Here is a 138,999-nt window from a genome sequence, read left to right on the forward strand (position 1 = left end):
TGCAAAAATGCAGTTTACGGTTCACTTGTTACACTTTTTTTGAAATACAATATCAGAATCCTTGTTATTTGGATATAACAAAATGTATCATCGTCGATATATTCTTTCACTTAAGAAATCACATATGAAAAAATTTCTTAATTTCTTAAAAAATCATTAAATATTTAAAATGTTTCAATATAACACTAAAATAATTCTATAATTTCCTTTACCACCCTTCCTCCCAGTAAAAAAAAGCAAAGCCACCCCCCTTAAAGACAAACAAAATCCCAATGCCGTCATACGGCGACCTTAGAAAAATCACGGAATGGACGAAATAACCATGATGATGTCTTGATGTCAGACTCAAATTCCCATAGGAGACGATTTGGATGTTTCCTTTATATATCGTGCAGTAGTTAAGTAAATTTAACTTACTTTTTACAATCAATTTTTAGTTTGTTAAAAGAAAGATGGAAATATTCAGTGAATGTAAATACAACTGGATAAAGATGATTACATTTGATGTCTATATTCCAACAAATTTACGGTACACTTACGTGTTTTATTTTCTAGAGAAACTTTTTCACGTGTTAAATTAATTTAAAACCTGTTATCTATGATAAATGAATTTAAATTTATTTCTCTCTCTCTCTCTCTCTCTCTCTCTCTCTCTCTCTCTCTCTCTCTCTCTCTCTCTCTCTCTCTCTCTCTTAGGGGTATTTAATCTCGCGATTTTCGGAAGTTTTTTTTATTCTTGTACAATGTACATTTTACAACGATTCCTTAACAAGTACTACAACTTATATTCATATCTTTCGTTGGCACGAGTGGGTATAATGTGGGAGGAAACCGGGGTGTCAGGAATATGTACATGTACCAACACACGTATACAACCCCACATTTGGGGGTACGACTAGTGAACACTAGCGCGGGTTGGTTTTTTTTAAAAATCGACAATTAGGGGGAGTTTACAAAGAATGATAAATTAATTACGATGAAACTAATACTGCTATTAATTTTCTACCTTAAATCTAGAAAACAATGTCTTGCAACTGTACACGTATCTGGGAATGCATATTTGATCGTTTCTAGAAAAAACTGATTGGCAAGGTATAGGTAGAATTTGATCAATAAAATTATCAACTTTAAATATTGTAATTTTTTTTTTTACACGTTTCCAACGCCAAAAAATTGAGATGCAAGTTCGATAAAATTTCCCTTTAGTTACCTCCCCCCCACCTCTTCGACCCGTTAATACCTTCAACCAATCGTAACTACTCGGCCATTTCCGTAACCGCAATTTTTTTCATCGGTTCGGATTACGGTTACGGTTAGGGCGGGCGTGATCAGAACAACCGAGGAAGTGTGTCGGGACCATTGTCAAACCGAAAGTTGATTTTGTTTGCGTCCATATTTCCTTCGAGAGGAATTTTCTTTCCTGATGAGACTGACCTGCATTATATGAGGTAATATTTTATCTAGACTGTCTGTCAGTGTGTTATATTGAATCTAAATTGTAATAAGAGAAAAATGCATAAATGATCTGTACACATGCAGGCATATTGCCAAGACTGGTATCTAGACTATCAAATTCAATAAATATTCATTTATACGATTTGTCTGTTTTTTTTTTAAATTTTATTTTCAATTATAAAAGATTGATCAAGTAATTTAATGAATTGGGGGCTTTTTGGAATTTTATTTCGTAACATGACATGACCATGATGCACCTCACGTTCTGATTGCGCATGTGTAAGTTGTAACTGACTTTTGTCCCATTGACACGTTTAACTAGTCAAGAAGATATTTTGGGTATAGTTAAATTTAATTTTTTTTTTTATTAATTTCTTTGATCTGATCGTGTAAATAGAATAAAGTTTATCTGTAAATCATGAATCCATGGAGGACCTAACAACAATAAAACAAGCATAATTTATAAACGGTGTCTTCCCACTTAGCAAAAATTCTGAACTTTTTATGGGTAACTGATTTTAGCTAAGTGGGAATGGTGCACAGCTAAGGGTGTCAAAGAACAAAGGAAATTAATTACAGGTGAATTTTTTAAGATTATGTTTAAAATAAAAATATTAATTAATTACAAATAATAGAAGTAAATTTTCATTATTAAAAAGGGTCTGTTCTATGATTGGTCGTAGCTAAATTTTATTTTATGTAAAATTACTCAATGATCATTCTTTTGAGGAGAATGTTCAATTCAATTCAGTTTATTCGCTCAGACAATAAAATGGTACATGAGGTCAATCATTATGTACAGTTCAAAAGTCAGAGGTACATTGTATAAATGAATAGATAAGTAGTGTATATAAAGTAAATAAGCATACATATACATTATATACAATGAAAATAGGAAAAGAATAATAATGGATGACAGACTATTATATCACACTATATGTTTTAATAATAAAATAACAATTTATTACTAAGGAAAACAGACATACAAGTAGTTGCATTAAAGTTTATTATACAATCATAGTCAACAACAAACTCTGTTTAGCAGTTATAATTTATTTTTGAACATGTACATAAATATTTTAGTATGTAAGTTTGATATAATTTACTTTTTAGTGCAAATATCCTGGGCGGATTGAAGCTTATCTTACCGTTAGACAATTAACAAAGAGTGAATTTAGAAGGTTTTTCATCTAATTATAAAACTATACATGCTGGGATAATTGTTATTTAATTAGAAAATCTTAAATGTTTATTTATTTTATAGTCTCTTAATACCATTGTAAAGTGGTTTTGAGATTTGTTTGTTTGTTTTTTTTTGGTTTTTGATATATATATTAATGATTTTGCTGATAGCATATTGAATAACATTAAATTATTTGGTGTTTACTGTGAACTTCTCTGTTTGCCATTGTTGATAATGACATTATTACCCCTTCTATGTCCCTTATTGAGGATCTTGAAAAAATAAAAATTATACTACAGTTTGACCCGTGCATGCACGGATTGACATAGGACATGATATCGGACATACATCGATACGTCGTATTGTTGACATTTACATAATCAAGTTTTAAGCCTACAATAATGCTATTAATTTTACTACACTCTGCTTAGTTAGAATAATCTAAATGTAGCTCGGCCTTCACCGCAGTTAAAATGCCTCCTATATAACCGTAATGTAGCAAAAAATTGCAGAAGCTGCATTGAAAATGACAGTTAAATTATTCATAACAAACCATTTTGAGGCTACAAATACCTTTCACCTATAAATTTAATTAAATTTAATGTCATGCGCATGCACAAGATTGTAAAAACCAAAAACTTCAGATGATTTTCGGATTTTTTAAACAGGAATTTCGTTGATTATTAATTAACGAACGTTGATTGAGAAAAAATAAAAACAAATTGGTAATCTTCAAGTACCAATGATGTTAAAAATATATATAACAAAAGACAGTACTGGTCCAATTTCTCGGTATTAAAGCTTAAAAATTCGAGTCTATTATTTTAATATAGTAGTATACATGTAGATAGTCCAAATTTTGGGCTGTTGATTTTAATAGTGAAAAAAACCCCGATTAATCTTAATTTTACAAGAAAGCAGAGGAATTAGCACACCATACAGTTTGGCTATGGTGGTGATTAAGTGTATATATATAAAAACAAAAAGCTCATGTACATTTAGGACTGAATTTTCAGGTTGATGGAATTTATTCTATTTATTCAATTTATAAATATTAAACCTTTCAATAATTGATAAAACTTAAATCTAAATTTTTATAACAGCTAGTGTAGATCAATATTGTTAAGAATATATAACACAGGTAATTCTATACAGGTAGTTCACGCCTAAAACAGACAATACTCAATGCTCACTCAGGTGTGAAAATCACAATTTGAGCTAGGTGGGAATAAGAATTTCAGAATTTTATCTGTGTGGGAATAAACCTTGTAAACAATGTCGTAAAGAAATTGGATTTATCTCCCTTACACCTTAAAAACTACTTGTATGCATACACTAGCGTTTTCGTTTTAATACCACGACAGATTTTTTTTCAAAAATAGTCTTTTATCTGACCTTTACATTTGAGACAGGGATAACAATTTGACCTAAATAACAAAATTTAGACAAAGAACGTCTTAAATACCCACTCACTGGTTAAAAAAAAGTCATTGTAATCATTTCCCACTCAGCTGCAACAAAAAAGAATTAAGGTCGTGATTACAAATTTACTAGTATGTACAGGCACGTAGCATTTGGGGGGGGGGGGTGAAATTAAGGAAAGTAACATTGAAATTGAAGTTTGAAGAACTACCGCCTCCCCTTTTAAGGAAAGGGATTTTCAAGATTCGGGAATGAGCCCTTCTTAAAAAAAACTGTATGAGTCTTGCCTACCCCCCCCCCCCCCCCACTTTCAAAATTGATGTTGCGTGCCTGCTACAGGATGTGCACGTTTCTGCAGTAACAAACTAATACCTTTTCATCTAATGTAGATAAGACACTTTAAAGTATCATATTTATATTAACACGGGGTTGGAGAACAAGTAAATTTTTAAATAATGAAAGTATAAATGATAGCTTTTAGAATAACCGATTGCCAGTAAACTTCTAACACACATTAAGGGCGTGAGTTAATTGCTCAGGAAATGCATATGCTTCATCTTACTTCTAAGTGACCCGGGATTCTACGATATACATGAACCTGTATTCCTAGCGCTAGCGGTAGCTAAATAATTTTGACGAAAAGTCTATCGAAGTTGAACAAAATGAAAAAAAAAACCAGGGTATACTGGAGGTTTTCTCTCATGAAGTTCTTCATTTTTTTTAAATATTAATATCTAAATAGGTTAAAATAAATCATTTGTGTTACATAGAAGAAACTTAGGAGTAGAAGATTTGTTAAATATTATTATAACAGTTCTAAGAATTCTAATGGATACCTGATAATAGTGTTTCGTAAAAAATCTTTTCAGGCATGTATTAAATGACGATTTCAGGAAATAAATTATTTAATAAATATTTCTGATTACTATTTTCACAGGGTGCGCAGATGATGGAATCTAGAAATGAAGCCCAGCATGTGGTGGAATGTGACCTGTGTCAGCAACCAGTCTCGTTTTTCTGCAGACGATGCGGGGTCAATCTCTGTGACCCCTGTGTCACCATACATTTACGCGGCAAATCTACAAACGTTCATGAAATTGTAGATTACACCAGCAAGGATGATGACGACACATGCCACTGTGATTCCCATCCCCAAAACGATTGTTTCGCGTACTGTAAAACGTGTGATGCTCCGATATGCATCCTCTGTGTATCTATCAAACACAAATCGCATGAAATGTCCGAGCTTTCCGATAAAATTGAAGAACTTTTAAAAGTTATCGCGAAGGAAAATGGTCGACTTCAGTCATTTAAACATGAATTAGAAAGAATTCTGGATCACACGACAAAGATGTTATCCTCAATATCCTTATATTACAAACAGAGGAAAGATGAAATTACGGCGCGGGGAGAAGAGTGGCACAAACAGATCGAGAAGACCGTGAAGAAATTTCACCAGGAACTGGATGACATGCAAAAGGAACACGAGGCTGTACTACAGAAACAAAAGAAAGAGTTTGAAGAAGTGATTAGAAAGGTGGATGAAATGAACGGGAAAACAGTAAAATTAAAGAAATCAAAAAACGTTAAAAAAATGCAGACCTTTGTGCCAGTGATTCAGAATCAGAAGATTTTAAATGAGGTCTCACAGTATTCGTTTCCGACATTTTATGAATGCAAAATAGATCCAAATTATTTGCAAACTTATTTTGGATACGTTGAAAAAATGCAAGAAAAAAAAACCTCGCTCTTGGAAAATGAATTCAAAGAAAGGGAGTTATCAGGTAGAAGAATGTTAGAGGTACCAAAAATTACTTCTATCATAAACACTAAGTTCCCTGCTGAGGAAAAGTTTGAAAGTCGCCTGTATGGCATGGCGGTTACTGACGATAACAAGGTGTGGATGGGAGGAGCCAGTTATGAACTGAAGTTGTTTGATCTCCAGGGACACCTCCACCAAACCGTCAGCATTACTACCCAAGGCATGTACTTATGTATGTACAACAAACAAGTAGTGTACACAGGAATTAAAGACGTGAGAATGATATCAGCTGATAACGACACAGTGGAGACGATGTTCACTACCGGGGACTGGGTGCCATACGGCGTCACAAGCGCCGCGTCCGGTGATCTACTGGTCTGTCTCCGTAAAGACGATCAGTCCAAAGTCGTCCGATACAGCAGTACCGGTACCGTGCTCCAGGAAATCCAGTACGACTCGCAGTGTCAACCTCTGTACAAACAGGTGCTATATATCACTGAGAATGTCAACGGGGACATCATTGTAACTGACTGGGGGAAGAAAGCCGTCATTGCTGTCAATAGATTAGGCATATTCCGGTACTCGTACTCAGGAAAGGACAGTACTAATTTTTTTGCCTATTCAGTCGCGACTGATTCTGTCGGTCACGTCATCGTTACTGACTATAACGGTGACAAGATTCACTTGCTGGACAGAGACGGGCGATTCCTGAGGTACATCATTCCTGGAGGAAGAATAAATAGACCACGCGGCGTGTGTATCCTTGGTCACGGTGAGATGATTGTTGGAGAGACTGTGACCGGAATCGCCAAAAGAATCAAATACCTAGGAGAATGAAGGCACGTTAGTGTTTAGCTGCAATAATGTAGCCCTCTCCCGATTTTTTTTTTGGGAGAGGGCTACAACTCCATAGGATCTCCGTAATGGTGCAAGTGCGGGAGTGATTCACTCCCGCAATGATTTTTTCTCAAATCGTATATAAATGACAATAACATTTGCATTTCTTACCTGAACTCAAACGTTGTAGATGTCTATGGCATAAATTAATCCAAAAATATCAAGTATAGTCCATGTATCGGTTATTTTTCGTGTATGTCAACAAAGAACGTTGAATTTGTCCACCATGTTTACTGACCTTGACTGGTTTTATTTTGGGACAGCCAATGAGAATCCATTAGCGGATCTTGAACTGATTATAGGAATTCCCGTATTTTAAACATAATTAACGCGGTAAATATGAATTTTCCATTATATACCATTTCTTTAAAAGATGTTTTAGTGATATAACGAGGTAAGATCGATTATTTACGCTATCATTCACGTTATCAAGCCCATCAAATCTCCAAGCATACATCTCATAAAATCGCGCGAGAACTGTCATGGCTGCTGAAAAAGATGACTGGTAAACATACCGATGTGTTTTATCTGGTTTTGATTTATATACGGTTAGTTTGTTCAACCTGAATTAGAAAATCATTTTATCTAAAGGAAGTCAAATATAAAATTGATCTTTTCAGACCAATGTCAGTCGCATTAAAAACCACTCATATACAATACAGTATAAAACTTGACTCATAGTATATACATGTTTAGACTGTATAGCAAAAAGCATCCAAAAAAAAAAAACAACAAAAAAAAAAACACCAAAAAAAGCAAAAAAGACAAAAAACAAAAAAAAAAAAAAAACAAAAAAACAACAACAACCAAAAAGCAAGCTAATACCACATCACCTCTTAATTAATGATAGAATTTATATATCATTAGATGTTGCGATAAACAGGATAGCATAAAGCAAAACAATTCAATAATATTACATTGTACTTGATTTCGTTTTTTTTCAGTAAATTCATTAATCTCAATTCGCTAATCAAATGTTTGTTTCAATTTTATCAAAATGTTTGTAACGGCAGAAATTGGTATATCACTAGGCACTCTGTGTGGAGCTGTATTCATTGTGTGGCAACGGAGGAGGTAAAGATATATTAGTATACCGACATATAAATGATGATTATGTATAGAGACATTTTTTCCATTACTGTCAATTAAATATATTTACATCTACCAAGTATTAATCTCTCTATTTCTTACGGAAACTTAAAGTTCATTCATAGCTCTATAGAAACAGCCAGACTGAAATCAACACGCCCCATTAATCGGTTGGTCGAAATCTACAGCGACTGAAACTGAAAAGAAAGTGATAGGACCCTGTTTATCGATTGGTCGAAACCTACAACTACCTAAGAAAATATTACGGACTGATTTGAACATATTTTATTGTGTAAGTAACACAAAAGGATCGGAAACAAGTTCTTGCAACTTACAAGTTCCTTTCCTAATGATAATACATACAATATATACAATTGTCATAGTACATGTAATATTACATGTTACTTATAGTTATTGACTTTATAATAATTAAATTCATAGACATACATTTACAAAGTAATTGCAGATATATAGTAGATATCGTTAATGTACAGTATAGAAAGCAAAAGCAAAAAAGAATTTAATTATTAAATATTCCAGTCTCATTAATGAACTTTTGAACTGCTGAAAAAATAAAGCAGTTTGTATTGTAAGACAAATTGTCACTACCCCAAAGAAGCAAATGTGAGTTAATTAAAATTGTTTCATCAAGCCTATTAAAAAGTAATTCAAAAAGATTGTTTCTTGCATTTACATAATTCTTGCATACAAAGAAAAAGTGATAAACATCCTCCTTTTGACCACAAATACAATTGGGTGATTCAATAATATTTCTTCTATACAGATCATAATTCAAAATACAGTTGTGTCTCAACTTGGTATGTAAAATATAAATAGTGCGTTTACTAAATGAAAAATATTTTGGAGGTTGAGGAATACTTTCAGTAATGTTTTTCTTGAATATGTTGAGAGACGTTGCTTCCTTAACTTCTAATTTGAGAGAATTCCATTTCCGAATGGTGTCAGGTACAAAAGATTTTTTGTAAAGTTCTAATCTGCTGATTGGAACACTATAATTTTCGCTATTTCTTGTGTGATATATTGAGACATTTTTTGTTACGGGAGGAATAATATTGCTCAAGTACTCAGGTACTTGATTTGTATGAATTTTAAACATGGTTATTAATTTAGCCTTATTTCGTCGACTGACCAGAGATTCCCAGCCAGTTTCTGTGTAGAGAGAATCTGTAGATGCTAAAATGGGTAAACCAGTAACAATCCTTGCAGCACTTAATTGAACTTTTTCTAATCTCTCCATGTCAAACATATTGCAACCGTCCCATACTACAGAAGCATATTCAAGAACTGGTCTAATAAACGTGATATACATTTTTGATAAATTAGTTCTACCTAGAGTAAACTTAAGTTTTTTCAAAAGTCCTAATTTTTTGTATGCACTGTTTACTATATTATTAATATATTGAGACCAACTTAAATCATTAGAAAAAAGTAAACCAAGATGTCTGTGGGTTGAAACATAGTCCAGTTGACACCCTTGAAAAAATAACTTAGGAAATTCTTCTACATGTTTCTTAGTGAAAAAAACAGCTTTTGTTTTAGACGGATTAAATTTCAATAACCACTTGTCAGACCAATCGCTGAGAATTTTCAGATCATGGTTCAATACAATTTCAATGTTTTTAGTATATAAATCACAATGCTGTAATGAATTATCATCAGCATAAAGTCTACAAAATGATAACATATTCGTTGCTACATCATTAATGTAAATAAGAAATAAAAGTGGTCCTAATACTGACCCTTGTGGAACACCAGCATTGATACATAACGTTGATGATAACTTGTTTTTGTACATTACCCTTTGTGTTCTATCACTTAAGTAACTTTTAAACCATTGTAAAAGATGCCCACTTATACCATAAGTTTGAAGTTTAAAAATTAGGGCTTCGTGCCACACCCTGTCAAAAGCTTTAGACAAATCACAAAAAATCATACAACACATTTTCCCATCTTCTATACTTTTGACAATGCTATGATATGTTTCTAATAGTTGGAATACCGTGGAATGGCCAGGCAAAAAACCTGCCTGGTATTTATAGAATAAATTATTTTCGTGAAAGAAATTATAAACGTGCTTAAAAACTATCCTTTCCATAATTTTGCTGACACAGCTTAGCAGGGATACCGGTCTGTAGTTACTTGCAACAGATGGATCATCTTTCTTAAAGAGCGGTAGAACATGAGCTATTTTCCAATAATTTGGAAATGAATTTTCAACAAGTGATTTGTTAAAGAGCATACATAAAGGTTTTGAAATGGAAAATTTTGTATATTTCAACATTCTATGACTAATATTATCAGGGCCAATAGCCTTATTAACGGGCAAGATTGATATAATGTCAAAAACTTCTTGAACCTCTATGTGAATATCTGAAAAAAAATTATTACACATATAGTATAAATTTGGTAATGAACGATTCGCAGATTCAATATTTGAAATTGATGAAAAATATTTGTTCAAAGTTTCTGTTTTTTCAATATCTGAAAAGGCTAATGTAGGTTGTCCATTTTCAAAGAATTGCAATGGGGGTATTTCAGTTGTTGCTTTAACTTTGAATAAATCTTTCATCAACTTCCAATATATTTTACCATTCCTACTACTATCATGCAATGCAGATTCAATATTATATTAATAATTAGTTATAGCGTGTTTTTTCATATTATTTACTTTATTACGAACGTGTCGGAATTTTGTCCAGTCGGCATCATTATTGGTTCTTAAAGCTTTGTTTCATAAGCGGTCCCTAATTCTCATAGTTTTACGAAGCATCGAGTCGTACCACGGTTTATCGCGGGGGCGTATGGTTAAAGTTTTTTCGGGTACACATTCACGAACATATGCCATAAATGTTGAAGTAAACTGTGCAACTGCCGCATCAATATTTGGAGCGCTGTTAATTGTAATATCCCAATCGCAGTTGGAAATTAGAGAGTTTAATTTTTCAAAATCTGCATCTTTATATACCCAAATATTACGCTCGTATGCACGATTAAGTTCAATGTCGATGGAGAAGGAAATATAAATAGCCTTGTGGTCGCTAACGGACGAGTCTATGTTAAGTACGCCGGACTCGTGTACCTTTACAGCCGGTGTTGACAAAACTAGGTCAATGAGTGTGCTCGAAGTGTTTGTGACACGGGTGGGTTCATTGATATTGTTAACAAAGTTTCCGTTGGACATAATATCGTGAATGACATGAGTTTGTTGAATACTTAACAAATCAACATTTAGATCGCCTATTATAATGATATTGTCTGTGATTTCCCCGACCTTTTCAATGCTCCAAGAAAGACTGGTCCAAAAATTTCCGTCGGAATTAGGGGGTCGATACACGCAACATAGAAAATAACTACAGGTATGGCTTTCAATTTCTATCCATATGCTTTCATTACATGTTATTTCGAATTCAGGACGCCTTATTGCTCGTAATAAATCTGATAAATATATCATTATCCCTCCCCCAAAACAATTTCTGTCCTTGCGATAAATAGTGTTAAATCCATCTAACATTAAGCTTTCGTTAGTAACATTACGATCTAGATGTGTTTCGGTAAAACAAAGTATATCAAAATCATGCACTATTGTATGAAGATTCGCGACTTTGTTTCTAATACTGCGAATGTTCAAATGTAAAATGTCAAGGACATTGGTCATAATAGGTCCCGGGTTGACTTCAATATCACCGCAGAGAAGTAAAAGAAACATGAAAAATTGTAGATAGAAATTATAAACGACAATGTGACGGCTTAAGTGTTTCATAGCTAATGCAAAAAGACCAATACTTGGAAACATAAAGATCTTGGAAAAAAATGAGAAACCAAAAAAATTGACCAGAACACTTCTGCATACACATCTGCATGAAAAATAGAAGTTACCGATTGCAGCACGGTATTGTTCTAATGAATTACCCATTGTCAATGATTAACTTTTTGATAACAATAGGGGGGAAATGATGGCTGCAATCTGTATAATGTGTCGTATATGGGTAATGAATAAGACCAAAAACCGGAAGATACACCACTAGTAGTAAACTTACAGCTGAATGAAGGTATTCAAATGAAAATGACGATACCTCAATATGACAATTGACAAAATATTGTTCAACAAAAGAGATAAACAAAACGTAGGGGTGAAAGTAATAGCATAAAAAATGTATGTGCACAATGACAAAACAAAAGGTAAATAACAATATACAAAGGTAGTTAAATAACGCATAAACGTATTGCGTTAGAATGTAGTAAATATGAAAGAAAATGAAAAAAATATGAGTTATATAAAACAGGTGGTGTAATGAAAAATCAATAACACCGAAAATAAATGTACAAAAGACTGGATTGATTGATTGATTGCTCCTCAGAAAGGAGAAAACAAAAAGTGTACTGGACGGTTCCTACTGACCAGTACAATGCTAAATATAGCATGACTATGAGAATAAAGTAATGCAACATAGTGTAAACAAGAATATATACACTTAGTTCACAGTTCCGTAATTAGTGAAGTGAGTTATCGATCGTAGAATCACACAGATAGGTGTAGAAGACACAAATTTGTTAAGTTCACATATCTGAGACACATTTAGTTTATTTAGGATTTAACGCAGTCATTCGATCGGTCATCTTGTGTAGGAAAACTCTTCACCACGTCAGAATACGAGCTACGGCGCGTTTGATTGGTAGATTCGGTAGCTTCCTCAATGTCAGATTCACAGTACGCGTCCTGCATCGTTGCTGCACGAGAGACAAGAGTGTCCAAGTCTTCCTGTGTCCTGATCAAAACCCGTTTATCGTCATTACGTTTAACGAAAATCTTCCCGTCGATAGTCCAGCATCCCTTGGCACTTCCGGTGCGAACAGCCTGCCTGGCGCTGGCGTAGATGATAGATCGCTTCTTCGTAAGGGCTTCATTGATAAAGATTCTGTAAACATTATTGGAGCTCGTGTTGAACCCTTTAAGGTTGGTTTTGTTAGCATAAACCACGGCTTTGTCTCGATATCTAACAAAACGAACGATGATGTCGCGTGGTTTTTCCTTGTTCGGAGGACCGAGTCTGTGGGAAGTGCTTATTGCGTATTTGTCCAGTTTTCTGGCATCAGGTGGCAGGACGAATGAGTTAATTGTGTTAATCACAAGGTCGTCTGTATTTTCGTTTACATTTTCCGGTATACCGGAAAATTTGAGACATGTCTTTCTCGAGTACTGTTCAAGCTCATCGATACGATTCTCGAGATTGACAGTTTTAAACTTGAGTTCTTGAACTTCAGTAGAAAGTTCATCAAGGATACAGTTTTTGATTGCTGGTTTGTCGAGGATAATGCTGGTGGCTTGTTTAAGAAGCTCCTTATTGTTTGACAAATTATCAAGTATGTTACTTAGATCTTGGAGTTCTTGGGAAATTTCAGAGTCAGAATTTGGTCTGTACCTTTTAAGTGATTTTGGTTTGTCAGATGAGTTGGATATGGGTGTGGAATGAATACTGGCTTGAGGCTGTTTACTTGATCTGTATGATCTGTTGCCCCTGTTACCGTTGAACGATTTACCTCTTCCACTCATTGTTAATTTAATATAAATCACTCTTCACACGGACACATAAAGACACATAAAGGTATAAGCACATAAAGCACATAAAGTTTTGCACAAGCATGTGGGTAAATACGAGTAAACAAATGACTGTCCTTACTCCTTAGTCCATAACCCGTGAGCTGAACTCACTGGTCGCGAAAAGGCTTTCTAACTGCATGTTGTTTGTAAATTGACATTTTCAATGCACAAAATGCATAAATATCAGTAACGTGTTGTGTTTGTTACCTTTTAAATGAAATCCTGGTGTGATCCATTCCTTTTATGAAATAAATCTACATAAAATGCGGAGCGACCAAAATCTCGACCACTCCATGTTGGTCACGTGATTCTCATACGGACTGCACGAAATAATGATGTCAGACTCAAAGTCGCACAGGAGATGATTTGGCTGTTTCTTTTAGCTAACGTACTTATTAAAAGTAATTTAGTGATTTTTAGTTGCTTTTCACGATTAATTTATTAATTGGTTAAAAGCAAGATGTTAATATAAACAATAAAAGCTTTCTTTAATGATTCACGCGGGTTTATAGTAGTAGTAGTTTATTGGTGTATACATTACATACATTGCCATAGCATACAATTTAACAGTACTTTACAATAATTGTGGGTACAGGTGGGAGGCAGGTTATATAAATATATATAAAAGGTATAAAGTGGATGAAAAAATATCAAAAAGACCAACAAAGCAGTAGATATATATAAACTTGATTTACGCTTATTCACGTCTGATGGTAAAGTTGTCCCTCTTATTAAAAGATTCGTACACATATTTACCCAGTTTTTTTTAACATAAATATAGAATCAGAATTGAGTAAATCAATAAATTTTGCCATACTTGGTCCTAAATAGTAGTATTTCTTAATATATAATTTCCTTAACTCCGTGTAAAAATCACACACCAAAACAAAATGGTATTCATCTTCGACATCGTTTGAATTACAATATATACATTTCCTTTCATTAATAGGACATTTTTTATCATATCTACCAGATTCGATTCGTAGACGATGTGAAGATAATCTAAGTCTACTTAAGGCTTTCCTATGTTTATCATATAATATGTGATTTAGATACTCTGCCTGGTGTACAGGCAAGTTTAGATATTTATATAGACGTAAAGGGTGAGCATTTTCAATTTCTACCCTTAAATTTTGGTAAAAACAATCTGACAATCTTTGCTCAAAATATACATAAAACATTTTTTCATTTACCGACTCAGGGTAATACCACACATCACCGAAACCATTTGACAATAGGGTGTTCTTGACAAAAATAATCCAGCTTGATAACATGTTTTTCAGATCATAGTCATAAATTGATTTCATAAGACAATTTTGGGAGCGTAAAACTTTAAACCAATACTTAATTATGCGTAATGTTCTAGTTAATAACAATGGTTTTCTTCCTAGTTCACAATATACTGCAGGGGTACATGTAGAAGTTTTCACCCCGAGCAGTCTTTTACAGAATTTTAAATGAACACGTTCAAGGTCTTTCGCATTTGTATATCCCCACACTTCTGCTCCGTAGTTCATTTTCGAGGAACAGGCCACGTCAAATAGTTCCATCATTGTCTTGCAATCAAGAGACAATTTTTGAGTTTTGTACATAAACGTATTATATAATTTTATATAATAATTGTAGTGTTTTTTCCGCAGTTATTTTCACATGTTTATTGAAGAGGCCATTTGGGGATAGAACCGTTCCAAGGTATGCAAAACTGTCCACAATTTCCAGATTTTTGTTATTGTAACAAAATTTGTATCCCTTTCTTGTTCGACCCTTTTGGAAAATCATCACCTTAGTTTTATCGATATTAACTGTGAGCAGAGTTGGGGTCAATTACTTTGAAAAGTAATTAATTACTTTCAAATACATTGACAATTTTATTAATTACTTGCAATTACAATTACATTGATTTTTAAAAATGTAATTAATTACTCTCAATTACTTTGATAAATGTAATTAATTACATTTCAAATACTTTAGTTTATTTTTTTAAATCTTGAGAACATATACATATATTAACAGCATTAAGATATACAGAGCTTTATGTACGGTTATGTTTTTAAAGTTTGTATAGGTCAGTTCAGATTTCTTGAAAATTTCTAGAACATTTTTCTTTAACATTAAATTCATTAAGTACCATTGAGTTCATTTTTGGTTCTGAATAATATTTTCTCTATAGTGAACTAATTTTTATTCACATATTAAAACTATGTTTATTCAGAAAGTACAACTTTCTGAAGTACAGCATATCAGAATATAAATAATAATTGCTATAATTCACAAGAATGGGATATTTTGACTCCCTTAAGTCTAAAATCAATGGGGGTACTTGGGTATCAGAGGAGTTCACACCTCCACAAAATTAGATCTTTACCTATTGCCCTGGGCAGTGTGTTATGCTGTATAAACATATGAAACATTCTGGGATATTTGATTTTTGCATAAACAAAAGTCCATGCCAAACATGTATAAAATCTATTTATCATTATAAGACACAATTTTTCATACTTTAAACTTGGAAAAAAAGGTAATTGAGATGTAATTGAAAAGTAATTGAAAATACATAATGTTTTTGGAATGTATTTAAATACATTCAATTACTTGTAATTGAAGATAGACTCAATTACAAATTACTTTCAATTACTTTGAAAAATGTAATTAATTACACTCAATTACAAATACTTTTTTCAATTACCCCATCCCTGACTGTGAGGCCCCATCTTTCACAATATGTATGAAGCGTGTTTAGGTGTTTTTGCAGACCATTTGGCGTTTCGCTTATTATAGCTAAATCGTCTGCAAATAGAAGCAGAAAAATGTTTATTTGATCAATGTCTATGCCCGCTGACAAGTTTTCGTGCAAGTGTGTTTCCAGGTCTTCCAGGAATAGAGAAAAAAGCATAGGTGACAATATGTCCCCCTGCAACACACCTATTTTGTTTACAAAAAAATCTGTAAGATTACCATTAACTCGTACACAACTTTTCACATCATCATACATAGATTTGATTATGCGTAACATTTTACCTTCTATACCTAACTTAAACATTTTATAATACAATGCATTTCTGTCAACCGTGTCAAACGCTCTCCTAAAATCTACAAATGTACAAAAAAGCTTACTGCCATTTGCAATTTTAAAGTCAACGATACTTTTTAAAACATATAATGCATCAATAGTACTACAGCCTTTCTTAAACCCATATTGCGCATCAGATATCACACTATTTTCTTCTGCCCATCTTTGTAATCCATTATTTAGGATACGAGAGAAAAGCTTCGCCAAGCAGCTTAGTAGGGTTATGCCCCGGTAGTTCTGTGGATCCATTTTATCTCCTTTTTTGAAAGTCGGCACAATAATACCCAATTTCCAACTTGAAGGATAATAACCACTATTAAATATCGAATTAAATAACACATTTAACACTGGTTCAAGGGTCGACACATCTGCACTGAGCATCTCGTTGATAATGTTGTCATAGCCGCTCGATTTTTCATTTTTTAGAGATTTGACTGCGTCGACGATCTCTTTGCTGGTTATTGTTTCGTCTAGCTCTGGGAAGGCGATTGCGATCGGGTCCGTTTCTTGGGTTTCCTGCGTGGTGACATATTTATCCCTTTCATTTCGCGAACACAAATCCTGAAAATAGCTGAAGAAATCGTCAGGTGGTATTTTCACTTGCTGCGCCTTCTCCTTTGGACTCAATATTTTCCAGAATTCTTTGGGATTCTTGGTCTTTAGTTGCTTTAATTTACTTCTTTGGTTTAGTTTGTAGCTTGCAATTTTCTTTCGGATAATAGATTTGTAACACTTCTTAGCCGTAAACATTTCAATTCGGTTGTTTATTGACCTTTCATTATTGTACCGGTAAATAGCATTGGTCCACATCCTTTTCGCCGTTTTGCACTCTGTATCAAACCACGGTGCGTCTTTGCGTCGTTTGCATCTGAATCCGGTTCCTCCCTGTCGTATACCTGTTACTGATTTGCAGAAAGGTTCTGCAATATTTAGCAGTGCATCTGAGAATTGGTGTATTACATCGTTTATAGCTTCTTGGGTTGTGTGGTTCCTGTTATTTACTATGTTTTCGAACCTGTGAATGTTTGTTCTTAAGATCTGAATGTATTCGTTGCGGGTCGCTTCGTTCCACTTCCACTTTTCTGTGCTTACATATTTCCCTTCTTCTCTGTGATTTATGTTATATCCAGATTTAATGATACATATAAGTGGGTTATGATCTGAAAATGGTGTATGTTTTCCAACACAAAAGTCCGACACGTTTTGAAAATATTCCTCGCCTGTTAACATGTAGTCAATTACGCTGCTTCCCAACTCCGTTTCACATGTGAATTTGCCAATCTTCGCGTCTGAGTGGAGTCGTCCATTTACAATTCCAAGTTTCAGTGACTTGCACATATCCAACAGCATTGTTCCGAATGAATTTTTTACTTTATCCTCAGAATAACGCTTTAATTCTTTATCACATATATAAAGTTTATTGTCGTTCTCTGGTGCTATGAAATCGTCCATAATGTAGTCCGGTGCTAGAGCTGTTCGGGCATTTAGGTCACCCATTATAATAACTTTCCCTAGTACTTGGAATGTTGTTATATTTTGAGTTAATTTATCAAAAATGTGTTCATTGTTTGAAATTACGTTGTAGACTTGGGATTTCTCAGGGGGTAAGTACGCACAGCATAAGTATAGGTCGTCTTTGAATGAGAAGAACTCCTTGTCGAGCTTGAACCACATAATTCCGTCAGAGTCTGATAACACTAATTGAATGCCTTTATGGAGTGCATCTTTTATGAATACAACTATTCCACCACTATTCCGTTTGGCCTTTTTATGTTTAAACGGTCTGGGTTTATGGTACATTTCGTAAATGTTCATTTCAATTTTGCTGTCATTATTTGTCCAGGTTTCCTGTAGACATAGTATGTCATTATTATTTGATACCAAAAATTCACTAAATTCTTTAATTTCCATTTTTTGTTGTGTCAGACCTTGAATGTTCCATGACATAATTTTGATACTGTCCCCGGCGTACCCCTAGTCATCACCAGTGTCTCTATGAATTGTCCTCTGCTTTGTATGTTTTTTGTTTACCGGAGGTTTGTATTCCTCTCCGTCGATGATAAGTTTGTCATACCTCATAAACGCCGTTTTATCCTCCTGTTTAGCTCGAGTCATTACGGGTACAAGTCTCTTTCTCCTGTCGACTATTTCCTTGGGGTACTGTTGTGATATTCCGTATGATGTGCCCTTTAGCTTAAAACTGCTTTTCTGCACCGTATCTTTTTCCTTTTGGGATTGAAATATAGCAATTATTGGTCTCTTTTTCCCCACTCCTCTCTTTCCTGTTCTGTATGCGTTTTCAATTTTAACGTTTTGGACTTCTAAATTATCCGTACAAAATGACTTGACCGTTTCAATACAATCCTCTGTTCTTCCTAGTGGGACTTCATTAATTCCAAATAGAATTAAATTATTTTTCATTAGCTGACTTTGTACATATAACATTTCTTCGTGGAGATCCTTGCTCGATTTTTCAATTTCTTTCATTTCTGAATACACATCTGTGTTACTTTCATCCATTCCACGTTCTTCCATTTGTTTTGAAAGCACATTAACACTTGATTCTAAGACCGCGACTGTTCCTTTAACTGACTTCACTTCCATGTCCAAAAAATTCAATTTTGTTTCAAAACTTGCAATTTGTGCTTTAATTTCTTGCAGTGTTTCTAATTTTTCATCAACCAGATTTAATTTTTCTAATTTCTAATTTTTCAAGAATCCCCTCGAGGACCTCTTCCCTAGGACTATTTATACTGTTTGGCCTACTTCTTTGGTCGGTTCTATTTATAGCACTGTTAACGGGGGAACTATTCAGGAAAGGGATACCCGGCATTTGCATTAAATTTGGCATATTGAAACCAACTGGTGATATCGGGTATTTGTTTCCCGGACTTGGATATGTATATAACATTTGTGGGCTCGGTCCATATGCAAAAGCCTGTCCCGGTTCATATATGGATTCAAACCTGGGTGACTCGCTTGACCGGTTCGCCATTTTGTCAGCGCGTTGTTTTTTATTTATGTTACCTTCGATAAAGTCTTGGCAGCTTTTATTCCGTCTACGTTTCTTCTTCTCTCTTGAATGCGGCATCTGCTCCAATCTTTCACACACTACATGTACTGGTTAACGGCACTATATAATCACTTATATTGTTTTATTCGGATATTTCCACCCATGGAGAAAAAACACAACCTGTCCCACCTGTTGACCTTCACCCAATTTAATATTAAATTATACTATGAAGGTAGCGATCATTGAAGAAGAAATGTACATAACCCGCGGTTTTGTATTTTTTCTGCAATATCGCTACCTTCATATCCCGAATGAATCACAAAAGAAAGCATTTTTTTGTTTAAGTATACATGTATATGGTTTTCTATCGATTACGTCATTTGCTTTTTTGATAATAAATGATATATATTCACATGTTTTGGTTTTCTTAAACTCATAGGCAAAAACCACCTGGCAAAATGCAAAAATTTCATAATCTTCATTTGTAAAATTTCTCTATATAAGTACGTATAAGAATAGAGTACACTAGAGTTGGATGTAGATGAGGCGCACATTGTGCAGTGCGTTATGAACAAAAGATAGAAGTACTGTATTCCCGAAGGCCTACCAAAATGCAATTCCGCCGGTCCTGTTTTTTAAAAGAACTGAAGATATTTAAGATATTAAATTCCTTTACTTATCCAGGAATATTGACCCTTCCAAATTTATACCATTCAAAAACATTTTTTGGTGCAACACCTCTAAAATTGCAAAATAAAATTTTACGAAACTATATTGGCAAGACGTTATGTTAGGTGTGCATGCATACTTACAGTATAGATTGTGATTCATTGATTTTTCCAAAAACCTTTCTTATTTTACAGTTACAAGTTTAGCTAATATTTTGTTGAATAGACATTTTATAAAACCGTGTAGTTAATATTGAAAGGAAATTCTATTATTTTCCAGTGAATTTTTATAAGTTGAACAAGTTATGCGTTTTTTGAATTTACAAATTAAATGAGATAGTTTTCAACGCAACTCATATAGCTAAGTGGATAGAATTTAAGAAACTTTGTAGTTGATAAAAAAATGTATAGATGTGCTTATTAGAATGAAATTTTGATGTTATGGTTTTTTCTGGGACTAATGTCCCTTAAGTTTAATTATGTGTGTGCATTCAATGCTTATAATGTGATTGTGGTAACGCACTTCGAAGGAATAATGCACATTTAAAAAAAATACAGAGCGTTTAATGTGGGACCAAATCAACGAACTATGAAAGTTTTGTTTCAAATTTTACTCACTTTAAAGATACGTTCAAAGCGTGTTAAAGAATGTGTTGCAGTTCCTATGCTATTTTCACTTAAGATGATGCAATGGAAAAATTAAAGTTACAAAATTCAATGTAATAATCATTAACAACCATGGTCAAAAAACTTTGTCATGTTACAGATCGCGGATAGGAGTACGTGGAGGCTCAGACCGATTCCGATCTGCGAGTGTTATCACTAAACGTTTGTGGTGTTAAAACAAACTCAATTACGATGAATTTGCAAATTTGGTTAATAAACATGATATCGTGGGACTGACCGAAACGAAAACTGAGGACACCGACAAAATAGAGATACCCGGATTTATCACATTTATGAAAAACAGGAAGAAACTAACGAAAACCCGCTCCGCTGGCATTATGCTAGTTGTTAAAGATGATTTTGTTAAATATGTAAAAATCATAAATACAGATTGTAAATATGTTCTTTGGTTTAAGTTAAGCAAAGTTTTATTGAATACTAAAGATGATTTACTATGTGGTGTATTTATTTTATATTCCACCGGAGGGCAGCAAATATTCCTCCCTAGATAATTTTTCTGATATTGAACAAGATGTGTTGTCTATTACAAAGTATAAAGAAAATATTTGTTTAGTGATTTTAATGCTAGAGTTTAACTGGTTTTTATACACCCGATAATTATTTAATGCATGTAAATAACTGTGAAGATATTTTTCTACCATATATTGCTACTCGGTCTCTGATATTTGAAAAATGCAGTGTAGCATTAGAAAGAACTGCACAGGACCATACTGTCAACAATTACGGTTACAAGTTGATTGAACTCTGTAAAAACAATGATATGTATATAGTAAATGGTCGTATGTATAATGATAAGAACATTGGTAGATTAACATGCAAAAACAGTAGTATTGTTGATTATGTCCTAGCTAGTACATACATTTGAATTTATACGAGAGTTTGCTGTCCTTTTTTCTGTAATTGTACTCTGATGTTCACAACCCATTATCGTTTTCATTTTCTCATTGTAAAAACTTGTCAACAAACGAGTGTATAGGTGAAAACCAACCAGCTGTAAAATTCAGCGGTAGACGCTATTCAATTAGACTTAGAAGAAATGTCTGTTTGTGTTGATAATGTATGCAAAACAAGTGTTACTACTATAACTACACAAATTTGTAATGTTTTTCACAAAGCAGCAAGCGATACATTCGGTAATTACAATATGGGATGCAACAAATTTTCAGGAAAAAGGTCCAATAATAAACAATGGTTCAACAAAGAATGTAGCACAAAAAAGAAAAAGTTTCATTTGGCAAAAAAAAATCATAATAACTGCAAGTCTGAGGAAAATTTAAGTCATCTTAAAGTTTCAAAGCAAAAACTATAAGCGGGTTATGGACGAGTGTATAAAAAATAACAGGAAAAGCATCACCGAAAAAATGAAGAATGTGCGTACTACAAATACCAAAGAATACTGAAAATTTTTAAGTTCAACTTGTAAAGACAAAATGTGTGCTGTTTATATTAATGATTATTTTAATTTTATAAAGGGTATAAGTGAAACTGAAGATGAATCGCTTACTGTAGAAAATGATGACTACTTTTTAAATGTCGCTTATGAAAATGTTGATGACGTTCTTAACTGTGAAATAGTTGACGGTGAAATTTTGGCTGCGGTTAAAAATTTAAAAAACAATAAAGCAGCAGGTTTTGAGAGAGTGTTGAACGAACATATTTGTTCTACTATTACTGTTTTTTTGCCAGTGTACAAAAAACTATTTAATGTTATTTTTGTTAGTTGTATTGTTCCAGACGAGTGGTTAATTGGAATTGTAAAGCCTATTTATAATAACGAAGGGGACCCTACGAAACCTGAAAATTATCGTCCTGTAACTTTATTAAGTTGTCTTGGTAAACTTTTTACATCTATTTTAAGCAGACGGCTGGAAGCATATGCAAATGAGATTAATATAATAAGTAAAAGCCAAACTGGTTTCCGAAAAGGCTATTCTACCATAGATCATGTGTTAACTTTGCAGTTTTTATCAGAAACTCTTATGAAACAGAAAAAGAAATTATTTGAACAGTTATGATACACGATACCCATGATATTTTGCGTGACTGTCTGCGATCATGCTATTTATGGAGTTCCGCCAGTGTTCATCAGAACACGCTCTCACAGCTTTGTTAGTTTGCTATTATTGAATACAGAACAAGCTAGGCAACAGTTCACAATTTATTATCTTTATTACAGATGAATGTCAATTTCTATATGACAAAGCAAAAACATGTTAACCACAAAGTCCATGAGTGTTGGAGAAAGGCCACACTGTCCTTGCTCTGCTATGGCTGTGTCGATCACAAGTGCCAGAGATGTCCCATGCTTAATAAATAACATGTGGACGGGGATGACTCGAGACATGATTGTTTACCCGGTTTTCCGGTGATTGCTCCCTGGTATATACTCGTACTTGCTAACCTTGAGTACACCCGGTGAGCCCCCCCCCCTTTTTTTAGAAGGTGGAGGGGGTCCCAAGTACGGCGTACTACTTGTGAACCCCAATCATTAGCACATGGGATGCCAATTTCCAAACACATATACACCGGCCCCCGCCTAATTGACAGATGGGGGAAAACACACAGGCCAGACATGTCCCGAAAAGACCTCCCATTAGGTCCCCCAGGACCCGCCACGAACATTGATATAATGTTCTCCATTACCCACATACACACACACAAACCAGAAAAGAAACAATCACACCCCCCTCCCATGAGATGCGTTGTTACTGTGCATATTTTTGGCAATTAGTACCGAGTGTATTCCCCTTGTGATAACTTGTACAATTCTATATAACACCGTTAAATGTGTTTTCCCTATATTCCGTCAATTAAGTTTGATTATTTGTATATTGAATAAAATAATCATTATTATTTTGTGCCTTCATTGATTTTAAGCAAGCATTTGACACTATTTGGAGAAGTGGGTTATGGTACAAAATGTAAAAAAATGGTATTAGTGGAAAATGTTTTGTTTATATTAAAAATATGTACCAGGGTATTAAATCTCTTATAAGTATGGATGGTTCCACATCTGATTTTATGAACTGTAATGTTGGAGTTCGCCAAGGCGAAAACCTATCACCATTTTTGTTATCATTGTATATCAGCGATTTGGAAAAATTCTCATTAGACAAAAACATTGAAGGTCTCAAGAGTATTTCTAATGCTATAGAAAATGAATTATTTCTGTATATGAAACTTTTTATCCTTTTTTATGCTGATGATACTGTAATTATGACTGACACTGCCGAAGACCTCCAAAATGCATTGAATGAATTTTATCTATATTGTAGTCAATGGAAGTTACAAGTCAATACTGACAAAACAAAATTTTTGATTTTTCCAAAAGGCCCTCTGCCTCTGTTCTAGTACAATAAGGTTGCTATAAAAAATGTCAGATTTTAAATACCTAGGTATAATTTTTTCAAGAACAGGATCATTTGCTAAAGCTAAAAAACATTTGTGTGAACAGGCACAGAAAGCAATGTACAGTGTTATTAGAAAAATAAGACAATTTAATTTACCAGTTGATTGTCAGTTTGACTTAAGCTTGTTTGATAAAATTGTAGTTCCAGTGTTATTGTATGGGTGCGAAATTTGGGGTTACGAAAATATAGAAGTTATTGAACGTGTACATTCGAAATTCTTAAAATATGTTTTTAAATTAAAAAGTAGTACGCCTTCCTATATGGCTTACGGTGAAACAGGTCGTTTCCCTTTATGTATCAATGTATATACCAGAATGATTTCCTACTGGTCAAAGTTATTTACAAACTCTGAAAGCAAAATTATATCTGTTTTATATAAGTTTTTGGTCTTGCAATATCAAAGGGGATATATGTCAAACTCTTGGATTGCAGGTGTAAGAAATATTTTAGATCTGTATGGTTTTTCAAATATTTGGTATGAACAAAAAATAGTAAATGTAAAGTGGATTTATACAGTTGTAAAACAAAGGTTACAAGACCAATATATCCAAAAATGGTCAAGTGAAATTCATGACTCGTCAAAAGGGCAAATTTACAAGATTATTAAGAAAAATTTTAGTTATGAAAATAACATTCATTTAATATATTGCCACATAAGCTCAAAAAGGTTTTTATGAAATTTAGAACCTCAAATCATCATCTCTTAGTGGAGACTGGGAGATGGTACAATACTCATTTAAACCAAAGAGTGTGTAAACTGTGTAATTCAGGTCAAATTGCTGACGAATTCCATTATATTTTGAATGTAAAAAGCTATTGATATTTAGACATAAATATCTTGATGATAAATACTGGTCAGCGCCAAATACTACATGTATTAAGTTTTGTGAACTTATGTCTTATTCTAATGCTACAAAACTGAAAAAAAATATGTTATTTTATTATCAAAATATACAGTCTGATATAATAGTCTGTCCTCCATTATTATACTTTTTCCTATCTTCATTGTATATATTGTATATTTATGCTTACTTACTATTTATCTACTACTTATCTATTCATTCATACAATATACCTCTGACTTTTGAACTGTATATAATGATTGATCTCATATACCATTTCATGGTTTGAGCGAATAAACTGAATTGAACAGATGGTAATAATTTGCATTCGTGTACTTCAATTCAATTCAATTTATTTCACTCAAAAAAAAAAATAAATAAAAAAAAAAAAAAAAAAATATATATATATATATATTTACAAATGTAGGTATAGAGTCAGAGGTACATGTACAGTACAAATTGGAGAAAAAATTTATGAGAAAAAAGTACAAATGTTCAAGGAGGACAGACTTATTCAAAGATTTCATTTATAAATAAACAGAGTTTTTTGAGTTTTTCAAGTTTTAAAGTAGACAATAATTCAAAAATTTAAAAGTGTTTGGTCTATCACAAAATCTATAGGTTCCAAGTATTTTTGTCTAATACATGAAAGATCATTACATTCTAATATAAAGTGCATTTCATCAGCTATGTGATTGTTATTACATAATGTGCAACATCTTTTATTTAGAGGAATGCCTAACCATCTACCAGTTTCTACACGAAGTCGGTGATTCGACGCACGGAATTTGATAAGTATTTTTCAAAGTTATGATGGTAAAATACTCAAATATTTTTGATATCCAAAGTAGATTTGAAAGTTTAATATATATATGACCTTTTGAAGAATTTGCAATATCAGTCGACCATTTCTGCACAAACTGGTCTTTAAGCCTTTGCTTGACAGCATTTGTAATCCAATCAACATTTACAGTACAGTGCTTATTTCAAATGTTCGAAAAACCACACTTATCAAAAATAGAATGTATACAATCATTCCATGGGTTTTTAGAAAAGTCATTATTACATTGACTCAATAAGTATTTGACTCAATTTTATTTTCTGGCCCGGTGAACAATTTTGCCCAGTGTGAAACCATTCTAGTATATAAATTAACAGATAAAGGAAACCTTCCGGTTTCTCCATAAACCATGTATGATGGGGTACAGCTTTTTAAGTTCAGTATATGTTTCACAAATTTCAAATGAATACGTTCTATAATTTCTATGTTTTCAAAGCCCCATACTTCACATCCGTATAATAATACCGGCATTACTATTTTATCGAAAAGGTCTTACTGACAATCGACAGGTAAATTAAATTGCCTTATTTTCCTGATGACCCCATACATTGTTTTCTGTGCCTGTTCACATAGATGTGTTTTTACTTTTCTGAAAGACCCTGAACGTGAAAAAACAATTCGAAGGTATTTAAACTCTTTCACATTTTCAATTATTTCATTTCTAAAGTAAAATTCCCTTTTTAACATTGGACTTTTAGAAAATACCAATATTTTTGTCTTATTTATATTAACCGTTAATTTCCATTGCTCACAGTATAACTGAAATTCGTTCAGAGCATTTTGTAAATCATCAGGCGTTTCAGCAAGAATTACAGTGTCGTCAGCATAAAAAAGAATACATAGTTTAAAATACATAAACAGTTCATCCTCTATAGGTTTGGTAACACTCTGTAACCCAATTAATTTTTTTCTTTTATTAGTTTTATATAAAACAATTTACAAAATTGTGGTCATAGATAGCTTATACATAGATATGAATTTCAATTGAAATCATAATTCATTTTCAAGTACATTTGTATATAGGTACATGAAAACATTATTATGAACAGTGATAAATATGATAAAACATACATAATAACACATAATGTATCGTACGAAAACATAATGATACATGCGAATATTGGAATGTTACATTCATTGATTTAAGTAGTAAAATAAGTTGAACCCCTAGCATACCCGGTGGACATAACAACATACATATTCATACAGTCCATCACTACGTCCCCGGGTAAAGCGCTAATACACATAGACAGTCCCTATGTGTATCGGGTATATTAGTGTTTTAAAAAGAATTACAAATATCAAAATTTAGCTATCAAAAGTTGAAAAAGCTCATTTTTCGTTTGTATTTTTTAGCATTTTCAGAACTGCACAGTGTGTTGTAAAATACTCTTTGAATGAGTTTTTTTTTATCAATAAAATTGATTCGGGTGAATTTTCAAGTCTACAATACATTTTACATTTGTATATTCTATATGCAATAAATGACAAAAAATAATTATATAATTTGGTGACCTGTGTTTCTTCCAGGTAGAATCCCACAACAATATGTTTCCAATTAATATAAAAATTTAAGCACTCGCTTGCCGCTTTCCCAATTTTTTCTATATTAACACAATCAAAAATAAGGTGTTTCGAATTTTCAATTTCGTTACATGTTTGCATTTAGCAGTGATATTTTTATTCCATTTGCTCACTAAAAGATTATTACATAACAGATTGTTCAGTAGTTTTTAATCAATCTCCGCTAAGGCTTTGTCTTTGGTATTTTTAATTTTCTGTGTGTATATTGATTTCCATACATTTTTGCTTTCCAACTTAAATTCTTTTTTCTAATTTATATTGTGTACAAGGTGCTTGAAATTTACGTTTATCAATCTTGAATAAAAAAGTTTTGGTGTTGTGTTGATGGGAAATTCTTGGTACTTGATTTGTTTGTAAGTATGGACTTTTTGAAAAATCATATCTGATTTCAAATTTGCTAAAAATTTGTTTTATTATTTTGTATTCACATAGCCAGTTTTTTCTTTTGCGCAATGTATCGAATATATCCGACGAACTTTCAAGTTTAAAGTTCCATTCTCTTCGAAAATATCCTTTACATATATAATTCCGTTTTAAATCCAATTTTCAAAGCAGATTGTCTTACCTTTAAAATTAAAAATCTTATTTGACCAAATAGGTTGTAATAAAAAAAGAGTCGGTAGAAAAGGCAGGTATTTTGGTTTGGGTATCATCTGTATATAAATCATAGCATACAAAAGCTTGCTGGTAGAACTCTGGAAAGTTATTAATTATACCATAGTCTTTGGCAACCGTCTCATTTGTTTTCATCAGATATTCGATATCAAATTTTGTAGCCTTACAGGAACTGTTAAAAAAATATTTAATATTGTGTTCTGTTCTGAGTAAACGTGGAATCCACATAGCTTTAAGAACCGTAAATTTAGATTCTATATCAACAAGGCCTATTCCTCCCTCATATACTTCACCTATGATTGTATTTCTTTTGACCCTATCTGTTTTATTCCACATGAAATTAAATATATTAAGCCTTTTAACATTTTTTATGAAATCATTGTCGGGTATTTCCAAAATGCTAGCTACATATATCAGTTTAGAGATTGCTAATATGTTTATTATTGTGCATTTTCCAAATATTGTTAGTTATCTTTTTTTTCCCATGATTCAAATAACGTTTCCATTTCATGAAAGAAATTCATCCAGTTTTTATTGTAACACTCAATTTATCATGACCAATGTGTATACCTAAGCATTTAACTGATTGGTTCGTTACATGTATTCCTTCGACATTGTTGTATTGGTTTTTAAGAGTGCCAAGAAGGATGCATTCTGTTTTAGATAAAATTATTTTTGATCCCGCGAGTTTGCAAAAGATGTCAATTGTTTTAATGGCTTGTTTGAGAGAATCTATATTCTTCAGTGATAATGTCATATCATCTGCATGTTGTATGTTTTTAATTTCTTTTTCTAAGTTTTATCAGTAAATCCGTTTATTAACCCATTGTTTTTTATTTTATTGGATAGGATTTCAGCGACGAAAAGATATAATAATGCTGAAATAGGACAGGCCTTTTCAAAATCCAAAAAGAGGAGTAGTCCTTCTTGATTATTATTTTCGCAGTATTAAAAAATGTCTAGGATTAGTCTAGTGTTTGTACCTATAAATCTTCCTTTACTGTACGCTGTTTGCTCATTACTTATATATTCATCTATCACTTTTTGCAATCTGCGTGCAAATATAAACGCTATGATTTTAAAATCCGTGTTTGTCAAGCTGATAGGTCTGTAATTTTTTAATAGATATTTTTCACCTTTTTTGTGGATAAGAGAGATAACTGCTAGGCGTTGAGAGAAAGACATTTCATTTGACTGGAAAATTTCTTTCAACATATTAAAAAAAAGTGAAGATAGTTGATCCCAAAAACATTGATAGAATTCTGCTTGCAATCCGTCAAGCCCGGGAGCTTTATTACTTTTCATACTCATTACTGTATCTTTACATTAACTTGCCCCAAAGACCATTTCTCCAGACAGTGTCGAATGCTTGTTTAAAATAAAAAAAAGCACAATTTTTTTTCTTTCTTCATTGACATAAGAGTATGGGATAGAAACTGTAGTGTTATTATATGGTCTAGAGTTGAATAATTTTTTCTAAAACCTGCCTGGCTTTCGCTGATAACGTCAATCACTGATGCATATATCTCTAATCTATTGCTTAATATACAAGTAAAAAGTTTCCTAGGCAACTTAAAAATGTTATCGGTCTATAGTTTTCAGGATGTGTTGGGTCGCCTTTGTTTTTATATATGGGTTTCACAATACCTACAAGCCATTCATCTGGAATAAAACCATTGTCAAAAATGATATTAAACAACTTGTTATATAAAGGTAAAAATAAAAAACCTATTGCCGAAATGTGTTCATTCAGCACCTTATCATACCCAGCGGCTTTATTATTTTTTTAGTTTCTTTACAGATTCTAATATTATTAATTTCAACAGCACACTTATTCAATGATTTTGATGTATTTAAGATTTTCCAATACTAGTAGTCCTTGGAGTTTGTAGAGCGCAAGTTCTAGTTAAATCCGTTTTATAACCTTTGATGTATTTATCTATTGTGTGCTTGTATTTTTTACTCATTTCTTTAAGGTTGTCTTTGTTTTCAGATGACTGACATTTTTTATTAATACGTTTAGCCAAAAGAAAGTTCTTCCTTGCTGCTCTACATTCTCCATTGAACAATGGTTTCTTGTTCGTTGTATTTGTATTGTATTTGTATTATCCGACGAAAAGTTTTTATTATATTTTAAACCAAATGTTATTCTAGCTGCTCTAGAATTTTTTTTTACATAATTCCCTGGTAATATTGGTAATATGGCCTTGGCTAATGTTCTCGCAAAGCATTGACAATTCGTGTAATTTGTTATCAATAGATATTACAGCTGATCTATCGATTACATTGTTACAAAAGTCGTCCGCTTTACCTCGACACCATAATTTTACACTTGAGTGATTTTCACCTATGCAACTGTGGGTTGGTTCCTTATTACAATATGAAAAAGAAAACGATATAGGAATACGTACATCTGAATAAAAATTGCAAAAATCAAGGACATAAAAGTTCTGTAAAATTCTAAATACATTCGTAGTAGCTAGAACATAGTCCACAGTACTACTGTTTTTACACGTTGTCCCGCCTATATTTTTATCACTGCCAAATCGGCTATTAACAATTTTGATTTCATTATTTTTACAAAATTCAATTAACTTACATCCATAATTATTCACAATGGTATCTTGAACAATTCTCGTAAGCGGTATATCATAGCTTTCAAAGACCAATGCCAGTTCAACAACATCGGGTTGAAAAATATCGGTACATCCATTTAGATGCGCTAAAAAATTATCAGAAATAAAGAAATCATTCAAATGACCAAATCTGGCATTAAAGTCGCCCATAAGACAAAAACATTTAGATTCATTTGTAATGTTAATTAACTCTTGTTCTATTTCTAAAAAACAGTCGTGTGATGCATATTTACTACTGTAAACAACGCTGCATAATAAGTCGTCAGTGGAGTTTAGTAACACTTTGTCTAATTTAAACCAAAACACATATTTACAGTCTGTGTTAATTATTTTTATATATTTTATTTATTATAACAATGCTATCCTTACAGCTAAGATGATTCCACCAGAGCGGGTATTTGTAAGTTTACGTCTGTTTTTCATGAATGTTACATATCCTGGTATTTGAATATAATCACAGTCGTTGGTTTTGGTTTCAGTGAGACCTAGCACATCATAATTCGTAATAAAGTCTGTAAATTCTTGATAATTTAACTTATTTTTTAACACCACATACATTTAAGGAAAGAAACTTAAGATCACTCGTCGCAGTCCGTTCTCCCGTGGGTCCCTATCTACCAGAAGGAGTTGATCCTTGGCGTTGCCTTTGTTTGGCTGTCGGTCACTTCGGGGTGTCTGTTGACTCGCATGGTTGGTCCAGTCTGTCGCGTAGATGCAATTTGACGGGCGGATTCCATAGGTGGAGTGTAAATCTCTCCCTCAATGTACAAGACATCGCGGACCAGCTTTGCGCGTTTTTTCTCTTTCTTGGCCTGACGCATGACCGGGTAGAGCTTTTTTCTCCTCTCTTCAATTTCCGGGGGATATTGTTCATTTACCCAGACATTTGATCCTTTCAGCTTCTGTGCCGCATGTGTTCGGATGAACTCCCTATCCTTGTAATATGTAAATTTGGCCACAATATTTCGTGGGTGTTCACTAAATTCGTTCCATCTGCCCATTCTGTGAACACGTTCAAAGGAGATTTCGTACCCGAGCTTGTATTTTTTCTGGAGGAAATCCTGTAGCAGGGCCTCGGTGTCTTCACCTCTTTGTTCCGGGATTCCTGAGAACACGAGGTTATCCCTCATGGACAGCACCTTGAGCTCCGTCACTGAGTTTTGTAGCTTTTCATCAGCGTCTTCCATTCTTCATTTTATCAGCCATCATATTTTCGGAAAGTTTTTGTTCTTGTCTATACTGTTCTAAGCTTTTTCTGTTGTTATTTATTACGGTTCTATTTGCTTCTGTCGTTTCCTTAACTGAATCGAACACTTCTCCTAAGGAGCTCACATTGGATTCTAGGTTTTTGAATTCGGATTTCACACTTTTCACATCATCATCATCTAGCTTCTTTGCGCGGGATTCCATTGCGTCAATAGAGTCCCGAATTTCTCTTAAAGACAAAATTTCTCCCTCAATCGTGTTCACACGATTTTTTAGATTATCGTTTTTTAATTCAATGCTCGTAAGTTTTGTGTTCATTTGGAGTAGGAGGTTATGTATTTATAGATTCCAAAGTCACATCACCCTGAATATTTACTGTTGTCTGACCATATATGATTGAGTGACTTTCCTCAAGAAGTTTTGACGTGTTCATTTCAGACATTTTTTTTTGTCAATTCTTTATTTCTTTAAGCTTTACAGCTTATCAGTATAACATATGTATAACATGAGGTGGTAGTGTATTTACAGGAGAACTTGTGCACGTACAGATAATAACAATTACTGTTATATATACAGGTTGAGAAAACAAAAGACTACAATTATGTAATACAGTTGTCCCTTAATAACATACTTTTTGAGATGAATTTGCCAAGATTACAGAGATCTTTAACATTGTCAGTATTAAAAAGTTGAATTAATTTAAACATACAAGGTTTTTTTTATAATAATATTCTTTCATGTATAATCTGTGCAATGTTCTGTATAGAGGACAAACAAATACAAAATGGAATTCATCTTCAACACTAGTTTTGCAATGTGGACAAAATCTATTTTCTCTATTTGTGTTATTATATCTACCAGTTTCAATAGCCAGGCGATGTGACGATAGTCGTAATTTAGTTATATATTTCTGTAATTTAATGGGAATAGATTTTCTTAAATGGTATTGAAGATGTATACCATCCATAAGATATTTGTAAAAAGAACATTTTTTTGAATTTTCAACATTTGCAAAAATAACTTGTTTTGCCTGATCAAAAATTCTTTGTTTTACAAGTTGTAAAATACCATTGTTTATTTTTTGGTTAGACCATATATAAAAAAAACCGAGGTCAATGAGAATTTTCTTTACATCGAAAACCCAGTTTTTATAACCGTGTTATTCACAATTAATATACATAACTTCGTAGCAATATTGTCACTAATTAAGACATTTTTCCAAAACTTAATAATGTTAAACATTCTATAAAGTACAAGGGGCACACGGCCTAATTCAGCATATAAGTAAGCAGTATTTGTACTTTTCTTCACTCCGAGAATTTGTTTACAGAAGTCTGTATGAAGTTTCTCGATATTGCAACCTATATTATTTCCCCATATTTCTGAACAGTTATTAACAATTCCACCAACAAAACAATCAAAAAGCGACAATAAAGTTTCTATATTAAATGACATTCCCCGTATATTCTTTCTAAGCGCAAACAATGTTTTTCTACCTTGTTCAGATAATTGTTTTTCAGCTTTGGTAAATTTATTGTTAAAGTTGAAAATTATTCCTAAGTAAGTGAATTGTTGTACAATTTCTAAAACATCAATACCAATATGCCAACACTCAATATCTTTTACTCTGCCATTATTTCTAAAACCCACAATTTTTGACTTTTCCGCATTAACATGCATTTTCCAAGTATTACAATAGCTATTTAGTTCATTCAAAAGACATTGTAAACCTTCAACAGATTCAGAGAACAGGGCCATATCATCAGCGTACATTAAAAGAAACAGATTTAGGGAAGATAACTCGTAAGACAAACAACCGGCATTTAAAAAGCTATTTTCGAAATCGTTAACATATAAATTGAATAAAATAGGTGATAACACTTCGCCCTGCATTAATCCCAGGTTATTACAAAAATATTCTCTTAAAAATCCATCAACACCAATACAGGGTTTCACATGACGATACAACGCTTTAATAACTGCCAATACTTTTCCTTCAATGCCAACCTTTGAAAGTTTAAGCCACAAAAGTCGTCTATCGATAGAATCAAACGCTTTTTTAAAATCGATGAATGCACAATATAACCTCTTCATTTTACATAGACTGTTACTAATAATAGAATGTAAAGCAAAAATAGCATCACGTGTTCCATAGCTTGGTTTAAAACCAAATTGTGCATCCGTTATTACATCATTATATTTTGACCATTCCAATAACCTTTTGTTTAAAATTGAAGTATATAACTTACACATATTACTAACAAGACTTATACCCCAGTAGTTGTTAGGGTCTGTAGAATCACCCTTTTTAAACACTGGAATAATTATTGAGGAAGACCACGTACTGGGAAAAATACCAGTATTTAGTATACAATTAAAAAGATTATGTAGTATAGGTAAAAAATAGTCTTGAAATTCAATAAAATATTCGTTCAAAACTCCATCTTCACCGTGGGATTTTCCAGGCTTTAGATTACCGACAGCCTCTTTAATTTCATCAATACTAATGTTTTATATCTAATTCTTCAAAAATTCAATTAATATCTAAACCTTCGTTTCCGCTTTCGATGTCACCGTCATCCTGCGTGGAAGCAATTGATTTAAAATGCTCGTAAAATTTTTGCAAAGAAATATTTGAATTAGTTTTATACCTTTTCTTAAATTTGGCGAAAAATTGTTTTGGGTTGTTTTGTTTTAACAAAGATAATTGGTCACCTTCAGTATTTTTGTAGATACGTTTGGCTTTGGCTTCGTGTTTTTTGTAGATACGTTTTTTACTTAAAAGATCTGTATGGTTTGAATTACATTTAAAACTATTAAATTTTGCGCAACGCGACAATATAATCCTTATACAAAGATTTTAATTTCCCATCAAACCAGGGCTTATCGTCAACCGATAGGTATACTGTACGTCTATGGGTACTGCATACTGTATTTGTTTGTTTCGGAATTTTGGATTGAAGCTTAAAATGTTGGCCAAAAGAGGAGTCTAACAAATTAACCAGTATTTGTAAACGTTCGTCAAGTTCGTCTTGTGACGTAATACACTCAAAATTCACGGTATTGCTGATATTTTCACATGCAAAAAGTGATTCTTTACAGAGTTCTAAGTAGCAAGGATCCCATTTAAAAACATCACGGGATCTTAAAAAATTATTGTTTACAATATTGTATGCATCCAAAAAGCAATGAAGTTCAATATGTAGTGGAGCATGATCAGAAAACATTGTAAAATTGCCAACGATATATTTACTAATGGTGTCAAACATGTCAGATGTTGTTAAGAGATAGTCAATAGTGCTGAGTCCACGCGCACCGTTAAAAGTAAAGTCATTCGAATAGCCTCCTTTGTGTCGCCCGTTCACAATGCGCACGCCTGTGGCCTTACAAAGGGACAATAGCCGTGATCCATACTCGTTGTGACCTACATCTGGGTTGATCCGCCTAGTCAGCTGATCGTCATTTGAATACGACAACACGGAAACAGAATCATGAACAGCATCATTGTTCAGTTATAGTAATTCACTTTAATGCTAGTTTGTAATAAATTGCATTTGTACAAATAGACATGAGTCTACATAAGTCTACATAAGTTTCAGGACACAGGTTTCGAGACCACGGATCGCTGCACAACTACACTATTCAATACGGCTCAGACAAGACGTGAGTGAGTTGTACTCACGGACACACACATAACTTGTGTAGAAAGTTTTTGATAGCATAGATAGTTCTTACAACCTAAATAAATTCAAAAGTTTCAACAAGAGTTGGGTCCTCGTTCACAAGACATATGCATATGCAGAGTTACAGTTCTCTTATAGCTGTTTAATTAAGACATGTTTTTTTTTAAGTTTTCACCGGAGCCCAAAACAACAACGACTTACCGGCTCGATGACCTCTGACCTTTAATGTTGAAACTCAATTGAATGTTTTTGATACTTATGCAAAAAGTTAGTTATGGTGCTGAAATTTGGGGATTCCATAAAGGTCAAGATGTAGAAAAAAGTCCATATAAATTTTTGTAAGAAGGTTTTGGGTATCAGAAAAAATACTTGCAACAGTGCAGTTTATTATGAAGTAGGTAGATTTCCACTAGAGATTTTCAGGAAACAAAAAAAATTTAAATACTGGTTTAAATTAAGAAACAGTAAAAACTGTATTTTAAAAGCATGCTACGAAGACATGGTGAAAAATAATGACATATGGATTTCAAATATTAATAAAGAATTGTCCACCTTAGGCTTAGCCGATTTATATCAAAGTACTATGAAAGAATCTGTTATTTTAGATATTGTATTTAATAGAATGTGTGATGTCTTTAAACAAAAAGTTGTTAACGATATAAGAAATGCATCAAAATGTATATTATATAAACATGTTGTTGATCATTTTTGTTTACAAGTTTACCTAAAGAAACCAATTCATGTAAAATATAGTAAATTAATTACACGCTAACGGTTGTCCTCACATGACTTAAAGATTGAAACAGGGAGGTATGATAATTTAACACGTGATTGTCGAAAATGTGAATCTTGCAACTTAAATGTAATTGAAGATGGGTTCCATTTTTTACTTATTTGTCCATCACTTCGTAGTTTAAGAGATAAGTATATTAAAAAATACTACTCCCGAAAACCAAGTGTCTATAAAGTTATACAGTTATTATCTACCTCTATTACTAAAGAACTGTGTAATTTAGGTAAATATTTATATTATGCAAACAAGCAACGAACTCTCCATGTGAATTATCCAAATTGATTTAGTACATTTAGTTTTCAAGATTGTTAAACATAATAGATCAATTAACATGTCCAGCATCCAATTATCTGTGGGCAATTAATGACTTATCAGAACCTGGCAGGCGTTTTAGAATACCTTTCAGTTTTATTGCTTGACGTAATTTTTTGCATGAACTTTTATTTTATCTTATTCTTTGTGATCTTCACCATATTCAATCTCCGTACATGGTATCTCGGATTACAGGAGGAATTTCAATACGTAGAAGGTATAGGTCACCCATATTATCTAACTATCTGCTTAGAATTGCATTGAACAATGGTTTATCGAGTGCTAATTGTGGGTCACTATTTCATTCATCGTTTAGAGTTATTTCAATTACAAAATCCGAGATCTGGTTGGTATAATTTAGATTTCGATGATACTGAAATTCAGGTTCCATTTGCGGGGATGGGGGAACACTTCGCCCGGGTCCAAAATGCATTCGCGGATTTAGAGGTCCTGACCCCCCTCCCCCCTGGAAAATAAAAACGTATGAAATTTGAATAGTAAAAATTATCGCAGATATGCCCCGGAGCCCCCTTACCAGGCTTGGGGTGAATTACATTGTAAAGTAATGCATTACATTACCATTACTTCATGAATTTGGGCATTAAATTACTATTACTTAATTTTCTTGAAGTAATGCATTACATTACCATTACATGAGTGAAGTAATGCATTACTATTACCATTACTTCGTGAAAAGTCAACAAGTTTTTAAAAAATCAGCTTTTTAAAGCTGAATAAAGAGTTTTTGCAAATGTTTCATTTATAAAACACGTTTACACATATTTACAGGTTCATGTTCACTATCAGGTTCAAATTTAATGATTTATACAAGATTGCTGTTGCACTTTATGATCATCAAAGTTTCAAAGGTTTCGTCTTTAAACTGCATCCTGTCGGGTTTGAAAATCTTATATATAAGTGTTCATGAAATAATAGAAAAAAATACATTAATCTTGTATTTTCTATCAGTCTAAACTATTTGTCCAAATTTTTCAAATGATATAAAATTCTTAATAACAACACTCTTAAAATGTTATGAAATTGTGTTCTTATAGCTAGTTATATTGACAATGTAAGAATGGATTTTTATATTTTCTTAATCATTCAACCAAAATATTTTTATTTTAAGAATTATTTTTCTTTTTGAAAACAATTTTTTATCAAATACTGTACATACATTTTCAGTTATTCAATTCATCACAATTTTAAAAAAGAACATAAATAGAAAAGCATAGAAATGCAAAGTAATGCCTTGTAATGCCAGCATTACACTGGATTTTGGAAAGTAATGCATTACATTACCATTAATTGTAATGCTAAATTTGTGGCATTACACATTACTAGCATTACTTTGAAAATATGTAATGCATTGCAATGCATTACCATTACATTTAACATTACCCCAAGCCTGCCCCTTACAAACACAATTATCTTCCGGACCGACCCCTGCGGAAAAATTTGCTCGATCCGCGCATGAAAATTCATTTAAAAAAACGAATCATGCACATGCAAGTTTTTCCTTCGTATTACAATGTGTTATCTACGGGGTTCTTTACAAGGGAATAGGGTGTTATATATATATATATATATATATATATATATATATATATATATATATATATATATATATATATATATATATATATATATATATATATTAATTTTACCAAGAAGTCAATTAAGGTGGTGCAGGACACCTGCATATTGTGATGAATACTTCCTAATGAAATAAACAATTAAGTATAAATATAATATTTTACCCCAAAATAATGTTACATTGAAGCGCAATGGGATAGAGTGTTTACATGTCTGTAAGGGCATTGGGGTCCGAGGTGTATTTTTGGTAATTTTACTATGGATATAAATGAATTTTCAATTTTCTTGGGGGGGGGGGTCTGGACCCCTTACTTCCATCCCTTCTCTTAATCCGTGCACACGATTGTGTACATGTAGGCACACAGAAGCAAATCTAAAGCCGGCAATTGCAACCGCCGCGGGGATTGGGCATTATTTAATTTTGTTTGTAATAATTATTTAAGATTTTCAAACATTTCAACCCCAAATTGCACATAAAGTGCTGCTCATGTGTATTATCATATGGGATGTTATCTCATCCTTCAGTTATGCAAATTATAATTTTTAAATGTATTTCCGGAACTTGCACAGTGTTGCATGTGGCCTTCATTTTTAATTAAACTGGTACAAAACAGTGTTGTTTAGGGTCAAACACTTGGTGTAGGTATTACGTTTAATGACAGCATGTAGTTTATAAATTAGTGTGCGTGTTTTCGACAAAATTTATTCTACTACAGATAATGGTTCCCATACGTGACGGCCTTATAATCATACAAAGAAAGGAAGATGTAAAGACAAAAGTAAAGGAAAATATTCCACGGATCAAATCCAATTCTCATAACAAACGACATACATGTACTTATATATAAATCATTATTTGATTATAATTCAATAACGATTAATAAAATATATCATCTAAGAACATATTTCATGTAAAATAAACCTACGTTCAAATTATGATGTAACCTTTATAGCAAATGAATTAATTCACTGCTAAAATGAAAATATTCTTGTTTCTTATATTTAAAAAAATTGGTAGACGAAATAATGGTATTTAAAAAAATTGGTATACGCATAAGTAATTATACAAGTACACGTGCATTAATTTCCTGGGTCAGGGTGAAAAAATGTTCAAAATTATTGTCATATGAAAAGCAATTTCATTTTTCTGCAATGGTCACTAACTTCATAGCCCGCATGAATCATCAAATATAGCGTTTTCTTGTTTATAACTTCCCCCTTTCTTGTAATAAGTTACTGAATTAATCAAAATGAGGAGGTAAAAACTAAGAACTGAATCGTGTAGATTTCAGCTCAATCAGTTTCTATAGAGCTGTGAATTTACAATCGGTTTGCTATAGACATAGAGGAGAAAATACTCAGTCAATGTAAATATTTAAACAATAAAATGCTTTTTTTGTTGATTCATGGTAGCGACATTGCAGAAATATTACCGTATATTAGGTTTTTCTCCGCGTGTATCCAATTTCCGCTTTGTTCGCGACGATTTATGAATCGTGGAAAATAAATCAGCGTAAATTTGATACAAACTTTTGTTTTTGTAACAGAGTTCTCTCTTTCCTGATAAAGTAAACAGATGAGTAAAAGTATGATGAACTATGTTCAGTAATTTAGTTAGAGGTACAAATTGCAGGATCGGAGGACAAGCGCCAGATAATAGATTTGTAAGTCTCGTTGTTTTTTTAATAATCCAACGACAAGCTAATTAAAACGGTCGCTTTCCTCGCGTAAACCGATGTCTAATTATACATGTAACGGTACATGATCTATTTATTTATGACTGTTTGCGTCTCTGAAAATAATTATCGGTAATTATTTCACATTTAGGAAATCGTGTAAATGGTTAAATTGTCCATATTTTTAATTACAAAGAGCGACAATGTTACCTCATATGCTTAAACAATCGTAAGTTATATTTTCAATGTGACTTTGAAATAGTGAAAATTTGATTCGCGTAAATTTTATATACCGTTCTAGGCTCTGATTCGCAAAAAACCTGATCTATATATATATATATATATATATATATATATATATATATATATATATATATATATATATATATATATATATATATATATATATACACACACACACACGGGTTATGTAAATTTTTTCTGCAATGATCGCTACCTTCATAACCCGCATGAATCATCAAAGAAAGCATTTTATTGTTTATATTAACATCTTTCTTTTAATCAATTACAAAATTGATAATGAAAAGTTAGTCAAATTCACTAAATTACTGTTCATGTACATAAGTACGTTATATAATTAGCTAAAAAAAAAAACCCAGCCATATCGTCTCCTGTGAGACTTTGAGTCTGACATCAAGATTATTTTGTGTGGTCCGTGTTTTCTCTTGGGCCCCTGTAGGTTTCGACCAATTGATAAACAGGGCGTGTCAATTTCAGTCCTGTAAGTTTCAGCTGTTGTAGATTTCGACCAATCGATAAATGGGGCGTGTAGATTTCAGTCCTGTCTGTTCCTATAGGGCTATGAATCAAATAAAAGCTTCCGTAAGAAATAGAGGAAATAATACTTGGTAAATGTATAACTGGATAAAGATAATTACATTTAATATCTATTGTCCAACAATTTTACGGAACACTTACATGTTTTATTTTCAATAGAAACCTTTTCACAAGTTAAAATAAATATAAACCTGTTATCTATGATAAATGAATTTAATCTCTCTCTCTCTTTTTCATGTAAGCCTTCAAACTTGTTATCTTCTGGAGATGATACTCAAACTACGAAGTCCAGTATTTCTTTGACCAATAGTTTATTAACAATCGTGATCGTACAGTTAGAATTACATCAACTAAAAGCAGCCCAAATCAAAGAGTCTACTAAACCTCATTTCACATGAGTATATATAAGATTTTACTTATGATGAACAGTTCTGACTAGTTCGGCCCATTTACGACGATCATGAGTGAACATTTAGTGTTCAAAATTAAGATTAATATTTTATTCCTAAATAAAGTAACAAAACCGTCAAAACTGCCAATCAAAGAGTACGGAAGCAGGATTTGAGTCTCCGAGTCCTGAGTCTCGGAGTCCCCCACCTAGTTATGAGGCACCACTTACTCATAATACATTCATTCATACATGGCATAAAAGGTTACAAAGGTTAATATATAGAATACACAATACATGACTCAATATAGAGTACCAGAGCTATCGTTGCAGACACAGAATCGCCAAATATGACACTTGTTTTTAAACTCTCAATTTGGATATTATTATGCCCGTATTATTCACCTGGTTTCATAACATCATTTAGAAATACTACGCAGTGCTACAAGAGTCACAGAGTTCATTCTGTTAGTTATCATTACCACCATTCAGTGCACAGTACCTAGGTATACCTAAGTATCATAGTGACCAATATGTAATACTAGCAATTCAAGGTCATAGCATGGCTATCTGTTTACATACGTCCCCCAAACAAAAGAAATATCCCGAAGGGAGATTTCTCATGCCTGGCGCCCGGAATAGGAAAGCGTCCTTGATCTACCCTTGATAAGACAAACTTCCTAGTGACATACCAGTCAGAACATCTATGTTAAGAGATAGTAACAAGTGACATGTTTCCACATCCGGCTTGGAACATCATTCATCTACAAAAACAAATCTATAACCAGGATGTTTACATGTACATAAAATCATATAGTTTGATTATATCGCATTAAAATCATGAAAACAATAATGAATAAAGTATGACAATAATGACCAAGATGAAATAACCATAGTTGAATATAATCGTAATTCATCATCAGAGTAATACTAAGTATGGTTAACCTTAATGTCACCTATATATGTAAAGTCAATGCATGCTTGTAAGTTCACAAAATATCTCTTCCTTCTAAGGGGTGAGGTTAGCTTCATAGGTTCGGAGTCCATCGGTTTCTTCCTGAAGTTCTCCAGAGTGAATCACCAAATACAAGATTTATATTAAAACAAGATAACGCACATTTCTACTTTTACACATATGATTTTATTTGAAATTACATACAAATTGCTTGAGGTAATACCTCCGCAGAGGCCCTCTTTGTATACCTTACCTGGGGTGCCAGGGGCCCCCTGGATCGGTAACTATGTAGCAAAAAAAATAATGAGGATACCTTATACATTTATATTTTTACAAAGTAAAGTTAATAAAGTGAAGTAATATAATTATAATCATAGTAGATCATACACATATCTAACTTAATAGTGCGAATTTATCATTTTTTTTCTTATGTAAAGATTTATTGAGGAAAAAAAAATATATATATACATATATATATATATATATATATATATGAAAACAATTCTAAGTCATAATTTAAATACAATTTACGAATAAACATGTAATAGGAATTGACAATTGTGAATATAGAGAATATAAAATGCGGTACTATGCGGTAGGACTTGCTTCTACAGTCACAGTTCTTTTTGTCCTATACCGCATAAAAGTACGAGAGCCAGGTCGCCCTCTAGTTCATTATATTCTATTACTAATAATACAACATTATTGTTATTACTATTTCATTTTTTACAATTTACAGCATTTCAGAAAGAGTTCTAAGTATACAGTAATCAAAATTGACAGTTTGTGCTTGCTGATTTACAAGGAAAAAGCTTGCAAGCGATGACCTTAAAAATAAAATTAGGCCTTCATTTGTGACATTGTCTTCTATCAATTTACATTTCATTTTGTATTTAAAATTTTTACATGCAATGAAGGATATTACATTGTTTAAAACTACATTGCTTTGGTTTCCATTATAAATGAAACCCAAAACAAGATGTTTCCAAGCAATATTAATTTTAAGTATAGCAGAAACCTTTTTCCAGATGTTTTTTACAAGTATACAGTCGAAAACCATATGTTTTGTATTTTCAATTTCTCGACAATACGTACAAAATTTATCAATATTTTTATTCCATTTGCTAAGGTATAGATTATTTGGCAACAGATTGTGCAATAATTTAAAATTAAATTCAGCAATGCTTTTATCATTAATTTTTACAATTTTTTCATCATATATTTTTCGCCAACACAATGAGTTTATGTCGCTAAATTCATTTTTCCATTTACTCTCCATGATAGGTTTTTTGGATTTGTCATCAAGTAGTATTTTATAGAAGAAGCCAGATTTCGTTTTACCGATATCTTTTATTTCTCCTTGTAATTTAAAATGAAATTCATTTTTGATATTTATATATCTCCTCCTGCTTGTATCATTATGTATTTTAGAGTGAAAAACGTTTTTTAGTGTTAGATATTCACAAAGATAATTTCTTTTCGATTTTAATATAGTAGCTATTTCATTGAGCGATTTAAAACCATTATCATTCACAAGGTCTTTCACATAATGAAAGCCGCTTTCGAACCAGTTCTGAAAATATAAAACTTTTCCCTTGTATTTAAAGTTTACGTTAAACCAAATATTCTGCCGTAATATTTCTTCCACAGTATCAATGCTTTTTGGAGTTTTGCATTCATTAAATGCAGTAAATACCTCTTTGTAGAATTGTGGAAGTCCTTTCAGACTATTAAAATCAGAAGTGTTTGTTACATTTGATTCTAGAATATATTCGATTTTCATCTTATGATTTGCTAAACATGCATTTAAAAATTTACTTAAATTACTCTTATTTTGTGTAAGTTTTGAAATCCAAGCTGCTTTAGTAGCTTTAATTTTGATTTCTGGGTCAATTATTCCTATACCCCCCTCTTTTATCTCGCGAATTAATGTGTGCCTTTTGATGCGTTCACGATTGCCCCATAAAAATGAAAAAATTAGTTTTTTTTTAATTTTTTAAAGTAATCATTTCCCGGATTTCTAAAACCGTTGCAGTGAAAATGATTTTTGATAGAATAATCGAGTTTACAATTTGACATTTACCGAAGATAGTAAGCTTTCGACATCTCCACGAATCCAGTATCTTTTCAAATTCTTTTAATTTACATATCCAATTTTTTTCGTTACATATATTTTTGTTTAGTCCAACATATATACCTAAGCATTTTAAAGTATCTTTATTTATTCTTACTTGATATACGTGTGTTTGGCGATCTAATCTTTCTCTAAGAGGTCCTAAAATGATGCATTCCGTTTTAGTCATATTTAAATTTGTGCCCGACATTTTGCCAAATTTTTTTAAAATGTTTAGCGCATTTTCCAATGATAATTGATCTTCCAATGTAAATGTACTATCATCAGCATGTTGTATACATTTAATTTCTTTTTCTAACGAACTGATTTTGAACCCTTTTATATCTCCACAATTCTGTATTTTTAGATTCAATATTTCCATTACGAATAAAAATAATAAGGCTGATACTGGACAACCCTGTCTTATTCCACGTTCCATTCTACATTTCCGTGACAGCCAGCCATTATTTTTTACATAAAAACATGGGTTTTTATAAAGTATTTGTATCCATTTTATAAAGTTCGGCCCGAAATTGAATTTTTGTAGTGTTTTAAATAGGAAGTTCCATTCAACCGAATCGAAGGCTTTTTGAAAATCAGCGAAAAGTAATATGCCATCTTTGTTATTATTTTCACAGTACTCTAGAATATCTAATATAAGTCTAGAATTATTACCTATAAATCTACCTTTGATATACCCTGTTTGGTTTTCATTTATAATATTATCCATTACTTTTTGTAGTCTTTTAGCAAAGACACAAGCTATGATCTTGTAATCTATATTAGTTAAACTGATCGGTCTGTAGTTTTCTATTTTTTCTAGAGAACCTTTTTTATATATAAGTGATAAAATTGAGCATTTTTGTGTTGTGGAAAGTTCACATTCTTCGAAAGAATGTTTCAGAGCATTGTAAAAATATGTTTTTAAGTGTTTCCAAAACATTTTATAAAATTCTACTGGTATACCGTCATTGCCTGGAGATTTATTTTGTTTCATATTGTAAACTGCCTCGGCACATTCTTTTAAAGTGGGAAAAATTTCAATTATCTGATATTTTGTTTTCAGGATTTATTTCACTTAAGTAGTTTTCAATATGCGCATCTGGGACGCGTCTGCTCGAATAGAGATCATCATAAAATATGTAAAGTTGTTTCAAAATTTCATCCGTTTTAGTGTATATATGTCCATTATTATCTACCTTATTGATTACATTATGAGATTGGTGTTTATTTTCAAGCCTAAGAAAGTAGGACGTATTTCTTTCCCCTTCATCGATCCACTTTGCTCTCGATCTGATCTGTGCGCCTTTCGCTTTATATTTGTATAATTCGTCTAACTCGTTTTCTAATTCTCTCTTCTTTTTGACATTAATTTGTGCATAATCAGAACTTTCAATTTTTTCAATTTCCTTTTCAATCGATTGAATTTTATTTCTTATTGTTTTACCTTTTTGTTTACAAAAATTTATACTTAAATTTCTTATCTGTATCTTAATTAAATCCCATTTGATATGCGGATTGATCTCATTTTCTATTTCATCTGGTAGGTTGTTTAAAAAGTCATTCATTGTTTTAACATAATTTGCATCGTGTAAAACAGATACATTTCATTTCCAAAAGCCTTTTCCTCTTGTGTTACCCGATATTCTAAACTTAAAAACTATTGACAGGTGATTACTCAGTCTGCAATCATTCAAATTGGGAGCTTTGCGTAAAAATATGTTCTCTGGAGTATAACAAAAGTGTTCGCTCGCTTTTACATAATCTATTCGACTTTTTGGTGTCCCATTGCCATCACACCACGTTAGACCTTTTTTGTCGGGTTTTAATTCCGACCACATATCATATAAATCAAATCTCTGTATTATTTCCCTGACTATTTTCCCACTTTTATCTTTTTCATTTTGTACGCTACAGTTAAAGTCACCAACAAATATTAAATTTTCTTCATTCATTGCATATAGTGATATCCATTTAGCAACCTTTTTAAAGAAGTTAATTCTTAGATTTTCTAAGTTTGGGGCGTATACATTTACTAAAGTAATAATATTGTTGTCATGTTCAATATTCATTAATAAAATTCCAATCATATAGAATAACCCTTTTATCATAACTATTTAACCCTCTACAGTTCAGAGATGAAAACTTAATACAAGCCATAGTCTACATGTTTATTTGCTGGATTTACTTGATTTTTTAACATACCCATCCAGGTCTTTCTGGTTGGCTTTGCTGGCGTTGTTAACTGTGGTTTTCCTGTTCCGGGAACTTGTATGCTGTGAGCTTGCATGAAAGAATTCTGCAACACGTTGCAGCAGCTTGCCCATAACATTTTGCCCTGGCCACGCTTTCGGATTTGTGTGCACGGTTTGCGTCGAGACAACGCGGAATATTCTGGCATAGCCTGAAAGAGTGCCCAGTTTCCCAGCAGTTGGTACAGGTACTATGTGGTTTTTCGACATTTTGTCCGCGATGGAAGATCTTACATTTGAGACCTGCGCAGTAACTGAATCGAGGCAAGGCCTTGTTTTGTTCAAGTGGTTCTATATACATATATATATATCTATAAATCTGTTGCCATTTAATACTTTGGTCATTTTATTGGATGTAGGATTTCTAATTTTTTCGTATTTGATCTCGCTCTTAGGATGTACTCCTAATTTTTTAAGCATGTCACGTATGGCCGAATCGTCCACAGAGAGTGGAACGCCGCATATAGTTACTTTAAGGACCGGATCTTCTGGATCAGTAAGGCCTGCTGAGTATGGATTGGAGTCGTATACTCGTACGTGCTGATTGTTTAAGTCAAATCCTTCAATAATGAGTTTATCTCTGCTTTGTTTCTCGTCCAGATAGATTCGCCAGAGGTCACGGTCAAGCTGGACGCATTTGACCGTGTCCCCGACAGCAACAGTTATAGCATCTAAAAAGTCAAAATTTGTAATTCTTTTACTACTGTCTTTGGGCAACTCACTGTCTTTTAGAAAGACTGGTTTCGACATTTTATCCATGTCACAGTGAGAGAGTAATATCGATATATATTACAGTTGCAAGTTCAAGTTTGTTATAGTAATTGCAAGGGGTAGTGAGTAGGTACTCACCGAGTTGTTCGTATGAATACGTAAACAAATCCCTCACAAAACACAAAGTTGCAATTTGAAATTCACATAAATAATGCACATCACAATAATTCACACTATATACACCTTTCATGAAAAATTTCACTTTGAAGTTATTAAACTTCCAAAATTTTCAAAAAGACGGGAGCTAGAAGAAAAGCGTCCTTCCACCTTCTCGTCACGTGACGTCTCAATTCACATTTTTAATTTTCACTAAATTTCACAATTCTTTCATAAGGAATACACAACTTCTTCGCGGCTGCAGCTTAATTATTCATCCATGATCGGCACCCGTGGATAGAGGGTCGGCGCGGATGGCGAGGCGACTTCTCGCGGAGCGTCTCCTGCGTTCCTCTGTTGCGTAGACATCGCGGCCTTCTCTTCCAGGTATTTACGTGCCAGCTCTGGGTCCGGTCTATAGTATTTGGTCCATGGAGATTCTTCATTTTTCTCCTCTCCATGTAATTGTTGTGCTGGTTTGATCGAAATTGTCCCCGTGTTACTGGTCAATTTGCGAGTTTCGAGTCTTCCGCTCCGTCGGGATTTCTCTTGAATCCTAGTGTTTTTCGGGATTGATTCAAGTTCAATAATTTCACTAGAGGTCCATTTCTCTGGATTCACACAACAAAATACAGAGTCTTTGGAAGAACTTTTCTTATGTGACGTTTACGGGTGCGTCTTTTTACCCCAATGAACCCCAATGAACCCCAATAAACCACAATGATACCCCAATGAACCCAAATGATACCCAAATGAACCCCAATGATACCCCAATGAACTTTGAAATACCCAAATGACACTTAGTATGTTCATAATTGATACACTTAATAAATTTTATGTAACAACATGTTACACAAATGAAATTTCAACTACGTGCCGTTTTTTACCGACTGGGCCATGATATCTTGTAATGGGAAATGATTAGAATTTTTAAAGCTAAAATTTGACTCAAAGATTGTTTGTGACCTGTAATTATGTCCTGATTGGAGATTTGGTCATTTGTGATAGTTCAACATAACTTTAAGAAAAAGAGACATATCGATTCTTTTCCATTAGAGAAAGACTTCAGTTTTGATATTTTCATTTGTGAGCTTGCTCGCAGTACCTCTAGTCTCGTAAAAAACCAAAACATTATCAAAGTACATTGTATACATGTATTAAATTATACAAAACATATCCCCAATATTAATAACACAATGCACCTTTAACGTGTCGAGTCTAATGTATAGATGCTATGCTAGTAAGTTGAATATATAGATCACTGAAAATGGCTAACAACGCGAATTTTCAAAATTTCAATTTTTCGTGTCGCTAGCCATTTTTAGTGCTTTATATACGAGCGGACCCATATACGAGGGTTTTTCAGTAATTATTGAGACATTTTCTCTTATTCGTTTAGGAACAAAGATTAACCCTTGAAATTTCACAAAAATCTAAATAAGGATAGAGTTTATTGATGTGAAAAGTTTTCTGTCTACGGCATGATTAGATCATCCCTAGTTAGCTGTTCAATGTGCTTTGGACCAGTGACCCGGCGCAAGTTCTGCAAATTTTTCGCAACGTCATTTTAACGCTTCTCATTGCTCCTGTGTTTTAAACACCTTACAAACGAACAGAAATAAGACTTGTTCTTTATTTCTCATCTTTTGTTTTCATTTCAAAATGTCATCATTTACATTTTCTCTCATTCTTGATTTTTTGTGGAAAAAATTTCGGGTTATTTTTACACGAAAGTCAAATTACTGTAAATGTCTCCTTCAGTCATTTTGCACATACAATTATTTTAGAACTGTATATTGTTGGTAGCGTAAAGGGGGTGAAAGTGGTAGAAAGTTGCCACTGTAGATTGGGGTGTAGATGAGTTTTTGTTTGTATTATGTATCATGATCATGTAATAGTGATGGAGATTGGTTATAACATACCTCATTCTTGTTTTACATATGTTGGGTTTTATTTATCAGATATATTAATTCATATTGATACCAATTCATCTTTTTGTTTCAAATACATAATTTGAGCATTTTTAAAACACATTAAATTTTATTTTAATTTAATAGTTAGGTAAACATGTTGGATGTTTTATTGTTTAAAGAAAGTATATAGAAAACTCTTTAGCCTAGCTACAATTATAGTCTTTTCGAATGATGTAAAACATAATTGCATTTTCAAGAGTAATTTTCAGTTCCTTGCTGAATAATTTTTACATTTTTATTCCGTATGTAATCTATGTATTGAGGAAACCCCTTTAAGATTTAGATATGTATGGCGAGAGAGAGAGAGAGAGAGAGAGAGAGAGAGAGAGAGAGAGAGAGAGAGAGAGAGAGAGAGAGAGAGAGAGAGAGTGCCAGAAAAAGGTCACTAACCGTGTTTTTCGTTAATTGGGGGAGATCAACAGCTGTTAATGAGGCATGACAACCCTGATGCTTTGATAACAAAATACACCTTCAACAAGGATACTGCATATAAAACTACATGTAATTGAAAATAATTAAAAACTGGAAAAATCAGTAATAATCAAAATATTTATTAAACATTACTCCTTTTATTCAATTTCGTTCTGGTTTGCCCTGCTTTTTCGAATATTCGAGAAAAATGCATAAAACTTTTCTACTTTAAGAAACCTTCCTATTTCAAATTTATACCGTTGTTAAGTTAAATGATAACTTCAAATCTATTCATATTCAATATTTATTGAAAGTTTTGAACCTGAGAGAGAATTTCATATTTTTAAAATATTTTTTGTTAATATCTTACGTAGATTTACATACGGTACATGTATATGTTACATGTTAATAATATTGTACACTGTTAACTCTCTCTCTCTCTCTCTCTCTCTCTCTCTCTCTCTCTCTCTCTCTCTCTCTCTCTCTCTCTCTCTCTCTCTCTCTCTCTCTCTCTCTAATATATACATGTACATTCATTGTACAAAATTACCTAAAAGAAACTTTTTTTAAAAAATCAGACCCTCTACATATTTTATACAAGTATTGTATTTATTTAGCGTTTTATAATTTCATTTTTATACCATGACAGACATCTTCCCAATTCAAGAGTTTCTGATCCGCTCCGCTATATATAAACCGATTTTTGAGAAGCGTTGCGGATCAGAAACCCTTGAATATGCACGGCAGATTGGTAGTTAATATTTATACTTATTTGTAAACAATGAACGGATTGTGTTCTACGTCTTTACGAATAAACGATGAATGCAGAAAACGGGAAAGTTGAATGGGATAACCCCCCTCTCCCCAATTGCTTTTTAATTTTGCTCCCCAATTGCTTCAAATTCTTATTTGGGACAGTAATAAAAAATTATAGAGAAATTTGACCTTGGAACAAATTGTATATATCATCTATTTCAGTGTGGATTTTTTAAAACCCTGCCAGCTGCTCTAAATATTCAGCCATGGTTTGGATTTTTTATTTTAATTTTAAAGAATAGTTTTTTTTTAAAGAAGAATTAAGAAAACTTTCGGTCAAAAATGAACAAAAACAAAAAAGGAAAAAAAACCTTTGATATTAATTATATACTTGTACGATGTTTATTTACACGCTTGCGCGGAAGATCTTTTAACTATGCACACATTTAGTTTCATTAGGGTATTAATATTTCAAAGTTCATTAGGGTATCATTGAGGTTCATTGGGATATCATTTGGTATCAAAGGGGTATCATGAGGTGTATTTGGGTATCATTAGGGTAACATTGGGGTTCATTGGGGTATCATTGGGGTTCATTGGGGTATCATTGGGGTTCATCGGGGTATCATTGGGGTTCATTGGGGTAAAAATACGCACCGCTCTATCACCGTGTGATTGGGGCTCTGGTGATAACTAATAATATTCAACCTGAAATACAGGACAGGAGACAATATACAATTCACTTCTTTATTATTTGGAGTCCGTCGCAAAAGTGTGTAATCAATTATAAACACAATAAAAGATATAAAACAATGGTACACTGCATATTTAAAATGAATGTGCATAATGATGTCACAGAAAAGTTCATGTGTTAATTAAAACACCATTATATAATCACACAATTCATATCAGGTACAATAACATGTTTACTATATATCTTTATCATGAAAATAAATGAATAAAATCAAAATGAAATATTAATCTTAAAAGGGGAGAATTAGCTTACAATAGTTATGCTTGGCTATGAGAGGGGATTGAAAGCAACAGACCAAAAATAGAAAATCACATGTTATTGTTTACATCAACAATTTCCAGTCAACACCAGACAAGATCATGACTTCCGGTTACAGGGGGGTGGGGGTGGGGTGGGGGTGGGGTGCCTATCAAAGCTTTCACACCTAGTCCAGCTTTACTTAAAATCTAATATACTATATACAAACATACTACAACTCAAAATCTAAACCCTAATCAGTATTTCTTTTGCACATCAAACAAAAGTACAAAATGCTCCACTTAACCTGACAGTCTTTGAAGTTTTTTCTTGATTTACAAGTTATCAACATATATCATAAAAAGCATAACCACATATCACAAAAATAACTTTACTTACATGATTACTTTCTGCATATTTGTTTTCGTTAAGTATTAAATATGAAAAGCAGCACAATGTACTGCGCGTTTACACAACACGCTTTGTTTACAAGGCTAAATTAGAAACCCGTAAAAGACAGATATGCAATATCCGAAAAAGTCTTAACTTTAAAAATTAAGTTACAACTTGTGGTTTGTAAAATTGATTTAAGAATAGGAAATACCATTATGTGAGTTGTTACAAAAATTAGAACTTAATTTGTCTTTCTGAATGAAATTGTGAAAATCAAAAGATGACATTCTTAAAATTATTTGTCAAAACAGATAATTGTTTAAAAGCTTTTCATCATGAAGTGATGAACACTTTTTCTAAAGTGCAAAGTTAAACATGTTAAAGTACAAAGTAAAAATAATTCAAATACAAATATTCTACATTACCTGAAATACAGGACAGGAGACAATATAAAATTCACTTCTTTATTATTTGGAGTCCGTCGCAAAAGTGATCGGACAAAACCCTGTAGCGTCCCCTGTCCTGGCATTGAGTTGTTCTTGCCATTAATTGATACAAAGAATTGTAAAGAAAAATTCACTCATTGCTTACATCAAAGAGGCGGATTGACACGATGGTTTTGCGATACAATGCGTATTACGTAATTATAAAAACAGCGGATGTCTTCGAAGGACAAATCTAAAAGCATATATTCAATTAGCTCGGATGGCACTAATTGATTTAACAACTGTGCGTGTGAATTATCGACAGATGGCCTCAAGTTATTTATCTAAGTAAATCTTATGTAAAATTGATTAAAGTCAATAAATATAAAATATAAGTTTTCAAAATTAAAGATATAATAAATTATGTGGAACTTATAATAAATTATAAGGAAATGGTCAATAATAGAAAAATATATTTGAGGGTCAAAATGACACCATGATAGCTCCGTCACTACCCCTTTTTCGACAACCTGTCCAGCAACCACAACATATACCACCCCACTTTTTAATAGTTTTCCGTTTCTTAATACAAAGTACTATCGTTATTGTTACTACCAAAGTTAAACACACATAAATCCAGGGACTTCCGACCCAAGACGAGGATTTCATGGGTTGCAAATTACTTACTGGAAATTCCGCCGTAAGTGAATTCATAATAAAAAGCTTCAATATCTTTAGGCTTAAGATATTAAACCATGAAAACCTGAACAACCTTGTCTTATACTCAAGATGTCGATCGCAAAATTTGATTGTTTTTACCAGTTATCTTTATTCACTTACAAAAATTATTTTTATAGTTTCTTTACATAGTCGCTGTCTCATGTATTTCGAGTATATGTTAAATCTCATCAACCCCGCAGATTTATATAAATAACCGAGGTGTTATGTCCGCCTTTGCTAGTCGGCGTATCTCAATACATGTTTTAATGAGACAGGGGGTCACCTTGTCATACCTTTTTAAAAGCGTGCAATATATACAAAGCTAAGCTTATTCAAGATTATTTACATCTACATTCGGTTTCGATTGACGCCCTCCCTCCTAACGCTCGTGGAGGTGATTTCTCCTCTAATGATTATCATAACCATATCAGTGTATGGCTCTGTATCACTCAAATAATGGCTGTATATGTTTAAGGTTGCTGTCAATGGGACTCTTCCAAACTTTATTTTGATATAAAGTTCACTAGGGGGCGTCAATCTCAGTTCCAATAACTCAGATTCTGACATCTGAAAATAAAGGATACTTTATCTACCCTATTACTAACTGTTTTAAGACAACTAAACAATCCTCTTTAAATTTTTGTTTATTAGATTTACGGGGTTTAGGGATTGGTTGGAAGCCTAGACCTACTTTAGGGGCTATTTCATCTATTTCCATATTTTCATCTAAGGGTACATTTGGGTTATCTAAGGGTATTTCATAGTTTTGACCACTATTTTCATCACATTGATTTGACTCATGGGTCTCATCCGATTCTGAATCTACGGTCTGATCGTTCTCGTGTTTATACTGCTGATCATCCTTGATCTTCTTAGCTCTTATACGTCTATGAAGTTCTACTAGGGGAATATCCTCTTCGTCTGAAGATCCTTCTCTTTCCCATTGTTTGGACTGTACGAGGGTTGTTCGGAAATTATTGAGACATTTTCTCTTATTCTTTTAGTAAAAAAGATAAACTCTTGAAATTTTACCAAAACGTAAATCAGGATAGAGTTTATCAATGTGAAAAGTTTCTTGTTCATGGCATGAATAGATCATTCCTAGCAAGCTGACCAACGTGCCTTCGTCCTGTAACCCGGCGCAACCGCAAACTTTTCGCAACGTCATTTTAACGTTTCTTATTGCTCCCGTGTTTTAAACACCTTACAAACGAACTGAAATAAGAATTATTCTTAATTTCTCATCTTTGTTTTAATTTCAAGATGTCATCATTGACTTTTTCTCTCATTCTTGTTTTTTTTTTGAGAAAAAATCGAGTTATTTTTACCCGAAAGTCTAATTACTGTGAATGTCTCCTGCAGTCGTTTTTTTTTTTTTTTTTTTTTTTACATATTTTAGAACTGTTGACAACAGTTAGTGTGTCAAAAGTTGTTTATTAATCCCTTTGGCCTAATTCTAGTTAAACAATCAGTGAAAAAAATATGATGAACTGAAGTTCTATACCTTGTCTTGTCATCGTACAGTTTTTTACGCAATTGCGTGGCTTTAAAAGGTCTTCTTCTGAGATTTCCACCAGTTTAATGGTTTTCGTTGCGCCGCCTTGACGTCAAAATTCAATGTAAAGTCGTTGTCAGATTTTTATTGTTTGGTAAATATATGTGTACCATATCCGTATTTCAACTCGAACATCAGTGAAACTTTATCAACAGTTAGTCGCAAAGAATAGCAAAATGAAAATATTTAATTTGATTTCTTTTATTATTAACTGTAATTCTACGGACACTTATAAAGTAGATGTATAAGTGTATTTAATCTCCGAGTTCAAGGCTGCGCCGGGTACCCCGACCACCGACTTGTTTATCTAATGTCGTAAACAAAATATTAAATATTCTTTTAATATTACTTTGTTTTATCATTTGTTGGTGTTTCTTCAGTGTCTATGCCAATTTTCACCAAAATTCGTCACTTAGAAAAGAAAATAATCGATTTGTCTCAATAATTTCCGAACAACCCTCGTATAGCTCTTTCCAATGGTTCTGGTTGCATGTCTTCATTTTCTGACGACGATTCATCTTCTGGTGGCACCACATAGTTAGTTTTTCTTAGAGTTCTTCTACCATCTTCAGTAGTTTGTGAAAGGGGCCAGTGCGAAATGTCTGCCAGTCTTAGTTGTCGTGCATGGCATTTGGTGGTTAATCCAGTCAATTGATCTCTCACCACGAAACTAACTGGTCCTTTCTGCTCTATGATTCGATAAAATGGTAGCCACTTTTTATCTACCTTATTTTGTCTTCTGTTGTTCTTAAGGTAGACCGGGTCACCTACCTGAAAATTTTCATCTTTGCTTTTCTTATCGGCCTGAGCTTTCTGTTTCTTCTTCCTTCATATTACGATGTACTAGCAGGAAAGCTTTATGTTGTTCTTGAAGGGCGATCTTGTGTTGATCTTCTCCCGCATATCTCCTTCGATGTGTCATTAACGTATCAAGAGGTAATACGACATCTCTGTTGTACGTACATAAGGTAATATGGGGAAAACCTTGACGAGTCGTTAGGATGGAAACGAATGGCTGCCAACGTCTGATTGAGATGAATATCCGAAGTTTGAGCGTTGTCTGTTATTTTTACGAAATCGTTCTACTTTACCATTACCTTGAGGGTTGTAATAAGATGTTTTGATATGGTTGATATTCAATTCTTTTAAAGTTTCTTCCACTTTCTTGTTCACATTTTCTGTTCCGTTGTCTGTGAGAATTTGAAGAGGACAGCCATATCTTGGATATATTTCTTCTAAGATAAGATGTACTATGTTGTCAGCTGACTTATCAGGAACGGGAAAAGCCAGAGTAAATGTCAATAAAAGAAACTATGTACTTGTTTCCCGACATGGATGTTGGATATGGTCCTGATAGATCAAGTCCTACTATAGCCATTGGAAAAGGTAGTATATCTGTCTCTTGAAGTGGAGGTTGATTTTTCTTATTGCTCCTCGTTTGGCATACTACACATCCTTCTATATAGGAATATAACCTTTTGTATAAATTTGGTATGAAGTACTTTTGTCTGGATACGTCATATGTTTTTTCTACTCCCATATGTCCAAGTCCGTTATGATACTGCTGCACTACTAAAAGTTCTAACTCACGTGGGACATACAGGCGAAGTCTTGGGCCTTCTGAGTCTCCAGCTGAAAGATAGTACATTAAACCATCAATTTCCAGAAACTTCTTTTCTTCGGTTGCCGTTGCTGTCCCTTTATTTAACCGATTCTTCAGTTTCTTGATCTGCTCATCGTGTTGTTGACTTTATTTGATGTTGATTTCTTCTGGTAGATCAATAAAGGGTTTGACCAATTCGTCGAGTTGCTTAACTTCACATCTGGCCAATCTCTTAGGTGAAAAGGCATTTGAGTTAAGTACGTTCACTTCAAAGAAATTGTCCTTAACATCTGGTTCATCATGCTCTGATTGTTCCTCCTCTTCACATTCGAGGTTGACTGTGGGTAATCTGGATAAGAGATCTGCACAGCAGTTAAATCTTCCTTCTATTTACTCTACCTTACAGTTATATCCTGCAATACTTAACGCCCATAGTTGAATTTTCTTATTTTGCATTGGAGATTCTAAGATATACTTGAGCGGCTAATGGTCTGTTCTTATAGTAAACTGAGCACCGTGTAAATAATGGTCTAGCTTCTGAAGGGCGTAATGGATTGCAAATGTCTCCTTTTCTATGGTTGACCACTTTTCTTGAGTTTTACTCAGCTTGTGGGATAATTAATATATTGACTTATATTCTCCCTTATCTATCTGTCTTTTGGGTGAGGCAATCTCCAATACAATTGTCGCTGGCATCGGTGTACAGGATGTACGGCTTATTAGTATCTGGATATGCTAGCAAAGGCACTACAGTTAAATTTTCTTTAATAAAGTCAAACGCTTTTTGGCAACATGGTGTCCATTAAAACCTTGCATACTTTCTGGTTAAGTCAATCAATTGTTCTTCAATCTTAAAGAAGTTCGGTATAAATCTCCTGTAATAACTACACATACCTATAAAGCCAAGAACTTCTCGGACTGTAGTAGGCGCTGGTAACTTTCTTATAACTTCGACTTTCTTTGAATCAGGTGTAACGCCAAGGCGATTGTAAACGTCTTGAATATGACGAAGATGATCTTCCCATGTCTCTGAGAATATAAGAATGTCATCCAGATATGCGATAGCAAACTCTTCTTGTCCTTGAAGAACTATGTTCATCAGCTCCTGAAAGACTGCCGGTGCATTACTCAACCCAAATGGCATCCGGTTGAATTGGAATAGTCATTTGTGACATGCAAAGGCCGTTTTTTTCTTTGCTTGAATCTTCTAATTTCACTTGCCAATATCCACTCTTTAAAGGGACATGGTCACGATTTTGGTCAAAAATTATTTTTTAGATTTTAATATTTACAATGCTTCAGATAGGCATTTTTAATAAGCAATCGACATTTGAGTCTCTTTTGTTGAGTTATAAGCGAGTTACAGAGCTTGAAATTCTTCGCTATGTAAACAAAGCGTTTGTTTACATTTTGAACGTTGAAGTAAACATTTCAGTTTTAAACCTAAAATGAATGTGCTAAACGTTAGGAATTGTATATCTTTGCTTAAAATAAATAATTAGATAGACAAATAAGCTGGAAAAAGATTTTTACTGGTATATGGAACCTATGTAAACAAAAACAGGGCACGAGCCTTGTTTACAGGACAAAGAATTGTTAGCCCTGTATCTTGCTTATAACTCTACGAAAGACTCTCAAATTTCATTTCATCATTAGAAATGCATTTTTAAAGCATTGTAAATAATAAAAACATAAAAAAAAATTGACCAAAATCGTGACCATGCCCCTTTAAGTCTAGTGCAGTGAAATATTTTGCCTTACCTAGTAAACATAGGATGTCATCAATCAACGGTAGCGGGAATGATACTGGTTTCACTATCTTATTCAAACTTCTAAAGTCGACGCACATCCGGTCTGATCCGTCTTTTTTCCTCACCACTACTAAGGGAAATGACCAAGGCGATTGTGATCTCTCAATTATCTTTGCGTCCATCAGTTCCAGTATGGCCTTGTCAATTATCTGTCTTTTATTTAGGGGTACACGGTAGGGTCTGTTCTTTATTGGGTGGTGATCTCCAGTTTCTATCTTTATTTTAACAGTATCAGTAACTCCAAGATCACTGTCTTTCTTTGCAAATAAATCATTGTTTTTGCTCAGAAGTCTTTTGATTGAGTGTTCAAATCTTTTAGGTACATCAATTGTTTCTTTTGTGTCTTGAGTAGTCTGTATTTCTGAGATTTCCTTCTGTTTTAATGCGGTAATTCGTCCTACTATGTAGCCTCTTGGAATTTTATAATTTTTGTTAGTTTGGTTAACGAAGATCATAGGAACTTTCTTATCTTTTCGAACTATACTAACGGCGTCTTTTAAATATAGTCCTGGGTCTTCCATAATGCAGTTATTGTCTATGCTGTTCACTTCAACCAAGTCATTTTTTTCAAGAGGAAAATTGTTATTTATTTTTCCATAAAAACATACAGTCACCGTGTTTGGTATCATAATAAGTTTCTTAGGTGTTCTTACAACAGTTGAGATGTGTAAATCTTCTTTAAGTTCCGCGTATACTTTACCATCAATACGCATGAGTCCAAGATCAAAGTATAAACGAACATTGTCTTTCTTGAGCCAATCTCGACCGAGAATCATGTTTCGGTTGAGTCCCTTTGTCACATAAAGTTTGTGGTCTACAGTTAATCCTGAAATCTTAAAAGAAATATTTGCATACCCTATCGCAATTAAAGAATTGCCATTTGCTGCTTGTAAAGAGGGGATGTCATTATTAAACAACTTGGGACGGGGCAATAGATTATCATACGGCTGCTACCGTATCTACCAAAGCTCTAAATTTATTTTTACCTACTTTTAATAAACAGCTACTGGGGTTGTTAGTAAAATTAATTTCATATGTAGGTCTTTGTTTAAAGTTCTTTCTTCGGGCTTCAACGAAGGAAGAACGTCTTAGTTTTCCTGTTTTTGTTTGTCAAAATAAGAGTGAGATTTGAAATTTTGAGATAATCCCTTATTTACTTGGTCGCTAAATTCATTTTCGGCCTTGACGATTTGATGGTCTGCCCCAATTTTGCTGCGCTCTTTGATACATATGCGAGCTCCAACAATCTGCACGCACAAGACCTATACTTTACCACAATTCCAACATTCCACAGGCGAACGGGGTTTCTGCTCTATATTATAGACGGGTTTGTTTTGACTGATTCGTTTATTCATTTGAGGACGGGACTTGACTTGGGGTTTATTTTGAGGACAAAATCGAGCTCTATGACCCGTCTGTTTGCATTTAAAACACCTTCTATTTCGCGCATGGTTAATTTCCATTGGTTCTACATGCCTTTTTTCTATTGAGGTAAGGTTATCTGCTCTATCCTTTAATAAGGGAAGAGTTGTATCAAAATTTGAAAGAGTTCGTCTGTTGTCATTACTTTGTACAATTTCTGTCATATTAGACCCTCTTATCGCTAGTCTCTGTCTCGGATTTTGTTCTCGCATTACTATTTGAATTGCGGATTCTAAATCTTTAGGGTTTTCTCGCAAAATTTTCATTCTGAGGTAGTCGAATGTCAACCCGTCACAAAAGATATCTACTAACTGTTGTTGTACCAAAGGATCTTTTAGTCTGTCATTACTGTAGGCGTCTTCTGCGATTTGCAATAGTCTCTCGGAGAACAACTGAATACTTCCATTTCAATTTTGTCGAGTCCTACGCATTACTGCTAACGCGTGTTCGGGATCTGTTATTTCTGCAAATCTATTTTTAAGGGATTCCTTAAGATCGTTCCAAGATGGGATTTCTTCAGACGCATCTGTTTCATTTAAATACCTTTTAATATAATCCCCGACTGAACCCTTACTCGTTATGTATGCAAGCATGGGGATCTCATGACCTTGTTTCCCAGACATAACACTGTACTTTTCAACTTCTTTTATCATCTGTTTAAATGTTTGAGCATCTCCCTCAAAAGGAGTTATCACAGAAGATAGGGGCACTGAGAGTGCGATTGTTATAGCTTTAACTTGACCAATGAAAAAATCTTTATCATCATCCTGATTTGGGACTCGGTGTCGAGGTTCACGAATTTCATACGGCCTAGCATCATGATATGTTTCAAAAGTATTTTGTTTAATCTGTTCTTTTTATTAGGACTTTTGACCTGTTTCTTGCCCTTTATTTTCTTTGTTCTGACCCAACCCCGCGAATTGTTTTTCTAATTGCTCCATTTGATTTTGGAATTCTTTTTTATTAAACCCATCACCTGTAGTCATATTGGTTGCTTAGACAAAGTTAGCTATAAGAGACATATAGAAATGGTTCTTACCTTATTCTGTTTTGAACTTCGCTCAGTCCTGGTCACTGGCAACAAGAAAGTTCATGTAAGCCTTCAAACTTGTTATCTTCTGGAGATGATACTCAAACTACGAAGTCCAGTATTTCTTTGACCAATAGTTTATTAACAATCGTGATCGTACAGTTAGAATTACATCAACTAAAAGCAGCCCAAATCAAAGAGTCTACTAAACCTCATTTCACATGAGTATATATAAGATTTTACTTATGATGGAGAGTTCTGACTAGTTCGGCCCATTTACGACGATCATGAGTGAACATTTAGAGTTCAAAATTAAGATTAATATTTTATTCCTAAATAAAGTAACAAAACCGTCAAAACTGCCAATCAAAGAGTACGGATGCAGGATTTGAGTCTCCGAGTCCTAAGTCTCGGAGTCCCCCACCTAGTTATGAGGCATCACTTACTCATAATACATTCATTCATACATAGCATAAAAGTTACAAAGGTTAATATATAGAATACACAATACATGACTCGTTGCAGACACATAATCGCCAAATATGACACTTGTTTTTAAACTCTCAATTTGGATATTATTATGCCCGTATTATTCACCTGGTTTCATAACATCATTTAGAAATACTACGCAGTGCTACAAGAGTCACAGAGTTCATTCTGTTAGTTATCATTACCACCATTCAGTGCACAGTACCTAGGTATACCTAAGTATCATAGTGACCAATATGTAATACTAGCAATTCAAGGTCATAGCATGGCTATCTGTTTACATCTCTCTCTCTCTCTCTCTCTCTCTCTCTCTCTCTCTCTCTCTCTCTCTCCAATAACCCATTTCATAACCAAATAAATATGTGCCAAGTGATTTAGCAATATAAAAATCTGAAAGAAAGTTGCATTAGGTAATTAATCTCGCGATTTTCGGAAGTATTTTTTATTGCTCTACAATGTACATGTTACAACGATTTATATGATAAACAAGTTCTACAACTTATATTCATATCTTTCGTTGGCACGAGGGGGCGTTATGTGGGAGGGAGCCGGAGTGCCAGGAATATGTACATGTACCTACACACGTATACAACCACACATTTGGGGGTACGACTATTGAACACCGGCGAGTTGGGATTTTAAAGCGACACGTAGGGGGAGTTAACACAGAATGATAAATCAATTATGATGAAAGTAATACTGCTATTGATTTTCTACCTCAAATCTAGACAACAATGTCTTACAAATGTACACGTATCTTGGAATGCAGATTTGATTGTTTCTAGGTAAAACTGATAGGCTAGACATAGGCATAATTTGATCAATAAAATTATCAACTTTAAATATTGTAATTTTTAACACGTTTCTTACGCCAACAAATTGAGATACAAGTTTGATGAAATTTTCCTTTAGTTGACCCTCCTCCTCGACCCGTTAATTCATTCAACCAATCGTAACTACTCGGCCATTTCCGTAACAGCAATCTTTTTCATCGGTACGATTCAATTAAATTTAATTCAATTCAATTTCTTTATTAACCAATTAAGGGCCCTCAAGGGCCAACATGAAGACTGTTGACATACAATATCCAATGAACATAAAACATTCAATAAACATATACAAGAGGGAAAGAGCTGGATGATTGAAAGATTTATATATAGATATATATATATATATATTCTCTGTGCTTTATGTATATCTTTATCATTCACTATGGGCAGGTATATGTCAATTTGAGAGTTATTGCAATGTTTGTGCTTATTATATATATATATATATATATATATATATATATATATATATATATATATATATATATATATATATATATATATATGTATAATTATGTATGTTTCCATACATTCAATACAGTGTCTTCTATATATTTATGTTAAACACCATACATAAATATGTCAAGATACAAATGCACATACAAATTTGAAATAGTTTATCATATGATTGAAAAAATAAAAACCAATATTTGATTAGGAATACAAATTAAGGCAATGCCTTTTGTAAAAATTTACCAACAGAGTTTATTATATCTAATTCTTCACAGTTTAGAATCCAAAATAATTTTTTTTGTTTATCTTCTAAACTAGTAAAATGTTTTGCTTTAGATGAAATTAAATCAAATAGTTCCTCTCTTTCTTTTGTAAATTTGCTGCATTGGATAAGAAAATGTACTTCATCTTCAATTTTATTAAGTGTACAATTTTTGCATATTCTTTCTGTTCTAGGTGTGTTATTATATCTGCCCGATTCAATAAAAAGTCTATGCGCTGATATCCGCAGTCTACAGATTGGCTTTCTGTATTCAGGTCTTAATATAGTTAAATACTTTTCCAGTCTGAAGTTAGTTTTCAAAAATAAATAAGTAACAAGTTTACCATCTTTAAGTGTTTCATTTGAGTACTGCCAATCCATCAAATATTTTTTAGTCTGAGATTGTTTTAAAGAAGAAACAAAGTCTTTTTTAGAATATGTCATAATGTTTTGAATATTAAGAATGTTTAGTAGCTTTTCAATAGAGGAATACCAAGTTGTATTTTGGGCGAAATGAAGTTCTTTACTACATAGAAATGCATCTTTTAATAGAGGAAACTCTGTTGTTAAATTTTCTAATCTGTAGCAATATTTTAGTAATCTATTGACAATATTATAATGTAGAGGAAATCTTCCTAGTTCAGAAAGTGAAGCATGGTTCATACTTTTCTTATTCAACCCCAATATGGTTTTACAAAATTTGAGATGTAAAGTTTTAGCTATTAAGTTGTTATAACATTGTTGTATCAGTATATCATTAGACTGTTTTATTTTTATGTTATTGACGTTAAAGATTCCCCATATTTCAGAGCCATAAAGTAAAATTGGCTTTATAGTGTGGTCAAATACATTTAAGCTAGTCGATATCCCGGGGTTTAGACTCAGGAAGTCTTTTCGTAGTTTGGACTAAGCTTTCAGTCCCTTTTTGTGTAATTCCACCTTAGCCAGTGAGAAAGTCCTTGAAGCTGCGAAATGAATGCCTAGTAAGTATTTGTAATTTGGTACACATTCAATATTGACATTTTTGTAACTAAATTTATGTTTTATTGTTCTCCCAGCTTTGTTAAATATAATAATTTTTGTTTTATTGGAATTAACTTGCATACCCCAGTCATCACAATATTTCTCTAAAGCATTTAATTTTTGCTGAAGTCCTTCTGGTGATGATGAAAAGATTACTATGTCATCAGCATACATTAAACAGTCTATGTTTTTTGAGTATAATGATATAGAGTCAATACAGCCATGTAAATATGATGGTAGGTCATTTATAAACATTTTAAATAATGTGGGGATCAAATTACGTAAACAGTACGTACGTAAACAGGGCGGGCGTGATCGAGGATTGTCAAACCGAAAGTAGATTTTGTTTGCGTCCATATTTCCTCCGAGAGGAATTTTCTTTCCTAATGGTACTGATCTGCATTATATGAGGTAATTTTTTTTATCTAGACTGTCTGTGTTATATTGAACCTTAAATTAATTGTAATAAGAGAAAAATGGATAAATGATCTGTACACATGCATGCATATTGCCAAGACTGGTTTATATCAAATTCAATAAATATTCATGTATACGATTTGTCTGTTTCTCTTTTTTAAATTTTATTTTCAATTATAAAAGATTGATAAAGTAATTTAATAAATTAGGAACTTTTTGCATGACATGACTTGTGTGCACTTCAAGTTCTGATAGCGCATTTGTAAGTTGTAACTTTTTTCCCATTGACATGTTTATCTATGTCAAGAAGATATTTGGGGTATAGTTAAATTTAAATTTTGTTTATTTATCTCTTCGATCTGATCGTGCAAATAGAATAGAGTTTATTTGTGAATCATGAATCCATGAAGGACCTAACAACAATAAAACAAGCATAATTTGTAAACGGTGACGTAAAGAAATTGGATTTATCTGCCTTTACACCTTAAAAACTACATGTACTTGTACATTGTATGCATACACTAGCGTTTTCGTCAAATTTCATACATTTTAATACCACGACAGATTGGTAGTAAACTTTACACATTAATTTGTAAACAAGGAACAGATTTTGTTATCAAACGGGGAAGATTAATTTGGGGGGGGGGGGGTACCCTAATTAATTTAAATTTCCCGCCGCCATAGGGGCTGCCATTGAACTTTAATCTATGACGTCACACCATCTATTCCGGTTTGTCTTATCAACATAACATCAGTATTGGGGTGCTTTCCATTTAACAGGCATCGCCGGATTTGCCGGTGTTGCCTTCGTCGCCGATTGCTGGAACGCGAAATCATGATATTCGCTCTAAATGACACGTTCTGGAAAATTTGAAGCAATATTGATTTGAGACCGTTCTTTTACCTTTGCAAACTACGAACTAACGTCAAATGGAGCATGTTCGTTGAATTCTAAAAGCGAAGGTTAGTGGCGGAGAAATCTGCGCGTAAATGTTGAAATTGTCAACAGATGCCAAGTATCATAGAAAATGTCTGCCGTCGTTATTTCCACATGGTAATTCCGACTTTAAAGAAGGATTTTCAAACATCCCGATTACAATTATAACATTTATTCAGTTAGCGAAGAACTTGACTTGGAATAAAAAATTTAATCGAGGTCGTTTTCAGCTTTGAATGCTAGCAGATTAACAGCTGTCATTTACTTAAACATATATTTATGCATACAATGATACATGTATTTATTCTTTAGATTGACGTGTGAACTCAAACATTATCAATTTTGTTTAGTCGATTATTTGAGTAACAGAAAGGCATAAACCAGCGTTAACTATATTCAGAGCACTGTGTACATTCATTTGTATATGTAAACCAAACCGGAATAGATGGTGCGACGTCAAAATAATTATTTTTTTTGGTTTTTGATACAAAAGAGTTCTACATCATGTCAGCCTCCAGTAAATACGATTTCTCCAACTTCAAACGTTCATTAAAGCTTAAAATTATAATCATTCAAATATTTTTTTTTTTAAATAGTTGGGGTTTTTTTTCGCCAAAAACTGTTCTAAAAAAAGAAGCCAAAGGTGTTTGAATACAAAAAAAGGCTGTGTCGTGGTAAATTACTTCAATGTTCTATATGATTCTTTATTTAAGTAAAACAAAAACATTGCTATAAATACATGTAGTGTGCATGTAGTATGTACTGAATCAGAAAAGGTGCATCTTCTAGAGATTAGATAGTAAAAAAAAATATGAACCAAAAAAACTATTCACTATTTCATTTATCGGGTTATTCACAAATTCAGAGCTGGTCCATAAATAAAATGTTAAAAATAAAAGATGGAGAATTCTGGGATGGGTCATGTGACTGAAGCTTACCAGTCATTGGCCCATCCTCTCCCTCAATGTCCTCTATGACCTTGTTCAGTGGGTCTTGATCCTGAGCCGACTCTTCTGCTGCTATTTGATACTGTCCTTTTATAAATAACTCCAACTGTCCTGTCAAAATAATAAACGGATAACTGAATTTGACTTAGTAGCTGCGAAATCTTTCTATCAGTAATGAAAACATTCAAAATATTCAACAAAGCTTCATCATGTAATATTCATAATTGATAAATTTCATGTGTACATGTATATAACATTTAGATTTCACGAGGTCATGCTTTTTAACTCACTTCTTTCTACTTCAACACACACCCGAAGACCCACAAACACTCGATAAGTTTCTCTGCGAAATGAAGAAGAATAAGAAAACAAACAAAAAAGACGGAAAGTAGTGGCTATTTATTACTAGTATATAATTATAGGGAACTCTATAATAATGTTCGATGGAAAACACAAACATTTCTTTCTATTCATTGAATGTTAGAGGGTTGAATACATATAAAAAGCGTATAATATTATTTGACTGGCTACGAGATGCTTATTGTGATGTGATATGTTTACAAGAAACACATTTTGTTAAAGAACAAGAAGCGTTTTATAATGCAAGATGGCATGGTGAAAAGTTTCATTAAGGTCTTCCGTTTCCAACGGAAGACCTTATTGTTATTGCTTTGTTTCTTTTTCCCTATTCTTATTATTAAGGTCTTCCGTTTCCAACGGAAGACCTTATTGTTTTTGCTTTGTTTCTTTTTCCCTATTCTTCTATATTATTATTATTTTTTTTTCTTACAAATTTTGTGCACGCGAGATCTCGAAAACTACTCAATTGATTTTCATAAAACTTTCAGATCTAATAGATGATGATATGAACCGTATTGCAATTCTTTTTATTGATGACGTCACTTCCGGTTTTGAGATATAGTCGTTTTTTCGATTTTCAGAGGGGTATTTTGTCGGCAGTACTCCTCTTAAACTATAGCAGATATAAACTTGAAATTTTCAGCGATGGTAGACGGAAGACTGAAAATGTGCATGAAGGTTTAAAATCATTTCAAAAAGCGTCGAAGCTCGCCTGGACCCGAAAATTGAGATTAAACAAACGTCATAATTTTTTCTGGTTTTCGTTAATTATCTCTTTTCTGAAAAATATTTTGTTAAGACATGTTATGTAAAAAAAGTTTCTACTTACAGGACCTTTTCTTTGAAATCAGGAAAAAGGGGCTGACCCCTCAAATAAGGGAACGAAAGGGCTCCTAAGTCTTTAATTTGTACTCCTTTTCTGAGAGATATTTGTGAAATGTTATAGAAGCAAATATGTTTATCTCACAGTTATGTATCCAAGCAATGTAATGATTTTGTCATGTATTACGTAATTAAGGGTTTTTAGGGGCCAAAAGTCCAAAATTTCGATCTCCCATATCTCAGAAAGGAAAAATATTTTGTAATGCAATACAGAGGAAAAGTTGTTCAAATTAATGTTCTTAACAATATGCAACCTTCAAAAATTTTGTTAAACGGCCCTTATAAGGAGATAAAGGATCGGACCCTAAAACCTTCTTTCTCATATATCTCCAAAATGGTAAGGAATTTCTAAACACTTGTTGAACAAAATTTGTTTAGAATTAAATGACCTTTCATTTTATATGTAGAAAAAGGAACTGGCCCCTAATGGCTTTAAACTGTAGCCCTTAACTGAGAGACATTTTGTGAAAGGTTATAGAAGCAAATATGTTTATCTCACAGTTATGCATCCAAGCAATGTAATTATTTCGTAATTAAAGGTTTTTAGGGACCAAAAGTCCCAAATTTTGATGACCCATATCTCAGAAAGGAAAAATATTTTAAAATGCAGTACAGAGGAAAAGTAGTTCTTAATCATATGCAACCTTCAAAATTTCGCCAAACGGCCCCTGTAAGGACATAAGGGATCGGCCCCTTAAACCTTCTTTCTCATATATCTCCAGAACGCTAACGAATTTTTAAACACTTGTTGTTGACAAAATGTTTTCAGAATTAAATGTCCTTTTATTTAATTCCAAGAAAAAGGGGCTGGCCTCTTAAATTAGGGGATCAAAGGGCTTCAAATTTTTTTTATCTATAGCCCTTTAATGAGAGCCATTTTGTGAAAGGTTATGAATGCTAGATTAGGTAGAATACGTTTCTATATCCTTACAATATAATGATTTTCTCTTGCGTTACCCAATTAGGGTTTTTGGGGACCAGATGTAAACAAAATTAATCTTTTCAATCTTAATTGGAAGAAATTCAAGCATGTAAAAAAGCAATGTAATAGAACTTACAAAAAGCGATGCAATAAAGCATTAGTACTTCACTCCTTTTTCCTTATTATGTTTTGTTGTCGAAAATCAAAATAGATGATGTCATTTTTTCTTTTAAAAATCGGACGGAAGACCTCCTCGTTGCTCGCAACGAGATCGTGTCTAGTTAAGGTCTTCCGTTTCCAACGGAAGACCTTATTGTTATTGCTTTGTTTCTTTTTCCCTTTTATTTTTTTTTTTTTTCTTACGCTTTTTTGTACAAGCGATTTTTTGAAAACGACTTGACCGATTTTCGTGAAAATTTCAGATCTTGTAGATATTGATAAAAACCTTATATATAATTTTTTATTTTAATGACGTCATTTCCGTTCGGGAGATATTGACGTTTTAGTGATTTTTAGAGGGTCATTTTGTCCTGCTATCTCCTCCTAAACGAAAAAAAAAATTGAATTTAAATTTTCAGGGATTGTAGACAAAAGATTATAGATGTGTTTAAAGGCATTTGTGGTTGTCTGGCTTCAAAGGCGTCGAAGCTCGCCTGGACCCGAAAATCGAGTTTAAAAAAACGACGTAATTTTTAATGGTTTTCGTTCTTTATCTCCTTTCCTGAAAATATTTTACCATAACATATAGAGCAAATAAAATTTATATTTACAAGATCTTCCGTTTGATAACAAGAAAAAGGGGCTGGTCCCTTAAATAAGGGGCCAAAAGGGCTCTAAAGTCTTTCTCCCATAGCACTTTACTGAGAAATATTTTGTAATATGTTTAAGAAGCAAAAATGTTCATCTTTTACTAATTAAACTATACATTATGAATTTTTAATTATGCGTTACTTAATTAGGGGTTTTAAGGGGCCAAAAATCCAAAACTTCGATCGAATATATCTCAAAAAGGACAAATATTTTGAAAAGCAAAATAGAATAAAAGATGCTTAGAATGATGTTTTAAACAATATTCAATCATAAAATTTTCGTTATCTTGCCCCAATAAGGAGATTAGGGGTCGGCCCCTAAAATGTCCTTTCCCAGATAGCTCTTAAACGGCAAAGAATTTCTAAACACTTGTTGAACAAAATATGTTTAATATCAAAAGAACTTTCGTATGATGCCAAGAAAAAGGGGCTGGCCCTTCAATTTAGGGGCCAAAAGGGCTCTAAAGTCTTTCTTCTATAGCACTTTACTGAGAAATGTTTTGTTATATGTTTAAGAAGCAAAAATGTTCATCTTTCATTTATAAAACTATACATTATAAAAATTTTATTATGCGTTACGTAATTAGGGGTTTTAAGGGGCCAAAAGTCCAAAATTTCAATCGAATATATCTCAAAAAGGACAAATATTTTAAAAAGCAATATAGAATAAAAGATGCTTAGAATGATGTTTTAAACAATATTCAATCATAAAAGTTTCGTTATCTGGCCCCAATAAGGAGATTAGGGGTCGGCCCCTTAAATATCATATCCCAGATAGCTCAAAAACGGCAAAGAATTTTTAAACACTTGTTGTACAAAATATGTTTAATTTCAAAAGAACTTTCGTATGATGCCAAGAAAAAGGGGCTGGCCCTTCAATTTAGGGGCCAAAAGGGCTCTAACGTCTGTCTTCCATAGCACTTTACTGAGAAATATTTTGTCATATGTTTAAGAAGCAAAAATGTTCATCTTTTACTAATTAAACTATACATTAAAAAAATTTTATTATGCGTTACGTAATTAGGGGTTTTAAGGGGCCAAAAGTCCAAAATTTCAATCAAATATATCTCAAAAAGGACAAATATTTTGAAAAGCAATATAGAATAAAAGATGTTAAGAATGATGTTTTAAACAATATTCAATCATAAAATTTTCGTTATCTGGTCCCAATAAGGAGATTAGGGGTCGGCCCCTAAAACGTCATATCCCAGATAGCTCAAAAAACGGCAAAGAATTTCTAAACACTTGTTGAACAAAATATGTTTAATATCAAAAGAACTTTCGTATGATGCCAAGAAAAAGGGACCGGCCCTTCAATTTAGGGACCAAAAAGTCTTTCTTTCATAGCACTTTACAGAAAAATGTTTTGTTATATGTTTAGGAAGCAAAAATGTTCATCTCACATTTATTTAACAACATATTATAATTATTTTATCATGTGTTCCGTATTAAGGGGTTTAAATGGGTTTTAAGGGGCCAGAAGTACCAAACTTTGATAACATACCTCAAACAGAAAAAATATTCTAAAAAACATTATTTTGAAAATCAATATAGAATAAAATGCTGAGAATGATGTTCCCAATAAAATTCAACCATCAATTTTTTTTTGTTGCCCCAATAAGGAGATAAAGGGTCAAATATCAAAGTCAAGGTCATATAACCTTCAAAAAATCGCACGGAAGACCTCCTCGTTGCTCGCAACGAGATCGTGTCTAGTTATTATTATTTTTTTCCCTTTTTTTGTGCACGCGATTTCTCAGAAACGGCTCGGCCGATCTCAATCAAATTTAAGGATGGGATAGATAGTGGTCAGAAATTGATTGGAAATTTTTTGTATTGATGACGTCACATCCGTTTTTGAGATATTGAGATTTTTCTAATTTTTATATGGGAATTTTGTCTTCTGTTGTTCTCCTAAAGTATAAGAGATATTGCGCTCAAATTTTTACGGTAGGTAAACGAAAGATTGAAGTTTTGCATGATTGTTGTTTTGTATGTTTAGCACTACTGGCGCCAAAGCTCGCTATGGCTCGAAAATTGACATTAAAAAAGCGTCGTGAATTTTTGTGCTTTTCTCTCTTTCTCTCTTTTCTGGAAAATATTTTGTTAAAACATGTAATGTAAAAAAAGTTTACATTTACAAGACCTTTCTGCTGATATCAAGAAAAAGGGGCTGGCCCCTAATATTAGGGACCTAGAAGGCTCTAAAGTCTTTTATCCATAACTCTTAACCGAGGGATATTTTGTAATAGATTATAGAAGCAAATATGTTTATCTAACAGTTATAAAGCCAAGCAGTATAACAAATTTCTCATATGTTACGTAATTAGGGGTTTTTAGGGGTCAAAAGTCCAAAACTTTGATCACCTATATCTCAAAAAGGAAAAATATTTTGAAATGCAGTATAAAAGAAAAGATGCTCAAAATGATGTACTTAACAACATGCAACCTAAAACATTTGGTTCAGCGGCCCCAATAAGGAGATAAGGGACCGGCCCCTAAAACATTCTGTCTCCGATATCTCAAGAATGGCAACGAATTTTTGAACACTTCTTGAACAAAATGTTTTTATAATCAAATGACCTTTCATTTGATACCAAGAAAAAGGGGCTGGCCCCTAATATAAGGGACCTAAAGGGCTCTAAAGTATTTTACCCATAACTCTTTACCGAGGGATATTTTGTTATAGATTATAGAAACAAATATGTTTATCTCACAGTTATGTATTCAAGCAATGTAAAGATTTTATGATGTGTTACATAATTAAGGGTTTTTAGGAGCCAAAAGTCCAAAATTTCGATCACCCATACCTCAGAATGGAAATATATTTTGTAATGCAGTACAGAATAAAAGTTGTTCAAATTAATGTTCTTAACAAAATGCAACCGTCAAAATTTCGTTAAACGCCCCCTAAAAGGTGATAAGGGACCGGCCCCTAAAACCTTCTTTCTCATATATCTCTAGAACGGTAACAAATTTCAAAACACTTGTTGAACAAAGTTTGTGTAGAATTAAATGACCTTTTATTTGATATCAAGAAAAAGGGGCTGGCCCCTAAAATTAGGGTACCGAAGGGCTCTAAAGTCTTTAATCTGTAGCCCTTTACTGAGAAATATTTTGTGAAATGTTATAGAAGCAAATGTGTTTATCTTAAAGTAATGTATTCAAGCAATGTAATGATTTTATCATGTGTTACGTAATTAAGGGTTTTAGGGGCCAAAAGTCCAAAATTTTGATCACCCATATCTCAGAAAGGAAATATATTTTGTAATGCAATACAGAAGAAAAGTTGTTCAAAATGATGTTCTCAACAAAATGCAACCTTCAAAATTTCGTTAAACGGACCCTATAAGGAGTTATGGGATTGGCCCCTGAAACCTTCTTTCTCATATATTTCCAAAACGGTAACGAATTTCTAAACACTTGTTGAACAAAATGTGTTCAGAATTAAATGTCCTTTCATTTGAATCCAAGAAAAAGGGATTGCCCCTTAAATTAGGGGATCAAAGAGCTCTAAAATCTTTTATCTATAGCCCTTTAATGAAAGCCATTTTGTGAAAGGTTATTAAAGCTAGATTAGGTATAATACGTTTATATATCCTAACAATATAATGATTTTCTCTTGCGTTACCCAATTAGTATTTTTGTGGGACCAGAGGTAAACAAGTTTGATCTTTTCTATCTTAATTGAAAGAAATTCAAGCATGTAAAAAAGCAAGAGAACTTATAAAAAGCGATACAATAAAGCATTAGTACTTCACTCCTTTTTTCATAACATGTTTTGTTATCGAAAATCAAAGTCGATGATGTCATATTTCATTCCAAAAATTGAACGGAAGACCTCCTCGTTGCTCGCAACGAGATCGTGTCTAGTTAAGGTCTTCCGTTTCCAACGGAAGACCTTTTTATTATTTTTTTTTTCTTACGCTTTTTTGTACAAGCGATTTTTTGAAAACGACTTGACCGATTTTCGTGAAAATTTCAGATCTTGTAGATATTGATAAAAACCTTATATATAATTCTTTATTTTAATGACGTCATTTCCGTTCGGGAGATATTGACGTTTTAGTGATTTTTATAGGGTCATTTTGTCCTGCTATCTCCTCCTAAACGAAAAAAGATATTGAATTTAAATTTTCAGGGATTGTAGACAAAAGATTGTAGATGTGTTTAAAGGCATTTGTGGTTGTCTGGCTTCAAAGGCGTCGAAGCTCGCCTGGACCCGAAAATCGAGTTTAAAAAAACGACGTAATTTTTAATGGTTTTCGTTCTTTATCTCCTTTCCTGAAAATATTTTACCATAACAAATAGAGCAAATAAAATTTATATTAACAGGATCTTCCGTTTGATAACAAGAAAAAGGGGCTGGTCTCTTAAATAAGGGGCCAAAAGGGCTCTAAAGTCTTTCTCCCATAGCACTTTACTGAGAAATATTTTGTAATATGTGTAAGAAGCAAAAATGTTCATCTTTTACTAATAAAACTATACATTATAAATTTTTAATTATGCGTTACGTAATTAGGGGTTTTAAGGGGCCAAAAGTCCAAAACTTCGATCGAATATATCTCAAAAAGGACAAATATTTTGAAAATCAATATAGAATAAAAGATGTTTAAAATGATGTTTAAAACAATATTCAATCATAAAATTTTCGTTATCTGGCCCCAATAAGGAGATTAGGGGTCGGCCCCTAAAACGTCATATCCCAGATAGCTCAAAAACGGCAAAGAATTTCTAAACACTTGTTGAACAAAATATGTTTAATATCAAAAGAACTTTCGTATGATGCCAAGAAAAAGGGGCTGGTCCTTCAATTTAGGGACCAAAAGGGCTCTAAAGTCTTTCTTCCATAGCACTTTACTGAAAAATGTTTTGTTATATTTTTAGGAAGCAAATATGTTCATCTCACATTTATTTAACAACATATTATAATTATTTTATCATGTGTTCCGTATTAAGGGGTTTTAATGGGTTTTAAGGGGCCAGAAGTACCAAACTTTGATAACATACCTCAAACAGAACAAATATTTTAAAAAACATTATTTTGAAAATCAATATAGAATAAAATGCTGAGAATGATGTTCCTAATAAAATTCAACCATCAAAATTTTTTTGTTGCCCCAATAAGGGGATAAAGGGTCAAATATCAAAGTCAAGGTCATATAACCTTCAAAAAATCGCACGGAAGACCTCCTCGTTGCTCGCAACGAGATCGTGTCTAGTTATTATTATTTTTTTTCTTCCTATTTTTGTGCACGCGATTTCTCAGAAACGGCTCGGCCGATCTCAATGAAAGTTTTAGATATGATAAATATTGGTCTGAACCTGATTTAAAAAAAATTTGTGTCACATCCGTTTTTTAAATATTGAGATTTTTCTAATTTTTATATGGGTATTTTGTCTTCTGTCGTTCTCCTAAACTATAAGAGATATTAAGCCCAAATTTCTACGGTTGGTAAAGGAAAGATTGAAGTTTTGCATGGTTGTTGTTTTGTAAGTTTAGCACTTTTGGCGCCAAAGCTCGCTGGGGCTCGAAAATTGACATTAAAAAAGTGTCGTAAATTTTTGTGCTTTTCTCTCTGGAAAATATTTTATTAAAACATGTAATGTAAAAAAGGCTTATATTTACAAGACCTTTCGGCTGATATCAGGAAAAAGGGGCTGGCCCCTAAAATTAGGGACCTAGAAGGCTCTAAAGTCTTTTACCCATAGCTCTTCACCGAGGGATATTTTGTAATAGATTATACAAGCAAATATGTTTATCTCACAGTTATGTATTCAAGCAATGTAATGATTTTATGATGTGTTACGTAATTAAGGGTTTTTAGGGGCCAAAAGTCCAAAATTTCGATCACCCATATCTCAGAAAGGAAATATATTTTGTAATGCAGTAGAGAAGAAAAGTTGTTCAACATGATGTTCCTAACAAACTGCAACTGTCAATATTTCGTTAAACGGCCCCTATAAGGAGATAAGGGACATGCCCCTTAAACCTTCTTTCTCATATATCTCCAAAACGGTAACGAATTTCTAAACACTTGTTGAACAAAATTTGTGTAGAATTAAATGACCTTTTATTTGATATCAAGAAAAAGGGGCTGGCCCCTCAAATTAGGGGACCAAAGGGCTCTAAAGTCTTTAATCTGTAGCCCTTTACCGAGATATATTTTGTGAAATATTATAGAAGCAAATGTGTTTATCTTATAGTTCTGTATTTAAGCAATGTAATGATTTTATCATGTGTTACGTAATTAAGGGTTTTTAGGGGCCAAAAGTCAAAAAATTTGATCACCCTTATCTCAGAAAGGAAAAATATTTTGTAATGCAGTATAAAAGAAAAGTTGTTCAAAATGATGTTCTCAACAAATTGCAACCGTCAAAATTTCGTTGAACGGCCCCTATAAGGAGATAAGGGACCGGCCCCTAAAACCTTCTTTCTCATCTATTTCCAAAACGGTAACGAATTACTAAACATGTGTTGAACAAAATTTGTTTAGAATTTAATGACCTTTCATTCCATATCAAGAAAAAGGGGCTGGCCCCTAATAAAAGGGGACCAAAGGGCTCTAAAGTCTTTAATCTGTAGCCCTTTACTGAGAAATATTTTGAGAAATGTTATAGAAGCAAATGTGTTTATCTTATAGTTATATATTCAAGCAATGTAATGATTTTATCATGTGTTACGTAATTAAGGGTTTTTAGCGGCCAAAAATTTTCTAAACACTTGCTGACAAAATGTGTTCAGAATTAAATGTCCTTTCATTTGAATCCAAGAAAAAGGGACTTGCCCTTTAAATTAGGGGATCAAAGAGCTCTAAAATCTTTTATCTATAGCCCTATAATGAGAGCCATTTTGTGAAAGGTTATTAAAGCTAGATTAGGTTAAAAAAGCAAGTTAACTTATACAAAAACAATACAATAAAACATAAGTACTTCACTCCTTTCCCATAACATGTTTGCTGTCGAAATTCAAAGTCGATGATGTCATATTTCATTCTAAAAATCGAACGGAAGACCTCCTCGTTGCTCGCAACGAGATCGTGTCTAGTTAAGGTCTTCCGTTTCCAACGGAAGACCTTCTTGTTATTCTTCGGTTTCTTTTTCCCTATTCTTCTTCTTATTATTTTTCCCCTTTTTTTGTGCACGCGATTTCTCAGAAACAGCTCGGCCGATTTCAATCAAATTTCAGGATGTGATAGATATTGGTCTGAACTTGATTGGAAATTTTTTGTATTGATGACGTCACATCCGTTTTTGAGATATTGAGATTTTTCTATTTTTCATAGGGGTATTTTGTCTTCTGTTGTTCTCCTAAACTTTATTAGATATTAAGCTCAAATTTTTACGGTAGGTAAACGAAAGATTGAAGTTTTGCATGATTGTTGTTTTGTATGTTTAGCACTACTGGCGCCAAAGCTCGCTATGGCTCGAAAATTGACGTTAAAAAAGCGTCGTGAATTTTTGTGCTTTTCTCTCTTTATCTCTTTTCTGGAAAATATTTCGTTAAAACATGTAATGTAAAAAAAGTTTATATTTACAAGACCTTTTTGCTAATATCAAGAAAAAGGGGCTGGCCCCTCAAATTAGGGACCTAGAAGGCTCCAAAGTCTTTTACCCATAACTCTTTACAGATGGATATTTTGTAATAAATTATAGAAGCAAATATTTTTATCTTACAGTTATGAAGCCAAGCAGTATAACGATTTTCTCATATGTTACGTAATTAGGGGTTTTTAGGGGTCAAAAGTCCAAAACTTTGATCACCTATATCTCAAAAAGGAAAAATATTTTGAAATGCAGTATAAAAGAAAAGATGCTCAAAATGATGTACTTAACAACATGCAACCTAAAACATTTGGTTCAGCGGCCCCAATAAGGAGATAAGGGACCGGCCCCTAAAACATTCTGTCTCAAATATCTCAGGAATGGTAACAAATTTTTGAACACTTCTTGAACAAAATGTTTTTATACTCAAATGACCTTTCATTTGATATCAAGAAAAAGGGGCTGGCCCCTAATATTAGGGACCTAGAGGGCTCTAAAGTCTTTTTCCTATAGTTCTTTACCGAGGGGTATTTCGTAATAGATTATAGAAGCAAATATGTTTATCTCACAATTATGTATTCAAGCAATGTAATGATTTAATGATGTGTTACGTAATTAAGGGTTTTTAGGGGCCAAAAGTCCAAAATTTCGATCACCCATATCTCAGAAAGGAAAAATATTTTGTAATGCAGTACAAAAGGAAAGTTGTTCAAAATGATGTTCTTAACAAAATGCAACCGTCAAAATTTCGTTAAACGGCCCCTGAAAGGAGATAAGGGACCGGCCCCTAAAACCTTCTTTCTCATATATCTCTAGAACAGTAACAAATTTCTAAACACTTGTTGAACAAAATTTGTGTAGAATTAAATGACCTTTTATTTGATATCAAGAAAAAAAGGGGCTGGCCCCTAAAATAAGGGGACCAAAGAGCTCTAAAGTCTTTAATCTGTAGCCCTTTACTGAGAGATATTTTGTGAAATGTTATAGAAGCAAATGTGTTTATCTTATAATTATGTATTCAAGCAATGTAATGATTTTATCATGTGTTACGTAATTTAGGGTTGATGGGGGCCAAAATTCCAAAATTTTGATCACCCATATCTCAAAAAGGAAATATAGTTTGTAATGCAATACAGAAGAAAAGTTGTTCAAAATTATGTTCTCAACAAAATGCAACCGTCAAAATTTCGTTAAACGGCCCCTGAAAGGAGATCAGGGACCGGCCCCTAAAACCTTCTTTCTCATATATCTCTAGAACGGTAACAAATTTCTAAACACTTGTTGAACAAAATTTGTGTAGAATTAAATGACCTTTTATTTGATATCAAGAAAAAAGGGGCTGGCCCCTAAAATAAGGGGACCAAAGAGCTCTAAAGTCTTTAATCTGTAGCCCTTTACTGAGAGATATTTTGTGAAATGTTATAGAAGCAAATGTGTTTATCTTATAATTATGTATTCAAGCAATGTAATGATTTTATCATGTGTTACGTAATTTAGGGTTGATGGGGGCCAAAAGTCCAAAATTTTGATCACCCATATCTCAAAAAGGAAATATAGTTTGTAATGCAATACAGAAGAAAAGTTGTTCAAAATTATGTTCTCAACAAAATGCAACCGTCAAAATTTCGTTAAACGGCCCCTGAAAGGAGATCAGGGACCGGCCCCTAAAACCTTCTTTCTCATATATCTCTAGAACGGTAACAAATTTCTAAACACTTGTTGAACAAAATTTGTGTAGAATTAAATGACCTTTTATTTGATATCAAGAAAAAAGGGGCTGGCCCCTAAAATAAGGGGACCAAAGGGCTCTAAAGTCTTTAATCTGTAGCCCTTTACTGAGAGATATTTTGTGAAATGTTATAGAAGCAAATGTGTTTATCTTATAGTTATGTATTCAAGCAATGTAATGATTTTATGATGTGTTACGTAATTAAGGGTTTATAGGGGCCAAAAGTCCAAAATTTTGATCATCCATATCTCAGAAAGGAAATATAGTTTGTAATGCAATACAGAAGAAAAGTTGTTCAAAATGATGTTCTCAACAAAATGCAACCTTCACAATTTCGTTAAACGGCCCCTATAAGGAGTTATGGGATCGGCCCCTAAAACCGTCTTTCTCATATATCTCCAGAACGGTTACAAATTTCTAAACACTTGTTGAACAAAATTTGATTAGAATTAAATGACCTTTCATTTAATATCAAGAAAAAGGGATTGCCCCTTAAATTAGGGGATCAAAGAGCTCTAATTTTTTTATCTATAGCCCTTTAATGAGAGCCATTTTGTGAAAGGTTATTAAAGCTAGATTAGGTATAATACGTTTATATATCCTAACAATATAATGATTTTCTCTTGCGTTACCCAATTAGGGTTTTTGAGGGACCAGAGGTAAACAAGTTTGATCTTTTCTATCTTAATTGAAAGAAATGCAAGTATTTAAAAAAGCAAGAGAACTTATAAAAAGCGATACAATAAAACATTAGTACTTCACTCCTTTTTCCATAACATGTTTTGTTGTCGAAAATCAAAGTCGATGATGTCATATTTCATTCTAAAAATCGAACGGAAGACCTCCTCGTTGCTCGCAACGAGATCGTGTTTATTTGTTTTTCTAATTCTGTTTATAGCCGGGGAGTTTCTGTCCTATTTAAGGAAAACGTAAATATTGAAATTTTAAACCACCATCAATCAAGAGATGGTAGACGAATATTGATAAATGTACGCTATAACGATAAGATTTTCACAATTGTTAATATATATGCACCAAATCAAGAAAAACAAAGAATAGAATTTTTTAAGAAGCTCTTAACTTGGATAAATCAAAAACCTTTAAACACTGATGGTCTAATTATGTGTGGTGACTTTAATTGTCAATTAGATTCTCTAAATAATGACAAAAGTATACGTGTCCTAAGAAATGCCCTAAAACATTTCAACTTAATTGATTGTTGGGATAAAGACGAAAAAGATAATATCAACAGAATCTACATGGTGTAATAGCGATAATATTCCTCAGAGCAGGATCGACTTTGTTTTTATGACAAAAAATATGTTATTTCCTTTAGATAGTATTTTTCTACGCAGAGCGCCAAATGTTGAAGAAACACGTTTTAGTGATCATATTAGAATAAGATTTGATATAAATACAACTGAAAATTTGAGAGGTAATGGGTATTGGAAATTTAATACATCTCTTCTTTTGGATAAAACATTCTGTGACGAATTAAGAAAACGTATAAAAGACGAAAATGAACAGAACAACCTTGATCCTATACAAAAATGGGAACATATCAAAATGACCATTAGAACTTATTGTTCACAATACTCAAAACAAAAGGCAATGAAGAGTAAAAAGCGAATTAAATTCATAGAAGCCCAGCTTAAATCTATAGAACTAGCACATCATTCTGAGATAGATATGTTAAACAAACGAAAGCTCGAAAAAGAACTAGATGATTACTATAACGAAAAATGCAAAGGTGCATACATTAGATCAAGGGCTATATGGATTGAAAAGGGCGAAAAAAGCACCTTCTATTTTTAGGTCTTGAAAGAAAACAACAATATGATAATACTATTAATAGGGTTAAAGATAAAAACGATATGACTTATAGTGATAATGAAAATGTAATGAAATGTATTTACAATTTTTATAGTACACTAAATATAGTAGTAAAAACGCATCTGAAGAAGAAGTAAAAACCTATCTAAATGATATAGATTGTGAAAAAATAACAAAAGCGGAGAGAGAATTATGCGATCAGCTCCCCGAACTGGGGGAATGTAAAGAAGTTATAAAACTTATGAAAAATAATAAATCGCCTGGTCAAGACGGTCTACCCGCGGAATTTTATAAACTATTTTGGAACGATATAAAAGAACTTTTTTTCGCATCATTCTTAAAAAGCATTGAGGAAGGTATGCTGCCTTTTTCTCAAAGAAGCGCAATTATGTCTTTAATTTATAAAAAAAGGGAAAAGGAAAATATATCAAATTACAGACCAATTAGTCTAACTAACGTTAATTATAAAATATTTGCTCATGTGTTAGCTAAGCGTCTTCAAAAAGTGTGTAACAGATTAATTGGACAAGAACAAAGTGCATACATTAAAGGTAGATATATAGGCGTAAATGCGCGCTTGATACTATATATATTTGATTATTATATGAAGAACGAACTAGATGGTATCTTACTTTTTCTAGATTTTGAAAAGGCGTTCGATTCCGTTGAATACAATTTTATGTTTAAAACATTAGAAAAATTTTGCTTTGGAGAACAGTTTATTAAAATGATAAAAGCACTATACAATGAACCTATTTTTAAGATAAAGAATAATGGATGGCTGTCAAAATCTTGTAAAATGCAAAGAGGCATTCGGCAGGGATGCCCTGTGTCAGCACTTTTGTTTGTAATTGTTATTGAAATATTAGCTGTTCAGATTAGAAAATGTGAAGATATAAATGGTCTGACATTTAATGAAAATAGTGGTAAGATAATTAAAATAGTTCAACACGCTGACGACTGCACAAATATGTTGAAAGATACAAATTCTCTTAAAAATGCAATAGAAATAATTAATGATTTCAGTAAAATGGCTGGACCGAAATTAAACTTAGGAAAAACGGAATGTCTTTTAACAGGGTCTTTTATTGAAATATATTCGAATGATAATTCAATACATGGAGTTAAAATTAATAAAAATTGTGTTAAGTCTTTGGGAATATATCTTGGTTATTACTATAAAGAATGCTATGTAAAAAATTGGACCAGCAAATTAGAAAAGTTAGAACGAATTCTAAGCGTTTGGAAAAGAAATTTAACAATATTTGGTAAATGCACAGTTGTTAACACATTAGCAATATCAAAACTTGTATATAATGCCTTTATTTTATCTAACCCACATATTGGATTTTTTAAAGATGTGACAAAACTCATTTTCAATTTTTTGTGGAAGAAAAAAGATAGAATTAAAAGAAACACCCTTATTGGCGAAATTGAAGAAGGGGGTATTGGGATTGTAGATATAGAGAGTAAATTTCTAGCTGCTCAGGCATCTTGGATTTCACGTATTTTAGACGACAGAAGCATTACATTCAGAACCTTGTCTGATATTCTTGATAAAACAAATCTCTCAATATATGATGTGTTAAAAACAAGTGATTGTAAACATAGTAAATCAGACTTTTTTATAATGACAAAACTTCCACACTTTTATGTTGAAGTTTTTATTGCTCTAAACAAATGTAAAAAATTGAGACAAGTAAATCATCTGAAGAGAGATGAATTCTTAACAGAATTTATCTGGAATAATAATCTTTTTACTTGCAAATCAAAACCATTGTGCTTTGAAAATTGGATCAAAAGTGGGATTTTATATGTGAAAGATATTTTTGATGCAGATGGGAATTTGTTTGACATAAATTATTTTTCTAGCATCATGAAAAAGAAAAATAATATTTTTTGTGAGTATATTATGCTTAGAACGTGTTTTAAGAATTACATAGAAATATTTGATTGTTCTTATGCAAAATACATTAATATACAACAAAATACTAGGTTTATCTTTAAAGATGGCCTTAGAAGAAATATAGAATGTTTAAAGAGTAACTTTTATTATTCTATTTTTGTGAATATGAAATTTAAGAGATCTGTATATGAAAACAGATGGAAGAAATTGTTTGTTATGTCGGCTGGAATTATTTGGAAAAATATATATAATCAAAAAATAAAATGCATGTATGATAAGAAAGTTGCTGAATTCAATTATAAGTTATTAAACAGTGTACTTAACGATAATTTAAGTGTTAGTAAATGGAACAAAGATGTATCAGCCGAATGTGAATGTTGTCAAACAGTCGAAGACTGTGAACATCTTTTATTTAGTTGTAAATTAGTAAAAAATATATGGCAAGAGGTGGGAAATTTCTTTAATTTTGGAATATCATGGAAGATTGGGGTTCCATTATGAAAATAATGTCAAAACTAGAAGGTTGAATAATATTTTGTCATTTATCTGCTTTTTAATTTATAAATACAAAATGTCTTGTAGAATAAATCAAGAAAGAATGTCAAAAGCAAATTTAAAATATCTTGTGAAAAATAACTTAATTGTGGAAATTTGTGTTCTTAAAAAAGCTGGAAGTATTTCATGTTCTGATGATATGTAATTTACTTTAAGTAATTATATTATGTAACTTTATGCATTCATCAATTTTTATTCCACATTCTGGGGGTTGCAGTCCTCCAGTTGGAAGACAAGGGGTTCAAAGGACTACGGATTGGACTATGTGTGTGAATCCCTTGTCTCTTGTCTTTGTGGAAAAGATTGTATATATACATTATATCTTGTGTAATACTAATGTTTAAGCTATATTTGATATTGTATTTCTGTTGAAAATTGAAATAAATTATGGAAAAGTCTAAAAAAAACAAAACAAAAAAACGTTCATTAAAGCTTAATTACGTATTTTATTTTCAAAACAGCATGACCACATGTGATAATATACACCACTTTATTAAAATAAATAAATTATGTTTTTGACTTTCATTCTCCTTTAAATACCCACTCACTGGTTAAAAAATCATTGTAATCATTTTCCACTCAGCTGCAACAAAAAAGAATTAAGGTTCACACCTTTTCTAAATATCCAGCTTTGCAGTTTTTTATTTCAACTATAAAGAATACGTTAAGAAACAATTAAGAAACAATTCGGACACGATATATACGAAAAAAAAATGATTGAACATTACAGCATTGTCATTGATTTTTTAAGTGTTAATTCCCGCGTTGCGCGGTTTATCATCTAGGAATTGTTTTAAAAAAAAGTATACGACCCTTCATGACTCTAAATAGATTAATTGAGACTAAATTTTAAGCTTTAAAATATCTTGTATGCAGCAAAAAGAATTTAAAATACCCCCAAAATCATATTAAATGAATGATAGATCAAATCAGTCTCTTATTTGGGAATTCAAATTTTGTTGAAAAAAAGATATTTCTTTTTATTGAACATTTTTTATTGATCAGTCAAATGATATATCGTTATGTCGAGCCACCTTAAATGCTATTTAGTTTTTAACACGTACATGTATAATGTTAGTATAGTGCCAATCTACAAAGAGGTTAAAAGTGAAATTAAGGAAAGTAACATTGAAGTTTGAAAAACTACCGCCTTCCCTTTTAAGGATAGGGATTTTCAAGATTTGGGAATGAGCCCTTTTAAAAAAGAAGAAGATGGGTGGATAAGGCGTGTAAAATGCCAATACACGGTGGGACAAGCTACTGAAAAATCAAAATATCAATAAATCTGATATATGTTTTTAAAAAATCATTTAAAACAATATAAATGTAACATATCATTGATTTTTAACCAATAAACATGCCCAATACTTGGAATATGTTGACTCAAACAGGCGTATACGTATCAAAACCATCAAATACTGCCATTTTTTAGAACTTCAAGGCATTTTCTCATATAGAGTGGGTCTGAGCTTCATATTTTTCTCATAGTCCAAATAAGGTATAGTGGAAAACAAAACGATTTCAATCAACAAAAACGTGGATAGATGACCCACTATACATTAAAAATATAATTTTGTATCCCAACAATTGAACGTTTGAAAAAATAATACAAATCCGTAAGTTCGTGGTCAAAGTAACACATAATATTTAAACAGCTTACTTTGTTGTGTCTGAAATGGCTCAGTGGTTAGAGAACCTGACATAAGCTAACCTTATATATGTAGAGTTTTTACATGTATGTTATGGGTTCGATACCGAACAATTTTCTGTCAAAATTTTTTTTTTTATCTTTTGTTAAATTTATTAAAAACCGAGTATAGTTAGAAATTGTGTTTTTGCAAACTTGTATTATAATATATTTGAATAGATTTAATTGGGAAAAAATAAATTCAAAATTGTATTTCACTACATAACCGAATGGGCATTTGCGCCATCATATTCTCCCATCTTTGTATGAGTCTGCCTACCCCCCCCCCTCCCCCACTTTCAAAAATGATGCTACGTGCCTGCTACATGATTTGCATGTCTCTGCAGTTACAAACTAATACCTTTTTTTCATCTAATGTAGACTAGACACTCTAAAGTATCATATTTATATTAACACGGCATTGGAGAACAGGTTAATTTTTAAATAATGAAAGTATAAATAATAGCTTTAAGAATAACCGATTGCCAGCAAACTCCTGACACACCCTGGATCCTACGATATCGATACATGACATTGTATGCCTAGCGGCAGCTAAATAATATTGACGTAAATCTCGAAGTGAAGAAAGGGATATGCTAGAGGTTTTCTATTATAAAGTTCTTCATTTTTCAAAATATTAATATTAAATAGGTTAAAGCATGCGTGTTACATAAAAGGAACTTATGAGTAAAAGATTTGTTAAAAATTAAAATAATAGTTTTTTGAAATTCTAATGGATAGCTGATAATAGTGTTTCGTATAAAATCTTTTCAGGCATGTATTTAATGAGCATTTCAGGAAAGAAATTATATGACCTAAAAAAATGTATCGGATATTAAATAAAATATTTCTGATTACTATTTTCACAGGGTGTGCAGATGATGGAATCTAGAAATGAAGCCCAGGATTTTGTTGGATGTGATCTATGTCAGCAACCAGTATCATTTTTCTGCAGACGATGCGGGGTCAATCTCTGTGATCCCTGTGTCCCCATACATCTACGCGTGAAATCTAAGAACGGCCATGACATTGTAGATTACACCAGCAAGGATGATGACGACACATGTCACTGTGATTCCCACCCCCAAAACGATTGTTTCGCATACTGTAAAACGTGTGATGCTCCGATATGCATCCTCTGTGTATCTATCAAACACAAATCACACGAAATGTCTGAGCTGTCCGATAAAATTGAAGAACTTTTAAAGGTTATCGCGGAGGAAAATGATCGACTTCAGTCATCCAAACATGAATTAGAAAAAATTCTTGATCACACGACGAAGATGTTGTCCTCAATATCCTTATATTACAAACAGCGGAAAGATGAAGTTACGGCGCGGGGAGAAGAGTGGCACAAACAGATCGAGGAGACCGTGAAGAAACTTCACCAGGAACTGGATGACACGCAAAAGGAACACGAAGCTGTACTACAAAAACGAAAGAAAGAATTTGAAGAAATGGTTGGAAAAGTGGATGAAATGAACGGGAAAACAGTAAAATTAAAGAAATCAAAAAATGTTAAAGAAATGCAGACTTTTGTGCCAGTGATTCAGAATCATCAGAATTTAAATGAGTTCTCACAGTATTCATTTCCGTCATTTCATGAATGCAAAATAGATCCAAATTATTTACAAACTTATTTCGGATACGTTGAAAAAATGCAAGAGAAAAAAACTTCGCTCTCGGAATATGAATTCAAAGAAAGGGAGTTAGCGGGTAGAAGAATATTAGAGGTACCAACAGTTACTTCTGTTATAGAAACTAAGTTCCCTGCTAGTGAAAACTATCAAACTCGTCTGTATGGCATGGCCGTTACTGACGATAACAAGGTGTGGATGGGAGGAGCAAGCAGAAAACTGAAGTTGTTTGATCTCCAGGGACACCTCCACCACACCGTCAGCATTACTTACCATGGCATGTACTTATGTATGTACAACAAACAAGTAGTATACAGTGATCAATCAGATAAAGCCGTGAGAATGATATCTGACACCGACACTGTGGTGACGATGTTCAAAACCGGGGACTGGATGCCATACGGCGTCACAAGCGCCGCGTCCGGTGGTCTACTGGTTTGTCTCCGTAAAGACGATCAGTGCAAAGTCGTCCGATACAGCAGTACCCGTACCGTGCTCCAGGAAATCCAGTACGACTCGCAGGGTCAACCTCTGTACAAAGACGCGACTTGCATCACTGAGAATGTCAACGGTGACATCATTGTAACTGACTGGCAGAAAAAAGCAGCCATTGCTGTCGATAGATTGGGTATATTTCGGTACTCGTACTCGGGGAAGGACATTGAATTTTTTGCCTGTTCAGTCGCCACTGATTCTGTCGGTCACGTCATCGTTACAGGTGGTGTTGGTAGAAATATTTCCATGCTGGACAGAGACGGACAATTCCTGAGATACATCATTCCTGAAGGAGGAATAAAAGATCCACGCGGCGTGTGTATCCTTGGTCACGGTGAGATGATGGTGGGAGAGTGTAAGACCGGAATCGCTAAAAGAATCAAATACTTAGATGAATGAAGGCACGTCTGTGTTATTTATCATTCTGTTACAATAACAGTAGAAATGGGTATTTGACATTTATGACTTTGACTTTAATTTACTATTTGTACAACCATACTGCATAAGTCTAGTATCCACTCATATACAATACAGTATAAAACTCGACTCATACTATATACATGTATAGACTGTATGGCGAAAAGCAAAAAAAAAAAAAAAAGAAAAAAAAAGAGCTAATACCACAACTGTTACACCTCTTAAGTCTCCCGCGGTTTCTTCTTCTTCTTCTTTCCCGCCCTGAACTTGTTTCTCAGAAATGGCTGAACAGAATTGTACAAAACTCTAGGATACAATAGGCCTGCATATCTAGATGTGCACGCTGGTTTGATTTGATTTGATGTGTTAAGGGGCATCAAATGGTATGTAGGACATGAACCCCAGGGTGGTCCTGACCCCCCTCAAACAGGAAATGCACTAATAACTTGAAATCGGTTAAGATCCCTACCCCTAAACCATATATATTCTTGTTCCTTGTGTCAAGTGGCATCAAATGGTATGTACAATGTAGGTCATGGGCCCTATGGGTGGTCTTGACCCCCCTCAAAGAGGAAGTGCCCAAATATCTTGAAAATGGTCAAGATGCTCACCCCTAAACCATATATATTCTTGTTCCATGTGTTAAGGGGAATCACATGGTATGTAGGTCATTGGCCCGGGGGTGTTCCTGACCCCCTTCAAACAGGAAGTGCACAAATAACTTGAAAACAGATAAGATCACCACCCCTTAACCATATATATTCTTGTTCCTGGTGTCAAGGGGCATCAAATGGTATGTACAATGTAGGTCATGGGTCCTTGGGGTGGTCTTGACCCCCCAAAGAGGAAGTGCCCAAATATCTTGAAAACGGTTAAGATTCCCACCCCTTAACCATATATATTCTTGTTCTTTGGGTCAAGTTGGTTTACCTGATGTATAGTAAAGGACCCCTGGGAATCATCATGAAACTTCAGAAATAAAAATAATCAAGTTCTTAATCTTTTTGTCTGTAAAGTTTGACCCATGTGAGTCATCCCTACTCCAATGATGGCCGTTCGTTTGGGAGACTTTATAATCGCCCCGACTATAATTACATCTTGTTAATGATAGAATTAATATAATATATCATTAGATGTTGCAATATACAAGATTGAATAAAGCAAAACAATTCAATAATATTACTTGATTTTGGATTTTTATAGTATAATCATTAATCTTGATTCACTAATGAAATTATCAAAATTTTTGTAACGTCAGAAATCAGTACAATGCCAGGTAATCTGTCTGGAGCTGTATTCGTTGTGTGGGAACGGAGGAGGTTAAGAAATATTAGTACATGTATACCGACATTTTAATGATGATCATGTATATAGACATTTTATTTCATTCCAGCCAGTTGAATGTATACTTATATAGTTTGCTGTTGATTACGTTTTATGTATATTTAAACAATAAAATGATTTCTTTGGTGATGCATTCGGTATATGGAGGTAGCGACATTGCAGAAAAAATACATACATGTAACCCGCGTTAGCGATCTGATGAAATGCAACAATTTCATATTCTTCATTTGTAAAACGTCTGTATATAAATATTAGTATAGATATAGTATATATATCGATAAACGGGGCGTGTAGATTTCAGTCTGGCTATTTCTATATGAAAATAAATGATTTGTTCACATATTTTAGTTGTCTTAATTTCACAGGCTAAAACAATCTCATGAAATGCAAAAATTGTCATATTCTTCACTTGTAAAACGTATACAAATATTAGTATAGAGTACACGAGAGGTTTATATAGATGAGGCACCCTGAGTTGCAGCGCATTAAAAACAAAAGATAGACGTACTGTATTCCCGGAGGCCTACCAAAATGCAATTCCGGCGGTCCTGTTTTTTAAACGCTGTAACAAAACTTAAGATATTTTAGATATTAAATTCCTTTAATTATTAAGGTATATTGGCCCTTTCAAATGTATACCATATATAAACAGTTTGTTTGGTGCAACGCTTCTAAAATTACCAAATAAAATTTCACGAAACTTTGTTGACAAGACGCCATGTTAGATGTGCATATTTACAGCATATATTGTGATTTCTTGATTTTTCCAATAATTTTTTTTATTACCAATTACAAGTTTTGCTAATATTTTGCTGAATAGACTTTTTATAAAATTGTTTAGTTAATATTGAAAGGAAATTCCATTATTTTCAGGGAAATTTTCATAAGATGAACGTTCACAAGTTATGCGTTTATTGAATTTACAAATGAAATGAGATAGTTTTCAACGCAACTCCTATAAAACAACTGAATAGAATTCTCAAGAAACTTTGTAGTTGATAAATAAAAATGTATAGATGTGCTTATTAGAATGAAATTTTGATGTTACGGTTTTTTTTATTGGACTAATGTCCTTTAAGTTTAATTATGTGTGTGTATTCAATGCTTATAATGTAAGTGTGGTAACGCAGTTCGAAGGAATAGTGCCCATTTTATAGAAGCACAAAGAGTTAAATGTGGGACCAAATCAACGAACTTTGAAAGTTTTGTTTCAAATTTTACGCACTTCAAAAATGCTTTCAAAGCGTGTTAAAGAATGTGTTGCAGTTTCTATGCTGTTTTCACTAAAGGTGATAAAATGGAAAAATTAAAGTGACATATTCAATGTAAATCTGGTTTTTTTTACATGCAACGTTATGCTATACATAATGGAATGTAGAATTACCTCTGGAAACTTCTTTTCAATTTAAGCATATTTTATTGAGTAATCAAATGGATTGGGCAACAGGCAAAGCTTATGTAAACCCTCTCCAAAATACAAAGGCAAGTAGTAGTGTTATAAAAAAATCTATAGAATATAGTATTACCAGTTTGCATAGTGATATATTATTGATTTTTTTTGTACACAAGACAAGGGATAAATAAAAATCTTGACTTTTGTCATGTATAAATTATGTTAATTTGTTGTTTAACATATACATGAACACATTCATACCTACATTTATGAACCTAACACCTCATTCATTCATACCGACACTTCATTTTAACTTTAATAACATTGTGACCCACGAAAAAATGTACAAGTCGATCGGTATTCGTTTTACAAAATGTATTAAAACTCCACAAACTTATTACACTATTCCGTGAGGTCGGGAGTCGGTGGTACGAGCGCCTTGACCGTCGCTCTCCAACTGCCGAATAATTTGATACGGCCAACAATTGCAAATAGATAACTTGACATTTTTAACAATAGAAAATAATAGAAAAGTAAATATAGAGTTACTTCAATTAACGGATTATTAAGATAAACTTTGAATCAATTAAGGGTGTCCGGATCAAAGTCACTCAACGCCAATGACAGGGGAAAAGGTGTCACGTCCAAGGGGAACATTTCACATGGTGATAACATTCCGAAATGAAAATTAAGATGGTTACACAGAAAAATGTTGCAAATTTCTCATGCTTTTGAAAATGGGAATCCTCATCCGTGTTAAAAACTGCCTCCTTGAAACAAACTAGTTTTATTGTAAATAAAGTCACTTTTTGGCAACAAATTTTGTAATAATATACTTGTTTGTGTTTTTTTAATACCGGGTATCTCTTTGTTAGTCAGACTTGTAAAATAATTATTGTGTGCATGTAAGGGGGATAATCATGAACAACCATGGTCAAAATATATAATATAAAAAAATAATCATCGGTCGTACATCATGGTTTGCTCTCAGATTTCAAGTTTGGTTTCGTTTCCTGTAAACTGTCAACGCTTTATTTTTCGTGTCTTCGTGTACAAGATTTATCTGCCATTAATAAGGACACAATTAAGTTTATCAACCGTTTACCAGGAAGTCGATTAATTAATCATTTAATTTACCAACCGATTGAGGTTTCTTAATATATAAATAGGCGAATCAGACGTCTCATTGGTGTGATTAATCAGGATTTCTGAAATATATTTATGAATTTTTTTGTTGTTGCTTCTACAAATTTCTTTAACAGTATCTTTTTCGAGAGAATTATGGAATTGTATATTTGTAAAATAATTTACTATTTAGCTCTTGGAATTCAGTACGTCTTACCTCAGAAGATAAAATAAAAAAAAATTGAAACACAACAGATTCTGACGTTTTTATTGTTAAAAAAAACCTTTTATGCATAAACCAATGTTAAGTGTAAAGATATTGTGTATTCGAGAGTTTGCAATTTACAGTAATAATTATAGTTAGACTAACGATAACACGAGACATAAAAAATGCATTTTCTATTTTTATCATGCCGCGTTAAGGTAAATTTGTTTCCTGGCATTTTTGACGATGAAAATGGTACACAATACTGTGGAATCATTAGATTTCGTGGAGGCTCAATTTTCGTGGAATTCGTGGGTACCTCTCATCCACGAATTAACATCCTCCACGAATTAATAAATTAGGGCAATAAAGTAATATTTCCTCCGTAGGTTTAAAAGAATACACGAAATTACGTCCCCACGATCCTGTAAAATTTAAGCAATGCACGAAAATTGGCCCCCACGAAATTTAATGATTCCACAGTAAATAAAAAATGGATTTTCATAGAGTTTATTATATCAGGTCAAATATTTTGACGATGAGTGGCCACGGATTCATAATTAATATTGTCACATGCACTATGAGAAATATTCATGCATATCATGCATAAATAAATAAATAAATACTAAATTATGCAACTTACGCATACATTCATTTCCTACGCGATGCATTTATCTACTGCACATATATTTGTCACGACAGGTCAAACACAACTGCGTGATTGGCCGTAAAGGTGAAAATAGTGACCTAAGGACAATCTCGCGAGGCACAGGCCATTCGAGATCAGAAATGTAAAATTTAAAAAAAAATGCAAAAAAAAGAGTAAAAAAAAAATAGAAAATTTTCAATGAAAACAAAAAGAAGAGAAAAAATGAAAGAAAAAAGAAGAGGGGCTTTTCAGACAGGGCGATAATTGACGTCACACACTCGTTGGCAATATTCTATGGACGCAAACCGGTTGTACATGTAATTTCCACTGCAGCTGCTGTACCAAAATAGGCGACACAACCCACTTTCTCTTTCCCAGGAATATTGAAGTTTGTATGGATCGTGCACTTGGGTCCGCACCATTTGCCTTGATTGAGACAAACGTAACGTGCACACGTGGTCTGGCATTCACTACACGTGCGGAAAACATTCTTTGATTCTCGGCACCCGTGGTGTATGAAGCTTGTACACCGCCCCTTCTTTGGGTCGTTCGTGGTCCCCAAATATGGGATCTGATTCGGGCTTGATATCAAGGCAACCTACACAAAACAGAAAAAAAACCGATCTTACGTTTACCTAGTTTTGTACCGCAAACAATACATGCAAAAATGCAGTTTACGGTTCACTAAACACACTTTCTTTAAAATACAATATCAGATTCCTTGTTTTTTTTATATAACAAAATGTATCATCGTTGATATATTCTTAAACTTAAGAAATCACATATGAATAAATTTCTTAATTTATAAAACAAATCATTAAAAATTAAAAATGTTCAATTTAACGCTTAAATAATTTTATAATTTTCTTTTCCCACCCTTCCTCCCAGTAAAAAAAAGAAAAAAAAAAGAAGCAAAGCCAACCCCCCGACCCCCACCCCCTAAAGACAAACAAAAACCCAATGCCCTCCTACGGCGCCCTTAGAAAAATCACGGACTGGACGAAATAGCCATGATGACTGACTGACTGAGTCAGACTCAAAATTCCCATACGAGACGATTTGGCTGTTTCTTTTATATATCGTGCAGTGGTTTAGTTAATTAAGCTTACTTTTTACAATCAATTGTTAGTTTGTTAAAAGAAAGATGGAAATATTCAGTGAATGTTAATACAACTGGATAAAGATGATTACATTTGATGTCTATATTCCAACAATTTTACGGTACACTTACGTGTTTTATTTTCAAGAGAAACTTTTTCACGTGTTTAATTAAATTAAAACCTGTTATCTATGATAAATGAATTTAAATTATCTCTCATATTTTTACATCTCTCTCTCTCTCTCTCTCTCTCTCTCTCTCTCTCTCTCTCTCTCTCTCTCTCTCTCTCTCTCTCAGGTATTTAATGTCGCGATTTTCTGTCCCGCGATTTTCTCTGCGAGTTTTTTTTTTATTCTTGTACAATGTACATTTTACAACGATTCCTAAACAAGTACTACAACTTATATTCATATCTTTCGTTGGCACAAGTGGGTATAATGTGGGAGGAAGCCGGGGTGCCAGGAATATGTACATGTTCCAACACCCGTATACAACCCCACATTTGGGGGTACGACTAGTGAACACTAGCGCGGTTTTTTTTTTAATCGACAGTTAGGGGGAGTTTACAAAGAATGATAAATCAATTACAATGAAACTAATACTGCTATTAATTTTCTACCTTAAAACTAGAAAACAATGTCTTACAACTGTACACGTATCTGGGAATGCAGATTTGATCGTTTCTAGATAAAACTGATTGGCTAGGTATAGGTAGAATTTGATCAATAAAATTATCAACTTTAAATATTGCAATTTTGTTACACGTTTCCAACGCCAAAAAATTGAGATGCAAGTTCGATGAAAGAATCTGGGGGAATAAGCCGAGGCAAAAAACCACATAGGTTCATTAAAAAAAATGATATTTTATTTCTAGCAAATTTCACTTTCGTTACATTTATTAAACATATGTGATCATATACATTCAGTAAAAAGTAACTTCACATTTAATTGATATTAAGACAACAAAATAGTTATATGCTAATTCGGCAACAAAATGATATAGAAATCGGATGTTCAAATTATATTTTTTCATAGAGTGGGTCATCGTACTATTTTTTAAAGAACGAATATTGTTAACACATATTAACGTCTATCTTTTTCAATTTTCCAAAAAATTGTACGAAAACCCACTCTATGGTAAAAAGTAAGTTTTCTTCTTTTAATTTTTAGATTGGTCTTTAAATGACTAAGTCCAGTCGTTTGCGGAAAACTGATAACAATAAAATCAGTTATATTAAGCGCTTAAAGAAAATTCAACGATTAACTAGGCATGTATTTCACTTCCAATTGTATCGGCAGGAAAATCACATTACAAATGCGTGTTTTGTTGTGAAAGAAAAAGCAAAGTAGTTCTACCACAAGACAAAAGACCACTAGGACCAATGACTAACACAAAGTTTGACCAGTGACCTATAACAATTCCCCTTGTTATACGTTACTGGTTTGACTATCGCTGTCTTCCATGTGGTGTATATCAACCGGGGGGGGGGGGGGCTAATGGGGACTTAGCCCCTTCCCCCACTTTTTTGCAAATCTATACATAGCAAAGACCTTTTTTTTTTGCTTGTCAAGATGTTTTATACGTCTAGCCCACCCCCCCCCCCCCCCGTTTCAATTTGCTTCCGACGCCACTGTATATTTTTTTTAAAAATACTTGTTTTGAATACCTACAAAAGGAGTTAACTAAATTCTTTCTGTCTCCAAAGCGGAAAAATCGACCCCTCTCCATACTCTTTGTCGACTCCCCTGCGTTAGGGGTTGTATACGATGACTGAGGTAAATTAGTAAATAAATAATACTGTTAGAAAGCAATCAACATTTTTGTATTTTAACTCTTTAAATGAGTATGTGATTGTCATTTTAAATTTGCCAGTTTAAAGTATATGTAAATACTACAAAATTTAAGCGCAGTAACGCCTTTCATGTCGATTGCCCCTTTCTCGCATTTTTGGACATTTTCATTTGGACAATACTGTCCACCGTTTAAATGCCCAGTTAACTCGTACGTTTATTACTTTTTATAAGACGTACGAGAGGGTCTTGGGCATTTGCAACGGCTTATTCCCCCAGATTCTTTCCCTTTAGTTACCCCCCTCTTCTTCGACTCGTTAATACCTTCAACCAATCGTAACTACTCGGCAATTTCCCTAACCGCAATTTTTTTTCATCGGTTACGGATTACGGTTACGGTTAGGGCGGGCGTGATCAGAACAACCGAGGAAGTGTGTTGGGACCATTGTCAAACCGAAAGTAGATTTTGTTTGCGTCCATATTTCCTTCGAGAGGAATTTTCTTTCCTAATGGGACAGACCTGCATTATATGAGGTAATTTTTTTTTATCTAGACTGTCTGTGTTACATTGAACCTAAATTGTAATAAGAGAAAAATGCATAAATGATCTATACACATGCAGGCATATTGCCAAGACTGAGACTATCACATTCAATAATTGTTCATGTATACGATTTGTCTGGGTTTTTTTCTTAATTTTTATTTTCAATTATAAAAGAATGATAAAGTACATGTAATTTAATAAATTAGGAGCTTTTTGGAATTTTATTTTGTAACATGCCATGACGTGTATATGCACCTCACGTTCTGATTGTGCATGTGTATTAAGTTGTAACTTTTGTCCCATTGACATGTTTATCTATGTCAAGAAGATATTTGGGGTATAATGGAATTTAAATTTTGTTTATTTATCTCTTTGATCTGATCGTGTAAATAGAATAAAGTTTATCTGTGAATTATGAATCGACGGAGGACCTAACAACAATAAAACAAGCATAATTTGTAAACGGTGACGTAAAGAAATTGGATTTATCTCCCTTACACCTTAAAAACTATTTGTATGCATACACTAGCGTTTTCGTCAAATTTCATACATTTTAATACCACGACAGATTGGTAGTAAACTTTTATACATTAATTTGTAAACAAGGAACAGATTGTGTTATCAAACGGGGAAGTTTAATGGGGGGGGGGGGGCACCCTCCCCAATTTATTTTCCAAAACAGTCTCTTATCCGACCTTCACATTTGGGACAGGGATAACAATTTTAGTAATATTTGACCTAAAGACAAGGAACGTCCTAAATACTCACTCACTGGTTTACAAAAACCATTGTAATCATTTTCCGCTTAGCTGCAACAAAAAAGAATTAAGGTCGTGTTCATGTATATATCATGAATACAATTCGGTTTAAATTTTTCATCCCTTTTCTAAATATCCAGCTATGCAGTTTTTTTTTTAATTTTAACTATAAAGAATACGTTAAGAAACAATAAAGAAACAATTCGGACACGATATATACGGGGAAAAAAATATTCAACATTATACATGTAGCATTGTCATTCATTTGTTAAGTGTTAATTCCCGCGTTGCGCGGGTTATTATCTAGGAATTGTTTTAAAAAATTATACGACCCTTCCTGACTCTAAATAGACTAATCGAGACCACATTTTAAGCTTTAGAATATCTTGTTTGCAGCAAAAACAATTGAAAAAACGCACAAAATCATATCAAATGATTGATAGATTAAATCAGTCTCTAATTTGGGAATTAATTACATTAATTCCCAAATTAGAGATTGATTTAATATACATGTATCATTTATTTAATATGATTTGTGTGGGTATTTTAAAATTGTTTTTGCTGCAAACAAGTATGGTGCCAGTCTACAAAGATGATTCCAAGGGCGATTACTAGTATGTACAGGCATGTAGCATGGGGGAGGGGGGTTAAAAGCGAAATTAAGGAAAGTAACATTGAAATTGAAGTTTGAAGAACTACCGCCTCCCCTTTTAAGGATAAGGGTTTTCAAGGTTCGGGAATGAGCCCTTTAAAAAAAATTGTAAGAGTGTGCCTACCCCCCCCCCCTTTCAAAAACGATTTTACGTGCCTGCTGCAGGGTATGCATCTCTCAGCAGTTACAAAACTGATACTTTTTTTCATCTGATGTAAATTAGAAACTTTTAAGTATCACATTTATATTAACACGGGATTGGAAAACTGTTAAATTTTAAAATAATGAAAATATAAATAATAGCTTTTAGAATAACCGGTTGCCAGTAAACTTCTGACACACATTAAGGGGGTGTCTAATGCTCATCTTACTTCTAAGTGACCCGGGATCCTACGATATACATGTATGCCTAGCGGTAGCTAAATAATTTTTTCGAAATTTTAAAAGTCTTTCGAAGTTGAACATAACGAAGAGACGGGGTATGCTAGAGGTTTTCTCTTTTAAAGTTCTTCATTTTTTAAAATATTGAATATCGAATAGGTTAGAGCATGCGTGTTACATAAGGGGAATTTATGAGTAGAAGATTTGTTAAAAATTAATATACATGTTATAGTTTTTAGAATTCTAATGGATAGCTGATAATAGCGTTTCGTATAAAATCTTTTCAGGCATGTATTTAATGAGCATTTCAGGAAATAAATTATATGACCTAAAACAATGTACCGGATATTAAATAAAATATTTCTGATTACTATTTTCACAGGGTGTGCATATGATGGAATCTAGAAATGTCGCCCAGGATTTTGTTGGATGTGATCTATGTCAGCAACCAGTATCATTTTTCTGCAGACGATGCGGGGTCAATCTCTGTGACCCCTGTGTCCCCATACATCTACGCGTGAAATCTAAGAACGTCCATGACATTGTAGATTACACCAGCAAGGATGATGACGACACATGTTACTGTGATTCCCACCCCCAAAACAATTGTTTCGCATACTGTAAAACTTGTGATGCTCCGATATGCATCATCTGTGTATCTATCAAACACAAATCGCACGAAATGTCTGAGCTGTCCGATAAAATTGAAGAACTTTTAAAAGTTATCGCGAAAGAAGTCATCCAAACATGAATTAGAAAAAATTCTTGATCACACGACGAAGATGTTGTCCTCGATATCCTTATATTACAAACAGAGGAAATATGAAGTTACAGCACAGGGAGAAGAGTGGCACAAACAGATCGAGGAGACCGTGAAGAAACTTCACCAGGAACTGGATGACATGCATAAGGAACACGAGGCTGTACTACAGAAATAAAAGAAAGAGTTTAAAGAAATGATTGGAAAAGTGGATGAAATGAACGGGAAAACAGTAAATTTAAAGAAATCAAAAAACGTTTAAGAAATGCAGACTTTTGTGCCAGTGATTCAGAATCATCAGAATTTAAATGAGTTCTCACAGTATTCTTTTCCGTCATTTTATGAATGCAAAATAGATCCAAATTATTTGCAAACTTATTTCGGACACGTTGAAAAAGTGAAAGAAAACAAAACGTCACTCTTGGAAAATGAATTCAAAGAAAGAGAGTTACCGGGTAGAAGAATATTAGAGTTACCAACAGTTACTTCTGTTATAGACACTGGGTTTCCTGCTAATGAAGAGTATAAATCTCGTCTGTATAACATGACCGTTACCGACGATAACAAAGTGTGGATGGGAGGAGAGAGCACAGAACTGAAGTTGTTTGATCTCCAGGGAAACCTCCACCATACCGTCAGCATTACCACATACGGCATGTACATATGTATGTACAACAAACAAGTAGTGTACAGTGATATTAAAGCCGTGAGAATGATATCTGACACCGACACTGTAGTGACGATGTTCACTACCAGGGACTGGCAGCCATTCGGCGTCACTAGCGCTGCGTCCGGTGGTCCACTGGTCTGTCTCCGTAAAGACAATCAGAACAAAGTCGTCCGATACAGCAGTACCGGTACCGTGCTCCAGGAAATCCAGTACGACTCGCAGTGTCAACCTCTGTACAAAGAGGCGTATTACATCACTGAGAATGTCAACGGGGACATCATTGTAACTGACTTGAAGAAAAAGGCAGTCATTGCTGTCGATAGATTGGGCATATTCCGGTACTCGTACTCGGGGAAGGACAGTGATTTTAATGTTTCTTCAGTCGCCACTGATTCTGTCGGTTACGTCATCATTACAGATTTTGGCGGTAACAAGATTCACATGCTGGACAGAGACGGGCGATTCCTGAGGTACATCATTCCCGAAGGCGGAATAAGTATACCACGCGGCGTGTGTATCCTTGGTGACGGTGAGATGATGGTGGGAGAGTCTAAGACCGGAATCGCTAAAAGAATAAAATACTTAGAAGAATGAAGGCACGTCCGTGTTGTTTATCATTTTGTTACGATAACAGTAGAAACATTTATGACTTTGACTTTTACTATTTGTACAACCATACTGCATAAGTCTAGTATCCACTCATACATGTATACAATAGAGTATTTAATCGACTCATATTATATATAGACTCTATAGCGAAAAGCAAGCAAGCAAAAAAAAAAAGAATAAGCTAATACCAAAATACCTCTAAATTAATGATAGAATTCATAATATCATTAGATGTTGCGATATACAGTATTGCACAATGCGAAACAATTCAATAACATTACTTGATTTCGGATTTTTACAGTACATTCAAGGTACATACAGTACAAACACTCAATTTGTTAATCAAATATTTGTCTCAATTAATTTTATCAAAATTTTTGTAACGGCAGAAATTAGTACAGCACAGGGCACTCAATCTGGAACTGCATTCGTTGCTATTGATTACGTCATTTGCTTTTATGATAATAAATGATATATTCGCATGTTTTGGTTGTCTTAATTTCACAAGCAAAAACTATCTGACGAAATGCATAAATTTCATATTCTTAATTTGTAAAATGTCTGTATACAAATATATGGACCGCCATGGCTGCCTTATGTTAGGTGATTTTATTATATGCTGTGGGTCTATTATTATATGCTGTAGGTCTATTATCATATGCTGTGGTTCTTTAATTATATGCTGTGGGTCTATTATTATATGCTGTGGGTCTATAATTATATGCTGTGGTTCTATTATTATATGATCTGGATCTATAATTATATGATCTGGATCTATTATTATATGCTGTGGTTCTATAATTATATGCTGTGGGTCTATTATTATATGCTGTGGGTCTATTATTATATGCTGTGGGTTTATAATTATTTGCTGTGGATCTATTATTATATGCTGTGGTTGTATTATTATATGCTGTGGGTTCATAATTATATGCTGTGGTTTCATTATTGAATCCGGATTCGAATAGCTAGTTTCGAATAAACCGACAGAATATATAATAATACACATACAGCATATAATAATGAAACCACAGAATATAATTATGAACCCACAGCATATAATAATGAAACCACAGCATATAATAATGAAACCACAGCATATAATAATGAAACCACAGCATATAATTATGAAACCGCAGCATATAAGTATCATATAATACTGAAACCACAGCATATAATTATGAACCCACAGCATATAATTATGAACCCACAGCATATAATTATAGATCCAGATCATATAATAATAGAACCACAGCATATAATTATAGACCCACAGCATATAATAATAGACCCACAGCATATAATTATAGAACCACAGCATATAATACATGTAATAGTCCCACAGCATATAATTATAGAACCACAGCATATAATTATAGAACCACAGCATATAATTATAAAACCACAGCATATAATTACAAACCCACAGCATTAAATAATAGACCCACAGCATAAAATAAAATCATCTAACATAAGGCAGCCATGGCGTTCCATACAAATACATGAATTAGTATAGAGTACACGAGAGGTTTATATGGATGAGGCACACTGTGTGCAGTGCGTTAAAAACAAAAGATAGACGTACTGTATTCCCGGAGGCCGACCAAAATGAAAATCCGGCGGTCCTATTTTTTAAATGCTGTAGCGAAACTTAAGATATTCTAGATATTAAATTCCTTTACTTATCCGGGAATATTGGCCCTCTCAAATTTATAACATTTAAAAACAGTTTATTGGTGCAATGCCTCTAAAATTGCACAATAAAATTTCACAAAACTATTTTGAAAAGACGCCATGTTAGGTGTGCATATTTATAGTATAGATTGTGATTCCTTGATTTTTCCAAAAACTTTTCTTATTTTACAACTTTTAAGTTAGGCTAATATTTTGCTGAATATACTTTTTATAAAACTGTTTAGTTAATATTGAAAGGAAATTCCATTATTTTTCGGGGAATTTTCATAAGCTGGACATACAAGTTATGCGTTTATTAAATTTACAAATTAAATGAGATAGTTTTCAACGCAACTTCAATAAAACAACTGATTAGAATCCAAGAAACTTTGTAGTTATTAAAAAATGTATATATGTGATTACAGTATTAGAATGAAACTTCGATGTTACGGTTTTCTACAGACTTATATCCTTAATTTATTTGTGTGTGTGTGTTCAATGCTTATAATGTGATTGTGGTAGCGCACTTTGAAAGGATGATGCACTTTTAAAAAATACAGAGCGTTAAATGTGGGACCAAATCAATGAACTTTGAAAGTTTTGTTTCAAAATTTACTCACTTTAAAAATACTTTCATAGCGTGTTAAAGAATGTGTTGCAGTTCCTATGCTGTTTTCACTAAAGATGATGCAATGGAAAAATTAAAGTTACACAATTCAATGTCAATCTTTTTTTTACATGCAACGTTATACATATTAAATGGAATGTAGAATTAAATCTGGAAACTTCATTTCAACTTTTATACACTACGCAATAAAAATTGAAATGGTTACACAGAAAAATGTGGCAAATTTCTCATGTTTTTGAAAAAGGGAATCCTCATTGTTTTTAAAAACTGCCTCCTTGGAACAAGCTAGTTTAATTGTAAATAAAGACACTTTTTGGCAACACGTTTTATAATAATATTCTTGTTTGTGTTTTATTAATATTTCTTTGTTAGTCAAGTTTGTAAACAAATGATTGTGTGCATGTAAGGGGGATAATTATGAACGGAAAAACTTTGTGGTAATAATTTGCATTCGTGCAGAGTCACTTTGGGTTAATTTTCAAGATTGTTAAACATAATAGATCAATTAACATGTCCAGCATCCAATTATCTGTGGGTAATTAATGACTTTTCAGAACCTGGCAATTCTAAATACCTTTCATTCTTATTTCTCTGATTGTGCTGGTTTTGAGGTTTTGATGATGCAGAAATTCAGGTTCCATTTGCGAGGATGGGGGAACACTGCGCCGGGTCCAAAATGCATGCGCGGATCTAGAGGTCCTGACCCCCCCCCTCCCCTCCCCCTGGAAAATGAAAATTTATTAAATTTACATAGTACATGTAAAATTATCGCAATATGATTCGGAACCCCCTTGCTTTAGAACCCCCGACCGGAAAAATTTGCTGGATCCGCGCATGAAAATGCATTTTTAAAAAAACGACTCATGCAAGTTTTTCCTTCGTATTGCAATGTATTATCTATGGGGTTCTTCACAATGGTATAGGGTTTTATATACAGGTATATATTAAAAATTTTCCTTTACTCTACCTGAGTATCAATGAGTGGTTTTCAAAATATTTAAAATTACTATTGGGAAAGGTGTTTAAACGTGTATGTGAGTGTTCTAAAGCCGGGCACCTTGCACCGAGTAACTTGTTACAATCTAATCAAAATTAGATCTTTGATCCGCTCCTAATAGATCGCTATACCTTATTTTAATTAGAACGCAATGCAGTAAAACGTTAAACACTTTTAAAGAATAAATCCTTGGCTAATTTTCAATGTAAAAATTTACACATGACAAATTACATTTATGTAATACTTTTAACTTTAGATTGAAAGTCAGGACACACGTAATGCAGTAGAAATCTCAAAATTTTAAATCGTTAATATAATGGAGAGACGCTGACAATTATAAATTTATTAATTTTGTATAATAATTATAAAATCATCAATGTTCGTACACCATGGTTTGCTCTCAGATTTCAAGTTTGGTTGCGTTTCCTGTAAACTGTCAACGCTTTATTTTTCGTGTCTTCGTGTACAAGATTTATCTGCCATTAATAAGGACACAATCAAGTTTATCAACCTTTTACCAGGAAGTCGATTATTTAATCATTTAATTTACCAACCGATTGAGGTTTCTTAATATATAAATAGGCGAATCAGACGTCTCATTGGTGTGATTAATCAGGATTTCTGAAATATATTTATGAATTTTTTTGTTGTTGCTTCTACAAATTTCTTTAACAGTATCTTTTTAGAGACAATTATGGAATTGTATATTTGTAAAAGATTTTACTACTTAGCTCTTGGAATTCAGTACGTCTTACCTCAGAAGATAAAATAAAATGAAATTAAAAAACGACAGATTTTGACGTTTTTATTGTTTAAAAAAAAAAACTTTTATGCATAAACCGATGTTAACTCTAAAGATGTTGTGTATTCGAGAGTTTGCAATTAGCAGTAATAATTATAGTTAGACTAACGATGACACGAGACATAAAAAAAATGCATTTTCTATTTTTATCATATCGCGTTAAGGTAAATTTGTTTCCTGGCATTTTTGACGATGAAAATGGTACACAATAAATAAAAAAAGGATTTTCATAGAGTTTATTATATCAGTGGCCACGGATTTATAATTAATATTGTCACATGCACTATGAGAAATATTCATGCATATCTTATAAATAAATAAATAAATAAATACTCAATAAATTATGCAACTTACGCATACATGATGCATTTATCTACTGCACATATACTTGTCACGACAGGTCAAACACAACTGCGTGATTGGCCGTAAACGTGAAAATGGTGACCTAGGGTCAATCTCGCGAAGCACAGGCCATTCGAGATCAGAAATGTAAAATTTAAAAAAAAATGCAAAAAAAAAGAGTATAAAAAAGTAGAAAATTTTTAATGAAAAAAAAAGAAGAGAAAAAAGAAAAGGGGCTTTACAGACAGGGCGATAATTGACGTCACACACTCGTTGGCAATATTCTATGGACGCAAACCTGTTGTACATGTTATTTCCACTGCAGCTGCTGTACCAAAATGGGCGATACAACCCACTTTCTATTTCCCAGTGATATTGAAGTTTGTATGGATCGGGCACGTGGGTCCGCACCATTTGCCTTGATTGAGAGAAACGTTACGTGCACACGTGCTCTGGCACTCACTACACGTGCGGAAAACATTCTTTGATTCTCGGCACACGTGGTGTATTAAGCTTGTACACCGCCCCTTCTTTGGGTCGTTCGTGGTTCCCACATATGAGATCTGATTCGGGCTTGATATCAAGGCAACCTACACAAATTAAAACAGAAAAACGATCTTACGTTTACGTAGTTTTGTACCGCAAACAATACATGCAAAAATGCAGTTTACGGTTCACTAAACGCACTTTCTTTGAAATACAATATCAGATTCCTTGTTATTTGGATATAACAAAATGTATCATCGTTGATATATTCTTAAACTTAAGAAATCACATATGAATAAATTTCTTAATTTATTAAAAAATCATTAAAAAATTTAAATTATAATTTTTTTTACCCATCCTTCCTCCCAGTTAAAAAAAAAAAGAGCAAAAGCCATTAAACCCCCCTAAAAACAAACAAAAGCCCAATGCCCTCCGATTTGCTGTTAGCTTTTAATAAAATTGTATCAACTGATTGCTTTGTACGGGGAAGTCAATTAATTAGTCATTTAATCAACTTCATGATCGAAATTTAATTCCTAATGTTTAAAAAGGAGAAACAGACGTTTTATTAGATGAGTGTGATTAGTCAGTATATTTCAAAAATATATTGATGAATCAATTTTTTTTGGGGTTTCTACAGATCTAACAGTATCGAATAGGAGACGATTATGGACATTTATATATGTAAAATATTTCACAATAAAGAAACTATGTCGCCCTTGGAATTTTGTACCCCTGCATGATCTACGCTGATAAAATCAAAAGGAAATAACACACGCCAGTTTCTGACGCTTTTATTCTTTTTTTATAAAAATAATTTTTATGCATTAACCTCTGTTTACTCTAAAGATATTGTATTTAAGAGTTCGCAATTTTTAGTAAAAATTATAATAAAAGACTAGAACGATGACACGAAACATAAAAAGTCATTTTCTATTTTTAATTTCTCTCCTTGCATTTTGACGATGAAAATAGTAAACAATAAATAAAAAAGGATCTTTATAGAGTTTATTTTATCAGTTTAAATATTTTAACAATGACTGGCAGCGTATTCATGATGAATATATTCACACACGCTATAAAAAATATTCATGCATACTTTATAAATAAATACTCAATTATGCAACTTACACATACATTCATCTCCTACACAACGCATTAATATACTGTACAAATACATACACTAGTCACGACAGGTCAAACACAACTGCGTGATTGGCCGTAAAGGTGAAAATGGTGAACTAGGGTCAATCTCGCAAGGCACGGGCCAAACGAGATCGGAAAGGAAAAATGCATAAAAATGCAAAAAAAAAAAAAAAAAAAAGAAAAAAAAGAAGGAAACCATAAAAAGGTAAATAAGCCAAGGATTTACAAAATATGATAAAATGAAAAGAAAATTAAAATATGAAAAGGGACTTTTCAGACGGGGCGATAGTTGACGTCACACACTCGTTGGCAATATTCTATGGACGCAAACCGGTTGTGATTTCCGCTGCAGCCGCTGTACCAAAATGGACGACACAATCCACTTTCCCTTTCCCAGTAATAACGAAGTTTGTAAGGGTCTTGGGTCCCGCACCATTTGCCTTGGTTGAGAGAAACGTTACATGCACACGTGCGCTGGCACTCACTACGCGTGCTGAAAACGTTCTTGGATTCTCGGCACCCGTGGTGTATGAAGCTGGTGCATCGCCCCTTCTTTGGGTCGTACGCATATCGTTTGAAACCGGGGCCCCCACATATGGGATCTGATTCGGGCTTGATATCAAGGCAACCTAAACAAATTAAAAGGAAAAGGCCTTACTATAGGTATAAGTATTTTTATACCAAACGTACGGTAGATTAGCAAACAATACACGCAAAAATGCACGTTTACAGTTCACTAATAAATGCATTTTCTGTGAAGCATAATGTCAGATTATCTTGAATATACCAAAATAATTGATAACAATCAACTCTGATATATTCTTTAACTTGAGAAATGGCGTATAATTAAATTTATTAATTTATCGAAAAACTATTAATAAAAATCAAACCAAAGATTTAAAATCCAAAATATTTTGATGATAAAAACTAATATGATTTACTTTACCCATCTCTGCACGCAACTAAAAAAAAACCAAACAAACAAGCAAAAAAAAAAAATAAAATTAAATGCTTTGATAGATAAAATTGACTTACTTTCCGGAAGAGTTCCAGGGCTTTGAATTTGTACTCTCCCATAACATACACGAAACACCGCTGTGAAACAACACAGGTGGATCAGGAAATGAACACAGTCCATACCGAACCGGTCCCGGTGCGACATGAAAAACGTATTTTTATAATAATGCAGACTAATTATTTGACAGTGCATTTTTCATTGAAATGTTAATTACAACCGGTCAGGAATGATGCATGAATAATTTATTTCGATTCACGTGCGTCTCGTAATTTTTCATTGTGATCGCATTTTCCATTACGTTTTCGTGGCGGATCAACAAAGGTTTTTTTTTTTGGTGATAATAAACCAAGTTTAAGTCTTTAGAACTTTAAGTTATGTGTGGGGATTTTGTATTTGATGCATATGTGTCCATTAATAAAACACGACGATAGGGTTTCTCTATATTCATAATCATATGTTAATGATGAAATGTGTTTTCCACTACCATTGCAGTGCAATCTGATCACAGCACGTTCGACCTTTTACTTCCACTGATGTTTGATTTGCAGGGAAATAAAGAATGAATAAAAAAGTTCAATCGTGGTCCCTAATTATTCAGATGCGAAGACGTCCACTCGATGCATTCTGCGCAATTTGCTAAGTCATATATTGATATGTTTGATATACTTTTTTGCTGTTATAAAAAATAATAGCTCATACTTCAAACCCCTCCCCCTCCAAAAAAAAAAGAAAAAAAAAGAAAAAATTAAATAAAAATCAAATAAACCAGTACCTTGTACATGTAACAAGACTTTTATCAGTGATAAAAAGAACATAGTACTTTCCTCCTCGTCTTTCATCGAACTCTACTTTCAACATTTCATGACATATTTGTACATGTACATGTACTATGTATTAAAACTCTTTATTTCAACGTTATACAACAATCAACAACATATAATGTATGGCTGTATGCTAGTGTTAAAATAGTCATGTACATGAAAGTATGTATAGATTCAATTCTTTGGGTTTGGAATTACTGGAATATAAGCGATACTGAGTATTTAAAGCAAATGATTTGTAACTATTGTTTGAACAGTATTTTCGCCCTATAAATCCATATCTTGCGCACATAATTCTATAGAATATCAGGTTCTAAAAATTAATGCACACCACAGTAAACAAATCAAAATGTCGTTAATTAAGTTAAATATCAAAGTCAACAAATTTGAGATCACTTTCATTGAAAGCAAAGCAACAAAAAGTTCACAATTATGCTTGGAAATATAATTAAAAACTAGTAGAACATCCATGAAAATGGGTCACTCCACCCGGAAGTGGATGATGGGTAATCCGGAAGTGGAGAAGTCATTGGTGGAACTTGAGCGCCAAAATTACTGGGGTTTGCTGCCGGCGCATTTGGCGGTAAATTGGATTGAGGGTTGGGCTGTGGTGGTGGTGGGATGTTCGGTTGTCTTTGTTGTTGTGTAGGGTTATTTTGAGGTGGGGGGAAATTTGGTCTCGAATTCTGTTGAGGGGGAGGATAATTAGGTTGGCGTTGTGGGGGAGGATAATTAGGTTGACGCTGAGGTGGTGCATTTGGCATACGTTGAGGTGGTGCATTTGGCATACGTTGAGGTGGTGCATTTGGCATGCGTTGAGGTGGTGCATTAGGCTGACGCTGAGGTGGTGCATTAGGCTGACGTTGAGGTGGTGCGTTCGGCTGACGTTGAGGTGGTGCGTTCGGCTGACGTTGAGGAGGAAAGTTTGAATTTGCGTTTGGCCCATTTGGTCCTCTATTTGGTGGTCCGTTTCTGGCCCATGGAGGGGGTATGCCGTGACGTTGGGGTGGAGGGGGGCCGTTTTGCCTGTTTCCTGGCGGTGGGGGACCTCTTTGTCTGTTGCCATTAGGTGGGAAATTTTGAGGTCCTGGTGGTGGTGGTGGGGGTCTATTTCCATGCGGTGGGGGTGGATGCCATCCCCCATTTGGTGGACCATTGGGTCTTCTTTGGTTTGGTGGACCATTTCCACGAGGAGGTGGTGGGCGGTTATTATTGCGAGGTGGGGGAGGTTTCCTTTGATTTTGTGCTCTGTTACCGCCCTTTCTAGCATTACCGTTTGGTCGAGCATTTTTCTTACCCATATTTGAAGGAGGTTTATTCGGTCTGCCCGGCGGTGGGCCATGCATTCCACTTGGAGGTAATCCAGGGTGAGCCATACCGCTGCCAAAAGACCCAGGCGGGAGCGCAAAAGGCATATCATTAAAGGAAGGCATGTCAAACCCCATCATCGACTCCAGCTCCCGGGGATTACAAGCGTTTTGACATTCGGCCTGTGTTAAGAAGTTATTTCCATTACCCCCACAGCCAGTGTAAGGCTTTTGAACGCATACTTCGCCAACTGCCATCCAGCGCATGATTTCCTGCTCACAATTCGGGCCCCCCACTTGGGACCCCTCAGATAGAGGCTGTCTACACACGCACTCTTTCTTGCACTGTGTCATCGTTGGGAATCCAGAGAAGGCACATCCTAGCCTATAAACACATCTGAAACATAGAGAAGAATGTGAGTAAATGTAATAAATAGGGAATTTATCAATCTTTAAATGTACATGCATTATCTACATCGTTCATTCATGACTTTGTATGTTGAATGTTGCAGAAATCATTCCTGTGGCTTTATGTTAACATCCATTCCTTACTTTCCTGTTCGGTCGTCGAAAAAATATTTATAGGATTCCATGCCAGCACAATACTGTGAAACTTGTGGATCTGAGAAACATACTGAAAAAAAAAGTATATTCTCTATTGAGGATCTTTCTTGCATCAATTAACATCTTTTTAATCCCCGTCATACTTGACTGTATATTTATAATATAATAAAGATTACTCAAACTCTTCTTTTCAGGAGATAGAAAATGCAAAGAAAATGGCCGAGATCATAATCTATATTTGATTTTAGATATTCTGGAATGCTTACGTCTGTCCATTCTTCCTTCTGCGGCTGGCTGCTGGGCGTTAGCCGACAAAATGAAGCTAAACAGAACAAATGCCACTAGCTCCCACACCTGCAGAACACAAGCAACCATTATTCTATAATTAAATTACATGTAACATTCATTATAATACATCATATAGTTACACGTTCATTCAATAGTAAATTGGAAAAATAAATAGTTAACTGTTTATGTTTTGTGTGTAAAATACGTGATATCTTACAACAATCACTTACATTTATGAATCTACATTTATGTACATATAATTATGCTCCAAGAAAAATTATAAAAAAGATTGCAATGTAAGTATATTGAGTAAATGCAATTTTTCTACTGACGTCATTAACTGTTACAGTTACTCTGCTGACGTAATTACGAACGCAGTCAGTTCATGTTCGCCGAACGCATGCACTATGTACAGACACCTGTGGTATTATATGTTAATTAAAACTTGGATCTTCGATTGATCTTTGGAAAAACAAAAAATAATGACAATGTGTCACCCACTCCTTTGCGGAGACCTACGGTTTTGCAAGTATGCTTATTTATGCATGCACATGTACGTAATCTGGTCACTTCTCACTGCAAGGGGAACACGTAGCGGCCACAATATGGTCAACTACAAGCTTATAAATGTCGATTGTGACCGTGCAAGTGTTGTGTAGAAAAACCCGTATTGGTGGTTGTTTGGGCAAAATGTAACGCATGAACAACCTAGTGTGACATTTTTTATTTCTTTTGATTCTTGTACAGGAAAATGTCAATTGTCGTTGACCGTTTTAGGTAATGGATCAAAGTTTTCCGATTTGTTTCCATTTGTTCTACACAACTTTGATATATGAAACTTGTTTAGAAAATTATGGACAACAGAGAAATCAACGCCATGAAAAGATTTATTGAAAACAATTCAATTGTATGATAAAATCAAAGGGCAATGACGTCACTCGAGTTGATAAATAAAGTCATAATTTACATTCAATCACAATAACCTTCACTGAACATATGGATGAAAGAATAGTTGTCTTCATTTAAAACTAAATACGCTAAAACTTATTGAGTTGATTATTTACATGAAGATTGGTTAGTTAATGAACGTGAGCAACGCTTTGAATTTACACGTTATCCACATACCGGCTAGAGTGTTCACCAATGAGTGAATTCATTATATAAATTGTAGCACAAGTTTTAATGGAGTCTTATATCTTGTTGCATGCCCGCGCGGATCCAAAATGTTTTCCGGGTGGAGGTTGGAGGCCGGGGGGGGGGGGGGGGGGGTCGGAAGAATCCGGTACCTTACTCTAGATCGAACTTTGATACTATTAATATAATAATGCGTTCGTATATATTCAATGATTTGGAATTACATTATTATTGATATCGTTGACTTTACTCACAAAGAGATCTCAATTTATTGTTTAATGAGTTTCCAGGTATTAAAGAAAAGAAACCCCATTTTCATTTCTTTCAATGGTCACCGAATGAATGAAAAAAAAGAAAAGAAAGAAAAATGGTGTACCGGAGGAAAGGCGAAACAATGGTAGAATGCATGTCGCAAAAAATGAATCGGGATCGAAGATCCAGAACCACTTAATTACAATAAATCTACATAACTCATCAGTTATATGTGCTGTCATCACATATTACAATAAAACTACGAATATATATTGATTTACTTTCAAGACTTTGCTACACTTGGTGATGTGTCTTTAGTGAGCAATAAACAGATTAAATTGACAGAGAATATAAACTCAAGATGGTTGAAAATTTGGGGGGAAAATGCATATGAAAAAAATATCTTTAACATTAACTTTAAACAAGTAGCATTTAGCCAATTTCATTTTTTTCGAAGGAGAGTGTGCTTCGAGTTTTATTTCATCATTTTGAATGCATATATCGTCTATGACTGTCAATTCAATTCTCGTCTGCAATCTTAAGTAATGAGAAGAGCAATCATGCATGATACGATTCAGTAGAATTGTGGTACTTCATTTAGAAGCATAAATCAGTATTCCATTTATTCTAAATTTAGAAACTTGATGAAACTAAAGAAACTCAAAATTAATCATCATTTTTATGACGTATAAAATTATTCCAGCAGGACATGCAAATATCGATTATGAGCAAAAGGAAAACGAAGAAATTTTTTGGATTTTTATCTTATATTTAGAAAGCATTCAAATTGATCGGAAGCATTTTTTTGTCAAACATCAAAATTACTCTACGTTGCAAGATTGCAAAAGTTAAAAAAATTAAAATTTATCCTGTAGAAAAATGATTATGAATTGAAAAACGACTTACCGCTTTGGCCATCTTGGATTTTGTGCGTGTGACTGCCCCCTGGCTTCTCTCACCTCTGGACAATGGGGACCTCCAGATGACAGAGACGGACACTGCTCAGGGCCCCTCTGACAGATGATTGACAGGCTACCACAAACTTACATATACTTATTCTTTTTATATGAGAGAATGCATAAAAGTCTTTTCGGCAAAGGACAGCATGTATTATCGATAAAATGAAAAATGAAAGGCATCTTACGATATGGAAAACCACCGTAAGAAAACAATTATGAATCCCTCTCTCTCTCTCTCTCTCTCTCTCTCTCTCTCTCTCTCTCTCAAATTTAGTAAACTAAATAAATATACCAGAATCTTGCATTGTAATACTGATATCGTGTTAGGATTTAAACAGGTTTACTCTAAAATGTTGATATGCTTCTATACAACCAAATGTGCATACACCAATTCAACGGTTTCACTACTTTAATCTACTTTAAATGATAAAAAGATACGCCAGTAAAAGGGATATCGATACCAACTATAAATTCCCTGTGTATGGAAATGTATATTATGTTCTATGTTCTGTATCTTTCGATGAATTCATTCTTAAAAAGTTTCATGAAAAGCTAATGACATACATGTATATATCATGAATTTTCAAATGAACGGAATAATAAGCTATGTCATGGCTGCAACCATAAATAATCAGTAGGTCAATGGCGTGCGTACTATCGATAAATCAGGGCCGGGGTTGTGACCACAGGAACTTTATTTCTGGTTTGCCCTGAGTTTGTATCGACATACTGCAGTAACTTAGAGTCATGCACATTTTCCATTGTTCCGAATGCTTCGCGCGTTTCATGACAGCAACCTGAATGCCGGGGGGGGGGGGGGGGGGGCAACACTACCCGAAATATTGACAAGCTAGAACTTCACCATTGAAAATCATATTTGTAGGGTGCCTGGTATCTGTGCGAAGAAGAGGGGTATTTTTTTTCAAAATTCATTTTTTAAATATGTATACACAGGTGCACATATACACATATATAGGTGAGAGGGAGGCAGCCCCCCCTGCCCCCTCCCCAACCCCTCGATGCTACAATGTACGTGCAACATAAAAATTCATTTGAGCTTATATGTATACATATAACTCGAAGTGCTGAATGAGTTGAAGTTGCAACTGAAATAATCCACCTTCTTAAAAGAACATCCAAATGCAATTGTGAATAAATTAAAAAACAAAGAAAAACGTACCCTGGTATATGGGTATACTTATCTTTACAAAATTGTAAAGAACTTTGAAATCAAGTTTTGATTAATTAATAAAAACTCGTGGTTGTGTCTTTTTTATTTACAAAAGTGTATCATGTATATTAGGCATTTTCATCCTTCCTTTAAATTGTAATCCGTATAGGGGGTCGGGGGAGCGTAACTTAGATGGGTAATTTTCCCCCATATTTGTTATACCTCAGATCCTCCCCAAAACTGGGTGTGTATGGAGGAGGGCTCCACTGCAATTCTATTCAAGTTTTTTTATTTTAATTAAGAAAAATGTTTGCTGCGAGAAAAGAGAAACTTTTAAAACTGGTTTCGTTTTTTGAGAGTCGCTCTATTCTACTTTTCTTTAAACTTTTGGAATCATGTTTTATTTGACTCAACAAACTTGTAGCGTATACATGTAATCTTCAATTTGTAATCATTTTACGCTACATTATTTCTAAAAACAGACAGTTGGACATAAAGATGTTTTTTTTTTTCAATTTTTTCTCATTTTTTATACGGTTTAGAATAAAGAAAAGTATGGATGTAAAAAAGCGCCTTATACACTAAAATGTTTTTAAAGATGTTTCTATTCATTGATAATATTTAATAAATGGCTGATGTACTTTATTTTGGAAAGTAGAATTACAAATCAAACCATAAGATACTTGTAAATTCTTGATTTTAATTAATAATCAACAAATCTGTCGTTTGAATAAACAAAAATACTAAGAATAAAAAGAATTTTTGTTTTGATGTACAATATGCACACAGAAGTACATGTATTTATTTTTTTTATTCTTCTCCGTACTTATTTTACTTTTTCTTCAATCCCGACGGGTGCCAGGGGTTGTCCTTAGCCGAAATAAAGTTTCCTCCGCCCCTCGCCATGTTGAGTCCGCCACCTATCATGTCCTGTCCTCTGCCGCCTCCACGCATCATCTGCATCAACGCGTTGCTTCCGCCACCACTGGGCTCCATTGGCAGCGATAAAGAAAGGTGGCTGTGAGGACTTGGAATTCGATTGTCCTTTGACATTAAATTCGCCCTTGACACGAATCCGCCGCCACCAGTTTGACTACCTTGCCCTTGCGATAAACCATTTGTCATTCCACTGGCGAAACCAGATCCCATACCGGAACCCATTCCCGGCGGATGTTGCGCACCGGAAAGCGCAGAGACAATGGATCCACCTATAAAAATTATTTAGTAAATTATGTTAGCATTATACATTGAAAATAAAATTACATCTTTTATTAACAATGACAGTTACAGAATTATATGCAGTGATCACCTTTTTTTGTTGTTAAAAAAACCCATTAACGCTTTTGAATTAAATATACGTGTACATATACACACACAATATGTACAATTAGATATGTGATAAAATCAAACCTATAGCATCATCGTTCATCATTCCTCCTGTGGACTGCCCTGAAAGTCGTAAGGAGGACCCACCCAAACCCCCGCCGCCGGATTTCCCAAACATGGAAGACATACGTCCACCAGCACCACCTGGCATCAAACTATTTCCGCTTATAACGCCATCCCCGGTCAAACCGCCACCAGATGTTCCAAACAACTGGGAGAATTTTCCACTGGAAGATCCAACCGAACCCATAGGAACGGAGCGGCTTCCGCTCATGACTAATTTAGAACCGCCCATTGGAACGCCTTCAGAGAAACTACCACCGGAAGAAGAACCAATTATAGATGAAAGCTGTCCACCGGAACTTCCCATAGGAATTGAACTACTTCCGGTGAGTACCATTCGGGACCCGCCTACCGGTTGTGTTTGGCTACTGGAAGAGATACCGGTCAATTTTAAACTTCCGCCTAACTGTTGTGGGAATATTTCTTTGGTCCCTCCTTGCTTTGCAACAAAGTGCCAATGGTCTTTTTTGTTGATATTTGGTGATATATAATTAATAATCTTGTTTGCTTGAGGGGTGCCTCCCATAACACTCATCCGATCTCCGTGGAGCCAAACCGTCTTTGACCCGGAAAACTTGTTTCCGGCTCTCATCGGGTTGTAGAAATTATTGGTTTCAAATTGTATGACGCTTCCACTGCCCCAATTGCTTCCGCGCGGTTTAACCATTCCTGGAGCGGATCCCACGCACGACGCGCGGCACTCCTCGTATGTTTGGAAGTTGTTGCTGTTTCCTTGGCAACCACCATAGGTAAACTTCTCACAGCAACCTTTGGTCGGGTTGTAAAACCATTTTTCGATTGAGGATCGGCACGGACCAGCTTCCGGTGGAATATGACAGACACAGTGGCTGATACAGGACTCTTCCGTTCTAAAACGATTTTCGTTGCCGCCGCATCCGGAAAACATAAATCTATCGCATCGACCGGATATAGGATTGTAGAAAAAATTCTCAATTTGAGCTGAGCATGGTCCTCTTTGCTTAGGTAGGGAACACACTAAAATTGGTAAAATGAAATCTTCTAATAGCATAATATATTCCTGAAGATTATACATGCAATTGTCGATTGCCCTTCAAGTATTGTCTATATGATGCGCTAGGAAGTAACGTAATAATGCTATGCAAAACACACTTTACAGTAAGTCGTTTTTTAAATTAAATATCTATAAGTGCCGAACTTGAAAATTTATCAGTCAAACCCCGATTTCTTTGAGGCATAGTACTTGCAAATCAGAATACTTTTATTTAAGATTTCACAATTGAATTTTCAGAGACTAACCTGGCGGTGGTGTCCAGTTGTCTGAACATTGTGTTACGGCAAAGAGGGCAACGAAATACACCAATCTTCGCATTTTGTTTTGGATTTCTGAAATTATCAAACTTAGTATAAAATGATATTAAAAAGCAAATCCTTACAGCATGTTGGTTGTTTTTTTTTTATCATATTCAGAATTACTTTCGATTGCTTTTAAATGAAAAAAAAAATACAAAAGAACATTCACATAAGAAATAAAATTAATGTGTGTGCAGATTTCTTCCTTCAAATAAATTTTATATCTCAAAATTTCTAGATACCGGTATACTCTTTATAAAATTCAAAGTTTGTGATATATTATCAAAAGTTGTTCATGTTCACTCATTACAAAAACTAACAGAGCAATAGTCAAAATTTAACTTAAAATAAGCATTCAGAATAAAAATTATCATTATGAATATTTAAATATAATGTACGAAGTAAAAATAAAAGTGTTACCTGAAAGGCGTTCTTTTCGTGAATATAAGCTACAGTTAGGTATATGAAACAACTTGGTGATGAGTTCATTTGATGTAGATAAGTCACCGACCCCCGGGGTCCGCCATTAATAACAAAATCATACACGGAAACGAAAGTGAAAACAGAGCTGAAGAGAAATGAAATATCGGACACTATCGACTCAAATAAACAAGCTACGAGTATATCGTCCAGTACAAACCAATTTGTTTGTTGAGATCTATGTAAAAATAATAACAGAAAATGTGAAGCAAGTGAAATAAAACTCCGTGGTTGAACATCGGGATTGACCTTTGACCCCAGGAAACAGATTAAAGATGGCGACTTAGCCGGAAGGAGTTAAGCCGAGTCGCATCGTCTAATAGGAGTAATGTCGTCCTCTGTAGCAATTAATTATCGCGACAGTTTAACAAAATGAATCTTCCTTTGTGCCCCAACACCCATTTCTTCTTTTCTTTTCTCCAGTGTTAGCCTCGAGTGACATGTAATTCTTGTTGTTAAATATATATAGTTTAAAGCTGTTCGTGTTTTGTTTAAAACGAGTAAACATATTAAGGACAAAATTATTCATTTAAACTGTCACTTCTCAGTAAATCTAGATAAAAACGGAATGTAAGGGGGATTTGGGGAGCAAGGGAAGGATTTTAAAACAACCATATGATAAAAATACCTGGTTGAACGATTATCTTACAGTAAATACATATAGCAGTGTTTACGCACTTGCATTCAAAGTAAACACATTTTGGCTAGGATGGATTTATGTTTTTCACGGCGCTCAAACCCGCATCAACGATATGTGTACATATCGTATATTTTATATAATTTTGAATTGTATAAGATAAGAAACATTACAGAAAAATATGAATTTGATATACATAATTATGTTCAATTAGAAAACACTGTCAAAAATCTCCAATATTAATTGGTGATGAATAGATAACATTTCAAATCAACTCAAAACGTGGGCATTACCATAGATCCCACAAAGCCCATATCATTTTAATTATTTAAATGTACTTAAACTCTAAACAGACTACTCAAGGAGCAAACATAAAAAAAGTCGATCGTTGTTGAAAGTTCAATGTTTATCTCTTGTTCTTTTATTTGCGTTAACTCTTGTAAAAATTGATTGTTGGCTTGTATTTATTTTCTATATCATAGACATTCTATACGTTCCTTACGCAGGTTTAAGTAAAATTTACTCTATCAGAGAACGCAATTTCATTAGTCTGCCCGGCTGAAAAGTAAAATTCACAATTTTATAATCTGTAAAATTTACACTTTAATCTGTAAAATACACAGTCGTCATAGCGACCGCCACCTATTTATCTGGCGGCCACCACATAATTATATGGCGGTCGCAATATAAAATGTAGAATTATCTATAACAATTTTTGTGCATTTGACTTTTTGTTCACTTTTATGCAAATACACATTCTTCAAGCCTGTTAAATGTATATCAGACGTTAACTTTTACTAGTTTTAAGCATCAATTATTTATTTGTTTGCAGTACAATTTTATTTAATTATGTATTTGTAGTACGCACACAACTCAAAGTATTGAAAGTACTTATACTAAATCGAGGTTTAAACAAAATGATATACATAAGGCATATTTTTAAAATGATCAGTAATTCAACATCGTTTGTTGTTTTAATTGTAAAATCATCAAAGAACGAATGAAAATAAACGTATATCCATTTGAAAAACCCACATTTTTTTTTCTTTCAAATTTCTTTTTGTGTAATGATGTCACTGCATGGTTTGAAATATTATTAAATAAATAATTTCAGTCCATAATGCTTCGACCAAACCATCGGAAATGATAAATACTCCCCAATGTATGTGTATATATGAGCCAATTTTACAAGATACTGGTAGTTTGTAGAAGGTGTTGCAATTCCTATGCTAATTTTCCCTAAAGGAGTTGCAGATAAAATAGAAAAATCAAAGTTACAGAATTCGATGTAAATTATTTTTTCATGCAACGTTGTACATAAAGCAGTGTAGAATTTTATTTGGAAAGTGTGTACTATCTTATTTATGACCATGAAATAAATTTGAAAATGGTTACACAGACAAATGTGGCAGAATTCACGCTATATAAAAGGGGAATCTTCATTATTCTGAAAAAATGCCTCCTTGAAACAAAATTAATTTAATCTTAACGTTTGGAGTAAGACAATTTCTTGAAAACTGCCATTTCCGATTTTTGTTTCAAAGAGGCATATTTTTAATAAATCTGACTTTTGGAAAAAATCATTAATACCTTTGAAATCTAAAAACTACGTATTAAATTTTCCCTTCTTAAGTCATGTCTAGGATAGTCGAGTGGTAACGCAGTTAGAATAGATTAAAACCGTGTCTTATATTTTTGACTGGGTTCGAATCCCGAAAAAGTTGGATTTTTTTTTTAAAATTTTATTTCTTTTAATCGCTTATGCATCAATGTAGAAAGTTGATTTTTCACCCTTTATATGAAATAAACAGAAATGCTGATTTCAAATTTAACTTGCACAGGTTGTTAAAAGCAAACAAAATCATCAGTTTAGAAAGTTTGAATAGGTGATGAAGCAATAGGTTACTGAAAATTTGTACGGAAAATTTGTACTTTTTTTTACTAGACTTAGCGTTTATTTAGATACTATAAAAACATAGGATGATTATAATTACAACTCTGACGGTTTTGAAGAGCCAGAATAAGATTTATTCATGTATCTCAAGAATGCTATTTTAAACACTCTGGACAGTAGATATCAAATTGAGATATGTTAACATTCGAATACAGAAAACCTGTATATGGTTATCTTTCTAACTGTATTTGGTGGCTGCCGTGTTCGATAGAAATGCGCGTAAAATGTTTATTGGAACATACCCGCATTGCAAATATAGTCGTCTACGTAATGTGTCTATATTTAGATGTGACTCTCAAGTGATAAGGATATTTAAAGGCCCTTATCACGTTAGGGAATAGTCCCACTGTTTTGCAACACCTTCTTTATGATTAAAGGTTCTAAATTTTGTAAATATAAGTCTTAAATCATTTGGAAGTTTCCTAAGATAAATTTGCTCTTCTTAAAGACTCTGTAATTCAAACTTATGGGCGAATTTTCTACATTCTTTCTCTATACTTTAAAGTGTATTATCAGTTGAAACTGGAAGATGGAACAACATAGAAAGATGTCATAGAATTGTTCGTTATGTAATAAAAACACTTTGGATGACGAATGCCACTACGTTATAGAATGCCAGGCATTTTCTTTATTCCGCAACAAATTAATTGAAGAAAATTATTCAACAAATGTTAAAACTTTTAAATTTGGGAACCTTATGAATACCAATGACATTGATTCATTAAAAAATTGTCCATACATGTTTTTGTTAAAAAAATATTTATTTAACTCTGTACTCTTCCTAACTTGACCCTGTATTTGTACATTTGTTAATATTTTTGTTTTTTGTACCTCATGTACCGTTGATATGGTTTGAGAGATATAAACATTCATTCAAAGTGTGCATTTTACAGATTAATGTGTGCATTTTACAGATTAAAGTATGAATTTTACAGATTAAAGTGTGAATGTTATACCTTTAAGTGTAAAATTTCCAGATTAAAGTGTAAATTTTACAGATTAAAGTGTAAATTACAGATTATAGTGTGGAAAATAAAAAAAACCTGTAAAGTGCATATATATGTGGCACACTAATAGTAAATACGCTTTCGTAGAGAGAGAGAGAGAGAGAGAGAGAGAGAGAGAGAGAGAGAGAGAGAGAGAGAGAGAGAGAGAGAGAGAGAGGGGTATTTTAAGAGGAAACTAAGGCTAAAATAGGAATTCGCTATCATTTATTAACATTGCTATATAAATCAGTGCAGCGTGATTAGGCTTTCTCCGTGTCCTCCATTCTTCTGATGAGGTATACTCCATCTCTCACAGGAATCATCACCTACAGTAACACAGGCTCATAAGGTCATTATGCAACTTAAATACTTTAAAACTTCTCAGGGTTAAAACAGTATATACAACCACTGCCGTTTCTATATTAAATGATGAAAATCAAATTCAAGCAAACAAAATCTTTAAAAAATCGGCCATTGTGAAGGCCAAAAGGAAATGAGCATGGATTGTCTTCCTTTTAGCGTGCGTAACTTAATTTTTGCAATATAATTTATTTAAAAAATCATAAACCTACACGCACATTGGGATTAATATACAGTCAACTAAATGTTGACCAAAAAATGGGGTTGGGGGGTTGTTCAAAAGTTTGCCTCAAAAGTTAGATTAAGGAGGCCTGGGGTGGGGGAGGGGTGTCATTTCAGGTATGATGTTGGATAAGCATGATAAGTAGCAATTTAATTTACGATCAAAAAGTGCCTAATATCTATGTAAATTATATTTGGGCAACAGCGGTTGAATAGTTATGAATTTCGAAATAACATTTATTTAATAAATCATATACCTGCACGCGCATTAAGATTAGAATACGGTCGACTAAATGTTGACTAAAAAAGAGGGAGGGAAGAGGAGTTTGGGGGTTGTTCAAAAGTTTGCATCAAAAGCTAGATTAAGGAGGCTGGGTGGTCAATAATATACTATCTTAAATTTTTCAAAAATGATATCTTTAGCTATAAAGTAAAATTTAGTAAAGAAATGTTCCATATATTTTTAACTTGAAAATGTGAAGGTTTTCCTTTTATCTTCATACAGAACTCTTCTTTAAAGGAGATTAAAACTGTCTGAAAATGGCCAAGACCATCCAGCTCCCTTAAGCCACGTTATGGCTCTGTGCAGTGGGACTAACGTACCTTGTGGACATTTTTATCGCGGAGAACCATGTCGTTGAATTCCACTATCGCATCCGAGTCAGATTCATACTTCTCTCCCGAGTAGGGGTCTCCATCTCTCAAAACATTATCCACAATGATCGTTCCCTGTGAAGCTAGCAGATCTTTTTCAAAAATCGTCTGTGTGGAATATTTTAATTGATACTAAGCTGAGAAATGATCATGCAAACAAAACTTTTTTTTTTGCTTAATAATGTAAAAAATAACTGATTCTGAAGATGATACATGTACATACTATAGCATCAAACATTTTATTTGAAACGTCATTTTGAATACAAAAATTTAAAAAAAAAAACAGACGCAAGACACCCTGACATTATTTAAAAAAAAATTAATTATAAACAAAAAGTCGGTAAAAAATATTTGAAAAAAAAAAATAAATGACTGTGTAATCAACAAATCCAGTTTATGTTAACACTGAATAAGACAGATCAAAACATACTTAACACGATTCTCCAAGAATGATGCACCAATTATGAAAGTGGTACATAATAAGAGTACTTCTGTTAGGTAGACTCAATTCTGACATATATTACAGCAAAGGCCACGTGTTCATAAACCCTTAAAATTGTAAAGATGGGGCATTTCAATATCAGCGTTTTTGTCAGTTGATTAAAGCGCGTATATAGCGATCTAAAGGTCTCCCATCTTCCCAAGTCAAGAGTTTCTGATCCATAGCGGAGCGGACCAGAAACTCATGACTTAGGTTGATGGTTTGGCTGATTGGGCCTAACTAGGATGTTCACCCTTCTTTGTAGCGAGCGCAGCTCGCCGGCGCGCAGCGCCGGCGCGAAGCGAGCTCTACCGGCAAGGCGTGTGTGAATAGAAAATTCGGACTAGTTGCACATTCATTCAACGGATTTTTTTGGCGTCAGTAAATCGGACCAGTAATGCATCGTTTTAATCGTCCCAGTAGTTCCCTCTAATCATGGCAATTTTTATCACTTCACACTCTCACGAGAATCAGCAAGACAAATTTAGACAGTAAAAACAATAACGATGTAAGCGACATACAGTCAATGTTACCTCTAAAGTTCACCTCAGTACACTTTCAATCAAAAATAATCGTGTGACGTCACAAACGTTTACACATTGATCCGATATATTTTTTCGGAGTCAGTAAATTTTGACCCACAATTCATAGTACCAATGGTTTCCAACCTCACGTTCCAACATCACGTTCTCCCGAGAATCAAAGTAAAACCTTTGAAAAGTTTATAAGATGTGTAATTTTAAGAACATCATGCTTTTTAAGTAAATAAAACAGTATACTTCGCATACTTTTATTTCTCAGGGGAGTTTTAAAGAGTAAGACGACACTTAACCAACGTCAGCTTTGACGTCACAATAAGTACTGATAAGGGGAAATTACTCTAATTGAAGTTATTGTAAATCTGCTGAAATGACCAAAATCCTCTTAAAATCTTGCAAAGGCTAAGATAAAGAACAGCTGACGAATAAGGACATTTCTTCAGATACAGGAAACAGTTGTAAATTGCACTAATTTGGATGAATGCTCACAAATATTTTATTCACTATAATTACGGTAATTTCCTGAAACGTAACGTTATACGTAGCAGCGCCTTTTTTTAAAGGGGGTGGGTGGGTGGATGGCAGCCTCATCCAAAAAATCTTTGCAAGCAAAAAGAAAATAAATCATGAAAATTCTAATCCTTCAGCTCTTTAGCAGTTCAATGGTTTCTTTATTTTCACTTCCATTTATTACATGCGGGCGGGGGGGGGGGGGGGGACAACACCATGTTCTTTTAACATGATAAGCAAATATTTTTAAGCGTAAATTAAAAATAAAATTAAACATTAATTATTTTTTTTTTAGTGGAAGGGCAAATCCATGGTAAGTCGATTTTCTATGTATAAATTGACAAAAATGAAAAAAAATTTAGCATGGGGGGAGCTCTATGATGAGTCAAGTTTTATATGTATTATTTTAAGAAAAAATGTCTACTGCAAAAAAAAAGGGGGAAATCAATCAATCAATCATAATCACAATCACTTTAAAAAAGGAGATGCAGTGCAATGAATATTTATTTATTAAAATCTTTATTATTTAACAACATTGTATCTGAGATTAAACTATTGTTCTACATATAAATAAATAAATCATAACAAATCTTATAAACTATGAATAATGAAAATTTACTGAAAAATAGGTATGTTTTATTTTTTGGCATTCAAATTTCACGTTGTTAATTTTATTTTATTAATTTATTATAATTCATTGTTTGATCACATGCTGTGCTCGCCCCAACGGTCGCACCGTAAAACATATTATCTCTCTACATATATGTACAAACTTTTTCAAATCAATTTATATGCAAAATACTATTAAATACGAAAAATTTAAGAAGGAACTTACATTTAAAACATAATTAAAAATATTTTTTTTTTACCAGGTTGTACTGTAAACCAACTTTTATTCGCGAACGAGAAATTATTCGCTGCGTTGTCGCGAATAATTCTCGAGGCGAACCAGTCCTATAACAACAGAAGTATGTTTAAGATTTGAACGTGAAAATAAATCGTTGCGAACCAGTTTATCTCTGGTAAATCGCGAAATAAAGTCGTCGGGAATAAAAATTGGTTGATAGTAAGTCGAAGCGTCATATACCAGTTGCAAGTCCCTATACAATTTCAAAAGGCAATTGCAGGATGCACTTAAGTTTTGTGCATTTAAGTTAAGGTACTTCACTACACCTAGACTTGTACTTTTTAAGACACTACGTCACAAGATGGCGCGCGATTTAAATGTTTTGTTAAACTGTTTATATCGTTCGATTGGGTTGTATAGCGTCCTAGCATCCTTCATTAGTATTAATATTGCATAGAAAATGACGACTTTTCAACTGACCTTGTAATATTGAACATATCCTTTTTTATCGGCATCGATGAAAATAACATCAAATTTCATTCGTTTCTCCGCCAAGATTTCCAAGCTGTTTATAGCTGGTCCTTAACAAAAATAAAATTCACATGATATTAATTCAGGTGTTGACTTTATATGCAATGAAGGTTCGATATTTCCATTTTGATTTATGCCTTTAACTAGATTGTCATTACAAACCTATCATAATTTCGATTTTATTCCCTACTGGTGATCTATCTAGAAAAGATCTTGCCACATCCGCGATGCCTCTCTCAATTTCCAAAGAGACCACTTTGCCGTCTTTAGGAAGCGCTTCCGCCATCGCAAGTGAGGAACAACCAGTGTAAAGTCCAATTTCCAGTGCCATGTTAGCCTTGCTGGCACTTGTTATCAGTTTTATTAACTGGGCTTCAAGTGTAAAAAGTATATACATTAAAAAGTAAAGATAAAAAAGTAAAAAAAAAAAGTTAATACATGTACAAAATTAACTAATGCGTGAATTTAGTGTCTTCAATAAATGCACTACATGTATAGTAATGCAATAACAAACAAGTACTGAAGATAAAAAGTCGTATACCATTCTATTTATCAATTGATCGGGTTGATAATTACCCCCTTATGAGTTAGAGGTATTTCAAGCCAGTATGAAGGGGGGGGGGGAGCATATTAACAATGCTGAATAGAAGTATTAATATTAATGTTTTCATTTCATTTCTCCCTGATTTATTTTCAAAATAATGATGATGTCAGACTCAAAGTCTCACAGGAGACGATTTGGCTGTTTCTTTAAGCTAACGTACTGACGTACATTAACAGTAATTTAGCGAATTTTACTTACTTTTCATAATCAATTTATTAATTAGTTAAAAGAAAGATGTAACAATAAAATGCACTTTTTTGATAATTCATGCGGATTATGAAGGTTGCAATCATTGCAGAAACAATTCACATAACCCGGGCTATGTATTTTTCTGCAATGTCGCCACCTTCATATCCCGCATAAATCACCAAAGAAAGCATTTTATTGTTTAAGTAAACCTCGCCCTCATCAAACGGAGTAGGTCACGTACTGCTTAAAGTCCAAGCTCTTGTTAAAAGGGTTGTGCAATGTTTTTCCAGTGTTTATTTTATTGTTTGATATTTTCCGAGGTAATTTATACTTTTAATACACAGATGTCAGAGACTGGATTATTTGGTCATATCATTGGAGTAATCAGAATAATTAGCAGAAAGAAAAAATAGGAATTTTGGAAAAAATATTAAAGTATGAGGTGAAGCGGACACTGAAGAAATATCAAAAAAAAAAATAATAGATTTAAAAATACAGGTGATAACATGTAACATCGGGCGCAAGGATATCTCAAAGCCCAATTTTATGCAAGATCGACCGTGTGTGATGCTTACAAGTCGGGAAGAGCTCTTTGTAAACCGTCTCTTGCCATAATTTGATCATCACTTAAGTTTTTTTTAATGAATATTTTAAATTATCAGAAAAATAGAAAAAAGAGCACAAAGAAACAGCATAATTAGGTTGATAGTTGACGCAAAGTATGTAGTTAGATGAAATGTAAATAGGATTGGGGAAAAGGGCAATAGAAACATGTATTGAAAATTCTGGTGACAAAAAAAAATTATATTTGTGATGTTCAGGAAAGCTTTTTTTTTTACGTTAAAAACAAAATATTGCAAAACGCTAAAACTAGGACTTTTCCGACATAAATGTAATTAATGATAATCGTCACGGGCCTTTTCGACAAGCAGTGAAATGATCGATGTCACATTACAATGTAGACATGTATATATATATATATATATATATATATATATATATATATATATATATATATATATATATATATATATATATATATATATATATATATATATATATATATATATATATATATACGTGTACCTTCATCATTCCCTGTCAACATACTGGGAGTCGCATAGTATGACACCCTGCCTTCTTTGTGAGCGTCTTCCCACGGATAAGCGAAGGTCTCCTTAATCAGATGGTCAAGGGCCGGACTAGGCTTTGTTGTTTGGTCTTCACAATATAAGCATCTTTGCTTTAAAAAGACCGATCTATCAATGCTTCAATACATTCTGAACAGAGGCTCTAATTGACTGGATTATGGGTACTGGTCATTTACAACAGTTACTCAAAATATTTTTACGCAAAGAAATAAACATTTAGGACTGTTGGCCGGACAACTGTTACATATTAATTTATTATATTTTCATGTTAAATACTGAAATCTGATTGGTTAAGACGCAGTTGATAATCCGTTCTATTACCCTCAGCGTTAGCAACACACTTGGCAACGGGTAACACTATATAAATACTGCCTGTTTGGGAGGGTAACAGTTGAAATTGACACCCGAGAAAAACATTGTCAACCGACGCGAAGCAGAGGTTGACAATGGTTTTCGAGGGGTGTCAATTTCAACTGTTATCCTCCCAAACAGGCACTATTAATTTGTTATACTGAATGTCTTAATTTTTAAGAAATTTTTACTGCTTTACTATAGGAATAACGTGAATTCTACAGCGAACCGTACGCGCATAATTTTTCGCGCATGTAACAATTTGTAATGTTACCCGTTGCTAAATGCGTTGCTAACGCTGAGGGTAATAGTATATAAATAGTGCCTGTTTGGGAGGGTAACAGTTGAAATTGACACCCCTCGAAAACCATTATCAACCTCCGCTTCGCGTCGGTTGACAATGGTTTTCGAGGGGTGTCAATTTCAACTGTTATCCTCCCAAACAGGCACTATTTATTTTGTTATACTGAATGTCTTTTTTAAAATTTTTAAGAAAATTTTACTGCTTTTATATAGGAATAACGTGAATTACCCGTTGCCAAGTGCGTTGCTAACGCTGAGGGTAATAGTAAATATTATTAACTGCGTCTTAACCAATCAGATTTCAGTATTTAACATGAAAGTATAACAAAACGGATTAAGAACTGCGTCTTAACCAATCAGATTTCAGTATTTAACATGAAAGTATAACAAAACGAATTGTTACATGCGCGTAAATTATGCGCGTACGGTTCGCCATAGAATTCACATCATTCCGAAGTATTTTCTTTGCAATTAAGACATAATAAAACAAATAGTGCCTGTTTGGGAGGGTTAAGAGCTGAAATTGACACCCTTCGACAACCATTGTCAACCTCCGCTTCGAGTCGGTTGACTGTGGCTTTCTCGGGGTGTCAATTTCAACTCTTACCCTCCCAAACAGGCACTATTTATATAGTATTCTAGTACATATGCATGTTAACATTTCCGGAACAGGTGAATGAGACTAGATTCTAGACAACCTGAATAAAGCTTCGATGATTCAGGATACAAGTATTTGTAAGAGTCTACTTAACAGTTCCATGTAACCTGCAATTTCATCATGACATTGTACATTACACATATACACACAGTACGTTGCATAAGAAGAATGGCAGGGGGATCCGGAGGGGGTGTTGACTCACTCTACAACATTGTCCAGATATTTTGTATATATGACTCCACAAAGCTGATTTCGTTATAGTTATTGTTGCATAGGTGAGCGATGTGGGCCATGGTCCTCTTTTTTGCCCCTCCCCTCCCGCGGGGGGGGGGGGGGGGGGGAGCTTGTCAAGATTCGGATAAGTCTGCCCCCCTTTCTAACGATGTTACATGCCAACCTACTTAATTTTTCTTACCTGTAACAACTCAACAGCCCTGTTGATTTCAGCCTTCAGGTCCTGAGGGACGACGTTAAGTTGACTTAGCTCCCTGGCCCTCAGAAGATGGCGGTACACAGGGTCATACGTGTAACTCCTATCATCGCGTCTTTCCGCCATGTCTCAGCAATTTTACTGACTTAGATAAACGTAATTTGTTTCAAACTAAATCGATATCCAATTTTTCTGGTTCATAATTTTCTAGACGAAAATGTTAGTACCATTTAGTACAATAAAAGTTTGTTATCATTTGCGACGTGTCGTCACGCTGTTATATACAATCTACATGATTGTATATAACAGCGTGACGACACGGAAGACCGCGGAACATTAACACCCCTGCGAATGTTATTGTCATTTAAATTTTAGACCACGTGATTTTATTTGACCCTTTCAGTTTCGCAGTAAAAATCATGCCTCGTGTTTATAGTCTATTTCATAGAATCTAGGTACATGTACTTGTAAGCAAATATAAAATCTAGAGGTTTATTCATTTTAAACTTTATATTCATTATGTTGGATAAAATGTGTTCTAGAAATAAATGCGACAATACAAAAAATAGTTTTTGTCTGATGTTGCAACAATTAACATGCTTGTAAAGATCCCCCCTGAGGATTAATTTTCGATCCGCGCCTGATCTAGTAATAGCATCAATAGTGAAACAGACTATACTATTTTATGCAGAATGTCCCTTGAAAATGGCTCGATATACTAAGTTTTTATGCAAAACAGACACCCATTATTTTTCTAAAAACATGGTATTGCACACCATAAGCATCAAACATGACTATGATTTTTTAAGCAACCCAATGTTTATATTGTCAACCACTCTACACGTGGCTGAACACGAACGATAACTCTGTTCTGAATGTTATCGTTTAATGTAAATAAGCGCTAGATGGTGAAATAAGACATACATCTTAAAAGGTTTTCACGTTTTGACATAAATCCATGTAGGATATGATATAAAAACGACCAGTACTTACGTATTTTGAGAATATTATCCGAACACTTATACTTCCGCTCGAAATTTCACAGGAACTGAACAAATCTTGGTGAAGTCTCGTGAACTTTCATTCGAGCACCTCTGGATTTATTACATACTTAGCAACGATAAAGAAAACATTCCGAACACATTCGCAGGGGTGATTAACCACTTTAAATTATTTAGCAAGTTAGAAATGCTGAGGTGGATTGAAAATACATTTCCTATAACTACAGTTTCGATCCAGTGTTTTCTCAGACGTCCGTGTCAATTTGTTCCCGCCCATTTCAAATGTTTTGACTGCAACAAGTGAAATTGACGTACGCTGTATATTTCCAATCTTGCCAGTTAATATTCTGCGGTCTTATAAAGCTCAAATATGGCACTGCCCTCTATGTTACTATTCCTTTCAACCTATATGTACATGTAAGCCGCAGGCCTCTAAATAGTTTAGAGTGTATCACCAGTATTTATACATGTACAGACGTACATTGTTACTCGCTCCCGATTAAATTATCATCGAATGATTTAATTTATAGATCAATTATCTGTAATAGTGTTAAAGGTATGTGGAAACGCACTTTGAAAATATTACGAACTTTAAACAAAAATGTTCAAAGTGCATAATTTTTCAAAGTGTGTTGTAACAAAGGTACGTCATTTATATGTGGCGTATTTGGACTGAAATTTTTGACACGAGTTTTTGTAAAAAAATTTACGTATTGCTTCTTATATGATTAGACGTTTCACAAACTCTAGGCCTATAAAACATGTTCTGTCTTTACTTTTTTGTCTCGAAAATAAAGTAATGTAGCAAATAATCAGATCTTATAATTGTTATTCACTAAAAATACGCTACAGATACCATTAAAGTATGTAAATTTTCATTATTATCGATTAGAATAACTCAAAAGTAACAGCCAGTTTCCCATATATGTTTTTATTTACAAGTGGTTGATAATTAATGGCAATATAGGCTTGAACTCGACTCTTTTGCACGGTTTGTTTCTGGTGGGCAAGCACAACTCCAAGTTGTATTTTTATACGTAATCGTAATTACATGGTATCTTAGACAAAATATTTTGGGTCAAAAAGTGGGACATATTTCAAGACTAGATTTGACAGGAAAATCACTTTCGTATAAGAAGAATCCGTAGTTCCGCTATGCCAAGACTAATGAAAATCAACATCTACGCGCTGTCGGAAAGTTGCAATCTGTGATGGCCCAGAACGTTATTGCACGACAATTTGGTGTTCCTAGAAACACTATCCGATCATTATGGAGACGTTTTCTACAATTCGGCAACACACTGGATCGGCCGCGTTCAGGACGTCCCCGTGTGCATCTACGAAATCGTTTTCAGAGAGCAACATTGACTGCTCGTAGAATCTCAGGTCTTTGGCGTAAGTGCGAGAACTGTACGTAATCGTTTACGTGAGCATAACATCAGACCTAGATGTCCTGCGTTACGTCCAATATTTCCTCAACGTCATCGAACTGCACGATTACATGGTGTCGGAGACATCTGAGGAACCGATTCCAAGACTGGACTGGGTTTTGTTCACTGATGAATCAAGATTTCATTTGGAGTGACGGTCGCTGGAGGTTTTCCGCCAGGAATTGAAGCGTTACTCGGATGCGTGTGTAGTGAAACGTCGACAATATGGAGGCGGTAGGGTAACGGTGTGGGGTGGTATTACAGCACGCGATATAGGACCCTTACAGTTAATCGGTGGAAAACTGAAAGGCATTCGCTATAGGGATTAAATAATTTAACGTCGTGTAATACCGTTCAAACGCAGACAACAAAATCCCATTGCCCTACATTAAAAGATAACACTAGATAGATTCTAGCTTGTGCTATCAGAAATTTTATTGCCCAGAATGTCGACGTCCTGCCTTGACCAGCAGTGTCACCAGATTTATCACCAATAGAACACATTTGGGATGAACTGGTAAGACGGCTACGTCGTTTACCAAACCAGTCCGTGACGTTAGACGATTTTGAAGTCAGAAATTGACCAATATTAGGAACAACTTTCCCCAGGCATTTTTGAGCAATTTAGTGTCATCACTGGGACGCTGGTGGCAAACATGCGTCAACGCAAATATGGTCGTACGCAGTATTAAAGGGGCATGGTCACGATTTTGGTCAAATTCTATTTTTATGTTTTTATTATTTACAATTGCATTTCTAATGATCAATTGAAATTGAGAGTCATTCGTAGAGTTAATAGCAAGATACAGGGCTCACAATTCTCTGTCATGTAAACAAGGCTTGTGTCCTCTTTTTGTTTACAAAGGTTCAATATACCAGTAAAAATTCTTTTTCCACCATTTTTGTCTATTTTTTTTTATTCATTTTAAGCATATATAAACAGTTCCTAAAGTTTATAACATTCGTTTAAGGATTAAAACTGAAATTATTACTTAAACGTTCAAAATGTAAACAAACTCTTTGTTTACATAGCGAAGAATTTCAAGCTCTGTAACTCGCTTATAATTCAACAAATGAGGATCAAATTTCGGTTGCCTATTAAATATGCATTTCTAAAGCATTTTAAATATTAAAATCGGAAAAATCTTTTTTAACGAAAATCGTGACCATGCCCCTTTAAGTTTGTGAATCGCCTTGCAAGTACTAATGTGTTTTTACCGTCCTGCAAGTGACGTTTTATGAATTAAACACAATTAAAAAAAAATTAATTTCACATTATTGTTAAAATTTGACATTTGTGAATTATGCGTCTAAAAAAATGAATCGCCATTGATATCTAATTTATATCTTTTAAACGTCAAGTTATGCACAGTTTCTTATATTGACTAGTATATATTCACCTGCGTGATGGAGCCTGTTTATGAGTCGTGTTTTGCTTTAAATACTAGTAGAACCATCCGAAAAGATCCGACAAATTTTATTATAAACAGTCTTGAATGTACATGACATTGCAACTGTCGTGAAACCAAGAGTAAGAAATTCCAAAAGACAGCCGTTTTGTTTAACAGATTTATTAAACGTTTTAAAGCATTGACCTATAAACAAAGAAAAATACATTAGACAAAATACAATTTTACATGTACAATCAATAAGTTTTAGTTTTAATATTTTGTTCATAAAAATGCAACCGTTACTTCAGTATTCATTTATATGGTAAAACATGTTTTGTAGCAATTTGATATTAGAACTTACAAACAAGTTTCAGAAATTGCAATGGCAAGATTAACTGCAAAAATACTATAAAGTATCATGGCCCTTGCAATTAGAATAATATGCCCTAATCCTTATCGTGGTAGTAAAGAAATATATAACTAAATATAATATTAACATACCACAAGATGCAGCTGATATACACTGGAATGTCCGATGTCGTTGAAATGAAATACTGCCCAATTTTATTTAGTTTGAACGGTTACTTATACTATTAGAGAATAAAATTTATTGGATAATAATATGATCCAATGAAATTAAAGGACCATACAATCGATTTCAAACAGGTGGTAAAATTTCTCTTCTGGATGAAAAATTTTACGCCTGTCATTAAACAGGTCGAGACCACTATATTTTGTGACGTCGGCATAAATTTGCATACTAAATTAGCCATGTTTACTTTTATCGACAAACCAATTAGTTGAATGAGTTGCAAGGCATTGTGGGCTACTACAAGTTTCAGTGTTTACAAAGCGTATTGGAAACTCATTTTGAATGATTTTTCAGAATTTATGAAATTATTATGGACAGTTATGTCTGAACTTCAATTTCTATGCTCACATTAAAAAAAATATTGCATATTAGGACTTATATCAACCTATTTAAATACCCCATTGTCATTGTTCAAAAGAGAGGTACGTCCTATAGAATTAGAATCAGCGAGTACCGTTTTTTCACGTGATATCCCATATTTAAGACAACATTATTAGAATGCGCGTTGATATTTTCTTCAGGGACATTCATCAGAATGCTTAACGGACAAAATACTATATGCTGCACAGCTTGCGCTTCTGCGTTTGTATATTTGTGCATTTCTACTACCGTGGCTATTCACGTATGTTAAAAATGTACAGTTACCTGTATTTATTTCTAGTGCACAATGATAAAGTCACCAATACACAAATGTGCAGTTTTTTCTTACATGTATCAAAACCTGTTTGTACTTGTATGTGTATGTTTATCAGTCGTTTGATACTGATCATTTTTGAAGCAACAATTGATCAACTAAAACAACAGTATTTTTCTATGTGAGCATGGAACAAAAGTTAATGGTACGTAATCTTTCCTTTTTTGCCTTCTAAAGTAAAAATCAAGATGTACAAAAATTCCGGCAAGCAATTAAATATTGTGAATAAAACAGACAAAAACCACGTGCGTCTGTTGAATCGTAAACACGTTGTACACCGCCATGCATTGCAACTCATTCACTGGATTGGAGAATCTGTTTGACGAAAATACTGTCACGTGTTAAATAATGCTATCCATATAAGGTAGTGTACCCGACCTGTTAAAGGAATACTGAATAAAACAAAATTCGTATAGTATATAAGTAACTACCTGTTAGTTTATTGAAATAAAATGTCTAGACTAAGTGTCTTACATGATACACACACGTCTTTTTTTTAATTTTAAATCAACCAGAAAAGTAATAACGAAGAAAATCGAAGTCTTAAAGTTTTCTTTTCTTCAGGGGGAGATCATCTCGATCGGTCACGTGGCTGATGGGATTTTGGGTGCAATTATGACATTCAGACGTAAATCGAATTCCAGAGTCTAGTGGTTCAAGTAGTTTTTCGCTTTTACGGGTATCCTGTGGAAAAGATGGAAAGTTAACACCTTTTTTCTCCATGAAACTCTTACAGGGTCTTTGAAATTTTTAAGATCAATTTCTGTTTGATTATCTTTGATAATATTTTGAAAACGCCCACACTCCACTTCTAGATTTCCGGGTACTTTTCCGCGCTAATATTTTTCTAAAATTGCCATGTCTGGCTGAACAGCCGTCATATTTAAGGCCCGTAGGCCAAAGGATCCCACAGGATAATATTTGTCGATATTGGTATTGACAAGGTGGGGAATAACTTGACTAAAAAAGGACTGAAGTATCTCTGTGTATTTCTTTTTTTGATACAAGACTTTGTTTCAACTTTTCTAAGTCTCTGTTCATTGTTTTGACATTTTGCGACGCGTCTAGCAATTGCTTTTTCTCAATATTATGTTAATCTATGTCACCACATATGTGTGGTCCTTCATATACTCAGTAATCACAATTTCTCTTGGGTGTCCAAGGCGCAAATGGCAATACCCACATTGACCGTTTGTTTTATCGGACTTTAAACCAGGATTTGAGTATTTTAGTTCTAATTGAGCAAGATGTTCGTGTGCACTCTCTAATTCTACCTTTTTCAATATTGACAGAATCTTCCAGCTCATCAACTATAATGTGCATGGGGGTCTTATATAAAGGGGCATGGACTGCTTATTGTCGCTGATTTATTTGCAATGTTTCTAACCAATTCTTTCTGTGTCTCCTCGTTTTAAGTTTCGACGACAGGTGATTGGTTTTCTACGTATGTCTGAATTTTTAACCTCCTAAAATTGGTTGCAGCGATTGGTCTGGCACACCTGAATGCCTCCTCCACGCACATGTCACTGTACATTATAATCCACGTGTCCTCGTCGTCAAGGTATTTAACCCCAAAGTCAATGTTTCTTAGAATAGGAATCCGGCACTGTATGTCACAAATGAATTCGTGATATGTGCATGGTACATCGGGTATTTTGAATTTTTGTACCCGTCCAGGACCGTATTCAATTTGTACTTGTACTTCTTTATCCATGTTCTGCGTTTAGTGTTTTGCCAATAAATTCACGGGTTTCTTTTTAAAATTGGGATAGTTCATGAACAAAAGTCAAAATAGGACAAACCATTAACCAAAAATAGGGGGTTGCTACATGTATATTGTTATTTAAATTTAGGTTTCTTTGTAATTCACGATAACTACATGTACCAGAAGAATCTGAGATTTACTCAGAATTTGGACAACATTGGATATTCATTAATTTTACAGTTGGTACCAACTGGTTGATATATCATTTTTTTATTTCTTTGGTGAACATTTTAATTATCACACTATGTGCACGAAAAGGAACATGTATGAAAGAGAGTACCAGCAAGGCATTGGACTAAGTACTGACTTTAGATCTTTGCTTATTCAGGATTTAATTGACCGTGGATGTGACAGTGCAAGTGGTAAGGGACCATGGGGAGCATTAAGTGTCACTGCAAAAAAAATTTAAAGTTTCGGTGAAAACGGTAAATAAAATCTGGCGACGTTTTGTTGAGCACGGAACATGCACCGAAAAAATGCGAAACAAAAGCGGACCACGTAAACTTACGGAACCAGACCAAAGATTTATTGAATGTTTAAAGCGAGAAACTCCGGCCATGTCATGCAAAGAAATTCAAGAAAAACTAAGAAGATATCCCCCCGTGTCTGGAGAGGTATCTCTACCAACTATAGACCGTTGTATATTGAAAAACCTAAAATTCACATACAAAAGGCTAAAGTACTCTCGCAGTGAAAGGTTTACAAATGATAACATGATTTATAGTCAAGCTTACATTGACTTTTTCCAAACAAAAAACACACAACAAATTTTTATGAACGAAAGTGGTTTCAAACTTGCAAACGCAAATCGCACATACGGTCACTCTCGGAGGGAGGGGGGACCGTGTGTTGAAATAGGCAGGTTTGTAAAAGACAGAAACTTAACGCTAAATTTATTAATAGGGAAAGACTGCGTGCTTTTATTACAAAATTGTCGATGGCTCTTCAAATATGTATACATATTTAAATTTTTGGAAAGAAGCGGCTCAGAATCAAGATGAGTATGGCAGAGCAGTTCTCATTCCAGGAGATTTTGTTGTCGTCGATAATTGTCCGATACACAGAAACAATTCAGAAAGAGTTCTTCGTCATTATTTCGGAATGCAGTGTGTGCAGTACGGATTTCTACCTGTATATTCGCCTGATTTTAACCCAGTTGAAATTTGTTTTCTTAAACTTAAAAAAAAATATTGTCGCAAGAAAAATATTTACCATATTTACACGTAAGTCTAAAATTTGCCATAACACAAGCCTTGAAGGAAAGTTCATCGAATGATATCAGGCAGTTTTACCGACAAACAGGATATCTCAATGTATGACAATGCAATTTGAATATGTAATTCGTGTACATGTACAGTCAGGTATATCGGTATATCAATATTTTTCATAAAAGTGCACTGAAAAAAAATGTAACCTAAGAATTGTTTATTTGTACTTGTTATTATCAATTTATTCATTAACTTCAAAAACATTACATGTTTTTGAGAATTGTCTTTAACACACACATGAACGCACGCGCGCGCGCGTGCGTGCGTGCGTGCGTGCGTGCGTGCGTGCGTGTGTGTGTGTGTGTGTGTGTGTGTGTGTGTGTGTGAAAATGTATTACAGGAGTTTGTGTATTGAACACGTTCAAGTGGGTGTATACTGTCATGTTGTGAATTTTGAATTTACCGGGGGCAGTAAATACAAAATTCACAACATGACAAGAATTTTGTATTTACTGCCCGCGGTAAATTCAAAATTCACAACATGACAATACAGTCAATCGTCTTTGCTTTCTTCGGGATCGGTGAGCGTTACCTTTTGCAATGCTATTGTTCAACGACAGGCGTAAAATTTTTATCCAGAAGAGAAATTTTACCACCTGTTTGAAATCGATTGTATGCGCGCAATAAAACTTTAGATGAATAATATTTAAGAATAAAAATGATGCAGAGAAATGTGATGATTTCATTTTCAAAATTTTTACCTTTGTACCTTTCCGTGAACTCATCAAAATTGCTGCAGGAGATTGTTAATGGGAAAACTCTGAATTCTAAGTAAAATACAATGTTTTTCTGTACAAATTATTCATTTTGTTATGTACCATTCCGTGTAATTCAAACTAAATTATTGCAGGGAGTTGCAATAAAAGAATTCTCTGAATTTTAACGAGGCCGAGTACAGAACGAGTACGCACGCTTTCGCGCAGCGTTTCATTTGTATTGTGACGTCATCTTTTTGCTTGGTTGACGCCATGGCGCGATAGTTTCAACTGCAGATATTCAGCGAAATTTGTTGAAAATGGCACGTTTAATGCGTAAAATTAATGTTATATTGTGGAATAAACATAACTGTCTCGAAGTATAAGCTATATTTGGGCTCGGGTCGAAAACGTGAAGAGGGTTCAGCAGGCCTAACCCTCTGTCACGTTTTCTTAACCCGCCTAAATATAGCTTAATTCATATATTTCAAGGCAGTAACCATGTAATTTATATTAATGACCCTTAATATGTGATGTTATATATTTTTTTTATTACTTAAATATGTCTGAATGCTTTATTAATACTATAAAGATCACCTTTTCCGCGTTTGTCAAATAAAAAATAGCCATTATCTGACAAATCTGGGAAGTTGGGCATACAAAAATCAACTTTGATAAGACCCCTGGAACAAACCAGGAGGTAAAAGGTTTTTTTTATTTGACCATTTGATGCCTTTTAGCAGTACCTTTAATATGTAGAACAGAAAAAGAAATCCCTAGGGCAGAAGTTTAAAAAAATGTGCAAAATTGATACATTTCAAGCGAAATCCCATAGGGTCCTATGTTAAAGATTAACAAACTTTGAGATGACCCCCTAAACAAACGGTGTGGTAAATGTCTTATTTTTTAATCTTAAAATAATAATTATATTAGTAGAAATTCAGGTAAAAAATTTCATTAAAAAATCTAGGGCAGAACTTATTAGACCCGGCCTCGTTAAGTAAAACAAAATGTGTTTTATTATAAAATTTTCATTTCGTAATATATTATTCCGCGTAAATCACCGAAAGTTGGTGAAGGGAATTGCAATAAAAGAGTTTTCTGAATTTTAAGTAAAACACAATATGTTTTTCTGTATAAAATATTCATATATAATGACCATTCTATGTTAATCAATCAAAATAACTGATGCTTTGGTGTTTTGTTTAAATAAAATATTAATGCTGAATGTACCAGTTTGTGTAAATCAATTAAAATAAACCACAAGTGACGCAGATAACTGTAATGAAAAAAATTCTCGGAATTTTAAATTAAAAAAGCAATCTCTTCTGTATATTGGAAGACTGCATGCGATTTAGATTCAACAGATTTTCAAAAGTTGACCATTCTACATGTCTCTATAGATTGTATGATTCCCTACTTAAAGGGACATGGTCACGATTTTGGTCAAATTTTATTTTTCTGTTTTTATTATTTGCAATGATTTAGTAATGCATTTCTAATGATCAAAGGAAATTTGAGTGCCAGTCGTTGAGTTTTAAGCAAGATACAGGGCTTACAATTCTTCGTCATGTAAACAAGGCTCGGGCCTTGTTTTTGTTTACATAGGTTCAATATACCAGTAAAAAATCTTTTTAAAGCTGGTTTGTCTATTTTTAAGCATAAATAAACAGTTCCTAACGATTAAAACATTCATTTTAGGTCTAAAACTGGAATTTCCACTTCAACATTCAAAATATAAACAAACGTTTTGTTTACATAGCGAAGAATTAAAGCTCTGTAACTCGCTTATGACTCATCAAATGACACTCAAATTATGGTTGCCTATTAAAAATGCCTTACTGAAGCATTGTAAACATTAAAATCGAAAAAATAATTTTTGACGAAAATCGTGACCATGCCCCTTAAAAATTAAAAGCATGATATTAGAGCAATTCAAAAGTAGTGTTGACTGTTGCATTTCAATACAACATAGATTTTACAGTTGGAACAAAGTTAAATTCAACAAGCATTCTGAGAGTATTGCATATGCAATACACGTCCCCTACCGGTTTGTATTATTCTATGAAAGCTCAAAGCATACATCTATTTCAAAACTAGTATAAACTAGATGTTATGCTTTAATCAGAAATAAAAGAACAGAGGAAATTCAAACTACGTACATAGTTGATATAGAAATTAGATTTAAAAAATGGGTAAAATAATACTCTTTAATTTATCTCCTGTAAAGTCTATTAAGTATTTGCTGGTAGAAATTTGCGAAAACAATGCACTGTTATGCAGAATATCATTTGTTACAGTCTTCTGTACCCCGAATCAACAGATCAACCCAATAACGAACCCGATTGTAATAATACAAAAAACCCTGTCGATTAAAGGACTATGTGCGGTTTTATGCATTTTTTGCCCCCAAAATCAAAGTTTTAGAAAGAGCTTTAAAAATAAGGTGAAAGATAGTTAAAATCATATTGAAAATTAAGGTATAAAAGGTTATCACCACAGTGACGTCATAATGTAGAAATGACGTCATGAAGATTGCATTATTTTGATAAATTGATGTTTTGTAGCAAAATATGGGTGTTTTCCGATGGTTTTTTGACTGGGAAACATCGAGCGTAGGCTTGCTCAAGTACCAGTTTTTAGTATAATGTGTATAACTATCTGAAGAAAATCATATGTTAAAATCGCACTTGAGCAGACCTGCGCTCTATACTTCCGAATGCAAAATATAGAGCAAAAATGAGAATATTTTCATTTGTTTGCAAATTTGCGGAATGAGCAATGATGACTAAAATCAATATTAAAGTTATAGGCATCCTCTATACAATGATTTGTGAAGATTTGATTTTTATACGATATAATTAAAAAATTGGTTGAAATCGGGGGGCAGATATTTGAACATACCGCACTTAGTCCTTTACAACACAATGCTGGACACTATTTTACAGAACTTATTTGTTTGTTAGAAACAATAAAAGGAATGGTACAAGTAATGCACGATATTATTACTGACTACATACTTGCTTCGTTTATTCAATTCACACCGAACCCGATAACAAACCCGAACATTAAAAATTGGAATATAAAAAATTAATTTTCTCGAAAATATGTCAACCAGACGCTACAAAAGTTTCATATTATTCCTCAAACGCATAAAGAAAAAAAAGTGTGGAAAACTGCAGTGGGACAGACAGACATACGGGCGGACGGACAGACAGACAGACAGACGGACTGACGGATGCAGAGGAAAGCTATAGTCCCCTCTGTT

At 33.5% G+C, this 138,999-nt stretch overlaps 6 protein-coding genes and 1 pseudogene across 6 annotated transcripts; 3 read left to right on the forward strand and 4 right to left on the reverse strand.

Moving 5' to 3' along the window:
• The first annotated feature begins 1,306 nt into the window (after positions 1 to 1,306).
• Positions 1,307 to 6,773, forward strand: LOC128175722 (uncharacterized). The gene is made up of 2 exons (XM_052841549.1): positions 1,307 to 1,448; positions 4,998 to 6,773. Exon 2 carries the CDS (start codon positions 5,007 to 5,009, stop codon positions 6,657 to 6,659), a length of 1,653 nt encoding a protein of 550 aa, XP_052697509.1. The 5' UTR covers positions 1,307 to 1,448; positions 4,998 to 5,006; the 3' UTR covers positions 6,660 to 6,773.
• LOC128175723 (uncharacterized) lies at positions 1,713 to 86,823 on the forward strand. The gene is made up of 2 exons (XM_052841550.1): positions 1,713 to 1,734; positions 84,979 to 86,823. Exon 2 carries the CDS (start codon positions 84,988 to 84,990, stop codon positions 86,638 to 86,640), a length of 1,653 nt encoding a protein of 550 aa, XP_052697510.1. The 5' UTR covers positions 1,713 to 1,734; positions 84,979 to 84,987; the 3' UTR covers positions 86,641 to 86,823.
• A 7,821-nt stretch (positions 86,824 to 94,644) lies between these two features.
• LOC128177787 (uncharacterized) lies at positions 94,645 to 99,114 on the forward strand (annotated as a pseudogene).
• Positions 99,115 to 104,315: 5,201 nt separating this feature from the next.
• Positions 104,316 to 105,998, reverse strand: LOC128178626 (BPTI/Kunitz domain-containing protein 5-like). Its single transcript, XM_052845875.1, has 2 exons — positions 105,749 to 105,998; positions 104,316 to 105,342 (listed from the first exon to the last, which is right to left on the reverse strand). The coding sequence occupies exons 1-2, from the start codon at positions 105,921 to 105,923 to the stop codon at positions 104,987 to 104,989; spliced, it is 531 nt and encodes a 176-aa protein (XP_052701835.1). The 5' UTR covers positions 105,924 to 105,998; the 3' UTR covers positions 104,316 to 104,986.
• Positions 105,999 to 106,616: 618 nt separating this feature from the next.
• On the reverse strand, positions 106,617 to 111,109 carry LOC128176708 (basic salivary proline-rich protein 2-like). The gene is made up of 4 exons (XM_052843220.1): positions 111,004 to 111,109; positions 108,690 to 108,777; positions 108,412 to 108,493; positions 106,617 to 108,256 (listed from the first exon to the last, which is right to left on the reverse strand). Exons 1-4 carry the CDS (start codon positions 111,013 to 111,015, stop codon positions 107,008 to 107,010), a joined length of 1,431 nt encoding a protein of 476 aa, XP_052699180.1. The 5' UTR covers positions 111,016 to 111,109; the 3' UTR covers positions 106,617 to 107,007.
• Positions 111,110 to 112,910: 1,801 nt separating this feature from the next.
• LOC128177064 (keratin, type I cytoskeletal 9-like) lies at positions 112,911 to 115,554 on the reverse strand. The gene is made up of 4 exons (XM_052843587.1): positions 115,429 to 115,554; positions 114,955 to 115,041; positions 113,638 to 114,672; positions 112,911 to 113,435 (listed from the first exon to the last, which is right to left on the reverse strand). The coding sequence occupies exons 2-4, from the start codon at positions 115,025 to 115,027 to the stop codon at positions 113,059 to 113,061; spliced, it is 1,485 nt and encodes a 494-aa protein (XP_052699547.1). The 5' UTR covers positions 115,028 to 115,041; positions 115,429 to 115,554; the 3' UTR covers positions 112,911 to 113,058.
• Positions 115,555 to 119,275: 3,721 nt separating this feature from the next.
• LOC128177763 (uncharacterized) lies at positions 119,276 to 127,177 on the reverse strand. The gene is made up of 6 exons (XM_052844607.1): positions 126,881 to 127,177; positions 125,089 to 125,245; positions 123,372 to 123,581; positions 123,159 to 123,259; positions 120,251 to 120,409; positions 119,276 to 119,391 (listed from the first exon to the last, which is right to left on the reverse strand). Exons 1-6 carry the CDS (start codon positions 127,019 to 127,021, stop codon positions 119,326 to 119,328), a joined length of 834 nt encoding a protein of 277 aa, XP_052700567.1. The 5' UTR covers positions 127,022 to 127,177; the 3' UTR covers positions 119,276 to 119,325.
• Between the last annotated feature and the right edge of the window lie 11,822 nt (positions 127,178 to 138,999).

This window comes from Crassostrea angulata, chromosome 3, assembly GCF_025612915.1.
Source record: "Crassostrea angulata isolate pt1a10 chromosome 3, ASM2561291v2, whole genome shotgun sequence".
NCBI classification, from domain to species: domain Eukaryota; kingdom Metazoa; phylum Mollusca; class Bivalvia; order Ostreida; family Ostreidae; genus Magallana; species Magallana angulata.

Coding starts and splice junctions, on each gene's coding strand:
- LOC128175723 (XM_052841550.1), top strand. CDS start 84,988: ATGATGGAATCTAGAAATGAAGCCCAGGATTTTGTTGGATGTGATCTA.
- LOC128178626 (XM_052845875.1), bottom strand. CDS start 105,923: ATGCACTGTCAAATAATTAGTCTGCATTATTATAAAAATACGTTTTTC. Junction 105,343..105,748: donor CCCTGGAACTCTTCCGGAAA/GTAAGTCAATTT, acceptor TAATTTGTTTAG/GTTGCCTTGATATCAAGCCC.
- LOC128176708 (XM_052843220.1), bottom strand. Junction 108,494..108,689: donor AGAAGGAAGAATGGACAGAC/GTAAGCATTCCA, acceptor TTTTTTTTTCAG/TATGTTTCTCAGATCCACAA. Junction 108,257..108,411: donor TTCGACGACCGAACAGGAAA/GTAAGGAATGGA, acceptor TCTATGTTTCAG/ATGTGTTTATAGGCTAGGAT.
- LOC128175722 (XM_052841549.1), top strand. CDS start 5,007: ATGATGGAATCTAGAAATGAAGCCCAGCATGTGGTGGAATGTGACCTG.
- LOC128177064 (XM_052843587.1), bottom strand. CDS start 115,027: ATGCGAAGATTGGTGTATTTCGTTGCCCTCTTTGCCGTAACACAATGT. Junction 114,673..114,954: donor CAACTGGACACCACCGCCAG/GTTAGTCTCTGA, acceptor TACCAATTTTAG/TGTGTTCCCTACCTAAGCAA. Junction 113,436..113,637: donor GATGAACGATGATGCTATAG/GTTTGATTTTAT, acceptor TAATTTTTATAG/GTGGATCCATTGTCTCTGCG.
- LOC128177763 (XM_052844607.1), bottom strand. CDS start 127,021: ATGGCGGAAAGACGCGATGATAGGAGTTACACGTATGACCCTGTGTAC. Junction 125,246..126,880: donor GGGCTGTTGAGTTGTTACAG/GTAAGAAAAATT, acceptor GTCTTTTTAAAG/CAAAGATGCTTATATTGTGA. Junction 120,410..123,158: donor GATATGTTCAATATTACAAG/GTCAGTTGAAAA, acceptor TATTCCACACAG/ACGATTTTTGAAAAAGATCT.